General features: G+C 35.5%; 13 protein-coding genes across 35 annotated transcripts; 4 read left to right on the top strand and 9 right to left on the bottom strand.

Annotated features, from left to right (window-relative positions):
• The first annotated feature begins 5221 nt into the window (after positions 1-5221).
• On the top strand, positions 5222-7619 carry LOC108197198 (U-box domain-containing protein 16). The gene has a single exon (XM_017364745.2). The coding sequence runs from the start codon at positions 5413-5415 to the stop codon at positions 7468-7470; it is 2058 nt and encodes a 685-aa protein (XP_017220234.1). The 5' UTR covers positions 5222-5412; the 3' UTR covers positions 7471-7619.
• An 823-nt stretch (positions 7620-8442) lies between these two features.
• Positions 8443-15853, bottom strand: LOC108200022 (uncharacterized). The gene is made up of 10 exons (XM_017368078.2): positions 15384-15853; positions 14275-14460; positions 12996-13088; positions 11589-11771; positions 11399-11501; positions 11122-11307; positions 10562-10773; positions 9655-10482; positions 8923-9284; positions 8443-8815 (listed from the first exon to the last, which is right to left on the bottom strand). The coding sequence occupies exons 1-10, from the start codon at positions 15594-15596 to the stop codon at positions 8749-8751; spliced, it is 2433 nt and encodes an 810-aa protein (XP_017223567.1). The 5' UTR covers positions 15597-15853; the 3' UTR covers positions 8443-8748.
• A 5756-nt stretch (positions 15854-21609) lies between these two features.
• On the bottom strand, positions 21610-33740 carry LOC108200005 (probable serine/threonine-protein kinase PBL8). 5 transcript variants are annotated; one of them, XM_017368055.2, is made up of 8 exons: positions 32966-33740; positions 32700-32864; positions 31301-31474; positions 30340-30475; positions 23295-24012; positions 22776-23033; positions 22543-22662; positions 21610-22370 (listed from the first exon to the last, which is right to left on the bottom strand). In XM_017368055.2, exons 4-8 carry the CDS (start codon positions 30381-30383, stop codon positions 21750-21752), a joined length of 1761 nt encoding a protein of 586 aa, XP_017223544.1. In that variant the 5' UTR covers positions 30384-30475; positions 31301-31474; positions 32700-32864; positions 32966-33740; the 3' UTR covers positions 21610-21749. The 5 variants fall into 5 exon arrangements, with proteins under 5 accessions (XP_017223544.1, XP_063939357.1, XP_063939358.1 ...); XM_064083287.1 differs by having other exon boundaries at positions 31301-32864; XM_064083288.1 differs by having other exon boundaries at positions 31307-32864.
• Positions 33741-34301, bottom strand: LOC108200006 (RING-H2 finger protein ATL74). Its single transcript, XM_017368059.2, has one exon. The coding sequence runs from the start codon at positions 34299-34301 to the stop codon at positions 33741-33743; it is 561 nt and encodes a 186-aa protein (XP_017223548.1).
• Positions 34302-35674: 1373 nt separating this feature from the next.
• LOC108197712 (expansin-A8) lies at positions 35675-36989 on the top strand. The gene is made up of 3 exons (XM_017365403.2): positions 35675-35874; positions 36128-36440; positions 36515-36989. Exons 1-3 carry the CDS (start codon positions 35706-35708, stop codon positions 36816-36818), a joined length of 786 nt encoding a protein of 261 aa, XP_017220892.1. The 5' UTR covers positions 35675-35705; the 3' UTR covers positions 36819-36989.
• Positions 36990-37226: 237 nt separating this feature from the next.
• On the bottom strand, positions 37227-42897 carry LOC108200125 (MACPF domain-containing protein CAD1). Of its 2 annotated transcripts, XM_064083056.1 has the most exons (8): positions 42684-42825; positions 42178-42542; positions 39860-40098; positions 39548-39747; positions 39330-39409; positions 38923-39106; positions 38630-38793; positions 37227-37913 (listed from the first exon to the last, which is right to left on the bottom strand). In XM_064083056.1, the coding sequence occupies exons 2-8, from the start codon at positions 42442-42444 to the stop codon at positions 37284-37286; spliced, it is 1764 nt and encodes a 587-aa protein (XP_063939126.1). In that variant the 5' UTR covers positions 42445-42542; positions 42684-42825; the 3' UTR covers positions 37227-37283. The 2 variants fall into 2 exon arrangements, with proteins under 2 accessions (XP_063939126.1, XP_063939127.1); XM_064083057.1 differs by having other exon boundaries at positions 42178-42897.
• Positions 42898-43631: 734 nt separating this feature from the next.
• LOC108199970 (B3 domain-containing protein Os07g0679700) lies at positions 43632-78735 on the bottom strand. 5 transcript variants are annotated; one of them, XM_064082825.1, is made up of 15 exons: positions 78554-78735; positions 78199-78343; positions 78024-78105; positions 77854-77955; positions 77499-77738; positions 77256-77416; positions 76883-76979; positions 76633-76807; positions 75795-75871; positions 75258-75680; positions 73738-73787; positions 73529-73642; positions 73371-73438; positions 72450-72491; positions 44652-44792 (listed from the first exon to the last, which is right to left on the bottom strand). In XM_064082825.1, exons 2-14 carry the CDS (start codon positions 78315-78317, stop codon positions 72481-72483), a joined length of 1719 nt encoding a protein of 572 aa, XP_063938895.1. In that variant the 5' UTR covers positions 78318-78343; positions 78554-78735; the 3' UTR covers positions 44652-44792; positions 72450-72480. The 5 variants fall into 5 exon arrangements, with proteins under 5 accessions (XP_017223491.1, XP_017223492.1, XP_017223493.1 ...); XM_017368002.2 differs by lacking the exon at positions 72450-72491 and having other exon boundaries at positions 43632-44792; XM_017368003.2 differs by lacking the exon at positions 72450-72491 and having other exon boundaries at positions 43632-44792; positions 77256-77407.
• Positions 78736-87913: 9178 nt separating this feature from the next.
• On the top strand, positions 87914-91603 carry LOC108198955 (V-type proton ATPase subunit E2). The gene is made up of 6 exons (XM_017366728.2): positions 87914-88201; positions 88294-88394; positions 88481-88637; positions 89788-89984; positions 90377-90476; positions 91270-91603. The coding sequence occupies exons 1-6, from the start codon at positions 88100-88102 to the stop codon at positions 91291-91293; spliced, it is 681 nt and encodes a 226-aa protein (XP_017222217.1). The 5' UTR covers positions 87914-88099; the 3' UTR covers positions 91294-91603.
• A 78-nt stretch (positions 91604-91681) lies between these two features.
• LOC108197481 (pentatricopeptide repeat-containing protein At5g41170, mitochondrial-like) lies at positions 91682-94214 on the bottom strand. Of its 2 annotated transcripts, XM_064083452.1 has the most exons (2): positions 92970-93108; positions 91682-92788 (listed from the first exon to the last, which is right to left on the bottom strand). In XM_064083452.1, the coding sequence occupies exon 2, from the start codon at positions 92782-92784 to the stop codon at positions 91708-91710; it is 1077 nt and encodes a 358-aa protein (XP_063939522.1). In that variant the 5' UTR covers positions 92785-92788; positions 92970-93108; the 3' UTR covers positions 91682-91707. The 2 variants fall into 2 exon arrangements, with proteins under 2 accessions (XP_063939522.1, XP_017220604.1); XM_017365115.2 differs by having other exon boundaries at positions 91682-94214.
• A 3799-nt stretch (positions 94215-98013) lies between these two features.
• LOC108197021 (uncharacterized protein At4g17910) lies at positions 98014-111638 on the bottom strand. Of its 13 annotated transcripts, XM_064083280.1 has the most exons (20): positions 111500-111609; positions 108718-108900; positions 108341-108425; positions 107737-107787; positions 107515-107645; positions 107355-107418; positions 107205-107250; positions 106651-106784; positions 106318-106391; positions 106152-106224; positions 105947-106036; positions 105478-105551; positions 104999-105086; positions 104759-104885; positions 104562-104666; positions 103406-103532; positions 103173-103224; positions 103019-103063; positions 98352-98450; positions 98014-98257 (listed from the first exon to the last, which is right to left on the bottom strand). In XM_064083280.1, exons 4-20 carry the CDS (start codon positions 107764-107766, stop codon positions 98105-98107), a joined length of 1512 nt encoding a protein of 503 aa, XP_063939350.1. In that variant the 5' UTR covers positions 107767-107787; positions 108341-108425; positions 108718-108900; positions 111500-111609; the 3' UTR covers positions 98014-98104. The 13 variants fall into 13 exon arrangements, 12 of the variants coding, with proteins under 12 accessions (XP_063939350.1, XP_063939354.1, XP_063939351.1 ...); XM_064083284.1 differs by lacking the exon at positions 107737-107787 and having other exon boundaries at positions 107499-107645; XM_064083281.1 differs by lacking the exon at positions 107737-107787.
• A 1884-nt stretch (positions 111639-113522) lies between these two features.
• Positions 113523-118767, top strand: LOC108200129 (uncharacterized). The gene is made up of 4 exons (XM_017368208.2): positions 113523-113927; positions 114056-114497; positions 117620-117732; positions 118132-118767. Exons 1-4 carry the CDS (start codon positions 113790-113792, stop codon positions 118576-118578), a joined length of 1140 nt encoding a protein of 379 aa, XP_017223697.1. The 5' UTR covers positions 113523-113789; the 3' UTR covers positions 118579-118767.
• A 1774-nt stretch (positions 118768-120541) lies between these two features.
• Positions 120542-124139, bottom strand: LOC108197357 (probable LRR receptor-like serine/threonine-protein kinase IRK). The gene is made up of 2 exons (XM_017364945.2): positions 122542-124139; positions 120542-122198 (listed from the first exon to the last, which is right to left on the bottom strand). Exons 1-2 carry the CDS (start codon positions 123999-124001, stop codon positions 120746-120748), a joined length of 2913 nt encoding a protein of 970 aa, XP_017220434.1. The 5' UTR covers positions 124002-124139; the 3' UTR covers positions 120542-120745.
• Positions 124140-125096: 957 nt separating this feature from the next.
• On the bottom strand, positions 125097-136836 carry LOC108199553 (vacuolar-sorting receptor 1). The gene is made up of 12 exons (XM_017367419.2): positions 136157-136836; positions 135054-135746; positions 133828-133916; positions 133657-133726; positions 133503-133586; positions 128521-128597; positions 128368-128449; positions 128176-128258; positions 127331-127397; positions 126558-126686; positions 125881-125987; positions 125097-125400 (listed from the first exon to the last, which is right to left on the bottom strand). Exons 1-12 carry the CDS (start codon positions 136449-136451, stop codon positions 125302-125304), a joined length of 1875 nt encoding a protein of 624 aa, XP_017222908.2. The 5' UTR covers positions 136452-136836; the 3' UTR covers positions 125097-125301.
• Between the last annotated feature and the right edge of the window lie 5305 nt (positions 136837-142141).

The raw sequence follows: 142141 nt of genomic DNA, 5'->3' as shown, positions 1-142141 counted from the left end.
ATAAGGAAGCAATCACCTCACCTGATGGACCTATGTGGAAAGAGGCCATCAAAAGCGAAATTGATTCTATATTACAGAATCACACTTGGGAATTAGTGGACCTGCCACCTGGTTGTAAGGCACTAGGCAGCAAATGGGTTTTCAAAAAGAAATTGAAACCTGACGGAACCATTGATAAGTATAAGGCCAGACTTGTAATCAAAGGATACAAGCAACAGAAAGGCCTTGATTATTTTGATACGTATTATCCTGTGACGAGAATCACGTCTATAAGGATGATGTTTGCAATCGCTGCGATGCGAAACTTAACAGTGCATCAGATGGATGTGAAAACAGCTTTTCTAAATGGGGATATAGATGAGGAAATCTATATGGAACAACCTGAAGGGTTCGCTGTCCCTGGGCAAGAAAGGAAAGTCTGTAAATTAGTAAAATCACTATATGGCTTGAAGCAAGCGCCTATGAAATGGCATGAGAAATTTGATGAAGTCATGTTAGCACACAACTTCAAGATCAACGAATGTGATAGCTGTGCCTATTACAAGGATGACGAAAGCGGTTATGTCATGATGACATTGTATGTGGATGATCTACTTATTGCCGGAAGCAATGGAAAAGTGATCAAATCCACAAAGGACATGTTAAAATCAAGATTTGACATGAAAGACATGGGACTCGCAAATGTAATTCTAGGAATCCAAATTTCTAGAACATCAGAGGGTCTCGCACTAAGTCAACCTCATTACGTTGACAAGATCCTTGAGAGGTTTCTTAAGGATGATACTGAGAAAGCTAGGACACCTGTGGATATGACTTTACATCTATCCAAGAATAAAGGTGAGGGGGTCTCTCAGTTGGAGTACTCTAGGATAATTGGAAGTCTGATGTACTTAATGAGTTGTACAAGACCAGACATTGCGTACTCAATTAGCAAGTTGAGTAGGTTCACGAGTAATCCTGGAGATGATCACTGGAAAGCGATCATAAGGGTACTAAGGTACCTAAGGGGAACTCGAGACTATGGATTGCACTATGGCAGATACCCAGCAGTATTAGAAGGATATACTGACGCAAACTGGATATCTAGCAAGAAGGCACTAAAGTCTACGAGTGGCTACGTGTTTACACTAGCTGGAGCAGCAGTATCATGGAAATCCTCCAAGCAAACGGTTATAACTCACTCCACAATGGAAGCTGAGTTTGTGGCTTTAGATAAATGCGCTGAAGAGGCTGAATATCTACGCCAATTTCTGGAGGATATTCCAAGATGGCCGAGGCCTGTGACTGCAATAGGGATACACTGTGATAGTCAATCCGCTATTGGCAGAGCACAGAGCACAATGTATAATGGAAAGTCCCGTCATATACGACGACGACATAGTTCCATTAGACAATTAATCTCAACCGGAATTATCACTATTGACTATATACCGTCAAAGGATAATATTGCGGATCCGCTAACCAAAGGGTTACCAAAAGAAGTGGTTGAGAAATCATCGAGAGGAATGGGTCTTAAGCCTATAGCTTAACGGCATCATGGTGGACACCCAACCATTGCTGACTGGAGATCCCAAGAACTTGGTTCAATGGGACAACTAAATCATGATGACCTAATCACTGTGGGGGTAACCCCTGGCCTGTTCCTATGATGAAGAAACAGTGAGACCCGTAAGGTACGAGGTTAAGCCTTGAGCTTTTAATGATCTTTGGTGAATACATGGAGTGGTACACGCATGGAATTCAGTTGAGTAAACGCGGGTTACTCTATAAGATAAAGATCACCTATGTAGGAGAGAAGTGGGGCCGCTTCAAAGGAGAATTGCAAGGCACAATTCTTTAGAAACTCCCGCAGAACCAGGACGATGTTCCATGGCCAAAAATGGACATACTCATGAGAACTGAACAAGTCAGAAAGGATATAGTGATAAGTATATCATCGTTTACACAAACGGTCGAACAGTTCAAGGACAAGCACGCCCACTGTCTACCAGTAAAGTCGATGTGCTTAATCGAGCGAAGGTTCAAGGAGCATTCTCTACCTATCGTATGCTATATCTGATCGCAGAAACTATCACCAAAAGTCAAACCCCGTGTCTGTCTGTCTGGTGTGTGCTACTGAAAATCATCAATCTCACCCATGTGGGGGATTGTTGGAAGTTTGTCATTTTGAGCACCAATTTGAGTGAGGCTCGGCTACGTGCTCGTGGCGGGTTATGCTTGGATTATGTTCTCCTCCGAGAGAGCTTTCCAATGCATGTTTATTCACTCAAAACGACTAAGGAATGGCTGAGTTGTGATGATCCAAAGTTGTTTCCTTGGTAGTGGAAAATTAGAAAAGAGAGCAAGTATCCCACATAGAGAAGAATATGGGCCTTTAATGGGTTTATATAGTAGAACACTCTTGTAGTGTTTAACTTGTGTTAGTATGTTATGCTCCACCACCTACGTGCGCGCAGGGGGGGTGCAAATTGTGGGATTTCGAGGGGAGTTTCGTGGCTTCGCAAGCCTCGGGCTTTTCCGCGTGTGCGACCTGCGGACACGAATGCAGCAAAATCTGGGCCCGAAGAATTACGGACTAGTTTTGCTGAATTTAATTTTCCACTGGGCTTGGGCTCAATTAAATTGACAGAAATTAATTCCGATTTGATTTCGGATTAATTGTTTGGTTTTAAATTAATTCGATTTGATTTCGGATTTAATTTATAACCGCGTAAATTAATTAAACGCGTTTTAATTAATTGAGAAGCGTAGCGCACAAGCCTTGCATCGCCTATATATATTCATTATAGCTTAGGGTTTTAGATATACGAAAACACAGCCTCTCGCATCCCAAAACCCTAGCCGCGTCGGTGATAGTTCTCAGTCTTGTTCTTGTTCGTCGAAGGTGCTTGTTGCATCGTTCAATCCGTTTTATCCTAGGAGGCGATCGTTCATCACACACGGTGAGGGCGAAATACGCTTTAAGAAGACAGTTACGCACTGGACTCGGATTTCCGTTCATATATCCTTCGTTCTGTTTTGTCTCCTTACACCTACTGTTTTGTCACACACACACAAACGCACGTACTGTTTTGTTGGTTTTTTGCACAGATTGTATAACAATTTCAAACCGTCAAAACGTGAATATCAACAGAGTTCAATCACGTGGAAATACTCTACTTGTTATATTGCTGAAATTTAATAGTATAACTGTATAAGCTATCATGACATACGCATTGATCATGATATATGCATGTTGTAATTGTAAGTTTAGTTGCTCCTGTTCAAATCACTGCACGGTGACTTGTGCGCCAACTGAAATTTCAAAACGAGTCGGTCACCTCAAATGTCAACGAAATAGCTATTGCATTATACGAAAGGAAACTAGAAACAAAGAAAAAAAGTCATTTAAAAGCAGACCAAAATAAAAATGATTACGAATATGTGAAGAGCCGCTGAATTGCTTGTGCGTTTCTATCATCTACACATGAATGACGTCCGGCCACAACAAACCTTATCATAATACCACATCCTACTCAATACTAGGCGTTGTAAATCTTATCCCCACCCCGGTACACAGCTTTAAACACCCATGCTATCTCAGGTTATCACCATCACCCCGCGGCTTCGCCCCTCCATCCCAAATTAGATGAATTCTTTGATTTCGGGTACACAATTTAAGATCCATTGATCGCATATCTACATGATTTATTTTTAAAATTTTATTTTTGCAAATAAAAATTAAAATAAAATAAATTTTGAAACTAGACTGCCAATGCACATTAAGTTACGTGTCCAAAATCAACTAAATCATCTAATTTGAGATGGAGTAATTTATTTTCATTTTAATTGGAAATTTGAGTACTGTGAATGAAAATCATGAAAATCATTCGATAATGTGGATTTAGTTAGGCACCTTGAACAATATGACAATTGGCATAGAGAGGTGTTCAACTCAAGTCCTCGAGGGGTCTACATCTCCTCCAAGTTACATTACAATTTCGTCACATTACAGCTGGGTTGCTTACAAGCCTGATGAAAAGAGAACTACAACGACAATACACATATAGCAATAGGTTACATTATTACAAGATTTCTTGCTTAATAATGAATGTATAAGGTTGTATGAGACGACAGCCAACAAAGTAAAACAAAACCAAACCAAACCAAGAATAATATAAAACTAAGGAAAGGGTTAGTCCAAAAAGAGGCAAACTAATAAATAAATAAACAAATAGGTTAAGATCAGAAAGCCACACCAACAAGATATAGGGGCCGTTTGGCCAAGCTTAAAAAAAGTGATTTCATGCTTAAAGTAAAGAAGTGGAGTAGAAGTGAGAAGTAAATAAGTTAATAAAGTGTTTGGAAAAGAAGCAGAAGCTGTGAGAGAGAAGCTAGCATTCTCAGCTTCTTAAAAGTGCTTCTACTTCTTTACACAAACGGGTCAAGAAAAATAGAAGCCAGAAGCAGAAGCAACTTCTTGTTCCCAAACAGCCCCATAAAGGAAAGCCAAGTTGTGCCAGATACATTTTATATTTAATATTAATATTTATATGAATGATTGAACTTATCATCATCATCGTTGTTGTTTTTAATATAGTAACGGATAATATTAGTTAAATAGGCATGAACAAGTCCACCAATAAACTTATTCACTCCTGCCCATCACCATATTTTTTTATTTGATGCGTATTGCCAACTCAATTATTTTCGTCTAATTAATTAACACATACGCTACATTACACAATTTGGTTTAGTTAATTTACTTACAATTTCATCCCCGTGATAAATATTTAATTAGCGCAACTAATCATTTCGGAAATAATGGCTTACATATAAAACAAGTACTTACCCATGAGTGTAATTAAAAAAATTAATCCACCGGCACACCATCTGTCAAAAGCACGCTTATAATGTGTTTGGCATACCCACCATGCAACCCCACCCACTCCTCTCATTTCCCCGTATCGATTTTGTCAATGTAAATATCGGTGATTATACTAAAAATTATTTTGATCATTATTAAAAAATCGATTAAATTAATTTAATAGATGTTGTTACATAGAGGTTAACCATAACGATAAACATGTGTGCAGAACCGGCCGCTGCAATACTAATTCTACTTTGAGGTCTTAAAGTGCATCGCCCACACGGCAGCCGGTAGTTTTTATTTTAATATGATTATATATCTCGTCAATTTCAACATCGTGCTTAACCTGATTAAATATATATACGATAAGTTGTATTTTTACTAGCAAAATTTTTAGAACATTGAATATTTGTTGTCAAAGCTAACAACTCAACTTAAACCTACCTTCCTACATTTCCAAGCCTTCAATCCCAAGATTAAGTCACCTAGCTCTCTTTATTTTGCTGCTACCACAACTATAATTCTTGATCATACCGGAACAGCTTTTAAGCTAGAGTTTCACAATGATGCCGGTATCACCTGATGCTTTTCCATCAAGGAAGCGGCGGCCCTCCGCCGCGGCTTTCGTGTCGCCGAATTTGTCGGGACGGAGGCTACTGCAATCCCTGTTGCTTCTTTCGCAAGAAACTTCCGCTCTCCGGCCTCTCAAGACCATCCTCAACCGGAACTCTTCTTCTATTCTCCGTAAAATCAAGCTTATTTATGTACTGCTTGACGAACTTCTCCGCGAATATTCGGATTCCTCGTTTCCAGCTTCGGCTGACTTGTGCTTGGAAGAATTGTACATAGTTTTGCACAGGATTAAAACTCTATTAGAAGATTGTCACAGCGGAAGCACGTTGTGGCTTCTTATGCATCATGATTCGGTTTCTCATACGTTTCACCAGCTCACCAATGAGTTGTCAACGCTCCTCGACATTTTTCCGGTTCATGATTTGAATGTGAGCCAAGACGTGGACGAACTGGTCGGTCTGATTAGGAAACAGTGTAATTCCGCGGAACAACAGGCTTTTGTGGAACCGCGAGATCAGGATTTGAAACGGCAAGTGCTGGGATTACTAAACAGGATTAAGAGAGAAATTGTTCCGGACCATTCCAAGCTCGCGGAGATTTTTAATAAATTGGAATTGTGTGATTCCGCGAGTTTTAATCAGGAAATTCAGAGTTTGGAAGATGAGGTCCAGAACCAGGGGGATGAGAATTCCAAGGCGGATGTGATTGCTTTGATCGGACTGGCGAGGTATGCGAAATGTGTGCTGCACGGAGCGTCAACGCCTAGAAGCAGTAGCAGCAGACGGAGGCGATCCATGGGGGAATTGACTTTTCCAGCTGACTTTCGGTGTCCTATTTCTCTGGACTTGATTAGAGACCCAGTGGTGGTATCCACGGGTCAAACATATGATCGGAATTCGATTAATCAGTGGCTGGAATCAGGCCACAACACGTGTCCGAAAACAGGTCAGACTCTGTCTCACACGGATTTAATACCTAACAATGCTTTGAAGAGCTTGATTGCTATGTGGTGCCTCCAGCAGAGGATTCCGTTTGAAGCGACGGAGGTTAATGACAAATCCAAGGGTGTCAAAATTCCCAATAAGGCGGCGTTGGAGGCCACCAGGATGACGGTGTCGTTTTTGATGAACAAATTGACGGTTTCTCAGTCAGCTGAAATGATCAATAGGATGGTTCATGAGCTTCGTGCATTGGCGAAAACAGATTCAGATAACCGGGCATGCATTGCGGAAGCCGGTGGCTTGCCTTTGCTTGTGAAATTCTTAGGGTCGGATCATCCAAATCTACAGGTCAATGCGGTGACCACCATACTCAACCTGTCTATACTGGAAGCGAATAAGGTGCTGATAATGGAGACGGACGGAGTCCTGAACGGTGTTATTGAGGTGTTGAGGTCGGGTGCAACGTGGGAGGCAAAGGGGAATGCGGCCGCTACAATATTTAGCTTGACAGGTGTACATGCTTATCGGAGAAAGCTAGGGAGGAAGACACGTGTGGTGAAGGGACTGATCGATCTAGCCAAAGCAGGTCCAACAAGTTCAAAAAAGGACGCGTTGGTGGCCATTTTGAATTTGGCGGGAGACAGGGAGGTGGTTGGGAAGTTAGTTGAGGAAGGTGTGGTGGAAATGGTTGGTGAAATCATCGACGGCCTTCCTGAAGAGGTGGCCGCCATTCTGGAGCTGGTGGTGAAGAAGGGTGGACTGGCCGCCGTGGTCGCAGCCTATCGTGTTATCGGGAAATTGGGTAAAATATTGAGGGAAGGCTCAGATATGGCTCAGGAGAGTGCTGCAGCAACGCTTGTGAATATTTGTCGGAAAGGAGGATCCGACGTGGTGGCAGAGCTAGCGGGGATCACAGGCATTGAGAGGATTGTATGGGAGTTGATGGGAATGGGGACGGGAAGATGCAGACGTAAGGCGGCGACATTGCTGAGGATATTGAGGAGATGGGCAGCTGGGGTGGATCATAACGGAATTGCAACAGCTGCATATTCATCTTCAAGGAGCACGAATATTGCGAATTCGACAACAATTATGTTGCCTTCCTGAGACGAATCAGACTCTCCTCGTCTACAATTCTTTCCTTTTTTTTCTTTATTGTTGTTCGTAAATCTTAACACAGATCTAAGATGTAGGTTTTGATACTGTAAAGTACACTTTCTAAATTTTCAATACAAAACTATAATTTCCCAGGTGGATATTCTATATTGTAAGGTTCTCAAGTTTCATGAAAACCTGTAGGTTCTCACTATCACCAAGTCTGCTAACAATTGTCAAACCATACATGGCAGTCCTCCCATCCTTTTTCTAAGACAACGCTCAACATCTTGTAAATTATCTGTTGTAAACCCGGACCTAAAATCATAGCAATAGCTAGAAACAAAGAAAAGGAATCATGCTGTACTCTCTCTGTCCCTCTCATTTGTTTACATTTACTATTTTGGGATATCCCTCTCATTTCTTTACGTTACTATAAATAGTAAATTTTTCTCATCATTACACCCTCTATCTTCCCCTACTATCTCATATTTAACAATAAAAACTACTATTACACCCATTACTTTCCTCCACTATCTCAAAACTATTATTAAATATTGATAGATCTCACCACTTTACCCACTTTTCATCTAACTTTACTCATTTATTATACATTGTCTTGGTCTCCGTGTCCCGTGTCCCCCTCCAATGTAAACAATTGAGGGGGTCGGAGACGGAGGGAGTATATTTTTAAGGCTAAGAAAAACAGACATTCTCTGACGTGAGATCTTGATACTCTTTGGAAATATATTCTACCCCTAGTCGCTTCGACTTTTTTTCACGTATTTTTAAAAGTTTCGACCGTACATTTATAAATACTATTTTTAAAATTTTCTTTTTGTGAAAAAAAATATTAGTGTCATATTTTAATTCACAAAAAAAATATTAAAAAAACAATATTTATAAATATGAGGTGAAAGCTCTTTAAAATACCTGAAAAAAAGTCAATAGACTATAATATATCCCAACAGAGGGAGTATGATATTATCACTTGAAGGCTGAATATCATTCTAAGAAATCACGATTGACAAAAAAGGAGGCAGAGTTAGCTTTACACCTATAAACTACCTATATAATGGATATCAATGTGAACAATGAAAAGGGTCAGACCATACTTCAACATCCTATAACTCCCAAAACCTGCTGCAGAGAAGAATATTTTTCATCTAAACAACAAACTGGAAGACCATGTACAAAGTAACATAACTCTCTGCACTGACCCCCAAAGAGTAGCACGTCTCAGATCCACTTATTAGCTAGCAATCACCACTAAACCTCTTCCCTCCACAATCAACTGGACAAAGGTGGGAAGTCATCTTCATCTTTCAAATAGTAAGATGATGGCCGCCGCGTGGACCTGCATGCCTCAACAGAAAAGAGGTTAGTTAAACAGTATCAAACAGTGTACAAACCAAAGTGCTCCGAGCAATGCAAGCTTTCTTTTACGGGTAAGTAATATCATACCTAACATCACCAAGACCAACATCAGCTCCAGGATTCCGAATGCCTCGAGTAGGAAGTACAGGGTTGACACTTTCCAGTAATAAATCAGGTCTCGGCTGCCTAATGCTCTCCTGAAAGTGTGCTCCAGGTAGTGCATGAAAAAAGGGAGGATAGTCAATAACTCCATTGGGTTGCACGATAGGACCATTTACATTTCTCCATTGATCAGAGTGCTGTCCATCTAGATACCCGAGCAACCCAACATTCTGTTCGACAGGAAATTCAATAAATCTCGATCCCTGGCCATTGCTTCTGGGGGACCTTGCTGGTGCCTTAATCCTTCCTTTAAATGTTGATGGCCTATAACCACGTGGGGAGCGATTCTACATAATGTACACGACATTCAAAGCAGATATGAAGGCATACCAGAAGGACAGTATAGCAGAACTACCAATGTAGAGTTACGAAGTGCAATTTGTGCCCACATAAAAAGTATTTTTCGTGGTATTAACAGAATATATTACTCCCACCGTCCTACCCATTCTGGCCACATTTCCATTTTTATGTCCCAAAAATTATGGTAGATTAAGCTTCAAACATACTCAGAATTGAAAATATAGTATTACTTGATTGAAGATACAAAAAATTAAAATATTTTTTGGTAAATTGGTAAAATAGTGCTTTTTGATTGATGGATAGAATGAATGGCATATAGGGAGTATACAATTATCTCAAGGCAAAAAAGGTGCGCACCAGATTAGGAAAGTATGTTCCAGTTCCACGTGGCTTTGACATTTCTTCAAAGCCATAAGACGAATGAGGCATAATCATTGGGTTCATAGGAGGATAGAACCCTGGACCATGGACTAAGCCATTGACATTTCCATTTGGAAACCCATTTTGTAATGATGGATGTTGCATAGCCTCCCAGGGATTCATGCTATATAAATGAAGTGGTGATGGCGGAGGCGGCGGCAGTGGTGGTAAAGGTACTGGCCAGGAATGCATATTCGACCTAACATCCAGGAACCACTGGCCATATCGCAAAAAATGGAAGTGAGAGTCAAAGTCCCCAAGAAGATCTAACGATGAGTCTAATAGTTCAAGACTTGCTGTATGTGAATCTGCGGAGGGAACATCCACTGATATAACATGTCCCTGGACCTCACTACCCAGGTCATGACCTTTATCAGTGCCCTTCCGTTCTTCGGATTCTTGTAGAACCGCATAAGAAGCTATATTATCATGGTCTTTTGACTGGGTTTTCAACTCCCCACAACCTAAAGAGGGTTTACCAAAATAAAGATGGGGTGCATAGGGGGGTTTTCCTTCTTGAAGATCAGTTTTTTCCATACATGTACTTGAGTTATTTTGTGATTCATTCTGAATTTGAAGACCTTGTACTCCGGAAATTGCATCATCTTCAGCATCCCCAGATAAGTGGTACTTTGGGTTGAGCATATTGCACTCTATCGCAGAACCATCAACATCTGTTGACCAATGCGTAGAGCCTGTCTGCTTTTCATTTAAAGTTCTGAAATTCATTCCAGCATCTAATGCTGTAAAGATACGGACTCCATCCTGAAGCAAACCACGACGAAAATGTTTATACTTTATGTCTACACAAATATAAAAGGAGGATTTCAAAATACAAATTTACCTGGTCCGAAGTTGCAGGATGAGTTAGACTGGGAGCTGATGTATGAGTTGCCTCGTCTTGAACATCAGGCCTTTGTCTACTTCCATGCCTATCTAATGTATTAGATAAAAACATACAAATTTCGGCAGCTATACTGTCTTCGGACTGCAGAAGTATGTGTCCAAGTTTCCGAGCCCCGAATTTGAAAGCACTCTTTATTCGATAAAAATTTCCTGAAAAGTGATAAGAACTTTTGCATATGACTGAAAGATTGGAGAAATGCAGGAGTTCTGTAAAAGCGTATGCATAAGTTCATAGCATCATAGCAAGTTTTACGCCTTAAAATATAATTATAACAACATAATTGTCCTAGGGAAAAAAGTATAAAAAATTAAAGTTTACACATGGAAGACACTATAATGCATTAAGAATATATAAATATTTAAACAGCTTCTATTATATGTTCATTGATTACCTATGGACTATGATACGGTGGTAATAATCATATCGGAGTAGCAGTCAATTAAATACCACATATGCATCAACAAGAATTGGGTTTAGTGACAAAGAGTGGGTTCTACCTTCACTAACACTGCGACCCAAGTTGTTAAAATCATTAAGTGGATCAATTATGTTCAGATGCTTTTTATGAAAGGTTCCAGTCTGCATTCCAACATTCTTTAAGGGGACTGAAAATGCATCCACACAATGCCTATAGAAATTCTCAGTCAACAATAGCCCACCCACAAGATTTTCAGGTAATACAGCTGAAAAAAGATCATAAGATGCATCAAATTTACAAGTGAAAATGTATATAGTGTTTGAATCAGTAGTTCCAGTATCAGGAATATGTCTCACTCTCAAATTTTGGCAACGATGAAAGACGAACTGGACCACGTAAAGTAATGCAGTAGGTTTTCCAATCAAATTTACTATAGTAGTCCAAAAATTTATATAGAACCTGAAATATTTGATAGCAGCAATAAAGTTAATTTAATGCAAAATATATATGTAATAGAACTTCAACAACCATTCCAGGAGCACTTACAGCTAATGGACCATCTAGTGTTGAGTGGAAGAGTTGAAAGACGTACAGAACTAACGTCTCCAATGCATATGTCGATATTAAGCCGTGATGCGCCCCAAGAATACGACTTTCATAATAACACCATGCTTTAATCAGTAGAATGCTACGCTTAAAAAGATGATCTTTTCCAATGACACGATCAACCTGCACATTAACAAGATTAGCATTGACATTCAAAAGGAAAAAAAAAGATAACAATATAAAAGAGCTCAAGCATAGCATATACCAATTACTTCTCCAACTTACTAAAAGAGCTCAGGCATCATAAATTATGCAAGGTTCAACATATCCATCTTACTTGCAATCAACAAACCGTAGCAGAAAATAAATATATTGATTTCTTTCACCGGTGACTGCATCTATACAGAGACAGGCTAAGACCCTAAATCCGCAACAGAATATAAACAAACACACAAGGAGTAGCAGATTCATCAAAGTTTGAATAAACAAAGGAATAAATAAATCTAGGCCCAAAACCTACCTAAACAACCATAAAATCCTGAACCCCCCCCCCCCCCCCCCAAATAAAATAATAATAATAATAATAAATAAAAAAATTTTAAACCTCCAAAAGTAAATGAAGAGAAAGTAATAATAATAGAAGGTCCTAACAATGATAAAAGGACAGCTTGAAAATCCTTTTATGGTGCTTATTCTATAACAACCTTAATTGCCTAGTAAGTCATATTCAACTGGTATCCAACTATCTGAAGAGATCCACCCCCCCTCCCCCTCCCCCCACCTTTACGACATCACCTAATTTTTGCCTTAAAGTTTGAAGCAGTTATGATTAATAAAATAAAATGGGGAAGGAACACTAACACACTTATGCACAACTTAAAAATTAACAAAAGACTTCCAGAAACAAAATTTATAATCCCCAAATATCTTCCGTAAAAGCATTTTATGCTGATAATATACTTTTAGAATTTTCTAACTTTATACAGCTTGAAGTAATATAACTTCCTCATCAGTACATGCAATTACCTAATTAATACAGAGACGTGGCATTGTCGATTTTCGAATTTTTTGCTCGCAAATATCTAATAACATACTGTTAGCCTTCCTTATCTTCAATCTTCTTGATGAATCATGAGTTGACACTAGACACTCCGGTGACACATAAAACCCAGTCTGCCTCACCCTACAGGTCCACACCCTAAATTTCTCAGGTCACAAAAATCTAAGTGTTCTGTATGGGATAATCTAAGTGTTCTGTACGGGGTTCCTTATAAATACAGATTAAAAGGACTCTCAGACAAAGGGTTAACACCTAGTGGCTCCCACGTAAAATGTATTCAGCAGAACTTTGAAATAATGATTTACCTAAAGATGTTTATTAAATTAACTATAAACATAGTAACTTACTTGCTCAAGAAAGCAAAGAGTACATAGTCCTCCTATCTGATTAAAAGATATATCCACAACAATATTTTCCACAAGGCACTTCACTAGCTTGACCTGAAATTAAAGAAGTCAACATGCATAAACAAGGATAAGATAAATTATACATAGGTTATAATCTCTGACAAGGCAACAACACAACCAAGCAATTTCAGTCACAACATCAGAAATTAAAAAAAAGGCTGAAAGGCCATAACTATTAGTGAACTTAGTTGCAACAATAAGAAGCTAAAGTATGGAAGACATGAGAAGTGATACTCCAAGCTTAATGTACTAAGTGAAGACCTGTAAAAAATTAATAAAATGCTATATATTATTGGACCCCTGTCCGCATAAGATGTATGATTTCTTGTGTCCCGCATTTAAAATCTAAGGATGGTTGTATATATATTGCCTGCAATCACTTTAAAGTTGAATATTACCACAATTTATAAACAAGGAAAATATGAAGAAAAACAAACAGACTAATTAGTTCAAATAGAAACCTTCAAGTTAACTTCATAGTGGGAACACGTTGATAATATAGTCAACAAATCATAACTTGAAAAAAATGCTAAATAAGGAACTAGTAAGATGCAATCAAATGAAACAATTGCACGTTTATATAGTTCACTGGTCGAGCTGAGGGAAGACGAACATGGCGGCTAGTACGGCTAGTTGCTGGTCAAAAATAAATACAATAAAAAGAAGAATGTACAAACATGCAATGACAAAAACTATACATGTCATAAAACACACATAACTAACTAAGAGATAACATGCTAAATTTCACATGTATAGATTACACATTTTGATGTGTGACATTCTTTTTTTCAACCAGTCCAAACCTTCAGCCAGATGCTCCTCACCAATGGGCTGCCTACTAGTCCACAAGTGTGAAATAGAATTCAATAGAGCTTCCATATATATGGTGCATCATGTCAAGATATTTTCTGGAAAGATATATGTCTAAAAAAAGATGATATGACAATAAAGGTTTCCACAACTTAAAATATCAAGTTTATATACATGTCTACATGTAATTGACCAAACAACGTGATTAAATGCGGGAATCTTCTACAAATAAGATCTCATGTTTCTCTAATACTATGGCATTATGTGGTATATCAGTATATGCATATACAATCAAACAAAACAATTACAACCTAAAATAAATAACAAGGAAGCAAAGATGAAGTACACAAAATATATGTTCTCATAAGGAAAAACAATATAGAACACCTCTGCCAGTAAATATAATTACCTCTGCATTTATTAATCGAATCTCCTTGACAACGAACTCGGCCTTGCTATCCTTTTCTTGTCTCTGTAGTTCTGAAACTATTTCACTGGCTACTGCCTCCTCAACATTCGCACCAGAAAATGCAGTCATATCAATGTCCCCATCAGGAAGGTACGTTTTCAAGGGAACTGATCCGTAAGGAAGGACCTGGAAAACAGCGGAATCGGAAATTTAGAACACTATAGCTAAATAACAAGGCTCACATCTAGGTAAACTTTGTAGGTCATAAGTTTCCACTTTGATATGCACTTCTAGAGTTCATCCGAGAAACATAATGTATTAAGACACAAAAAAAATGGTAAACTGCTACATGGCAGGCAACTGCTGGTAATGAACCACTGTTGTCTTATTTACACAAATCAACAAGGCAGATAAGTCCCTTATTAATCACCCATTAATGACGCAGGTGTATTCTCACTAAATGGCAATTACAACTATATAAATCATGTTCATAAACAGTGAAATAAAATGTTTAGAAACCAGTGCTCCTAGGCTTATTAAAGATAAAAGATAGCATACAAAGTGCAACTTGACAGTACATATACCAAACCGCAATTAAAGCAGTCTCTATAGTAAACAAATTAAAACTAAACAGAATATCCTAATGAATTACTCCTACAAAAGGTATCTAAAGTATTTATAAAGGCGAGTGTGTAGCTTCATAATTACCACTCCACGATACAGAGATATTCTTATAGATAGCACATTAAGGCTAAAGAAAGCATTCAATAATTGTGTGGAAAGTTGAAAAACTAACCAACTCTAAAGAGTCTCAAATCCCATGGACACCAAATGTAAATTATATAATCAGTTGCCTCTTACAGTCAAGATTGAAAATAAATAAAATAATTGCATCCAACAAGTTTTCGAGAAAAGCAAACAAACACTAGCAAAACATAAAAATCACATATTTGGATAAGAAGAAACAAAATTAACTGATACCAAACCAGATTAAAGTGGTACATATAAACCAATCAGAAATGATAACAAGAAAACTACACAATTAAATAAATATAGAAACACACATATTTAATTACACATGCAATCAAAAAAAGGGATAAAATTTAGACCTCCACATGACAAATTCTTTTGACGAGGCTATGAATAAATTTGATGACTTCATTCCTCTTTCTATCAGCAAGGACTGTAGGCCTCAAGCTGAAAATGATGCTGCTGGTGATTGTATCTGCTACACCCCAGCTTTTGTCACTTATATCAGAGATTGACGGATTTGACGCTTCTTGTTCTGCAAAGAACACACTCACTTCTTGAAGATCCCCCATCAATCTAACTCAGAAGCATTCAATTCTTTCTGGGTTCTTTTAGATGAATAAGATTTTATCAGATTTTCTGGGTTTGCAAGATTGAAAAGGGGACTTATTTCTGATTTTTTTTTTCTTGTTTTTTTTTTGGGTGTGTTATTAAGGTTTAGGGGAACAGGAGAGTGAGAGGAGGGGTTTGGTAACAAGAGAGTGATGAGAGAGACAAGGAGGAAGAGGCGATACAAACAACGTTTGTTAATGTTTTTTGAGATTGACCCTTTTAGGCGTAGGGATTGTCAATTTTTTTATATACTTCCAACAACTAATAATGTTTCTTAGGTTTCTTTTGGTATATTTACGCTATAATGTTTATAACGTATGTATATCTTAGAATACTGCACCGTATCCAGAAGACAATCTTTCACTGGATTTTATTGTTTTTATTTTCTCATTTGGAGTTTTGTCATATGAAATTTTAGAATATTTGGTCAAAATATTTGACTAAAATAATATAATATAAAATAAGATGATTGATAAATAAGCTCTAAAATTTGTTATTTAAACTCCAGTTTCATATTTTTTTTCAATTAAAATTACACTATATGTAGAAGATACGAATGAATATGATTAAAAAAATGTAGTTATAGTCTAAATAGTTAAATGTGGAGGCTATTCATCAAAGTTCCTAAAACAACGATATACTTCTAAGAATATATCAAATATACTACTTTTTGAATTTTATTTGCAAATATACTACCTTCTCTATAATCTTTCAAAAATACTATCTTTTCAATCTTATTTACAATTATACTACCTTCTCTGCTTTATCTTTTCATTTTTTTTTATTACTCATCTCTTCTCCTCTCATATCACACTCTCTCACTCTTTTCACTTCCTTCTTCCAAAGCACAATCACCGTAACCCCCTCTTATAACACTGGTAGTTTGAATAAATAGGAAGACAAAGAGGGAATTGTTGAGAAAGAAAGTGAATCGTTGGTAGTCAACAGAAGCCGGTCTCAGGCGACTACTCGACGCGTGATACCCACTAGAGCTGAGTCATCGTCGGAGAAGCAGATGGCCAACGGATATCTGTACATCAGAAAATTCCTGGGAAACGTGCTTCATGGATTGGGGAAGTACTTGTGGAGCGACTGATGTGTGTAGCAAGGCGAGTGGAGAAAATGAAAGGCGAGCGGAAGATGGACCTTCTCGTGGCCTTCCGGCACGACTTTCGAAGGGGAATTCAAGTCGGGTCGGATGGACATGTTCGGTACTTTTATTGGATCCGACGGTGATAGTTAGGGTTAGTTGTTTTATAAAGAATGGTGATTATGATGGTTACTTTTGAGTTGATTTCTAATTTGTTGTTTTAGTTGTTTTTTAGGATGTAATGTTAATATTAGAATTGGACTCGCAGGGATGTTTTTCTGCCTTTGCAACCAGTTACAACTTATTATGCAAATAAATATAATTTTCATTTTTTTTCTAAAGTTGCATTTCCGTCTGCATAAGGTTGCTAGTAGTTGCAGATATGGTTGCATATGCAACCACCGTATTTTTGAAAATATTTTTCAGGAATATAGTATTCTTGTAATTTGTTTTAAAAAGTGACAGTATTTTTGCAAAAATCTTTTTAAACTTGGTTATGTATAAAAAAAGCCCATTATTATTTCTTTCTTCTTGAATTAATTGATGCTGAAAATAGCCTTGTAATGCTTGTTACTCTCATGTACTCTTAAAACAAAACGCTTAGTGTTATTGATATGATTTGTAGATATGTCTCGACATTATAAGTATTATAATATAGCTATTTTTAATATCGGTCGTGGAAGTTGGTTTTATACGAGTCTATTACAAGTTAGATGCCAAATATGCCTTTAATTTGGTTATGAAGTATATGGCACTCAATTACATGTTACCAAGAAAAATTCACTAGGTAAAGGTTTTACGTTCTCTTTTAGACTTGATACCAAGTATATGCTGATAAAGAAACTTCTAAAGAGGCATGGGAAGCAATCAAGACGATGTGCATGGGTGTAAAACGAGTAAAAGAAGCAGAAGTGCAGACGTTGAAGGGTGAGTTCGAGTCCTTAATCATGAAAGAAACAGATAAAATCAAAGATTTTTGTATGAAGTTGAGCGGAATTCTGACTAATATCCGGGTCCTTGGGGAAACAATGGAAGAATCGAGCGTTGTGAGGAAAATTCCACCTGCGGTTCCAGATAAGTTTCTTCAAATAGCTTCAAACATAGGCAATTTGGAGACATTAAGGTGATGACAGTTGAAGAGTTAGTAAGTCGTGTCAAAACTCAAAAGAAAAGGATGAAGGAAAGTTCCAGAGCTCATGTGGACAACTTCTCTTGGCAATTGGCATATCAGAATCAAAGAACTAGAAGTGGTTCTTTTCGCGACAAGAGTAGGATAAAGTGTTACAATTGTATCATCTTGGATCACTATGCATGCTTCAGAATGTAGTAAACCAGGACGGGAACGAGAGAAGAAACAAGAAGTGAACCTTGCACTGATCAAGGATGATGAGTCAGCTCTGTTATAAACAAAAGTATGTTTCCAGACGGGCAAATAAAAGGTGTCAAACGGGTAATAAGTATAATGCCAGACGGGCAATGAAGTGATTTGTCAGACGGGCAAAACAAAAGCCATACGCGCTTCGCTGATAGTCATACAGGCTTAGTTTAAAAGCCATATGGGCTGGAAGGATTTAATGATAATTTTAAAATTAAGAGGGTGATTGTTGCAATTTAATCTTAAACTTATTATATAAATATTTGTTCATTTATTTGGTGTTGAATAAAATAGTTGTAGTGTTTTATTTGTTATATAACTTGGTGGTATGCACCAACATGTTTTTAGGTAGTGTACGTTGGTAGTATAGAGGAAGTGGAGAAATTTCAAATAGTAGAGTGAGTTATCGAGTTTGAAGTTATTTAGGATTAGAGTTAGTGGTTCTTATTTTGTTGGCACCGCGTATGGCGGATATCTCATTTTTTACGCATGTAATCGTTGTTTTTAAGTAAATGAGAAGAACCCAGCTTTCTCTTCCAGTCTGATAAACACAGCTTTAATACAGTACATCTATTTATTTAGTCTGTTCTCCATCTTATACAAATAATTCAACTATGTTTACATTGTTGGCATTCAAATGTATCAGCCTTAATATAACATGTGTAGTGTGGGCATTATATTCAAGTGACTTTTTACGAATGTTGATCAGATTTGTCATGCAATTTTGCCAAGAAGTGCTAGATGCTCTTAGCTCCAGGATTTAATCTATGGGAGGTTTGACAATTCTACTTGATGAAACAAGGTTGTATTTCAGCTGTGGTTGGAGAATCTGGAAGGAGAGGAACAGTGTTGTCTAGAGCCAGAATAGAATAATTCTCTTGTGGAGATGATTGTTATATCAATGAAACTCCTCCTTAATCATTGGTTAGCTGCTCAATATACAATACAATTACCATCTCATTCCTGTATGTAATTGTAGAAATGGATTATCAAGAGGGGTGAGCAAGAATTCTCCAAACCGACCTAAACCGGCCGATCCAAACCGTCCAAACCGATTTTTACGGTTTATTAACGGTTTGGTTTGGTTACGGTTTGAAATTTAAAAAACCGAATTTTTTCGGCTTGGTTTCGGTTTTTACTTCCAAACCGACCGATATAACCAAACCGAACCGAATATATATATTGAAATAATAATATACATGTGTGAATAATAAATTGATAATAAAATTATATTCTACAAAATATGTGAAAAATAAAACATATAAAACCATTATCAATTTTTTTTTAAGAATATTGATATACTAATTTGTATGTATTATCTTTTTGCTTTTTTTAAATAAAGGTATAAGAATTACATTTTTATCATCTTTCTCCCTCTCCTTATATTTTACAAGCTCTTATAATTTAATATCTTTTTTAAAATATAATTAAAATCTAATATACAAATTCATAATATATTTCAAACTTTCAATTCTTATTTTGCAATTTCAAGTTTAATTTTGTTGTTGAATTTGTTATATTGATAAAAAAATGGTTTTAACCGAAACCAATCCGAACCAAACCGTTTTAAACGGGTCGGTTTGGTTCGGGTTTTTCACTTAACGGTTTGATTTCGGATTGAAGTTTTGGAAAACCGATAATTATGGTTTGGTTCGGTTTGGACCCTCAAAACCGTCCAAACCGACCGATGCTCACCTCTAAGATTTTGTTCAGGCAATGAGGAGTTCTTGCTCTAGTGGTGTTTTCCTTTGGTTTAGTTATCAATAATTGCAAGAACATGTTACATAGACCAGATCAAATGATATTAAGATCATTTCCGTAAATCATCCGCCAACAAAGTGACACATGACCTTGCTCTAGAAGATTTGGCTCTTGCTGAGAGGGATTATTCCCCATAGTTGCTATACTTTTTACCAGCAGATATAGAACTTGTTTGGCGGAACTTAGGCCTTAAGTCATTTTTTACATTAAGCTAAATAATGTTTTTTTTGTTTAGTAAGTACTTAAAATTGTAACTAACGGGGGTGTATTCGATTGAGATTTTAATGGATTGTTTTTAGTCTATAGATTTTAATGGATTGTGTGTGATTTTAATTTTGTGCGGATTTTTGATAAAATGTCGCAGAGTTTATAGGATTTAAGTACAATGCTTCAAAATCTCATTGATTTTGGTGGAATTTCAAAAAACTTAAAATACACTGAAAAATGTCACAAAATCCATCATTTTATGAAATGCAAAAAAATCCATCAACATTTGAATACCATCAGATTTTAATGGATTTTAAAGAATCCCAATTGAATACCATCGGATTTTAAAGCATAATTTGAAATCTCAATTGAATACCACCGGATTTTTTAGCATAATTTAAAATTCCAATTGAATACCTCAAGATTTTAATGGATTTCAAACAATTCTAATCGAATACCCTCGGATTTCATTTCATGAATGCAAAAAAAAAAATGCTTTAAAATCCCAATCTAATACATCTCTCTAAGTCAGCAAACTACTTTATACAGTCAGAAGTTGGTAGGTTATAAATCATTATTTTAAACTCGCCTAAACTGACTCATAAGTCATAACCCCTTTTTTCAAAAGTACAATTTTTTATTCAAAAAAGTTGTTCGGCACTGTTGCCATAATTCGTTTGTTGTTGGTTGAATGTCTGAAAGTCCATTGTGTGAGGCTAACAAAAAACGCCTCCAAAACTACTGATTTGCTTACATTCTTGTGCATGGCCTTCTGTACTCTACTAACAAAGACAACAAAATCCGGAGTCAAAAGCCCGAATGTATAAGAAATAAATGGCATAAAATAATGTTAAAACCCGAACGTATAAATGTCATTAAACAACGTTGATTATCTTTACGCACCTTCTGTCTGCCTAAAAATACCCTATTACCAAAAAAGCTCATTGTTATTTTTTCCAATATAATTTTGGGTAAAACCAGCGATGCAGTACAAATATGACAATCTCAATCTGAAAATAATGTGCACCAAGAGTTGAAAGATTTAGGCCTAAGAAAATCATTATATCCTCAAATGCGTCTGAGTTGTAGCTCTAAGCTGCCATACTCAAGTTCTAAGCCAGAAGTCTAGAAGTGAACTATACAATGCCCGAATTGGGAAGAAAAAAGATCTCCATATTCTCCGATTTGCTTCGGGTAAATGATATGCATACATTCTTTCCTCATCATAATAATCCGCAAGAGGACTTCTATTTCCATGTATTGATTTATTTCCTCCTGTTCGACGAGTAATATATGAAACTATGGTATGAACAACAGGAAATTAATCCCCCTTGTTATCTTTGATTATCATAGTTCAGATTATCATTTATTATTTCCTTTCATAAAGGAATTCTGGTAACATAATAATTATTCTAGCGCATGGAGGATGACCCCATAATGTATAATACCTAGAGAACTACATGGCAGTCACAGAGAGGGGTTCTAATATAAGGATATATACTCCTAGCAGAGAGCAATCTTACCAACAACTCAGGGAGGGTGAATCCAACAAGAAACAATATACATATTTAAACCCAGATCTTAAGAGTTAACATAAACATACCACACATAATTTCTATATCTATATTTCATGTAAAATGACTAGCAAAAAAGGGAAAATTTAAACTTTGTATTTAATAATCAAAAACCTTCAACGCCAGATTTTTGATTGCTGGAAGATGACAACTTTCGCCCCTTTCTATTAAATTCTTCGGAAGAGAGAGTGGAGGAACAGCTTTGGGGAGGAAGAGTAAGCGGCAGGCCCAATGGTCGAGTTGGAGAAACACGTAATCTGGCTTTTTGTGATGAAGACAGAGTTAATTGGGGTCCTGGTGTAATGATCCCATTCAGGCTTGGTGATCTAGACATGCTTTTGCCACGGATTGATCCTGGATTTTGCAGTGGAAACCGGGATGTATATTTAATTTGTTCTATTGCAGTGAGATGCTCGGTAATGAGCCTCATGGTTGGCCTTTCTGATGGATCCGTCTGAAGACATCTCTGAACGATATCAGCTACCAAGTGTGCTGCCTTGGCTGGGAACCGCCCTTGCAGATGAGGGTCCATGATCAATGACAATCTACCCTCATCTGATAAATAAGGGCGACTCCACTTCACCAAGTTCCTCTCTTCCTTTGGATGATAGTCATGGTTTCTCCTACCCGTGAGCAATTCAAGAAGCACAATACCAAAACTCCAGACGTTGCTCTTAGGTGTGAGCAGTCCTTTATTTTGAACCTCCACCAGAAGACTTGTCGGTGCCTGAACATATGCATAAAATGGAAATTAAAATAACCATTAATAAACGGAGATGTCAGATTCTGCTAAATCAAGCCAGCCGATACAATTGAGCTATATCAGCAAACTCTTTACAATTTAGTAGTTCCAGTAACCTCATTGAGATGCAATGACTTGGGGACTGAAATGTACTTACAACTGAGTTGCTGAATAGGTCTATTTCAGAAATGTGGCTTACGCAACCATATCCAGATAGCTTTGCACTATAATCTTTGTCAATCTGTATATTCTCAGTCGAAAAGTCATGGAACATTGCCTGTAGAGGAAAAGGTCATTGTGCAAAATGAAGTTCCATCCATGAAGCTCTTCGCCTAACTTCAATTTTTTTTTTTTGACAAATTTCAAGGTAAAGATAGAAGTTCATGTTACCTGGAAAGGTCCCTCTTCATGCAAAAAGGTCAAACCTTTCGCAGCACATGTAGCAATTTTCATTCTGGCAGGCCAATCTAGTTGAGGACCATCCAATCTTCCATATAAAATCCTGTCTAAACTTCCATGATATAATCTCTCATACACTAGCATCCTCCCTTCCGATCCCTCACGTGCATGAAAGCCAAGTAATTGACATAGATAAGGGCTTTGCAAACAGCCAAGTGTATTCACCTCCTTTAAAAATTCTTTCAAGCCCTGCAATCACACATAGATAGAGAGACAACATCAATTCCATAATAATTCAACTCTCAGAACCTATAAGAAACTTAATTAAAAAACTCAGACCATATATCTGGCAGATAAGAACATACAATAACTAAGTTCTGTCTAAAATTAATAGTTTGCTGCAAAGACTACTTATTTATTATTTCACAAAAAGAAGGAGGAATTATTTCTAATGAACTAAAGGTATATATTTACAAACATCAACTGTAATAAATGAAAGTTTCATATTGCCTGGTTTGATGGATTAAGGCGAGTAACAGTGGCTTCAAATCTCCTGGTGCCAGAACTGTCATCTCCTCCAAAGGATGCTCTATATATCATGGAAGATGAATCCCCTGACACAAATCGCTCTGGACTGAAATTATTGCAGGCAGCCGCGAGTTCTTCAAACGAGAAGTTTCTTATGACTCCGATAGATGGCAGGGATTGAGGCGATTTGGAAGGCAGTGTAAGAGGTAATGCTGGAGGCAGTGGCAGTGGACAAGCTGTATTAGGAGGGCCACTAGAGTTCAATACTTTTAAATTCCGCACATTCTTCAGAACTGCAGCATTTGGAGGTAAGGGGAGCGGAAGGGGTTGTGGATGTAGGTTCTGACGTTCTTTCATTGATCCAAATCGACTCTTCATGACTTTCTGTTTCTCATAGTCAGTTGAGAGAGTATCATGTTTTGCTGCATTTAGGCTTGAAGGTGCGGACAAAGCTCGTGCTATTGTTCTGGTTATGTTGTTATTTGGCTGAACATGTTTCACCCGGTTTATGAAACTTGGTGGGGCAGATTGCAAAGTTCGCGTTTGGGCTGGTGGTTCTGGCACTGCTGTGGGTGGATGGTCCTGAAGGTTCACACTTGCAAAGCTATTTGGCTCTGACCTCTTCTTCTTGTCCTTTGAAACACTAAAACATCCCATCTTAAGCTCAGGACTCCCAAACAGTAGACCTGCATAAATTTTCCTGTAAAATAAATGTTCCAGTAAGATCACATATATATTTCCCTAAATCAAAATTATTAGTTGAAGTATTAAACATATTTACAGTAACTCTTATCACCATATCACTAAAGAATGTAATAATACAACAAAGTCCAACCGACGAAATTTGTGTCTAGAAAGTTTATAATTACCAAAGCATTAATTCTATGCCATATGGAAAAAAATACATCAGACAGCTAAAGAAACATAAAAAGGACACAAAAAAACCCGCTCATAGAATAACACGCGTTATTCAATAAGCAAAAAGCGATATGAATCAGTTAACGACAAAGTTACGTACCCATAGCATAGCTTCAGAGACATATAAAAGACACTAATATCCCAGTCATTAAAACGACAAAACATGTGAATCAATAACCATATAAGCATTCTAAACAAGTAATTGTTATGTTCCGTACAGTCCGTAAACATTCCAATTTAACAAAAAACTGCAATTGGTGACACTCTCGGATATTTTACAAAGACAGTGCACAATCTTCAACAATATGACGCAACTTCAAATTCCCTGTTCCAGAAAAAAGGGCCTGGTTTCCCGAATTTTATGTAATGGTTATATCAAGGATGAGTTGTTTAATTATTATTTTAGTGGAAACAACTGAATTTCTATAATAAAATTGTTATATCAAGTTTCATGAGATTTTGTCATGATGCAATACCATGATCAATAAATGGTGGATTCTTAGTATTAGATATCATGCATAAACAGGCAAGCACATTCATACACATTAATGACATAAACAATGAAGAGAAATCATATAACATTGTAATCATCCAAATCCAATCTAGAAGATAACCAACTTGCAATTCAATTGATCATATCATTAACATATGATCACATTTTAATCTTTCTAAATTATTTTTTCTCCACAGCATTTTCATCTAAGATAAAGATTTGATCAAACAGAATGTTTTTAAGCAATCACAATCACAATCACTAGAAAGCTGTAACAGATCAAGATAAATTATAGAGATAGTTCTTTAAGGAGAGAGAGAGAGAGATAAGAATGAACCTGGAAGGGAGTTAGTGAAAATGCTGGCAGCAATGCTGTAAAGATTGGCTCTTTGTATAGAAACTGATAGAGAGAATGAATGAATAAATCAAAAACCAAAAAAGTAAATTTAAGAAGTAGAAATAAGTTGGGGCGGAATTAGACATGACGAAAGAAAGAGTTGAAACAAGTCAAAAGTATACTACTACATTACTCTTGCTGATGGATGGGGGAGACTGAATGAGAGAGATTTTGCTAAATGAGAGAGAGAGAGAGATTTTGAGAGGGAAAAGTTGCTAGAAAGATGTAAGAGAGAGAAGGTTGTAGTCAAAGCAAAAAAAAAAGATAAGAACTACTCTTTGAGATATCTCCAACTCATTCACAAAATCACACCCTCGTCCAGGTCCATTCTAAAATACTACTAAATAAATGAATTTATAGAAATGTATTAATGGGTTTTATTATTTCGGATCAAATGTTTGGAATCTACTATATTTTTCCTTATAGATTATGACAGTCAAAGAGGAATATTAGATTTGGGTACGGCCAGATATTAATATTTTCGTAGTGTTCAGTTTTTTTGGATTTTGTACCAGAAAAATGACCACCTTCGCCAGAGAAGGAAAAAATGGTTACGTTCATTCCCCTGCGCTGCTTATGCTCTCTCAACCATTGTTCAAATAATATACGATGTTGATGTTGGACATTTATATTTTAAAATTATTAAGTGAGGGGATTCTTGTGCTGCAACTGTAATGTGTTGTTTATAGGAAACAGATTCCCGTGTGGTCAAAGTGTTCCCCCACTACGTGGCAGTTTTTAGGAGTAGTAGCTTGGACCCACTCCTCTGTCTCGTCACCATGCCTCCATTCTTTAAATTAGTAAATAAATTTCAATTTTATTATACAAGTCGGAGTACAGCCTCTAGTTTATGGATAATAATATAGTGTAAATGATAAAGTATACTTTTATATATATATATTACGTGATTTTATTTTCATATTTAATTATATTTTACACTAATTTGAATCTTTAGTTAATATATTTTCATGTTTTGTTAGAGGGAATAAAGAATTTTAAGTCGAGAAGAAAGAGAAAAAGAGCTATTTTGAAACTAAATTCTATGGAAGATTGGATTTATTAGGGTTTATCCGATTTCTGCATTGTTCCGGTCATATTTTGAATTTTGGATGTCAAATTTGGACGATCTTTCTACGCCGCGAAACTCTGAGAATTCACCTTAATTCAGATATGGTCCAAAAGCAAAATCCAACTAAAAAGCCCGTAAACAAAGGGGCAAATTTAGCTACAAATTTTGACACAGATTCATACTTAGATTTTAAAGTTCATACAAATTTAGAGATTGGTTTTAAAACATTGAAACTTTTGACACCATTTTGGAGGTTCTGTAGTCTCATATTGCAGCCAAGAAGTTAATTCTCAGAGTGGAAGGTTGTGGTGCTCTGGGCACTAGCTGCTTTTGAGCGATGGTTATGGCAATGCTCTGTTTCTCATTTGCCGAAAGGTATTAATCTTCTCAGTGAGTCCATATTTGTTAAAATATAAGCTTAAGAGGATTTCATCAAATGTTGTTTTTATATTAGGGAGGGCTAGTTAAAGCGATTAGCAGTATATAGGCAAATGGAGAGGCTACATTGTCGAGTTTGATCTCAGAGGCCACTCTTCAGGGTAAAATAGCCTAATTTATGCATTGTGAATTAGAATCTGATCAGAATTTCTACTGATGCAAATGAATACTACCAAAACAAAAGGTGGGATTTTGAAATTAAGGAGCATGCAGTTTGTTGACTCCAAAGGCAATGTAATAGGAGAGGTAAAAGATATTCTCGCTAAAAATTCTTTCTGTGATGAGGAAATGTTATTTAAATAAACTGATTTTATCATCGTAGATGCTGAACAAGCACTTAAAACTGCTCTGGATATAACATTTCCCTTATTCTATCATGTTATTGGAATCGTTGCCATTCTGAATTACATATAAGATGGATCAACCAGATTTTTGAAACGGATTAGTTACTCCCCGTGTGTAGATGACACAAACCTGTGCTTTCAATCCTGCAAACTAAGCATGATTTCCTAGTCTTTTTTTTTTTTTTTGGGTAAGATTTCCTAGTCTTTTGACTAACAAAAAAAATGTTGATCAAGACAAACAAAATTCTAGAATGTATATGAAGTCTTAATATTTACTCTTGACAGATACTGAAACTTAAATACTACTGAAGCATTAGTTTCTTATACTAACCAGTTCACATGTCATGCACAACTAGTTGAACTTTGAGCTAATATGAAAGTTAATCCAAAACAGTTTAATTTAAAATATATTTAATCACAATGAACAGAAACACGCACAATGAGTGCTATATTTAATCAGTGTAGGAAGACGAAATCTCGAATTCCCTTCATGTCAATTGAACTCAGTCCTTCCACAATCTCTGCAGTGCTTTCTATACAGAATCCTGAGGATTTTTAATTCTATATTCAGCGTTCCAAATACTAGGAGATCCTACTACAACAAGACAAACAGTCCTACAGAATTGATTTGGTGTCTTTCAACTATATTTTTCTGTTTGATCGGTTCTTTTTTATTCCCAAGGAAGCACATATCTTACCTGGATCTTCTTTCATAATTAAAAAAAAATAAATTCTTCTTCCAAGAGGAAACTTCTTATACTGTTGAATAAATATAAAGAACTGCTCTTAGTCTACCCGCTGACATCTTCACCAACATCATCTCGACTCTTTCTGAACTTCTTTACAAAGAAAACTAGATGTTATACACATGAAAAATCACAAAATTATCAATTAATATAGCCCATAGATTATACAAAAATCGGGAGAAATACTGATCCTCAGAAAAGGATAGCATTGATTGGTGGAACTTGTGAGGATTACAAATCAGATGACTATGGACAATTGTCGAGATGAATGAAATCGGCTTGCATAATTTGAATAATGATATGGAGACTTAAATGCCATTCCTAGTCATCACACGATAACTGTTAGCAGATCAATAATCACCACACTGACACAAAACTCATGTCCTTAACCAATAATGCCAGAATCAATTCCATATAATGTTCTTAAAAACAGACCAATATATTGCTGCCCACCAAGTCCTCTGTCAACCCCCCACACTACGTTGTGAATAAAGTCTACATCCATGTTTCACAATGAAATAACGCAAGCAACTTGAAGGAAACAATAATAATCATTAGTTACCTGCATCTGTGATGTTGGTGAAAATTTACAATTTTTTAGATAATATTATTTAGGTTATATACAAAATTTACATAGGTATATAACATAACTATACTTCACAATATATTATATCACACTTTTAGGGCAAAATAACTTGATTTATACTTTACAATATTAAATCAACTTCTAGTGGGAAAAAATTACCCTTAAATTAAACGTTAGAATTCAAAATTTAAGTTTTATAGGCTGAATTCCAATGTTTCAGCTTCCAGCTCTCACCTTGTTGTAAGTTGTTGGTTTCTTTCCTGACCTATATTTTCCGATAGCCTCTATTGCCAGCGTCATACACCCATCTCGCAAAAGATGTACAAGCCATGACCCTATCTTCTTTCCAAACAGCTTCGTTTTCATCCAACCTTGTCTGTCCACCAAGCTTTTGCATCAATTTTTGAGGACGAGGCCTCAACAATAAATAAAGTGGCCCCTTCATTTGCTGTTTTAAAGTTGAGGTACCAGATATCTTTTTGACGCTCTTTTGCAGAATTATAATCTTCTCTAAATCTTCTGAATCTGATCCCAGATTATCAAATGGAATTTTCTGATCCTCTTTAGCCCGCTTCGTGCCAGCCATGTACTCTTCAATAACTTTTTCGTCTCCAATGAAACTTTCGGACAGCCCTTTGCATCTCTTCGACCTCCAGTTAAATGTTCTTTTACTCTGTAAACTCCTGCTATTTCTTTCCCTTTTTGACTTGGTCGGAAGTTAAAATAGTCTTTTTATTTGTCTTATAAATCTTATATCTGTTTTTATTTTGTATTTTTGGGCCTTAAAATTGACCCAATAACATTAATTATATCATTATGCGCTTAGGTTCAATAAAGCACTTTTCTATCGCTTCTCGCTTAGGCGCGCTATGTGCTTCAAGGCCACAAGCTTGTGCCTGACTCAAGTTGCTTCACTTCGGCATAAGTGAGGCGCTAAGGGTGAGCTTTATTACATTTTGAGCACAGGCGCACTTTTCACAGCACTGAATACAACCATGAATGGGCTGCCTACTAGTCAACGAGCGTAATATATTATTTAACGGACTTACACAGAGGCGGATCCATGGGGGTCTATGACCCCCCTGATATCGGAACAAATATTATATAGTACTCATTTAGTTATTAATGTTTATGCAGCATAGTTGGTATGAAGTTTGTTGACTTTGACTCCTCTCCAACTTAATTTTCTTTTCTGAACTAGAACATGGTGTCAACTCCTTACAGGTATGTACATTAAAAGATTATGCGCATGTATCTGCTTCCTCCGTGATTATTACAACTAGAATGATTAGTTTCATGCTTTGTGAAACCTATAATGGTTTGAGTTTGATTTCGGAATCAAAGGCTGAGATCTCGGTGCTGTCACCACGCGTTGAATTCCTAGACCATCAACGGCTGGTTTGAATGTGGATAACAGACTAACAGTGTTATGAGACAAAGAACTGCAGCTCTCTCCTAAGACAACATTTCAAAGATAACAATAATATAACTCTCATACAACAATACTCACATTCGGGATTATTTGCCTGAAAATTCATATAGTGTGCAGAAATATGTCTCAAAATATAATACGTCTTTAAGAATTTAGAGAGATATATCAGTAAATGGTCTTGAATTCACGTTTGCAGGTCTTCAAGAATCATTGAAAAGGAAAATAGAGAGTCTGAGACGAGCAAATAACATTAACTCCACACCCCCCCCACCCCCACCCCCCCACCCCCCGGATTATGTTTCTGCGTCTGCCACTGGACTTGCATACGTATGTTGCATCATGCTAGTATTAAATGTCAAGTTGAATACATGTCTGCTTGTAATCGATCAAATTACTGTGATTAATTGCAGGAATCTTCCACAAATAAGATCTCTTGTTTTTCTAATACTATAATGGTAGTTATATTTTATATGCAAATAAAATCGAGCAATACCATTACAATCTAAAAAAAAAAAGTAACAAGGAAGCAAGGATGACATAAACAAAACATATGTTCTCATAAAGAAAAACAGCTTAGCACACCTCCGCCAGTAAATACAATTACCTCTGCATGAATTGCACGAATCTCCTTGACCAGGAACTCGGCATACTGCATCCTCAACAGTTGCACCAGCAAAAGCAGTCGAATTGTCACCATCAGGAAGATACGTTTTTAAAGGGACTGATCTGTAAGGAAGGACCTGGCAAACAGCAGAATCGGAAAATTTAGAACAGTACAGCTAACAAGGCTGAAGTCTAGGCACATTTCGTATGTTGTCAGTAGCCAATTTGATATGCATTTTTAGAGTTCATTTGAGAAACATAATGTATCAAGAAACAAAAAAATTGGTAAACTGATACATGACAAGCAACCGCAGGTAATGGAACTATACAATATTCATATACTGTTATCTTATTTACAGAAATCAACAAGGCAGATCCGTTGCCTTAATATTCACCCATTAATGACGCAGATGTATTTTCACTTAGCACATTATCATATAAAAACTGCAATAAAATGTTAATAAAACAGTGCACCTAAGAAAATCCTACTGAACTACCAATGTATCTAAAGAAATCAAAAAGGCAAATGTGGAGCTCCAGAATTACCCCCTTCATGATACAGAGATATTCTTATAGATAGCACATTAAGGCTAAAGACAGCATTCAAAAAGTGTGTGGAACGTCGAAAAAACTCAACCGACTCTAAAAGAGTCTCAAATCCCCTGGACACCAAATATAATAATCTGTTAAAGGAAAGATTTTGCTAATAAGTGATGATCGGGAACCAAAATGAAAAAACATTAATTGCATTGAACACGTATTTGAGAAAAGCAGACATACGCTATCAAAACATAGAAGGCACATCTTTGAATAGGAAACAAATGAGCAACATTAGCCCAGCTTTAAAGGTGCATATAACTACACAATCAGCTACAATAACAAGAAAACTACACAATTAACCTCGGAAAACATATATATAACTACACATGCAATCAAAAATATAAAAGGGATAAACTTTAGACCTCTACATGACAAAATCTTTTGATGAGGTTGTGAATAAGATTGATGACTTGATTCCCTTTTCAATCTGCAAGGACTGTAGGCCTCAGGTGAGAATGATGTTCCTAATGGTTGTATCTGCTACACCCCAGCTTCAAACACTTATATCAGATATTGATGGGTTGGTTCTTCTACTTCTGTTAAGCGCACATTCGGTTCTTGAGGATCCCCCATCAATCATTGATATTGCTAAAAGTTATGAACAGAGAGATATGTGCTACTGACAAGATACTTCTACTGCTTGATGCAATAAATTAAAATAATGTGAAGTCTTCTCCTAATTAATTAAGCTGATCCCTCGTCTCTGGAATCTTGTAAGGGGATTGAAAATAGACTCTACGAACCAGCCTTTCTATTCCTCACTTGAGCTAAACTTTTGAGTAGATAAACCGAGCTATCGGCTACACTAATGTTTGTTTAGACAATGTAACGAGTAAAATTACTTGAAACTACTAGAGATAAGAAGAAAATTTTGAAAAATAATTAAGTGATTGTAAAATTGTTATTTTAGATTTGAGAAGAAATCGGGATAGGAGAGAATGAATCATTCCATCTCAAATTAAATATGTGATCTCTAGCATATAATGTAAGGAATGGAATGGAGGAATAAATGAAATTTCTTAACAACTGCCCATAGCACAGTTCATTTTTCATTCCATTCCTTGTTCACTTAGATGTAATGGAATGAAAAATTATAAAGAATATTTATGGAGAAAGAAGAAAGATTAAGACAACTGTGACTAAATATGAAAGGGTCTAAATATTTATGATGAAGATTGCTGGGAGACATGATGAAGAAGTGGAAAGAGCATTCCTTCCAAAAAGATGTAGGTTAGATTTTTAGTTCAAATACTTAAAATGAAATGAATGAAGGAATGAAAAATATAGCCATTTTCTCCAATTAACCCCAATTTATAGTACGAGTTTTATTCCATTCTCTTTTCATTACACTACATCCAATTGAAAGCAGCCTAAGTATTACAATGCTAACATAGTAACATATTATGAAGTCAAGTTGCTATATATGTTTTGAATTTCGCAACAAGAAAAAAAAGAGAAGAAAAATATGATTATAATGATCAATTCCATAGGTTCATAACTAGCATCAACTCGTAAGACCACAAGAGACAATTTATACAATTTAATCTTAACCTCCATAAAAGTTCAATTGATTTTATTTATAATAATATTCTCCAGTTATTCAAAGAAGAGACATATAACTACAGCAAGCTCATTATTCCTGTTGAAACAAAACTAATTCAACCATTGTCTCTAAATTAGCTCTGCTAACATCTTGTAAAAATAACGTACAACGCTAGTCATAAAATTGTTGTATTTAACTGCGAGGGCCCAGTAACTCACCACTGCAGTCCCCAAAAATAACAAGAACAGATAAATTACATTCATTCCCATAAACATTTTGAGGTTGTTGAATATATTCAATCTTTGTATGGATGTCCCTATATTATCCTTCTCCGCAGTTATCCAGTTATAAAACATACCAAGTTTTCCATCATTCCTTCGCCCCTGCAATGATAATAGTTAATAGAATCATACTAATACCTTGTAATAGAATTCTTAGCATCAAGGTAAGATTGATAAATGGTAAATAAATGAGACAACTATACCTCACAGCTTATGCATCGAGATCTGGAGTTGGTCCTAGAAGCCATGCCTGTGTTTTTGATTCGTTTGAAGCTGCATTTCTGGAGGAGCTTGATAAACTTTGATTTCAGGGATTTTGATTTTCTGAGCAATGAGACAGGGGGACGTGTTTTGAGGTTGAATGAGAGTTGGTAGAGATTGGGGAAGAAGAATCTTTTGGCTTTGAATTGGAAGCTGAATTTGTTGGTCCTGGCATCAACGTGCAGCTTCCATGACTCTGCCTCCCTCATCTCATTTGTGTATAATTTCTTCTTTGGAATGAAAAACATCACATCTCAATATATTGTGTCAGATCTAGCCGTTACACAAAGGTTGACCTACTCCGGGGCCTGACCCAAAGTTTTTAAACTCCAATATTTGACCCTGGTCTTTATTTGACTTATTTTGTTAAATATTAAAAAGAGTAAAATATATAAAAAAAAGAGTAAAATATATTATTTATGTATTTGAAGATTAAATATCTTAGACAGAGGGACAATCATAAATACACATTATACTATCTTACTGTATTTGGTTTAACCATCACAAACTCTAGATTAAACTATCATAAGCTTAGAGCATCTCCGAGCACCAAAACACTAAAATGATGTCATTTTTGATGTAAAAGTTGCTCCAATGATCTTAAAAGCTAGACACGGGCTCTGAGCCTCTTACAACGGCTAAACAAGACTTTTCTTCAATCAGCTGCAGTACATCCCCTGATCTGTTTTTAAAGTAAAAATTTACCAGTGTACTACATTAACATGATACGCCAACTGCAACACTGATTCGGTGGCCGGAGTTGTTGTCGGAAAATGATCTATTTTGATCAGCGACACCTGAATTTGGAATATCGATCAACAAGTTTCGACAATTTGGGCAGGAGGAGTGTGACACCAGCCATTTGTCTATGCACTTGACATGGAAGTTATGTAAACAATCAGGAAGTACGCGTACTTTTTCACCATCCAAGAACTCTCCCAGACATATCGGACATTCACTGGCCTCAAAATTCACTCCTGTTGATGATCCGTAAACGGTGACCGGAATTTTCCTCACAGTGCGCTTTTTCAATCCGCTGCTAGCTACCCGGGCTCCTGCTGCTTGCCCCTGCCCGTACCTACGACTACAACGTAATGCACAACTTACCATGGAGTTGAGCCCAAGTGCACAAATCAGTGCGCATAATAAGGCTGCCAGTATGATTACCATGTTGGTGTCGAAATCCGTCTCGTTGATGTCAGCATGGCTCGCTCGCCTGCCTCTACCCGTAGGCGCCATACTTGGCGGAGAATCAAGAAACCGCCGTAGATTAACCATTTTCGATCACACAAATTTAATCTTGGAGGCTTGGCCTAATTGTATACAGGATATTTTTCCAGGAAAAAGATGTAGACAAAAAGTTTTGGTTTTTATTTTCCTTTGTTTCTGACCTTAAACTAGTTTTTGTTTTGTCAGGATTCTGGTTGGCTAGAAAATGACATGGAAGGAGCAGAAATGCACAATATATCTGGGCTTTAGATAAGGAGGTTAATTTTTAAGTTGTAAAACTTGACTACAGTACTAAAGTATCACTGATTTTTTTAAAACAACTCAGAAATAATCGAAAGAGGACGATAAAAATTTATGTAACTGAAGGCTATGCTTAAATTCTTTGATACAGGTTTGATCAGAGTACTGGCTAGGTGAACAAGTATCAGCTCCTCTTTTATCTTGCAAGATTGGTGTATTTGTTTACCTGTACAAAGGTGAAGAGAATAATAATGCGACAACTCCACTTAGCTACCTGATCATGATTAAGGGGTTGATTAATTAAGGAGTTGTGATTTCCAAATACCCGTTGCACCAAATACAACGCTGCTTGTAAGTGCTGGGCCTTAGCTTAAAAGAAGCAAAAGGCCCCATCTCATGTCCAACACTTACAAGTAGCGTTTGTATTCAATATTTGACGCTTTTCTTTTCAATCTACTGCTTCAATCACAAGATGGTCAGAAAAAAACTTTTGACAAAAAATATAGTTAAAGAAAAATGGACACTCAATTGGTCATCCTCTTAACAAAAAATATAGTCACTCATTTGATTTATATTCAATCATTTGATATTGACTAGTATATTTTACCGATCGCGAAATATATATAACAATATTTCACATCATTTATTATAATATTAAAATAATATTTTATTCAATAATAATTAAAGATATAATAATCAATCTCATTAAAAACATATTTTATGCAATGTGTTAATTACGGTGCTCCCATATGCTCTTGTACCTAAACTATAGTATGAGTGAGCGTAGCATTGATGAAAGCTTGAGAGGACAGGTCATCTATGTAGATGACACGTCAACAAAGGCAGGCCAGCCCACATATGATAGTCATAATTCGGTTGGCTAACGCTCTGCTGACCAATCAATCTTTACTTGATCAACCTGTGAGTTTACCAAATTCTAGACCTCCAACCCAACCCACCATAAAGATAAAGGGTTCCCCATTCACCCCTGTGTATTGCCATGTCAGCCCGAGGATCATGGTTGAAATACTTAAATAAAATACTTAAAGATCGAGCAATACAGAGATGGTAGGTTAAGTTTAGAGCTGCTAAAACGTGATATCCTTTCACCACTACTTTTGACGACTCTACTCTCACTCAGGCACACGTGTACATGGACTCGTGCACTATATATAGCTCAGCATTTCCAGCGATACACATTATAAAGAAGCTATGGCATCAGGTATGAAGCAAGTGATGACATCTCTATATATTTGCTTAGCTCTTGTATATTTCCTTCAAACTTTAAGTAATAGTCCTGCTCATGCACACGGAGGAGCCTCCGCATGGTATTCCGGTCATGCCACATTCTATGGTGGCAGCGATGCTTCCGGCACCATGGGTACGTATGTAGTAGTATGTTGATATCAATGTTGATACACAAATCACACTATTTTCTCAGGTTGTTTACGTAGGTATTTTGAGACTCGTATAAAGTATAGTTTTATAATGTTTTTTATCTTTTGAATAAAAATTTAAACGTCAAACTTTTATTCAGGAAAAAAAACTATACTTTACAAGAGTCTCGTGCCAAAAGCTAACATAAATAATCTGCTTACCACGTTTACTTGAAATATATTTGGATTTGGTTGCAGGAGGAGCATGTGGGTACGGGAATTTGTACAGCCAGGGCTACGGTACAAACACGGCGGCTCTCAGCACAGCTCTCTTCAACCACGGAGAGAGGTGCGGAGCTTGTTATGAGTTGAAGTGCAATGACGACCCCAAATGGTGCCTGCATAACACCATCACCGTCACGGCAACCAACTTTTGTCCACCCAACAACGCCCTCTCCAATGACAATGGCGGATGGTGCAATCCTCCCCTCCGTCATTTCGATCTCGCACAGCCTGCTTTCCTTCGTATTGCACAATATCGCGCTGGAATTGTACCGTTACTCTACAGAAGGTACCTACCTGCTAATCACTCTGTAAATTACCTCCAATCCTCTGTATAGATTAATTAATCATCTTTAACTGCAGGGTGCCTTGTGTAAAGAAAGGGGGCATAAGGTTTACTATAAATGGCCATTCCTACTTCAATCTGGTGTTGATAACAAACGTTGGGGGTGCAGGAGATGTCCACGCCGTATCCATAAAAGGTTCCAAGACAGGGTGGGAAGCCATGTCCAGAAACTGGGGGCAGAACTGGCAGAGCAATGCCTATCTCAACGGCCAAAGCCTCTCCTTCCGGGTCACGTCGGGCGATGGCAAGACCATTGCAGCCAACAATGTGGTTCCGCCTGGCTGGCAGTTCGGACAAACTTTTGAAGGAACTCAGTTTTAGCCATGATCCCATGTTGGTGTGAAGCTGTATACAAACCAGTTTATGATTCTATGTAGTAGTAATAAAAAAAAGGAGCTGGCCTGGATACTTATTATTTTGTCTCAAATGTATACGTGCCTTGGTATATTTTGTATCAACGTTATGGAATAAGTAATATATTGATTATAGTTATGTCATATGTGTTGGCAGTGATTTAAGCCTTGATCAAACAGACTAGTTGAAATGAAGTTTTGTGAAATTGGAGCATTAGGCTATTAACATTCTATTATGATTTCCACAGGGATCAACTTCCCAAATGGAAAGGGCTTCATACAACTTATCTCAGCATTACTACATTATATTATCATATTCTACTCAATTCAGTCAATCACATATGCCTACTACAATACAAGCATGACAAGGGCAGAATGCAAATAATTAAGAAGCATCTATTATCAATGCATCCACAAAATATACTACCCAGCTTCAATAGTTGAGTAAAGAGTATTTTAGTCTCAAAACAATCTTCCCTTTCTCTATTCCCAACTTGCCTCCTGTCACTAACCAGTGTCCTGGAGGATCTTGCGCACCCTTACTCATGGTTGACGTATCAACGATTTTTGCCAACTTGTTACCTAATACGGTTTCTCCTGAATCCGAGCATGAGTCATCGCTGTTAAATCCAGTCGCAACTTGTTTTTTTGATTTTTCATTTGGTTTGTTGTCCCATAGTGACCTTCGTATGGTACATCCAGGCAACCTTGAAAATAGAAGCTTCATAAACAAGACATTTCTCGAACCAAAATCCCAAACCCCAAGCTGAGCCCCGGTAACTACGTATACTCCAGATGGATCGCCTATAAAGGTTTCAGAGCATTCAATTGGTGCCGTGCTCACATGTGAAAAGTTCTTCCACTTCACTGGCTCAAACCATCGGCTATCTTGCTCCTCAGGACCCTGCCATTTAGGGGCACCTATTGCTACATGACTATCCCAGTATGGCTTGAGGATCTTAGGCAGGTAGGCCAACTGTTGCAGAAATATACTAAGACGATTCTGCTTTGTTCCTTCAAGACATAAACGCATGCCTGTCACCGGTTTTCGCCCGACTGATATCTGCAGGAAGAGTGAACTACTTACTGTCACAAAATCGAAAAGATGGATAGCATTAACAAAACTAATATCATCACAATATTTACGACGAATTACCCTGCTCCCCTCAAATTGAGAAGTGAACATAATAAATTTATATGGAGTTTAACATGGTCTGTTTCTTGAGCATTAATCAATTGAATGTATAAGAGGGATTTAAACAATATTTCCTTCAGGTATTAATTCTAAATGCAAGCATGTTTCAGCTCACCGAATGAAAAATTTTATATTTATCAATTGTGTTTGTATGGAGATAATTAGTGTCTTATTCTCAGAAATGACAAGAAATTGGACTAAAATATATAGTTGGATAAACAAAACAAATATAGAATCCTATATAGTATATATATATATAAATTTAAGGCACGACATATTTGGGTTAAAGAGAGCTGGGGTGTTAAAAATTAAACCGTTTATAGAAAATAATGTACTTGACAGTTGCTAGAAATCACTAGTTCTCAAATATAACAAAGTGTTTATATTTACTAACATAGAGGCCTGCAACACTTGTATATGATCATGCACTGTTTGGTAAATTCAATTTACAAAACAAGGGCAAATGCTTAGCACTAATTGCTTTTAGTTTTATATATTAGTCAAGTCAAAATTTTAATATCCCTGAACTCCACTTTTCAACAGAATATAATACATCATTAATCAGTCACAGACATAGAACGTACTTGCTCTTGGCTAATGTAAAGTTTTTGCCCCATGATGCTGAACTGCAAAGATGGGCAAACAGGTTCCTTTCTTAGAGAGCCAAAAAGTTTGTCCTGTACAGGAGCCCATATTCTTGGGATTTGAAACTCTAAGAAATAACGTAGCTCCTCCATCTGAGGTTTGTCTGCACATTTAAACAAAAATGATTTTCATGTAAGCCAGTCAGAGAAATCTTTAAAATTATTTAATAGCTTTATTCACATTGACATTGAATAGGTATGGAAAGATCACAGAACATGAAGCTATTGCTTACATTCAAGATATAGATCTATAGCACGAGTCAAATGCTCCTTTCCAGTCATCCCTTCAAGTAGAGGAGTGATAGGAAAAAATGACATGTCGATGACATCAGGCGAGGACCTGATAGTTCTAGCCCATTGGGTATGACTTTGTTCCAAATCATCTCCTCCCCTTCGTCGGAATATGACTGTAACATCCTGGATAAATATTAAATTATGGGTTATGTAATTAATCACTGAAATGGTCCAGCTATTCTGGCTGCATTTATTACAAGTATTAAGATAGACTAAATAGGTAGCACATCAAGTGGGACCAGGAAAATTAGGATACCAACTGAAGCTTTTACATATTCAGAGGGGGCACAACAAGCGCATAACATTAAAGGAAAGTTTTGTAAGAAACAACAGGAAGTAGCCATACTTCTTTTCCGTTCCCAATATGAGAAGGAGTTGTACTGGGCTGAGGATGTACGCCTTGACTACTGTAGAAAGAAGGGTCAACTACCTGCACAGTATGGAAATGAACCCAATTTGGGGGGGAGGGATTCGGTCAAGCTCACAATAACAACCTTGATGCAGCTGCAGAAAATTTTGAAAGACAAACTAATATAATAAGGAATGTTTAAGGAAATAAAGGACTAGCCTTGTCCTTGTACTTCAAAAGTCCTGAGCTTGTATGTGTCTCTGTTGGGGAGAACCTCTGACTTCCAATATCCTGAACATAATTTTTCATCTCCATTTTTGATAAAGGTGAGGACTGGTGTTGTTTGACATAAATCACATCTTTACCCCCAATAGTAACTGCTGTTATTATATGTGTCCCAAAGTTCTCGATGAAGCTATTTATGAAAAGGAAAAAAGAATACCAATTATTACGAATGTAGAGCTCCAGAAGAACATAAAACTCTGGTAGCTGACCTTCCATATATAGTATAGTTGTGAGATTCTTACCTTGCCAAGGCAGGTGGGTCCCAGGATGTTGGAACTGCGCGTCTGACAGTTTCCTGCAACACTAACTGGGACTTTACAAGTTGAAACTTGGCAACTGGGATGAAAAAACCATCCATACATAGTGTCTTTGTTGCAGCAGAATCAATACTCTTGGAGCCAGTCAAGCTGAATGCAGCATTAAAGCAACCCATGGGCACATTCTCTGACAGATTAGCCTTTTTATTGATATACTCCATCATCTGCAGGCCAGAGAAAGTTCAGTACAAGTATATTAAGGAAGTCGTGAATTTGCAATGAAATAGCTGGCATTAGCTATAAGGCATGATACAATCGTAAATCCACCAAATTACTATATGCTAGATTGATAACATTCTTTTTTCAAATAATACATAGGCACACCCAAGACTCAGAAAGATAGCAAGTGTCTCAAATATACAATTACTGGTAAAATAGTTTCGACAAATCTTCTAGCTAGCTGCTTCCTTCTCTCTAACCATATTTCTATTTCAGTTGACAAAGTTTCAATTTTTAAATCAGCATCATTTGTCTTTTATCTTCAATATTTGCTGCTCCAGCATGTCAAATATATCTGAAAGTTGATTGGAAAAATCCCTTTCTTCTATGTAGTCAGTTACTTGTTTAAATTATAAAAAATTATCAACGCCTTCAACTGGTATACTGTAAATCTATAGATAGAAGCATTGTTGTCACGGTGCTCGACTAGTTGAGGAAAGTAGTTTGACTTGCTGATTGTCGACTAGTCGCGTCGACTTATAGACTAGTCGGCCTGATTAATGAAAAACCCAATCAAAAACCAGCCGAAATTGAATAAGACGAATAAAAGAGCTTATCTTTTAAAACCCCGAACAACTTGAAATTGATATATATATTTATATATGTGTTTGCGAGTAGGTTTGATCAAAATTGATAATTATGCATATATGTATGTATAGAGAGTCTATAATGCATATATTTACTATAAATTTCTATATATACATATAACATAGAAAAATAGACGTTTTATTAAATATATCTATTTGTAAATAATATTTAAGGGTATGTCGAACTTTTGTTGTGAAAAACCATATAAATGAAATATAATATACGGACTAGTCAACGACAGGTCCACGACTCGATCAGCTGGAGTTCAGTCGACTTGACTCGACTTATGGATGTGACAACCGTGGATAGATGATTCTTTTCAATGTTATGAGCAGATTATAAGAGAAATAGAGTAACACCGACTCAAGCAAGTTTCAAAATCTTAAAACGCACAAAGATTCTAACATTACATCTTTATGAAACAAGTTTAAAAGACTCTAATGTGTGTGTTTTGTGATGTTCTAAACTGTGCCAAAATATACCACAAACACAATCATTTAAACTAGGATAGAAGCAGTAAAATAGCAAAACCATAAAAATTGCAGTAAAAATAGGACCTTCGTTGAACATAGCATTATAAAAGGAACTTCATATTGTAACTATAGCTGTTAGTTTTGTACTTGCATACCGTTATACCAATACCCTAAAAACACTCAGGTGTACAAAAAAGATCTTTATTCTTCTGCAACATATATTGGATCCTAGGTGTATGATGCAAATGCCTAACTTCCAAAATATTTGCTATCTATCTATATTGACAAAACTATTGTCGATCCTCAGAACAATCATAGGCATGTAGAAAAACTTCAAACATGCTCAGATATACAATAAATAGAGTTTCTTATTCTGTATTATTTTAATTTGCATAATCACGTTTGATCAAGGAAACATATTCTGGCTGTGCCAATGAAGTAGAGCATAAAGCTGCCTTCCCAAAACAAGGAATAAGCCAACCGTAACTCACAATAGGTAGGTAATATTAATCCCTACCATAAATGCTTGGGAGCGATCAGAATTAATAAGCAGAAAGGATTGCCTTGTGGTTATGAGGGGGGCATGCTTGCTGACGTATGCTTCCTGACTAATGTCCGATCTTGCACATCAACTTGACGTGAAGCTCAAATTAGTATTAAAAAAGTCTGGATTATTTGGCAACTCGAAACCTTTATTTGTCTTAGCTGTCTCGACATAACAGTGAATGACCTCAAGATATTCAACACCAGAAACAAACAAACTTTACCACTGATTTACTAAGCTAGTTACAACAATCATCTGTTGTTTCTTCCTGTCGCAGGCATTATTCTTCTATAAACATGCATTCGACAGTAAATAAACAGTTGCTTTGAAACAAACTACCCTGTAAACAGAATACATAAAAATCAAGTTGCATAAACTAAACAAGAAATAATATTTAAGAGGAACTAAGATTGTAGTACCTCAGCATAAGTGCAAACACCAGAAGCATGACGGCCCGCAGTCTCCTGGGAGATTTGAACATCTCTTGAAACATTTGGAACAACAATATGATCGTCCAAGTAGAGATCCCTCTTATGCTCATCATCAATTTCAATAACTCTGGACCCGGCAATTCCTTTACAATATAACAACCTAGTATCGAAATTAACATCAAACCCCTTGCCTAAAGCCTGAACAGAATTGATGGCCGTATGCAAAGCTGCTGCTGCTGCATTATTTTCCTCCATTTCATCACCAACCTCGAATCAGACAATTATTTATTTCTAAAGTAAACCCAAGAGATTAAAAACCTAATATCCACTGTGCAATCCAAAAACCCAATTGTCTGCTAACAAATTTGGAAGCATATATAAGAAAAAATCATTTCTTTATCTGGTAAGCAAGAATGAGAATCTGAAGATAGATATGAAAAGTAAATAGAGGGATGATATGTAGTCTCTAGTATGTCTTGTTTCAGTGAATATACCATTTATCACGGGGATCTCAATGAATCTTGTTGAAAAATCATCATCCACATGACCTTCTGACCTCTTTGTACTTGAATTCTTCTTACCAATTAAAAAAATAAATATCTCAGTTGTGTAGTAGCAGTAATTGATAGAGTAATTTACAACAAAAAAGTCTAAACTTGACGAATGGTGGGTCTTCGGGTATGTCCAGAACAAAAGCTTTTGACTCTTCAGTCTTCATTTACTAGTAATTTACTTGTAATAACTGCTGCTACTTTATTTTATTTTCCAATGTGTTTATGTGCTTTAACAGGAAGTGTTCAGATGACTTGCGGTTGCGGGCTGTTGATTTTATTACTATGGAGCAGCCACCTACTTGACGCGTGTATGTCTAATGTATTCATTTCATTGCTGGTCCCACCTACTCGTCACAATTCCTACCTAATGATCACTATTTCCCGCAAATATAACGGAAAGATAATAACAATAAATTTATATTTTTCATGTTTTTTTATATATAACGAATCGTATCAAAATAAATAGTTGGTTGCGTTCTCTTGTTCAACCAGATTTACCAACTAACCACCGAATATGCATTAATATTAGTGTTTTTTTTTTTTTTTGCCACACATTAATATTAGTTTTAGTTACTTCATATTATCACTTTAAGAGTAATATCATAAATCTATACTATCTATTTATACTATACTATATAATTATTATTACTTTATTAAAATCGTCAAGCGTTTTGCTGAGATCAAAACACCAAAACACTACACCATATAACGTTTTCTTCCCAATCAAATTGGAAACGCCAGATTATAAGACATTACTTCCAAAATTTGTGAAATCTAAGACCGTTTTCTGTTATAATTGGTCATGCACTTCTTTTCACACTAATTCGGAAAATAAATTAATAAGCCAGGAATGCCCGGCTTCTCTCACATAGTGTTATTAACAACAGATCAAAGCCAAGATGTATCATGTATTGTTTTCGTTAAATTCAAAGTTTAACAATTATCTATTTACACTACAAACAAACTGTCTATATTTAACATGCACTATTCAACTGCTCCCGACTCCCATGTGTATCACAACTCGCCCAGTGTTTTCTTAGAAAAAGAAAAAATATAATATATTCCGACTAACATGAGAAAAAATATATCTATTGCATCAACTGAATAAGGTCTTCGTGTGAGATGTCCTACTAAAGCATTATATGGTTCCACCCCATCCTCCACTCCTTCCAGGCAACTCTCCTCAAAACTATGCCAATTCAATCCCAAGATGACCAAAGAATTCAGCCAATCAAATGCCGCACATAGTAAAATAAAAAACATAATTACACCTTTATGATTGGTCGGTGCCATTTTGATACGGTTCGGAAAGATGGTCATCACTTTCTGGTTCCTTCCCCTGAATCTCCAGTTCAATAGATTGGTCCTGATGAGGCTGTCTATCACTCTCAGTAGCGGCTTGTGGCAGGGCAGGTGATCCTGAACTTGTATGATGCTCGGATATTAAGCTAGTAAGACCAGTCTGCTTCAGATACGTCTCTAAAGGCCGGGTAGCCACTTGGAGAAGTCTCATCATGCTTACACGGGTCGACTTGGTTGGGAAGTCCTCCCCAGGGTCGCAATTCAAGTCTAATTCATCTGTGTCAGTATCAATAACCTTTCCTGGTCGATCGTTTCTTTGATCCATAGCCTGCGGCTCACTATCTGATCTACTCTTATCATCTAAGAGATTAATTAGAGACCGACCTTGCCTAGAAGTGCTGTCTACTTCCACTTCTTCCTTGGGAGCAGATATAAAATGATTCCTCTGAGCGATTTCTGCCTCCAAGTCTGATTGACGCTTCTTTTTACGCAACATTAGGGTCTTAAAACGGCGTTTAACTGTCATGCATACGTTGCATGTGCATGTCGGATTGTGTTTTCCTTTGCCACTAGGAGGCTGGATGCATACAATGCAAGAGCAACCAGGGCGATGTCTAGGATGTCTTGTCGTGGTAGCAACTGGACCACTCACATCATCTTGACCAGAGCTACCAGCCAGTATACCAGGGGTGTCATGCTCCTGTGTTGGCATCTGGTTAGAAACTGCATTTCTCCTTCTCTTGAAATCTATTTATCAGCAGAACACTGAAGTGAGAATTCCAAAATTTGTAAATAAAGTGATATACATCATTAACACTATATTTCAGCAAGGAAAATAAAGATGTTCAAGGACTTCATTCTGAACAGTTTTAAATGGCTTGTATATAATGGACAACTCAGACAATTTTATAAAGTATATTTGGCTTCCATTTTTAACATATATATAAATATATAGTTTTATATATATTTGGCATCTCACAACGAAAGTTAAACACTCGCACATATATCATTTACAAAACAGATAAATTAAGAGTGAATTGCTTTTGCATCCCTTAACTATGGCCAAAAATCAATTCTGTATACTCCCTCCGTCCCACCATGTTCTTTACATGGGGAGACGAGGACTAGCACATAGTTTTAAGACTCTGATTAAGTATAATTCTATAAATTATTGTAAATTCCTTTTCTTTTGAATAAATATATAATGTTTAAATTTTTATTCATAAAAGGAAAATTTCAAAAATAAGTTATGGAACTATACTTATTCGGAGCCTTAAAATGCGTGTCGAGCACTGAAAGAAACATGTGAAGAAATGAGTGGGACGGAGAGAGTATCTATTTTAGGAAATTGCACTTTGCATCCCTTTAGTATCGAACCGACACAAATAGCACCTTTTTTATGCTTGTCCGTCAAATTGGACCATTAAAGCTAGTCGATAATTACATATAGCTATTTTCTTATTTATTTATCAATTTTCTTGAGTTTAATTGATTAAATCAACTACCAAGCCCCATCAATTTCATTGTAAAATCCTTGTCTTTTATTCCCTTTTTCATCGAATATACTAAATCTAGGAGGCAAATTTCATACGAGATGAGAGGTTGATTACGAGAGACTAAATTACAAGAAGTTCCAATTATAATATATCATGCCTAGAGATTATTTACATGAAAAAGAAAGTGAGTTTTAAGTTAAATCTTATTATTTTTGTATCACAATGATTATTATACTAATAATATCCTTGCAAAAAATAACTTGAACGTCTCAATTGGATGAAAAGATGTACAAGGGTACAATATATATCGGATTTAAAACTAATGAGATGCAAAGTGCAATTTTCTAAAATAGGTATACAGAATTGATTTTTAGTTATAGCTAAAGGGTGCGAAATGCAATTCTCGTAAATTAATTACAAACATCTATATTTCTTCCTTTCCATATTCATTATACATAAAGGTCATTGCTTCATAAACACCCAAGAACAAAAAACACTATGGAATCTAACCTAAAATTTCAATTAGATTCTGGTTTTAAATTAGTTAGGCTTTCATTCAAATATATATATTTATTTTCCACTTTCCATCCCATCCCTTCCATGACCTTTCTTCTCACCCTTTTCCTCTCCCTCTCCTTCTAGTTTTAAATTAGTTAGGCTTTCATTCAAATATATATAAATTAGTAACTAAAATTATTCAAATATATATTAATTTTACTAATCAAATCTCAAATCATATCACAAGATGCTGACGGTTTGCGTGCTTTTATGATCAATCCTCCTGATATATCTGAAGTCGTAAAAACATTTTTTTTTATATAAGTAGTCTTCTGGCAACAGTTGACTAAGGCCCTGTTCGGCGCATTTTTTTTTAAAATATAATTTAAAGGTTTATTGTTTTAAGAAAATATATTTGTTTATAAATGTTTTAGAATTAAATATTAAAGAAATGTTTTATATTCGTTATTTAGGAAAAAATAAGAACTAATTTCAGGAAAAAGCATAATTATATATATTTTAGAAACAATCTCTTATTTCTGAAAAACAAATTTAGCTAGATACTAAAATAGAAAATCACATTTATATTCATTTCTCCAAAAGACGCAGAGAAGAAAGGTCATGGAAGGGATGGGATGGAAACAGGGAGGAGCAGAAGAAAGGTCATGGAAGGGATGGGATGGAAACAGGGAGGAGCAGGGATGAAGCTAGGTCAGAGTCGGGCAGTAGTAACAGCGGCAAATCAGAGGCGGACTTACATTAAGGAGAACAGGGGCATGGCCCCCAGTTAAATCTGGCCAATAGTATTATAGTTTAAAAAAATATATATAGGTACCCCATTAAACAAACAAATGTGTCCCAATAATCCACAGATTTAGAAGCCTAGTTAGTGAAATGTTTTAAATAATACCCAGCAAGCCCATTTCATAAATGATTAAAAATAATAAGCAAGTCCAATATTTAAAATAATATTCAACCAGAGACGAGATTAAAACTCAAAAGGGATGTATAAAAAAAAACTGGATTGTGCCCCCACTAAACTTTAATCCTAGGTCCACAATTGCGGCAAATAGGTAGGGGTGGTGGTGGGAGTGGAGCTGGGTAGTGATAATGTGGCGCGGAGAAGAAAAGCGGTGAAAGGTAAGGTGGGGTGGGGGCTGGTGTATGAGTGGTGATGGTGGTATGGGCAGTGGGTTGGGGTGTGGATGCTCATGGTAGCGGGGTTGGGTAAGATGATCACTAAATAAAATTATGCTAAATGATGATTATTCTAGTTGTTATTCCAATATTTGTTTTTATTTGATCATTTGCATACACACCAGGCTAGTGATCAAATACAAACCAATTCTTGAATACAAACCAAAAACCAGTTTACAACTACAGGAATCACTAGTTTATACTGCATTAATCATTGTTTTATACAATAAAATCAGCAATTTTAATTTTCCATAATTAAGATAATCTACTTAAATATTGGTGGTCGATTACTGACGATCAATTGTAGTTGTAGAAAGTCCATGATCGTAGTAAGTGGTGAGAGGAGGTGTGTTGATGGTAAGTAGTCGCTAGTTTCAGTAAGTTATTGTGGAAATCGGGGTGGCTATTAGTGATGATAGGCGATAGGGGCAAGTCATAAAAAATGCTGATAATGATGGCAGGAGGTCCATTATTGCAGTATGGGTGAAGATGGTGATCATTTACGTTGTGTGTGAGTGTGTGTGTGTATAGAGTCTTGTTCTACTACAAGCTACAAACCCAGCTAGAATATCACCAACTTATTAAAGCAAGTACCACTAACTTCTCACCAACCCCATCTTCGTCTCTGCCTCCACCTCCTCCAGTTCCGCCTCCACCTCCGCCATTGCACCCCCACCGCCTCCATGCCCACCGCCCTCTGTATGTCCACCACTTCCGCTATCTCTACCACCACCAAATCCACCCCCACCTCCACCACTTCTTCCCTCATTTCCCTTGCACTACTCTCTTTCCCTCTCTTTCCTTCTCCGCTATTGTCCACCATTGTTGTAAATCTCCCACTATCTCCCCCTCCATCAATTAACCATCTACAACCCCCGCGGCCACCAACACATCACCACTACCTCAACTGCTACCCGTCAACGCCACATCCACTCCGCTTTGGTGACTGCACTGCTACTGCACCTATACGCCTTCATACTCTCACTCGACGAATTTGTGATCGCCAATAGAACCCCTTCCCAGTCGACGCCACCAAGCCACCATCCCCCTTACATAATATCTGTTCATAATACCGCGCTATCCCCAACCCCTCTCTCGCACAACCTCACTCACCACAACCATCTCACCCCCTACTACTCCGTTTCCATCCCGATCCCTATTTTTTAAAAAATCAATAATTTTTGCAACACAAAATCACTATTTTCTGAAGTATATATCACTTAATTGTATTGGTTTTTAGATTGTATTTAAGGGTTGGTTTGTAATTGATCACTAGCCTATGTGTGTGTGTGTACACACACACACATATATCATTTATTTATGTTTGAGAGATATGTTATATGTAGGACTGGCAAAATATTTGATTGGTTTGGTTTTGGACCCAATAATATGGAGGGATAAATATCAAATAGGTGACTCGTTTCGTCCAAATATATCAATTGAGTTACTGCTTTCTAAATTGACTCAAATTAGACACTCATTAGAAAAATTTGTATCAAAAATATCACTCTATCGTTAGTCGAAATTTTGAAAGTATTATATATTGAGTTTCGCACATTTCTTATGAATGGTATTACATCCAAATGAAAGATTCCGAGTCCTACTATTTTCGCTAATATTTTTAGATTTTTAAAATTTTATCAACTATTTATTTTTAATTTTTTGATTGTTTTATTTGATTTAAATAAAAATAAATAGAAGATAAAATTTTAAAAATCTAAAAATATTATCTAAAATACTAGAACTCAGAATCTTTCATTTAGATGTAATATCATTCATAAAAAATGTGCGAAACTTAATATATAATACTTTTAAAATTTCAACTAACGATAGAGTGATAATTTTGATACAAATATTTCTAATGAGTGTCTAATTTGAGTCAATTTAGAAATCAGTAACTCAATTGATACATTTGGACGAAATGAGTCACTTATTTGATATTTATCCCATAATATGGATTTGGTTTTGTTTAGGAACCAAAACCATTTAAAATCCATATCACATTAAATATGGTTATGGTTTTGGATTGGTTGTATGGTTTTGGTTAAAAATATGGATAAATCATATTTATTCATTGTCATTTAAACATAATTTGAAAAATTAAATTCCATTTAAATTGTATTTAAATATTATGAAATATGATTAAACTAGCTATTATAACTTGATTAATTGATTAAAACAATAAAAATCATGCATGAATGTTGCATAAAACTTCTAACTGGGCCGATTTATAATGAGTGTTCTACTACTGTCTAATAATTAATGGGCTACATTCTTGAAATGCCCAAAGTGATGACTCCGTCTTTCTCTCTCCCACTTTTGTACAGAGGTGAATGATCCTGCTCTTTAAAAGGGAGAAGCAACACTGGAACAGCTATCATATTCTTTTTTGAACTTCCTCTTAATCTAAGAAACTTTGACATCAGTGAAAATGAAACACTAGAACAACTACCATACTCGAGCTTCAATCAGTTGAAGGTATTTGAAATATGGAGATGCACCAACCTTCGATCACTTCCACCACTTCAATCTCTCTCTCTCTCTCGTAGATATTTGATATTAATACATATAATTTTTTAAAAGAGAGACACAAATGTAGTTAGATCCACATTCTGTGAGAAATGTGAGATTAAAAACCAAACCAAATCCATTTTCCTAAATGTGATTTCATATTGATCCAAATTCACAATTTCGGTTTGGTTTGGTTTGGATTGGTTTCATGGTTTTGCCACCATATTGCCACCTCTAGTTGTATATAAGAGAGTGATTTGTGATGTACAAACTGGTGATTTCTGTAATTAAAAATAGTGATTAAAAATTAGTCGGGGACTGGTTTTTAGTTTGTGGACTAATTTGATTTGTATTCGAGTAAGACTCTATGTATAAATCTGACACACATAATCCCACATAATTCCCTACGTTCCTAATTGATTTTTCCAGTCAATCGGTGAGCTTTTTGAAATCTGACTTCATTGTATTTTTCATCTCCGAAAGATCAATTAGCATACCATATATGCTATATTTTGATGTGACTTAGAATTTTTTTTATTTTAGTTTCTAGTTTCTATTTTAAGGAGGTTTGTATTAAAGTAGAACCATAAATAAATATATATATATATACACATACATACATACATACATACATACATACATACATACATACATACATACATAGAACCTTATGAAGATATACAAGAAGAATATATCTCGGAAGAAGAATTAGACCCCGGACCAGAAAATTCTGAGAGTGATAAATCCATTACCTCAGAATAAGACTGAAAAAGAAGAATTGGTAATGCCCAACATCACCAATCCAATTTCTATTTATATTTCAGGAAAATTAAAATTTGCGGGATATAGAAAAATATACGCTGCTATGTAGATACAGGTGCAAGCCTATGCGTAGCAAGTAAATATGTTATCCCAGAAGAACATTGGGTTAACATGGAAAGGGCTATACAGGTAAAAATAGCAGATGGAAATACCATTTCTCTTAACAAGGTATGTAAAAATATTGATATTCAAATTGCAGGAGAAATATTTCATATTCCTACAATATACCAGCAAGAATCAAGTATTGATTTTATATTTGGCAATAATTTCCTCCAACTATATGGACCTTATACTCAGTTCACAAAAAAGATTATACTAACCTTGTCAAGCGAAGAAGTATACATCAAAAAGGTAACAACAGCTAGAATGGTTGGAGTTACAGGATTTCTTGAATCTATGAAAAAGAATTCTAAGAAACCCAAAACTGATACTATTAATATCAGCCCTAATAAAATTCAGCTTTTAAAAAAGGGAAAGATAGCATAAAAAACCTTAAAGAATTGAATTTTATTTGTTATAATTTAGTTCTTGACATTGATAAAAAATCTATTATTGAGAAATTATTTCTGTTTGCTCAGAAAATCCCTGAGATCCTACAAAGACCAAGCATTGGATGAAGGCAAATATCAAGCTCAAAGATCCAAAGATGGTAATAAAGGTAAAGCCGATGAATTACAATCCTCAGGATCGAGAAGAATTGGGTAAACAAATTCAAGAATTACTAGAGATGAAAATTATCATTCCTAGTAAATCACCTCATATGTCTCCAGCATTTTTAGTTGAAAATGAAGCTGAAAGGAGAAGAGGTAAGAAAAGAATAGTAGTCAACTACAAGGCAATCAATGAAGCCACAATAGGAGACAGTCATAATCTACCAAATAAGGATGAATTGCTCACTCTTATTAGAGGTAAGAAAATGTTTAGTTCATTAGACTGTAAATCTGGATTTTAGCAGGTTTTGTTAGATGAACAATCACAGCTATTGACAGCATTTACATGTCCCCAAGGACATTATCAATGGATAGTTGTACCGTTTGGACTCAAACAGGCACCATCCATATTTCAAAGACAAATGCAAAATGCATTCATATCTTTTGAAAAATTTTGTTGTGTTTATGTTGATCATATTCTTATCTTCAGTGATAATGAACTAGATCATCTCAGGCATTTAGCAGTAGTATCGAAGAAATGCCAATTACTTGGTATTATTCAGTCCAAAAATAAGGCCCAAATCTTCAAGACAAATATTAATTTCTTAGGATTAGAAAATGATCAAGGAACGCATTGTCCTCAAACACACATCCTTGAACATATTCATAAGTTCCTGGATAAAATTGAAGACAAAAAGCAATTACAGAGGTTTTTAGGTATATTAACCTATGCTTCTGATTATATTCCAAACTTGCTTCTATTCGTGCTCCTCTGCAGACAAAACTCAGGAAAGACGTAGCATGGGAGTGGAAAGATTCAGACACTAGCTACATCAGCAAGGTGAAAAAGAATCTAAAGATTTTTCCAAAACTCTATCATCAAGAACCAGATGATAAGCTTATCATTGATACAGACGCCTCGGAAGAATACTGGGGAGGAGTACTCAAAGCTATTAATTCTGAGAAAGAATTAATATGTAGATATGCTTCAGGATGCTTTAAAGATGCCGAAAAGAACTATCATTCAAATGAAAAAGAATATCTGACAGTATTAGGGTAATTAATAAATTTTCTATTTATCAAACACCAGTTAGACTCTTGGTTTGAACAGATAATAAGAATTTTACTCTTACTTTCTTCGTATAAAGTTACAGGGAGATAATAAGGAAGGTTAGTAAGATTGCAGCAATGGATATCTCGCTATAGCTTTGATGTACAGCACATTGAAGGAGATAAAAACTGCTTAGCAGATTTTTTAACAAGAAAATTCCAGAAAGATCAGGTAAACACAATTTAATGACGATGTGATGTTCTACACTGTATATTACACTGTTTCTCAGGAATCCAAAGCCACTTTTTAGACTATAAATACAGAGGAATTCAGGAGATTGAATGCACCAACAAATCTCTATTCAAATCCTTGAACACATATAATGCTTCTTTGCCTAAATACATCTCTTTCTTTGAGATTACCATATGCTAGTAGCTATGGACAAACTAGCAATGCAAGAAGCTATTGCTATGAAAAAAATTCAGCTTTGACAAGATGAACTTCATATCATTCGTTCCGAAATGGAATTTGTAAGAAGATTTCAATCTTCTGAACAACAAAAGGTTATATCAGAATCTTCTTCAGTAATGCACAAATCTAAAACTAGCCCGGAGCAAACGGCTACTGGTAAAGGCTCGACAAATCCGTTGGCACATGTGGATTTGGTAAAAATCCGAACTGAGGTTTATACCTCACAACAAATGGTTAATTCATCACCATCTTCAGAAATGAACAAAGATGAGTCTATTCACGAGCAAACGGCTCCATGTAAAGAAATAACAAATCCGTTAAAGGTTGTGGCTTTGCCAAAAAGCAAGACTGAGGTCCAAACCTCCATAACGTTAGTAAAACCCTTTGATTTAAATTTGAGGCCTAACAGGGGAACTCAAATCCCTAAAGAGACTGAAGGTCAAATTTCAGCTGTCCCAACAGGATATAAAGGCCCTAAGCCTATTATGTGGTGTTTAATGGCTCAAATGCAGGTATTTACACTACATGGGAGATAGCTGAGAAGGCTGTAAAAGGATTCTCAGGCATCAAACACAAAAAGTACAAGTAATTTGCTGAAGCAAAAGTTGCAGCAAATATTTATACGACGCAAGAATTTAAGCCACCTCTTCAGTTGATTAGTTCTGTGGAAGCATTAGACCCAACTTATGCAGGGGCTATAACCCACGAAATGGAAAGTGCTAGCATAACTGTTTTGGGACACATCCCGAAATCTCAGCAGCTGTTAATACAAACTGATGAAGAAATACAAACAGATGAAGATACCATTGAAACTTATTATTCAGGTTTTAATTATCTTTATCAATATGGAAGAATAGCCACTGAAAAAGAGTTCGTTAGCGAACATTTTTTCACCACAGACAAAAAGAATGTCAGCTACTTCAACTTCTATCCAAATACTGATCCAGACATGGTCTATGAAGCATACCAGTATGGTCTATTAACGCAAGTCTATCCTGCTAATAACCTCTTGGAAATTTCTAAGTTCCACAAGGAATTGAGAAAGGCAGTCAAGACATTTAAAAATAATTGTTTTAAAGGAAAAGAGATCGACCTCATCATCAAAACTACCACTACCATTATATACTGGGAAAATGAAAAAAAATACGGTTGTCCACCTAATCAACCTTTTCATTATATTCAGGTTGGTTCTGCCAAGGAAAAGATCTATTCGCCAAGCCAAGCAATGCAGCCTACCCTGGAGAAGATGATCTAAGAGACATTGCTGAGAATAAGTTATTGATTTTAATCAATAAAATATTTAGCATTTCAAAAGAAGATAAGCTAAAAGTCAATTTAGCTACAACAAATGCCTTAATGACCTCTTATTCCTGTAAAGGATTAAGCGAAGAAAACTACAACAAAGTTGTGGCTTTCAGAAGGCAATTATTGCATAAAGATGCTGTTAGAGCGCATAAAGAAATCTTTTGCAGGAAAAAGCAAAAGGAGATGCACAAATTTGGCATCCAGCTCGAATGTCAAATATGCGGTATCATTATTCCAGACAAAGAATTAGGAAAAAGAATAGTAGAAGACCCGTCTACTTCAGCAGAAGCCAAAGGATCTCTGCCTAAAACAGGAGTACTGCTAAAAAAAACCGGGAAACCGATTTTAGGGAGCAACCACTTTTGGAAAAGAAAGTGGAGGATCTACTTTCGGAAAAGAAAGTGGAGCATCTACTTTTGGAAAAGAAAGTGGAGCATATTCTTTTGAAAAAGTAAGTGCAGCATCTTTCTTTTTAAAAGAAAGGAGCATATTCTTTTGGAATAGAATCTGCTTTAAGAATGTATAGATTCTCGACCTTAGTCTATAAAAAGGCCGAGTTAAGTGTTTAGTAGATCATCGAATTTTGAGGCAACAATCTCTGTATCAAAAATATTAGGCAAGTGTTCAACAATAATGTGTGAGTAAACCCATTTAGGGTTCTAGGGATGTAATAGTGTGACTATGAGGATGATGCGGATGAACACAATGCATAATAAACACACAATGCATGATAAACACATGTTTATTCATTTTGAAGATGCTCAACTTTCTTTTCCAAAAGTAGATGCTCCATTTTCTTTTCCAAAAGTAAATGCTCCACTTTCTTTTCCAAAAGTAGATGCTCCCTAAAATCGGTTTCCCGGTTTTGCTTTGAGCAGTACTCCTGTTTTAGAAAGAGAACCTTTGTCTTCTGCTGAAGTAGAGGGGTCTTCAACTTTTCTTTTTCCAGATTCTTTGTCTGGAGTAATGATACCGCAGCTTGGACATTCGAGCTGGATGCCAAATTTGTTCATTTCCTTTTGCTTTTTCCTGCAAAAGATTTCTTTATGCGCTCCAACAGCATCTTTATGCAATAATTGCCATCTGAAAGCCACAACTTTGTTGTAGTTTTCTTCACTTAATCCTCTATGGGAATAAGAGGTCATTAAGGCATTTGTTGTAGCTAAATTGACTTTTAGCTTATCTTCTTTTGAAATGCTAAATATTTTATTGATTAAAATCAATAACTTATTCTCAGCAAGTTCTCTTTGATCATCCTTCTCCAGGGTAGGCTCTATTGCTTGGCTTGGAGAATAGATCTTTTCCTTGGCAGATCCAACCTGAATATAATGAAAAGGTTGATCAGGTGGAGAATCGTATTCTTCACCATTTTCTCAGCATATAGCGGTACTGGTAGTTTTGATGATGAGGTCGATCTCTTTTCCTTTGAGACAATTATTTTTAAATTTCTTGACTATCTTTCTAAATTCCTTGGGGAACTTAGAAATTTCCAAGAGGTTATTAGCAGGATAGACTTGCGTTGATAGACCATACTAGTATGCTTCATAGACCATGTCTGGATCAGTATTTGGATAGAAGTTGAAGTAGTTGACATTCTTCTTGTCTGTGTAAAGAAATGTTCGCTAACGAACTTCTTTTCAGTGGCTATTCTTCCATATTGATAAAAATAATTAAAACCTGAATAATAAGTTTCAATGGTATCTTCATCTGTTTGTATTAACAGTTGCTGAGATTTCGGGATGTGTCCCAAAACAGTTATGCTAGAAATTTCCATTTGGTGGGTTATAGCCCCTGCATAAGTTGGGTCTAATGCTTCCACAGAACTAATCAACTGAAGAGGTGCCTTAAATTCTTGCGTCGTATAAATATTTGCTGCAACTTTTGCTTCAGCAAATGACTTGTCCTTTTTGTGCTTGATGCCTGAGAATCCTTTTACAACCTTCTCAGCTATCTCCCATGTAGTGTATATACCTGCATTTGAGCCATTAAACATCACATAATAAGCTTAGGGCCTTTATATCCTGTTGGGACAGCTGAAATTTGACCTTCAGACTTTTTAGGGATTTAAATTCCACCGGTAGGCCTCAAATTTAAATCACAGGGTTTTACTAACTTTATGGAGGTCTGGACCTCAGTATTGCTTTCTGGCAAAGCAACAACCTTTAACGGATTTGTTTTTTCTTTACCTGGAGCCGTTTGCTCAGGAATAGACTCAGCTTTGTTCATTTCTGAAGATGGTGACCTCAGTTTGGATTTTTACCATATCCACATGTGCCAACATATTTGTCGAGCCTTTACCAGTAGCCGTTTGCTCCGGGCTGGTTCAGATTTGTTCATTACTGAATAGGGCTGTAATTCGAGCTGAGCCGGGCGAGTTTCGAGCCGAGCTTAATTCGAGCCAAGTTTATTCGAGTCGAGCCGAGCCGGCTCGGTTAACTAATCGAGCCTAAATTTTTGTCCGAACTCGAGTCGGTTAATTTCACGAGCCGAGCCGAGCTGGCTCGTTTAGCTAAACGAGCCGGTTTTAACGAGTCGAGCGAGCGAGCCAGCTCGTATAATTTTACACTTAATCGAGCCCAAACCTCTACCCGAACTCGGGTCGTTTAATTTCACGAGTCGAGTCGAGCCGACTCGTTTAACGAGTCGAGTAGAGCCGAGCCCACTTAAACGAGTTCGAGCCGGGCGAGCTCGCGAGCCGCCCGACTCGAATTACACCTCTATTACTGAATAAGGTTCTGAAATAACCATTTGTTGTTCAGAAGATTGAAATCTTCTTACAAATTATATTTCGGAACGAATGATATGAAGTTCATCTTGTAAAAGCTGAATTTTCTTCATAACAATAGCTTCTTGCATTGCTAGTTTGTCCATAGCTACTAGCATACGGTAATATCGAAGAAAAAGATGTATTTAGGTTGAGAAGCATTATATGTATTCAAGGATTTTAATAGAGATTTGTTGGTGCATTCAATCTTCTGAATTCTTCTGTATTTATAGCTCAAAAAGTGACTTTGGATTCCTGTAAAACAGTGTAATATACATTGTTGAACATTACATCGTCATTAAATTGTGTTTACTTGATCTTTCTAGAATTCTCTTGTTAAAAAATCTGCTAAGCAGTTTTTAACTCCTTCAATGTGCAGTACATCAAAGCTGTAGCGAGATAGTCATTGCTGCAATCTTACTAACCTTCCTTACTTATTATCTCCTTGTAACTTTATACGAAGAAAATAAGAGTAAAATTCTTATTATTTGTTTAACCAAGAATCTAACTGGTGTTAGATAAATTGAAAATTTATTAATTACTCTACTGCCTGATATTCTTTTTCATTTGAATGATAATTCTTTCTGGCGTCTTTAAAGCATTCTGAAGCATATCTACATATTAATTCTTTATCAAAATTAATAGCTTTGAGTACTCCTCCCCAGTATCCTCCCGAGGCATCTGTCTCAATGATAAGCTTATCATCTCTGGATGATAGAGTTTTGGAAAAATCTTTAGATTCTTTTTCACCTTGTTGATGTAGCTAGTGTCTGAATCTTTCCACTCCCATGCCTTTTGGGCAGAATTTTGTTTTTTCGTTAGAAGATTTATTGTTATTAAATTTCTTCTTAACGTATTTACCTGGTTTGAAAGTCTTTTTTTTCCTGACAAACCTGTATTTTTTCATATATCTTTTATACGAAATTTTCTTAGATAACCTTCTAGTCTTCCTGCAACCGTATTCAGATGGTTGTTCTATAATCTTTTCGCAACATCTTTTGCTAAGAGTTTTAAGTTGCTTTTGCTTTCTAGTCAAATCACGGATCTTGCTGAATACGGTTTTTAGCAAAGATGGTTTTTAGCAAGCAAGTCTTATGTTCCATCAATAAAAAAATTGTTTGTTGATCGTCATAAGCTTCACTATTAGTCTGAATTATCAAACTTATCTCTTGAGCCCATTTATATATGAGTTCTTTTCTATTGGTTTTACCATCAATATTAAAAATAGTACTACCATAAATATTGTTTGTATTTTTTGAATTTGTAGTAGAAAAAAAAATTACCTTTTCTTTTCTTTCTACCTAAATCTTCAAGATTGCGTTCGGAAGTGTTAGGAATCAATAATTTTTGATGATAACATAAACATTTTGTAACATGTCTTACTTAGAATCTTTATCAAATTTCAGTTGTAATTGTTACATTTCTTGTCTTTGGGAATTATCAACGGATGGGTAGAATAGGATGGCTAATTGTAAATATCCAATGCCATGTAATTTTATCTAAGTGAAGGATATTCAACTGATGAGATGTAACTGTTCAACTGATGAAGACTGGATGATGTTTCAACTGATGAAAATCAAGCATTCAACTGAAGACAAAGTGTTCAACTGATAATGCTGAGGAATTCAACTGATGAGACTGGAACAGCATTCAACGGATGGAGTTTGTAATTCATTCAACTGATGAGCCAGGCATTCAACTGATAAAGTCAAGCAAACAGAACCTTCAACTGATGAAGCAAAGAGCAGTTGAAAGTGACTAGAGCTTAAGTCTGACAAATCACATGGATCGAATTACACTAAAATAGACATGGAAGCCTAATTAGGAAAATAAAGAAGAAGCAGAAACATACTTATCTCATGCAGTGCAATCTGGATCAAATCAAGATGATGGTCAAAGATGAAGACATCTCAGAAAGCATGCATAAGACAAAGTTGTGCAGCATTGTTTTTAGATTAGAGTGCATTTTGTAATCTAGCTAAAAGCTTTGTAAAACTTGGGGTATATAACCAAGTTAGTAGCATCAGTTGAACTTGTTCAAATTACTTGAGAGAAAAATCTGAGAGTTAGAACTTGTTGAGTGATGAACCAGCAGCTGTGCGAATTGTAAACAATCCACAGATTCTTCTATATAAAATCTCACGGGTGGATCATTCAATCCACCCGTATTTTTAATACTTGGTGTTTTTCTGTTTACTGTGTTTTTTTAGTGTATCATTCTTGAATCTTTTAAATTTGTAAAAGATTGTATTCAACCCCCCCTTCTACAATCTTTCTCATAGTTGGTGTGAAATAACAATTGGTATCAGAGCCAGGTTCCCAACAAACAGGGAAAAAGATCAACACTGCTAGAGAAAGATGGGAAAGAAGGATGCTGGAGTGAAGATTCCTGTTCTTGACAAAGACAACTATTTTCACTGGAAAGTGAGAATGCATCTGCATCTGTTGTCCATTGATGAAAGCTATGTGAACTGCATTGAAAAAGGACCTCATGTCCCCATGAAGGTCTGCACAAGCATGGGAGCTGATGGTGAAGACATGGTAGGTAAGATGATTCCAAAACCTGTCCATGAATATTCTCAAGAAGATACTGAGGAGGTGCACAAGGACAAGAAAACCATGAACCTTCTGTTCAATGGTTTGGATCAAGAAATGATTGATAGTGTTATTAGCTGCACAAGTGCCAAAGAAGTTTGGGACACCATCAGGACTATCTGTGAAGGGAATGAGCAAGTGAGAGAAAACAAGATGCAGCTTCTGATTCAACAATATGAGTCATTCCATTTCAAGGCTGGTGAAAGTTTGAGTGATACATTTAACAGATTTCAAAAACTGTTAAATGGTCTAAAGCTCTTTGGAAGAGTATATCAAGTTAAGGATTCAAACCTGAAATTCTTAAGAGCTCTTCCTAAAGATTGGAAACCCATGACAGTCTCTCTCAGAAATACACAAGAATTTAAAGACTATACTCTAGAGAGACTGTATGGAACCTTAAAGACTTATGAGCTTGAAATGGAACAAGATGAAGAGATTGAGAAAAGCCAAAAGAAAGGGCATTCATCTGTGGCTCTAGTTGCATCTCTGGAGGACACTGTCAAGGACAAGGGAAAGTCTCAAGTTGAAGAAACTGAGAAGTTGGTCAAAGAGGAGAGCTCAGAGTCAAGCAAAGGAAGAAGAAAGGAGAAAGAAGTAGCTGATTCTGGTGAAGAAAGTGATGGGATTGATGAGCATCTAGCCTTCCTGTCAAGAAGATTCTCCAAACTGAAATTCAAAAAGAATTTTAATTCTGCAAAATCTTTTAAAGGCAATCCCAAGTCTGATAGAAGCATGGTAGACAGATCAAAATTCAAGTGCTTCAACTGTGGGAATGCAGGTCACTTTGCAAATGAGTGCAGAAAGCCTAAAGTTGAGAAGAAGTCAAGTGAAAACATTGACTACAAAAAGAAATATTATGAACTTCTCAAACAAAAGGAAAGAGCATTCATCACAAAGGATGATTGGGCAGCTGGAGATGATTCTGATGAAGAGGAGGAGTTTGTCAATCTAGCTCTAATGGCCAACTCCACAGATCAAGAAGAAAACACTGGAAGCAGTAGTCAGGTATTCACTACAAACTTAGTTGAGTTAACTAAAGATGAATGCAATGCTACTATTAATGAAATGTCTACAGAATTGTATCATTTGCATGTTTCTCTAAAATCTCTCACTAAGGAAAATAGTAGGATTAAGGAAGCTAACACCTTTCTTAGTGATAGAAACAGTGTCTTAGAAGCTCAATTTATTGAGTTTGAGAAGCTGAAAATTGAGTGTCAGACAGCCAAGGATGATCTCTTGGTTGTTCTGAAAAGAGAAGAGATCATAAGAAAGCAGCTTGATAAGGAACAAGAGATTATTGCCAAATGGAAATCTGGTAGGGATGTTTCCACCAATATCATCAACATGCAAGGTAGAGAGACCTTTGTAGAGAATGAGTGGAAGAGGAATAAGAAAGTGCTTGAGATATCTGAGAACAGTTCAAATGATGAGAATACTGATGATGATCATCAGTTGAAGAGCAAAGTCTCAACTGATGAGAGTCATCAGTTGAACAAAAGCTTATCAGTTGACAAGAGTGTTCTCAAGAAGCTTAACAAGAAATATGGTCCTGTTAAAAAGAATTTTGTTAAAGGTGAGAATAGTTCTTCTGAGACCAGTAATAGTGTTAATAACACTCTTCATTCCAGTAACAAGAACAAGAAGAAGTTGGATACTAGTGAGCATAAATCTGAGGAGACTAAAAAGAAGAAAGGAAATAGAAATGGCAAAATAGGAGTTAACAAGCACACCAATTACACTCCCAATGCTAGTGCTCTTAGGAAAACTTGCAGTAAGTGTGGTAGTGTAAATCATTTATCTGCTAATTGTAAAACTGTGGTTGCTCCTAATTTATCCTTGCCTATTCCTATGACATCTGTTCCTCACATGAATTTATCTGCTATGAATATGATGCCTGGTTTATTGCCTCACAATCCTTATTCTCAGCCTAACATGCCATATATGTTCAATCCTTATTTCAATGCCTTTAACATGCCTCAATTTCATTCAAACTTGCATGGAATGAACAATTTATGCATGTCTCAAAGACCTGTGTTTGAAAACAGAGTTGATGTTCCAATTTCTCAACCAAAACCAAAGATTGAACCAATTCAATCCAAGGAAAAGGTTGAGAAAGTGGAAAAGGCTGCTAAGACTAACAAATCTGGACCCAAAGCAATTTGGGTACCAAAATCAACTTGATCTGTTTGTAAAATGTGTGCAGGGAAACCACAAGAAGAATTTGTGGTACTTGGATAGTGGATGCTCCAGGCACATGACTGGTGATTCCTCCCTGCTCACAAAGTTTGTGGAGAAAGCTGGCCCTAGCATTACCTTTGGAGATGACAGCAAAGGATATACTATGGGATATGGCTTGATTGCAAAAGAGAATGTCATCATTGATGAAGTTGCATTGGTGTCTGGTCTTAAGCACAACTTGCTTAGCATCAGTCAGCTCTGTGACAAAGGCTACAAAGTTAATTTCACTTCTGCAGCCTGTGTTGTCACCAAAGGAGATGACAACAATGTGGTTCTGATTGGACAAAGAAAAGGAAATGTGTATGTAGCTGACTTCAATTCTGTCAAGTCTGAATCTATCACTTGCCTTCTCAGCAAAGCAAGCTCAGATGACAGTTGGCTATGGCATAAGAGATTATCTCATCTAAATTTCAAAACCTTGAATGAGTTAGTAAAGAAGGACTTGGTAAGAGGTCTACCAAAGCTAGAATTCTCAAAAGATGGACTTTGTGGAGCCTGTCAGCTAGGAAAGCAAAAGAGAAGCTCTTTCAAAAGCAAAACTCTTTCATCAATTGTGAAGCCCCTTCAGCTCTTGCATATGGATTTGTTTGGACCAGTTAACATCATGTCTATTTCAAAGAAGAAATATTGCTTAGTGATTGTTGATGATTTTTCTAAATTCACTTGGACTTTCTTCCTGCATTCTAAGGATGAAGCTGGGAAAATCATCATCAATCATATCAAAGCATTAAACAACAATCCAGATGTCAAAGTTGGAAGGATAAGAAGTGACAATGGAACAGAATTCAAGAACTCTGTGATGAAAGAATTTTGTGAAGAAGAGGGAATTACTCATGAGTTCTCTGCACCAAGAACTCCACAACAAAATGGTGTTGTTGAAAGGAAGAATAGAACTCTTATTGAGGCTGCAAGAACCATGATTAATGAAGCTCAACTTCCAACCTATTTTTGGGCTGAAGCTGTGAACACTGCTTGCTTCACTCAAAACATTTCACTAATTACCAAACCTCATAATCTAACTCCCTTTCAACTCTTCAAAGGAAAGAAGCCAACAATTAGCTTTCTTCATGTATTTGGATGCAAGTGTTATGTTCTAAGAAATCAAGGTGAAAATCTTGGAAAATTTGAGGCCAAGGCAGATGAAGCTATTTTTGTTGGATACTCTGATGGAAAATCATTTAGAGTATATAATCTGAGAACCAACATTGTTATGGAATCAATCCATGTGGTTTTTGATGATAAAAAGATTCAAGGATTCTCAGATGAAGGATTTCATGATAATCTCAGATTTGAGAATGAAGGTGAAGGTGATCTGTATGACAGTGATGATGATGATGACATTATTCAAAATGTTGGAATTAATCCTGGAATTAATATTCCAACTGATGACTCTTTGGTGCAAGAAACAACTACAATTGGAAATTCAACTGAAGCATCAGTTGAAACTACATTGGAGGGATCAGTTGAAACACCTCAAGGATCATCAGTTGAAAGAATGTCTCAAAGTTTCAATCAGTCTAGAAATAATGAGATGTCAAATTTAGGGGGAGCTTTCCAACATGGAAACCTGAACTTCAACAATGAAGCCACATCATCAAGACAATCACTTCCCCCACAAAGAAAGTGGACAAGGGATCATCCTTTTGAGCTAATTATTGGAGATGCAAATGCATCTGTACAAACAAGAAGAGCAACTCAAGATGAGTGTTTGTACAGTGCATTCCTTTCACAGGATGAACCTAAAGTCATAGAAGATGCTCTCAAAGATGCTGATTGGGTTCTTGCTATGCAAGAAGAATTAAATCAATTTGAGAGAAACAATGTATGGAAGCTGGTACCCAAGCCTAAAAATAGAACAATTGTAGGAGTAAGGTGGGTATTCAGAAACAAGGTGGATGAGAATGGAGTTGTCACCAGAAACAAGGCAAGGCTTGTTGCTAAAGGATACTCTCAATCTGAAGGAATTGATTTTGATGAGACCTTTGCACCAGTTGCAAGACTGGAAGCAATAAGGATGTTCCTGGCTTATGCTGCTCATGCAAATTTTAAAGTTTATCAAATGGATGTCAAGAGTGCTTTTCTAAATGGTGAACTGGAAGAGGAGGTATATGTCAGTCAGCCTCCTGGTTTTGAGGATCCAGAATTTCCAGAGTATGTTTACTTTTTATTAAAAGCACTCTATGGACTAAAGCAAGCTCCAAGGGCATGGTATGACACTCTGTCTCAATTCTTGTTAGATAATCATTTTTCCAGAGGAACTGTGGATAAAACACTATTTTACAGAAATGTAAATGGTGCCTTTATTCTGGTTCAAATTTATGTAGATGATATAATTTTTGGTTCTACAGATGACAAACTTTGCAAGAAGTTTGCTAATCTAATGAAAAGTCAGTATGAAATGAGCATGATGGGAGAGCTCACCTACTTTCTTGGTTTACAAGTTAAACAAGTAAAGGAAGGTATATTCATAAATCAAACTAAGTACATCTATGATCTACTTAAAAAGTTTGATTTATTGGATTGCAAAGAAGCTAAGACTCCCATGCCAACAGCCACCAAATTAGAGTTAAGTCCTAATGAGAAATCTGTGGACATCTCTAATTATAGAGGCATGGTTGGTTCTCTTCTATATTTGACAGCTAGTAGACCAGATATTATGTTTTCTACATGTCTCTGTGCTAGATTTCAATCTAATCCTAAAGAATCACATCTTATTGCTATAAAAAGAATATTCAGATATCTTAAGGGAACACCAAATCTTGGTATTTGGTACCCTAAAGACTCTGGATTTGATCTAATTGGATATTCAGATGCTGATTTTGCAGGATGCAAAATTGATAGAAAAAGTACAACTGGCACTTGTCAATTTCTTGGTGACAGATTGATTTCTTGGTTTAGCAAAAAGCAAAACTCTGTATCAACCTCTACAGCTGAGGCTGAGTACATTGCAGCTGGAAGCTGTTGTGCACAATTATTGTGGATGAGAAATCAATTACTTGATTATGGATTAAATCTCTCAAAAATCCCAATATTTTGTGACAACACCAGTGCCATTGCTATAACTGAAAATCCAGTACAACACTCAAGAACCAAGCACATTGACATCAAATATCACTTCATAAGAGAACATGTGATGGCTGGTACTGTTGAAATGCATTTTGTTCCAAGTGAAGAACAGATTGCAGATATTTTCACAAAGCCTCTTGATGAATCCACATTCACAAGGTTGGTAAGTAAATTAGGTATGTTAAATTTCTCCTAATTTAGAGTGAATTTTTCTGTAATTTGGCAGCCAGAATTTGATTAATTTTGATTTATCAAAATTGAATTAATTATAATTCTGGATAAAGTCTATAATATTTCAACTGATGAACTAGTGAAATTGTTTCAACTGATGATTGAAACAATATCCTCTTGCGTTGTTTTTCATTCAACTGATGACACCAGTTGAAGACGCCTTCAACTGATCTTCATCAGTTGACTAGGAAGTTTAAAGAGGCGCTTATTTCATCCGTTGAAAGTATTATCAGATCTGAGCCGTTGAAATTTCTTTTGTCTCTCTCTTACTTTATATACACGATCGTGTGTGTAATTTTTGTAGAGATAAATAAGAGTAATTTCTTCTCAACGGTAATTTCTCAGCCAATCACAGCAATTTTCTGAGAAAGTATTTAAGTGTTTTAATCTATTTTCATTTCTTTTCATCTTACTCTTTCGAATTCTCAAAGCTCTCTTCTCTCTCTGTGCAAAACCAAGTTCTAATTTCTCTTCAAGCTTTCTCTGTAACTGCAATGGCACCAATGAAGAAGTACACTGCACCAAGTGGGTTTATCTATGAGAAGAACAACTTTGCGTCATTTGTGGATACTAAAGCTGTGGAGGAAAAGGAGTATCACAGGATGATGGAGTTCATCAAGTCAAGCCAGCTCTCTTATGCTATGACTGAAGCTCCCATCATCTACCATGAAATAGTTGAGGAAATGTGGACCTCTGCAGAGTTTAATAGTGAGCATGAAACTCTAACTTTCTCTGTCAATAATAAAACTTACTCTGTCAATGCTGATGTTATGAAAGCATGCTTTAAGATTCCTGAAAATACTGTTTTATCTTTGCCTAGTGATAATCAGTTGGTTAATTTACTTTATGCCATGAATTATGTTTTGCCAACTGATGCCTTAGGTAAAATAGAAAGAAGGGGTCTTAGGAGAGAATGGAGTTACTTATGTGATGCATTTATTAAAGCATTTTCTGGTAAAATTAGTAATTTTAATGCCCTTACTTCCCAGATCTTACAAATGCTTTACATGTACCTGACTAATGAATATTTCAACTTTGGTGGTTTGATGATCCAAGAAATTGGGGAGAAACTAGGTGATAAAACTGATAGACCTAGGAATATATATTATGTCAGATTTCTTATGATGCTAGCTAATCATCTCAATGATAAGCTAGTTATTACTAACAAGGAAGCCAAGCTTCCCAGTTTTGTGCAGGAAAAGAGAGTCTTTAAAGACCTCTTTAGGATGAATTTATACCCCTCCTTGGAGGTGGTGTACCTGCCAACAATGGAGGCTGGAAAGCACAAAGAGGTACATGGCTTTCCTACTACTCTCTCTCAACCCTCAACTTCTTTGCTTTCTGCTATCAGGGCTGTTGAAGAGGCCCATCAACAGCCTACACAAGTAGCAAAACCCTCTAAAACCAAGTCTTCTAAACCAACCTCAGATGCCTCCCAAAAGGCATCTGTTGTAAAAACTAAGAAACACAAGCCTGAGGGGAGTGTGATTGGAGGAAGTGAGGGGGAGGGAAAGGGTGATCATCAAAGAAACCCTAAGGATAAGGATGGAGAGGTGAGTGCTAACCAGCCTAGCCACTCTGCAGTCTCCCAAAAGACTGTAGATGTTAATATGGATTTAAGCACATCCCTAGCAGCATCCTCCCAAAAGGATGTTGTTATTGAAAACAGTCCTCAGCCAAGGACACAGTCAAAAAGGGGGAGGGACACCACTTCTTCACCAATAAAAGCCTATGGGAGAAAGAAGCTAAGAAGTGACAAACTGAAGCACTCTGCACACACACAGGCATCCATTCTGGATTTTATGCCTTTAACTTCTCAAAGTCAGATTGATGTGACTCCAATAAATGTGGAGTCACAGCCCCCTTCTTCATCTCAACCAATCACCCATATTTATGATCTTACCATTTCTACTACTCAAACACAATCCCCAACCTCTTCTGTGGATGTGGAATTAATTCACACCACACTTGTAAATTCTCCATCTTTGGATTTCATGGAGAAGCCCCCTTCTGAGATTGATCATCATCATTTTGATGATTTGTTGGATCTTTCTCTTCCATTTCCTTCTTCTGTGACAGTGTGTTCTGTGGATTTTCCTTTAAAATCAATCACCACAGACTCAACTATTACAGCCTCTAAACCTATTTCTTCATTTTCTTCAACTGATCTCCCTCATCAGTTGACAAGTGTTTGTCCTTCAACTGATCTGCTTAACAGCTCTCATCAGTTGAATGCCTCATCTACTAATGTCTCAACTGATGTCTCTCATCAGTTGACAGCTGCTGCTACTTCAATTACTTTACCTCTTTCTACAGCAGTTGATCACATGGTAGCACAAACACTTCTAGGATTGAGTGGAGTGAGCTATGGAGTGGAGAGGCAGCCTAGTGAGCTGGCAAAAGGAGAGAGTGTGGAGAGTCTGGCATTTTCTTCTAGCCAGGAAAAAGGAGAGGATATGAGTGACCCTTTAGTAAGGGTAAGTGAGGGAGAGGTGAGTTGTGTGGTGAGCCAAGGGGAGCCCTTGATGCAAGAAAAGAGAGATATTGAGAGAAATGCAGGTGTCAGTGAAGGGTTTAGTGAACAAGAGTTTCAAGCTGAATACAGATCCATATTGGATGGTGTTTCACTAGACCCTGAGACTTTTACTCATGGAATGTCTTCCATTCAAGATTTTGCCAGATTGGACAATCAAGCAGCTGAGAGGCACCTTAATCTAATTCACACTACATCTTCTATGCTTAGAGCAAAGGAGGCATTTACAGCTCTGCCTGCCAATGCTGGAGATGATTTTCAATATGATGATAGTGATGAAGACCTCAATGATGCTCTTGAGGAATCCCTTGGTGAACAACCTACCACTTCTCTACCTTCATGGCTCTCCATGCAGTCTGCAAATGCAATGGTTGTTAGCATGGAGCTGGAAAGGCAAGCCTCCACTCTTCTTCAATCACAACCTGGAAGCTCATCCTCCTCTCAAGCCATCTCTGCCACCATTGCCAGTCAAGCTCTGGAAAACCTCAAGCTTCACAAATATCAATCTCTCCACTTTCAGAAAGAGATAGAGCATCTCAATTCTCTCATTGCCTCTGTTAAGACTGATCTGACCAAACAAATTGATGAAAAGCTTCCAGCTCAGGTCAAATCAGCTCTTTCTGGTTCTGAGCAAAAACAACTGCAATTGGAAAAGCAAGTAGAAGTTCTGGAAGGCAATGTCTATATCTTAAACTCTAGAATGGATGAGATGTTGCAGCATCAAAGAATTCAGACTGGACTCCTTCAACATCTTCTTCTTGCCTCTGGTGCTTCTCTTCCCAGTCCATCCCTTACACTTGCTGCTAACAAAAAGGGGGAGAAAGAATTACCAACTCCTGCAGAATTAATCAGTCAAATTCCTCCTCCTTTCCACACTGAAAGGGAAAAGCAAAAGATTGAAAGGATGAAAGAATTGGACTCCATTGCAAAGAGAGTGGCTCAACTGGGCAAGAAATCATCTACATCTTCTACAGCCACTACAGCTCAAATCTCTTTTCCAACCACAACCACAATTCTCAGGGTGATTACACCTGAGATTGTTATTCCCTCCAAGACAGAGAAGGGTGAGCCATCATTTCTGAATGAGTTCAAGCCAACTCTGTTTCCAAACAATTGTGGTTACTCCAGGCCTGGAAAAGACTCAAGCTCAATCTACTTTCCATTAGCCAGGCCTGACAAAAATGAATACAAGCTTTTGGGCCAAGAAATCAAAAGTTATAAAGATTGTGCAGATGTGGCCTTAAAGACTCATTTTGCCATCATCTACAGAGAAGGCCAAAAGCTGTTTATTGGAACTGGCCATCCTCATTACTCATATGCAAAAGCTGAAGAGGTGGCCAGAGAATGTGAAAAAGAGGAGTTTGAATCCCAACTCTCTTTAAATCAAATAGAGGTGGATGAGAGGTTTGCTATTGAGCTGGAAGAAGAGTTGGCAGCTGAGCTTTTAAATGAGAAAGGATTGCCTCTTGAATCTTCTCCAAAGAAAAAGAGAGTCAAATCTAAAACTAAGATGCCTGAGGCAGCCAAGAGAAGAGAAGAAGTGCCAGAAAAGCCTATCTCAAAGCCTTCTTCTCCAATCAAGGATACCACAGTAGTACATCCAGATGTCAACTTCCATGATGAGCCAATAATGCCAAAGGAGGAGCCAATTGACTTGGAAGATATTCCAATTCCAGCTTTTCTTGTCCAAGAATCTTCCAAGCCAAAGAAGAAAGTCAAGTCTGTGGCTAAAAGGATGGCTAACCCTCCCAAACCTCCAAAAGAACCTGAGAACCCTGATGACTATCTGATCATTGCTAACATTGAAGAAATTTCTGAGTTGGAGCTGGAGCTGGATGATCTTCAAGAAGTAAGAGGAATAGAAGCAACTTCAAAGTTACCTGAAAGATTGGTATTCTCTTACAAAAACAAGGGTGATGTCATCTGGCCTCTTCACAGAGTTCTGAATTCTGAGGGATTCAGTTCTCTAACAAAAATATATGGATCTATGAAGAGGACTGGAGGATTTACACCACCTGCAAAGCAAATGGTACTAAAGAGAATCCTTGAGATCAGGAAGGAATGGAACTCTGATGCTAGTCTACAAAGAAGGCTGAAAATTCCCTACACTGGAAAGAAAATTCATCATGAACCTACTCCAGTCATGGAATTTAGGGACAATCAAGGTGTTAGGAGATTTTTCAGACCTAAAGATCAACTCAAGGTTGCTAGCTTAAATACTCTGAAGACTCTCCAATCCAAACTCAACAGACAAGATAGTGATGAAGAATGGTTCTACAGGATCTTTCAGAAGCAAATCAATATTCTTGAAGAAAAACTTAAGTCCAGAAGAAGAAGATCTTCTAGGAACAAGTAACTGCTCAGTCTAGAGGAGCATAATCATCTGTAATCTTTTCTAACTCTTGTATTTAAATTCTGCATTTTATTTTATTAATGTTTTTGTTATCATCAAGTGTAGAATTTATGTCTGCATCTTCTCCAGTCATAAATTGGGGGAGATTGTTAGGAATCAATAATTTTTGATGATAACATAAACATTTTGTAACATGTCTTACTTAGAATCTTTATCAAATTTCAGTTGTAATTGTTACATTTCTTGTCTTTGGGAATTATCAACGGATGGGTAGAATAGGATGGCTAATTGTAAATATCCAATGCCATGTAATTTTATCTAAGTGAAGGATATTCAACTGATGAGATGTAACTGTTCAACTGATGAAGACTGGATGATGTTTCAACTGATGAAAATCAAGCATTCAACTGAAGACAAAGTGTTCAACTGATAATGCTGAGGAATTCAACTGATGAGACTGGAACAGCATTCAACGGATGGAGTTTGTAATTCATTCAACTGATGAGCCAGGCATTCAACTGATAAAGTCAAGCAAACAGAACCTTCAACTGATGAAGCAAAGAGCAGTTGAAAGTGACTAGAGCTTAAGTCTGACAAATCACATGGATCGAATTACACTAAAATAGACATGGAAGCCTAATTAGGAAAATAAAGAAGAAGCAGAAACATACTTATCTCATGCAGTGCAATCTGGATCAAATCAAGATGATGGTCAAAGATGAAGACATCTCAGAAAGCATGCATAAGACAAAGTTGTGCAGCATTGTTTTTAGATTAGAGTGCATTTTGTAATCTAGCTAAAAGCTTTGTAAAACTTGGGGTATATAACCAAGTTAGTAGCATCAGTTGAACTTGTTCAAATTACTTGAGAGAAAAATCTGAGAGTTAGAACTTGTTGAGTGATGAACCAGCAGCTGTGCGAATTGTAAACAATCCACAGATTCTTCTATATAAAATCTCACGGGTGGATCATTCAATCCACCCGTATTTTTAATACTTGGTGTTTTTCTGTTTACTGTGTTTTTTTAGTGTATCATTCTTGAATCTTTTAAATTTGTAAAAGATTGTATTCAACCCCCCCTTCTACAATCTTTCTCATAGTTGGTGTGAAATAACAGGAAGATTCTCCTTCTTCATTTTTGAAGGGATTTTAGTGGTTCATTCTGAAATATTCTGGTAAAATTTCATCTTCTGAACTTTCACCTTCGGAATCCTGAGGTGATCTTTCATGATCTGATTGTTCTTCAGAGCTGAAATTCTCAATGACATTTAGAGTTTCATAATTAGTAAAACCAAATAAAGATCTTAACTTATTATTTGTCTCTATTTCCTTGTTGGCTATAGATTCATCATCTATTTCCATTGGTCTAATTGCTTGTTCTAGAATGTCAACGTTGTCATCTGAAATCTGCAATTCCTTATCTTCTAGATTTTTCCAGAAGAATTCTTCCACTGTTTTCATGTAGTTCATGTTGATTTCTCAAATGGCCATGATAAACTTCCTGAATTTTTTCCAATACCCATTTCTTTGTTTCCTACGCTAAAATTAGGATAACTATATTTCAAGGGTTTCCTGAATTTTTCATCTGGTATGATGATTTCTTTACTTGATGTACCTGTCTGAAGAGCATCAAGAATTTCTTTATTGCATGGACAATCTTGGATAATAATTTTTATTTCCTTAACAATCTTTGTTGCTGCAGCTTCAATGTTATCATTATACTGCTGGTTTTTAAGCAACTTATTGAAATCTTCTTGTAATTCCCTAAGGCTCATCCTAAGATATTCTTCGATTTCTCCCAATTTAGAGGTTAAGTCTAGAACTTCTTTTCTAGATATAGGTATGTTGTCCTTGTTATTGCAAAGTCATTCTACCTCTTCTGCTAATCTTTTGATCTCTTCATTATTCTTAACTGAAAGATTCATAATTTTAGCATTTTGCTCTGTTAAAAGATTTTTCATGTCTTTTAACTTATTTCTGCTACTACTACTACTTTCACTTCTGTAAAAGTAAGTGGCACAATATTTTCCAAAGACACTGGAGCCTTTTGAAAATTTATCACGGGGTCTTTACTGAGCCCAAAATAGGATAGTAACTTATAGACTCCAAGGTGTATTCTTCCTCTAATCTGGTTAAGATTATTAGATGCAATTATAGTGGTAATTCGTGCACTACCTGGAAGGCTGCTGCTGAAGATGAAATTCTTCGGCTCTTTTCCTAATCCTTCATTTAAACGTTTGAGGTTTAGGATCTTTCCTTTTTTATAAATGTGAGGGTTTGTGGCTAAAGAACTAGACAATTAGCTGAGACGGTCAAGCTTTTGGCTTAAATTGTCTATTTGTGTCGAGACATTCCTTAAAAGGTTGTCTGTATTTGAGGATTCCCTAATCATAAGATTTTTCCCTCTAAAACTCATTCTAGGTTTTTCTCCTAAATGAGGTTTTTTCTAGCGATGTCTATTGCCCAAGAAATCTCTAAAGGACTGATTTCTGAGAATTGCTTCTCTTCTCTATTGAGAAAAACCTAATAACAAATCATTTTAAAAGTGTGTATCCCATCCTGTTTAATAAATTGTCACCAAAGATTTTCTGATTAATGAATTGCATTCTTTTACTAACATACCAGTATTATCCAAGGATGCATCCTGCTTTCCCTAACGTCCTCCTGCCTAAGTGGTGATAACATACATATATATAGTGATCAAATATAAACCAAATTAAAATTAAAACTAGAAACGATCACTAATTACTTGAATGCCATATTTCTACTCTACCTCTTAGGCGAGCTCATCACTCTTCTTCCTCTCGATCTATACAATTTTTGAACAAATCTATGCAAGTCTTATTATAATATAAAATATAAATCAATTAATGCCCCCTGGTTGCAGCAAGCCGACGAAGTTTGGTGATGGCTGAAATCAATGATGGTTGGTGATTGGAATTTCATATATTTGTATTTCTTTAATTAGAAAAGTTGAATAATCACTAAATGTACCTGTTATAATCACCGGTTCAACAAGGTGTGTGCTATTGTTGTAGTGATTAGGGGTTTAGAAAATAAGCTCTTTTCTTTGTTTTATTTAATTTGTGCTGGATTTTCACTGAGAATTGCACTGGTTGACAAGTCGACTGACTTCCTAACAACCATCTGTCGAACTTCTTTCCTCGACAAGTCGTGCCTAGTCGCCGACTTGACTAATCGAGCCTCGTGACAACAACGCTAGCTGGCAACTATTAGGAAAAAAAGATTGTTGGGACACAGCATATATACTATAGCAAGCTACAGACATATTAAGCTGGACCCTTTTGCCCTGTTTTTTAGCCTACTTACTAATCCTGCCAGAGAAGCTTATTTCAGCTACATAACTTGTCATTTTTGGAAAAGCTAATCAGGTAGATGTCGAGTTAACTAAAAACTAATACTAATGGCAGACTAAACCTAATCACCAAATTATCACTATATAAAAGTACAAGGTTGAACTGGTATTTTACATTTGTACAAATCATTGTATGATGCATGGATAGATATAAACTGATACCATACCATTGTTCATTTTGAGAAGTTGATCAAGTTCCGAAGGGCTCAATTCATCTGGTGCAGAACATGAACACCTGAAGACGTAATATAAATTAGCATGTAATAAAATCTACTTATTGTGTGGATTCACATTACATTCGCAATCCTCATACAACACTACTTGCCTGCTGTGATCCCACACATTGTCCTGACATCTCCATAAGGGAGGGAGAAGGAAATCAGATGGCAACCTTCGCCACTTAAAGCAGCAATCGCATGTCGTCCATTGCTCTTGCTCCCTGTATCAACAAGTCAGCAATTCACTATTATCTTAACCAATCCATGAATTCTGTGATACTAAAGTTTCTGAAATTAAGAAAAATAGAAGTGTTACCCAGATGACCGGGAAGTAAAAATGCTCCTCTTTCCCAAAACAGGTGGCGCCTACATTGTAAAAGACTGAAGCATTAGTCAAGGTATCATCTTAAGTGCAAAGTAGGTATCTTTATCAGAAAAAGTTGCCTTTGGGAATTCGCAATGAATGCTTATGACCCATAAACTTTCAAAGGCGGCCTTGGACCTACTTTATGAGACCATAAGACATTATCTATCAGACTTCCTTCGCCCAACTTGAATTAACCGAACATTAAGTGGTCAAAACTAAAGTAATGAAAACATCCCGCAATTCCATGACAAGATTCTATTAATTTTTTCCTAGTATCAACTAAAACATTTTGTTATTCCAATCTTCAAGATATTTCATAAATTTAAAAATGATTGGTCACGGGGCCAAAACACGAGTCCTAGTCTCCAACTCTTGTTTCCATTCAATCTTGCATTGCTAAAGTCTTCTATTTAGGACATGAAATTCAGTGAAACACAAGGCAAGGGAGTTTATACCAAGACATTTTCTAAATTAGTAGTGCTGTAAAATGAGGAACAAATTATTTTCACATATCAGATTTGTCTTTACCTAATTCCTTGGTCTATATATGGTTTTTAGTTTTAAATGTCTTTTTTTAAATACAGCAAAAACTAAGGAATTCTAGTTGTGAAAGATAAATATTAGTGGAAGGAGTAGAAGAATATGGCGAATAGTTATTTGCGAAGCTAGAAGAGAGTGAAGTAGTTGGAGCCAACTTGGAGGTGGTGACAAGGACACTCCACCAAAACTTGGTATATAGCAGCTGATTCGAGAATGAATTTCCGGATATCTTAAAAACATTAAAGATAATATAAGGAGATCAGCACTACCGAAGATTGAACTAGTGAAGACCATAATTATATTTTAGAGGAAGAACAGTCGGTTGGAGAAGTTAACTATGATTCGAGAAAGAAGCAGTAGAGGTCCCAACCCAGGTTCTAATATAGACCTTACTTCCTTTTTACAGACGAGAATAGAGAAAAACAAGTTCAGAGATGAGATAGAAAGAATTAGGATTTATTTATCTTTGAAGATATAAAGGTAGAAATCGAGTTTGGATGGAGAGGAAATTGGAAAAACACATTTGACACAGTAACACAGTTTCTAAATTAATTACATTTACTATCCAATTGTAACTCGAAGCAATATCAGTGTAGTATCACATTACTTCTGAGTTCTGAGAGTAGAAATAGATCCTAATGATGACTTAAACTGATCTAATATAATTATTAATGAACATATCTCACAAAAATTTATCAGCATCACCATGGAAGTTATTTACTACCTTGTATCTAAGCTTACACTAAGCAATACTTCAGAAATCAAAAATACATACTAACACTTTGCTTTCGACAACTTGTGTTTCCAGTCCACTTCATTTCTCTTTAGTACTCATTTATAGATAACTGTCATCTGTTTTCACTCTGGTTTTGAATATTGAATTTTACCTATATACCAGGCATGAAAATAATTTTTCAGTGCTGACTTACTTCATACTCTTCAAATTCGTGGTCTTCAATTGTAACAGTGGTTGGCTGCATACTGGCAGGAGGGTGTAGCATTTCCTGTATTTCGTCCCAAGTGAGTTTCAGCTCTAGGGCATCTTGGTTATCAATGAGCAACCTCTTACTCGTTGACCCAATTTTTTTACTTCTCTTCCTCTCAGGAGCCAGCAATGTCGGTGCCAAGGAACCAATCATCCCCCGGCCTCCATGCTTATCAGTGAAGTGCCAAGCATCTTCACTAGATGGGCTGAAATGTTTTGAAAATGCCTTTAGATGAGAATCTGTGCTTCCATTCATTGATTGGAGAAGACCAGAGTAACCATTCCTAAGTGGTAGATTATCAACATCGCTCGATGAGAAAGGCTCGCTTGCAAAAGACCCGTTATGTTTGCCAGTGGAATGGGAATCCTATCAGCAAGTAAATTACTAAGTTAGGTTTTTAGTAAGTATTAGTCTGATTGTATGCAGTGATGAATAGAGACTCCTAAGCAGTTAAAAGGAAACTTCCTATAAAGATGCTACCTGCATTATAATATTATTCGAGGCTTTGCGAAATCCCATAAGAAGTTTTCCTTCTGGATCCATGCGACTAAATGTTACTGAAAAGTAATATATTGAACTCAGCAAGACGAATGAATAAAGGAAGCTCTACAGTTGAATATATGATAATGATAAAGATAAATTTTCACTTAAGAGATGATACTGGATATCAAGAAAGAGATGATTAGGCCAATATTAGAGAGGTAGGCTCTTAGCTGAAATAACTGTTGCTGATAATTTCATTAAATATGTCATGAAATTTATTGATGAAAATATTAGATGTCTGATACTCTGCAACATGCAGCTGTATTATAGAATATCTAACTGAAGGGAGTATTCTGGATTAGAATAAACCTTTCTTGTTGACTATTCTCTATATAAATGAATATATGGTATAAAAAATGTACAAGATTCCAAAGTCCTTTCTACAGTCAAAATTAATAGCTTTACTATGCTTCTTGCATATTTTAGATCTCTTGTTCCTTTCCAAGTCCTATTTCAATCTCAGAGATTATTATTGCAGATAGCAACTACAAATACATAAATTAGGTCTTCTGATTGTCAATAAACAAGCTTTAATATTTATATTTTTTTTTTCTCAAAGAGCTTTAATCTTTAAGAACACTCAGAGAAGGAGAAAGGAGATCGGAAGTCTTTACAGGGTTTCTTAATCCTCGCTACAAAATTACTTTCAACACTCAGCCAGCATGGATGCATATACACCAAGAGAAGTGTAAAACAACATTAGAATATATGAAAAATCATACATACTGCTAACGGTTTACTATATGGTCAAATAAATTACGCCTTAAAAGGATACCAGTATCTCCAGCTTGTAATTTCATGGACTGTATGCAAGGAGTCACACCCTCCAAAACATACATTCTGCTGTTATTATTCGGCCAAAATCTGAACTGGAAAACCCATTCTTTTCCCTTTACATCTTGAATTCTCACGGGAATGCCTTCAGGTTGAGAGATTGGTGGAAAATATGCCTGAACATAAATTCTAGTTGTAAGAGAGTTTAAAACCATCCAAACAAAAGAGTCAGTATATGTTAAGAGACATACTTCTGCGCATGCTTTCGGGAGTACCAAACGACCGATACGACCAGCATCACTAGCACTCAGAATTTTTTCAAATAATGGGACAATGGTGGAATTTGAGCTAGAAACATTTAAGTCAAGGAACCATAGTACTAACAATTGTATCTATATATACCAATATATAATCGAAGAGTTAATATCTTCCATACAATAATATATTTCATTCGGTCCCAGTTAAAAAAAAATGTATAATTGAACTCCATACATAAATTAGCCTCGAATAACTGATGATTTTCCTTGGTAGCAAAGACGATTTCTTAATACGGTGTTCTAGGGTGCATATATAAAATGCAGATCTATTTGACGATAAGGAAAGAAAAGGAAAGTTTGTGGATACTCTCCAGATATTTGCTGCAACTCTTGCTCAGTTATTCTGGGCCAATAACGAGGAAGCAACTGACTTTTAATTCGTCCCTCAACAGGCAGCCTTGCTACACGCATTTGTGACATAGTCCTAGCATTTGGGTCCAGTCCTGCAGTAAGAACAGGCTTTGATGCCTTAGGCAAAAGACAGTGAGCAGATCCATGTTGAAAGGAACAAATAGTTATTAGTTATGTTTGATGTCATCAATTTGCTTACCGTAATTGGTAATGAATGTGTGGTTATAGATTCAGTAGCCAAGGAAATAGTCAAGTCTGTCTGCACAGGTGATCCATAAACATCTTCAACCTCTGGAGTCTTTTTATCTGTTTTTGTTTTGACATCAAGGGGTGATCCACATCCAGCAGATAATTGGGTGTACTTTGATAAACATTTATTCCTAGTATCTCCTGATGGGGGCATGGATCTGGATGTATTATGATTCTGAGGTGGAAGGAACTGCTTCAGGCCATTATCATCAGAAATGAATTGTGGCTGTGTGTGCAGGTGTAAGTGAGGTGTGTGTATATAAGTGTATTTAGGAAGATAGAGGATGTAGGTAAAATAATCTTACAGGTTGAATTGGCGAAGTTTTGGCACACCTAATACAAATGACACCGCTGGTGTCAAGTATCTCAAGCAAAGAGGTCGACGCAATGCATCCACAATGTAGACGCTGTGACGAGACGACAAATGTGTTACATAAAGGAAATGATATCCGGTAAAAATGGTGAACACTAGTACCTTGCCACAGGAAATGCAGTCTCTCCAGCCAGTGTGATCTGAATGAAAAACGTCACAGAAGGCCAGCTGGTCATACAAAGTCCTGAATATGGGGAAAAAGAAGGTGTTGATCATAAGTAAAGTGTGATTACAACTATTGAGTTTCACAAGGAGAAAAGGTAGCAGCAGCAGCTACCCGCAGTTGTGACAAAGAATGGCAAAGGCAGCACCGGATCGCAGAGGCCAGCCTAGTCTGGAACTGGAATTGAGGATAGGAGCGCCGCACAACGAGTTCATGCATATTTGAGAAGCCATCAGCTATGTATATATCTATCTATTTGCTGATTCATTCCACACAAACAAGAGAATTACAAAGTCAACCGAGTGAACTCATAAACAAGGTGATTATTTATTACTAGTAGTAGCTGCTAAATCAATTAATTAACTCTAGCACTTGTAATTCTAATCATCATCAGAAGAAGAACAAGAACAAGAAGGTGTAGTAGCAGTAAAAGAATTCAACTAGTAATTGAACTAGTTCTCCTCCGTACCTTAAACATCAGTCAAGCAGCAGCAGCAGGAACCAGGAGGAGGAGGAGGTAATTTAATTGAAGCTGTGGTAGTATTAGTATTATTAATAATTAAATAATGTTGGAATTAGTAGAGCAGAGTTTAGATGGGGGATTGAGGAGGTAGGTAGGGGAAGCTGTCTCGAGATGCATATGCGTGGGATCATTATATTATATACTTATATATAATAAGCGTAAGGGAGATAATTTGGTCGCATGGTCCTCTGGTCCAAAAGCTTATCATCCGTTGGATCTTATATTGAATAAATAAGCACCGTTAGATTGGAACAAAATTAAATTTTGTTCTAGAACAACTGATATCTACTTGCATGTTTATAATTCCTTTTCAGAATCCAAAACAAATTTTGTCTTTCATTTTTTTTAATCCTAAATAAATATTTCCTACCAGTTTTGTTCGTAGAGTCATATAAATCACACCGTCACAATTTTTTTATAATATATTTTAAAATTAATAAGCCGGATTTATGTGAGGAACAAATACAAAAATTTTTTCTTAATCCAAAATAGATTTTACCTTCTTATTGCATATTTATGATTCCTTTTCTTAATTCGAAACAAATTATGTTTATCAATTTTAATTTAGAACCATATAAATTTTTTGAAAAATATTTAAATCACATTATAATAATTTTAATATAAAATACATTTATTAATATAATCTAATAGGAGTTGGCATAACGTATTCCACTCAAAATATATTAAAATTTAATAGATAAAATTTAATACTTTGGCATGATACATACGAGAAAAGGAATTGCTTGATTGAAATAATTTATTTGAAACCATTAATGGCTGTGATGATGTATTTACCAAAGTTCTAACTTACAAACAAATCATAATTTCGAATTTTATTTTATTGAAAATTTTAATTTATTATTTATAAATTAATTTTTTTCACACCATTTAAAATATATTTAAAAAGTTTATAAATAATTAAAAAGCTCCCGTGCCTTGCACGGGCTATAAGCTAGTAATGAGGAACAAGACGAACTACTAAAACCAGACTATTATTTCATTTATAGATATTATTATATAATAATAATAATTATACATTACTATTACTTTATTATTTTTTTTTTTTTTGAATAAAAAGACGACTTTCAATAACTAGGAAAATCATACAAGAGGGCCTCCAACAAAACCAATGGAGGAGACGTGAAAACGTTTGGGCAATTAAGCGAACAAGGTAATTTAGCTACTTCATGAGCCACTTTGTTTGCTTGCCTTTTAACAAAAGAGATAGAGAGGCCTATACTAGAATTTAACATTAAGCGACAGCTCTCCAATATATGACCCACTTCAAACAGGTTATCATCAGAGCGGTGGATTGATCGAATGCAAAGAAGAGAATCAGACTCGATGGATACACGATGGTATGACAAAGTGGTGAGCCAACTCAGGCCTTCGAGGATGGCAGTTGCTTCAGCCTCCAGGGGACTAGATGCCCCTTCACAACAAACCGCCTTTCCCATAATGAAAGTGCCTTCATGATCTCGCAACACCAGGCCAACCGAGAATGTGCTTGCACCTGCATGAAAAGCTGCATCCACATTTAGCTTTAAACAATTCTCATCTGGAGGTTTCCAAACCGGAGGAGCATGGGAGATTGAAGTCACAGTAGAAGAAACCATGGTCGCTCTACGCTGCTTGGCACTCTCCCAGTCTGATAGCATCTTAGAACTCCAATCCATAGCCACAACATGAGATACAGTTTTACTCTCCCGGACCTTCTTGTTACGGAAGAACCAGATTCCCCACAAAACCTTCGCAATTCTGATAATCTCACTAGCACTAGCCGTATTAAGTTGACAGAGCAACCAGTCAGGAGCAAATTCTACATCATGCATATCAAAGGATCCTCCTGAGTATTGCCAACAAAGCTGAGCAAATGGACAATCAAAAAATACGTGGAGAAGATGTTCCACATCAGCATTACACATAGGACATGTAATAGGTAGAGAAACACCCTTTGAGCTTAATCTCCTACGAACTGGTACAGTGTTTCTGCAAAAGCGCCATAAAAACGTCTTCATTTTGTTTGGAATTGCAAGCTTCCAGATTTTGCACCACCCCCTAGACTGGGTAACATTCAGACTTTCCACATTGTTGTTGTGCCAGGTGTGGTACCCAGATTTTACAGTATAATGCCCATTCGACGTTCCTGTCCAAACCAGCCTGTCCTTTACTGCAATCTGAGGAATTTTCATTGATAAAATCAGATTAGCATCGTCCTCACCAAAACAATCCCGAACTTTCTGAGCATTCCAGCTTTTCGAATTGTCTGAGAAAAAACTGGACACAGTTGCATTCTCCTCCACGTAATAGTGGTTTTGATCAGCCAGGTGACCCTCCTTCCTATTCAGCCATGGATCTCTAGCAGCATTTATATCAGTACCGTCTCCTAAGACCCATCGGAAACCTTTTGAAATCATATCTTTAGCCGTGACAATACCCCTCCATATATAACTAGAGCCTGCTTTCACATCTGCTTTCAAGAGGTTGGTTGTGGGGAAATAGCGAGCTTTGTACACTCGAGCAACAAGAGACTGAGGGTTCCTTAGAAAATTCCAGCAAAGTTTCCCGATAAGAGCAATGTTAAAACCATAGAGATCCCTAAAGCCTAGACCACCCTTTGTTTTCGACATGCTCATACCAGCCCAAGATAACCAGTTCACCCCTTTCTTATCGTCAGAATTAGTACTCCACCAGAATTTATTTAACATCCGTTCTAATTCCTGACACAGAGATTTTGGCAGCAGAAAACAAGACATGCAGTAAGAGGGAATAGACTGGGCTACGTTTTTAATTAATACCAGCTTACCAGCTCGAGAGATTAGCTTTGGCTTCCAACCTTGGATCCTCTTCCAGACTTTATCTTTCACAAAACTGAACACTCGCTTTTTCGATCTACCAATCAATGAAGGGAGACCCAGATACTTTCCTGTGCCAACATCATTACTAACTCCCAAGGCTGTAGAGAGCTCATTGCGGATCCTCAGACTAACATTTTTACTGAAAAAAACTCCCGATTTTTGGAAGTTTACCGACTGACCTGAAACCCTCTCATACTCAAGTAACACGGCTTTGATAGCAGTTACTTCCTCATTATTTGCACGGAAGAAGAGAAAGCTGTCGTCGGCAAACAATAAATGTGTGATGGTAGGGGCATTGGCGCTGATCTGAGAACCAGTTATACTACCTTCATTTGCAGCTTTATAAAGAGAGTCAGACAAGCCTTCAACGCATAGCAGAAAAAGATAAGGGGATAAGGGGTCCCCTTGTCGTAACCCTCTTGATGGTATAACAGGACCAATTGAGGAGCCATTAAAGCAAAAGTCGTACGATACTGTTGTTACACACATCATGATCCAATTTATCCATTTGCGACAAAAACCCATGCATTGCAACCTTGCTTTAAGAAAAGACCAGTCGACTCTGTCATAGGCCTTGCTGATGTCTAGTTTTAAAGCTACCTCACCATAACTACCAGAATGTTTCGTGTTCATGTGATGTATGACCTCAAAAGCAACTAACACGTTATCTGTAATGTTTCTTCCCGGGACAAAAGCTGATTGATTCTCCGAGATCAAGCCGGGAAGAATGAGTTTAAGTCTATTGGCTAATACTTTCGCAAGGATCTTGTATAAGACATTACAAAGGGCAATAGGCCTAAGGTCTTTCATAGAGCAAGCATTCTCCTTCTTTGGGATGAGGACCACATTAGTATCATTCAGATTTGCAGGGAAAGAACCGGATTGTAGCCACTCTTTGCAACAGTTGAAAACCTCCATCCCCACTATCGACCAGAACTGTTGAAAAAAGGCCGGGTTAAGACCGTCAGGCCCTGAAGCTTTATCAGGGTGCATTTGCTTAATGGCTGCTGTAAATTCTGCAAAAGATACCTCGGCAACTAGTTTCTGGTTTTGCTCCTCTGTCACAAAATTACCCATGTTATTTTGTTGCACCTCTTCCTCTCTTTGAGTACCAGTGAAAATATTGAGAAAATAGTCCCGAACAATGCCACACATATCTTCGTGTTTGTCAACTCGAATACCCTCATCCGATTCCAAGTACGGAATATGGTTCGTTTTCCTTCGACTAGAAGCATTGGCATGGAAAAACCTTGTATTATCGTCACCCTCTGCAAGCCAAAAAGTCTTAGCCCTTTGTTTCCAGTAAACCTCTTCATGAAAGAGAAGGTCATCAAGAGCCGCCTTTTCTCTAAAATATTGCTGCACACTAGCTTCATCTGTTCGGTCAACCAGGCTCGCAAGAACCTCCTTCTGCTTCTTAATTTTCTCCCGAAATTTATGAAAAAAATTTCGACCCCATTTCGCCATAAAAGAGGACACAGAGATGAGCTTAGGAAGGATATGCACCGGGGGAAGCTCTAGCCAGAAATCAGAGACTTCTTTACGAAAAGTTGGCTCCTCAAGCCACGTATTCTCAAACTTGAAACGAAACTTATGCTTCGAGAAACCCACACTAACCAGTTCAAGATGGATTGGGTCATGATCAGACCTTGTGACATGATGAACTGATAGCTTGCAGAGAGGGTGCTTGATTAACCACGAACGTGTCGCAAACGCCCTATCCAGCTTCTCCTTCACCCATTCATCAGTACCTCTACCTCTTTCCCAGGTAAACTTGCCTCCACACAGGTCAATTTCAGAGAGCATACAGTCATCTATAGCTTTCCGAAAGCCTTCCATTAGACTTGGAGGGTGTGGAACCTTACCATATTTATCCGAGTCATAGAGCAGGTCATTAAAATCTCCAAAAATACACCAGGGGAGCTGCGAGACATTAGCGAGTAAACGAATAAGATCCCATGACATTCTACTTTTCGATCGTTCAGGGAATCCATAGAAACATGTTAGTCTCCAAGCAGCAACATTATTATCTTTAAACACAACATCAATATGGTTCCGGGAATAACCAATTATCTCACAGTTAACATGATACTTCCAAAAAACTGCCAAGCCTCCACTGTGGCCTACGCAGTCAACAGAAAAACACTGAGCAAATCTAAACTTAATACGGAGGGACTCTATTTTATTAGCATTAGAAAAAGTTTCAGACAAAAACAAGAAATCGGGTTTGCGAGTCTTTAGAAGATCGCCAAGAACACGAACTGCACAAGAGTTCCCCAACCCTCGGCAGTTCCAGCTTAAGAGATTCATTGGGATTGGCTAGCTTGCCTAGCAAGCTTAGCCAAAAAATCAGGAGAGGACTCTGCACAATCCATATTAGAAAGAGCAGCTTCCGAAAGTACGACTCTGGACTCAGATACAGTGTCCATGCTTTGCAGCTCAACAGGCCCACTTCTTCTACGCTTTCTTTCTTCAATATTAAGCCCAGCTAATTCCTCATCTGTAGGCCCAATAGGAAAGCTGTTGTTTGATGTTGCCGCCACAGAGTTTGAATTTACAATCTTATTAACTGCTCCCGGGATAATAGCTGAATCAGAGATAACAACTCCGGAATTTCGCCCCTGACTACCCTCTCCTACCTTTCCTCCCGTATGCAATCCCGAAAATTGTTGGTAGTAGTTATCCCTTACTAGATTTTCGCCCCAATCCACGTCACGCTCATCTCGGAGCCACTTGCTCCGCTCTTGCCCCGCCCCCCTACGCGGTGGAGCTCTCAGCCATCCTCCCCACTCCTTCAGTCCATCTTGCATGTTCATATCCACTTTTCTCCTGCAGAACCTCTCCGTGTGAGTCAGCATCCCACACGTGAAGCAGAAGTCCCCAAGACGTTCATACTTGCACTGGACAACACACTCAGTACCGTCCTTTTTACAGATCTTTTTCTTCCTCTTCAGAGGCTTACGCACATCAAGTTTGATCCTCAACCGCATACTTTCCCGCCATATAGAGGTATTGTTCTGTGGATCATACTCCATGAATGAACCAAAGAAGTTTCCTAGCTGCTTACCGACACTCTCAGACATAAAGCCAGAGGGTAAGCCATGTATCTGAATCCAGAACTTTAACTCAAACAATGGCACCTTCAGTGGATCTCCTCCCTTCGGAATAGTATCCACAACAAGCATGGCTCCATCAAACGACCACGGACCTCCATTTTGAACCCACGTCATATCCTCGGCATGATAGAACTGAAACAAGAATACATCAGGTTTAATATCCTTGATATTGATGCCACGCGAAGGTCTCCACACATCTGCTAGCTTCGATTTCATAGCTCGCGAATTTATGTTCCTCTCTGTTAAAAACCTACCCACCAGACACAGATCAAACTTATCTGAATTTTCATCCACTCCATCTGCAATGATTAGCTCTGCATTCTCTTCATCCTCGACGTTCATCACTGCAAACTGATTATTGATGTCCTCCAGACTAGCCATGAATGATAGAACGCTCTCACACCTCAAGGAAATAGAGGGGAGAGAAAAACAAGACTCTCACAATGATGGAGAGAAAAAATCTAGAAAATTCGTAATTTATTAGGTAGTATTAAACAATATTACTATTACTTTATTAGTTACTCGCCTCCCAAATCAATAGTTATTTGACTTATTATCCGTAATTTCAGAGGTAAAACTGTCGTATTTTTTATATATTATTACTTTCTAAAAATGTAAGATTTCTATTTTTATTTAAAATAAATTTTTTGAAGAATAACATATATAAAAAATTTATTTGTACAACTCAAATTATATTGAAAAATAAGATATTTTTATTTTTATTTTTGAGAAGAAAACAAATCCATTAATATTGAGTATCAAGAATACAATGTTTGTCAAAAGAGAGTTTTTTTATTATAAATATATATTATCTAATTGAAAATTGAACAAGTATTCCAAATATTTAGACGATTTCATCTTTAAAATCAGAAAAGATAAATCACCAAAAAGCGTCTAATTAAAATCTCACAAAGATAAAATTAATGGTGAATAAATTTGAGGGAAAAGAATGCTTACAAAATTGAATTACATCGTTTTGAAAGAAACTACATATAAAAATTACCCTGCTGCACCAACAAATGTAATTTAATTGGTTTTTACACTAGAGTTCTACTATCCCCTATCTTCTGCCTCAAGACATCCAAAATTTTATAAAAAGATTTTATAAATATTTAACTGTAAATAACAAAAAATAACTAGAAAGAAAAAAACAAATCAATTTGTATAAATCATCATTAAAAGTGCATATATACATATTAACCATAATGAATAAAATAAATAATACGAAATTTAAGTACGAAGAATTTCGGTTGGATAGTAATATCCAACACATTTGTTACGGTAATACTACTAATCACCGTATTTTTTAAATTTGTTACGGATCATAAACACATTCATACAAATTTGCGGATATTATAGAATCAAGATCAAGTTAGTTTCATGATAATTTTAAGATATGGTTATAAATCTAAAGTGCATTAACTCTATATCCAAGATATCAAGTTTATTAGGTTACATAGATTATTGTCATTATTGCTTAAATACAATATATCTCATATAAAAGTTATGTAGTTTATTATTGAGAATTAGTAAATTATGTTATCTATTTAGATATGATATTGGTGTAATTTTTACATATATATGATTTACAATATTCTAATTTCTTACTAGAAGATTATGTATGATTGAAGATCGAAAAAGTGTAGAATTGTTTTGATAGAATGGTATATGATATATGATGGAACTTTCATTAAAATAGGGTGATGAGCACAATTTTTTTCAGGATAAAAATTTGTATAAGAAAAAGATGAAACATATGAATCATGTAAAAAATAATATGAAAGTAATTTTATTATAAGAATGTTAATTAAAATGCCAATTTTATAATTATAGCTAAAAATTTGGCACCGTAGTATGGTTGTCTTTTTAATTTGCAAACCAACTATATAGTAATCTAATATCTTAAATTTTTAATTGTTATATTCAAAATAGTAGAAGATCAATGTATCTAATACGGCATATGATAATGTTGAGGTTAATTGACTTAAAAGTAATCGAACTAAGATCGAACTTACAAGTAGGTTATTGAACTAAAAAAACTTTTTATTAACCAAGAAAAATAAGTTAAAGTTATATTCGATTGACAATACTAAATTTAACTTGCACGTCTGTTAAATATAGTTGGCTTTAAATAGAGTCCGTTGGTTTTTAACACCTCAGTTATCACATTGGTAATAATGAAAAAAATAAATAAAATATATTAATTATGCATCCCAACAAATTTGTCGAAAGCGTCACCACCACCACAGCCTCTCCCTCGCAATCTCTCATTTTCTCTCTCACTCACTCGGAAGTCTGACCATCTTTGTCACTTTGCTGTCACTTCTCTCTCATATCCGAGAAAACACTACTACTGGCGCCGACAATACCCCAGACACGGTGTTGCCTCCCTCCGGCCTCCAACATCATTCTCCTTTTCATCTCTCTTTTAGTCTTTTTCTCCATCTCCATCTCTCTGTCTCTCGCTCTCATTTCACAACCACTCTCTCGATGCAGCTTGCCACTGACGCCGACACGACTATTGGAGAGATAATGTCTCCACATTCCACACTTCTTTCGATATTCTTTCCGTCTCTTTATCTCCATCTCTCTTGTCTCTCCTTCTCATCTCACTATCTCCCTCGTTCCACACAGTTGCCGCCATCGACCGAAGATGATCAGATGCCTCCCCTCCCACGATCATCTCCAAACATAATATACATACATACAATTCAATATCAGCCATCAATTTCTTATTTATATTCTATTTTGAGAACCTATTTCAGCGTCGGGATCTTAATCAACGCGTCATATCTTTTTTAAGTCATGTTTTATCATAACATTTAATGGTAATTTCAATTGCAATTTTAAATTACTTCTAACTCCAATTTTTTTTTCAATAATCCACTTGAAAGTTTGACCTAAGTTCAATTACATTTAAGTTATTAACCCATAGTATTTTCTGACATAAAAAAATATTATTGCAGAATCTTCTTTTTGATATCATCTATTAGGGATGCAAAGATTTTAAAATAAGTGATAAGTACAATCATATCAATTTTTTGACCAAACACATTGGTTAAATACATTATGAAAAATTGGTAGAAGATGATAATATTTAAAAATAAATATCTCTTAAAAGTTTAATTTTTTAAAATAAATTTTTCGTGAAAATAAGGAAATAATAATTTGAGAGATCCATATAAAATAAAATCTTGAAAATGAGTAATTTGATAGATAAATCTAAAAATGATATTTTTGATTTTCTGACAAATTTTTTTCTCCCATCTAACAGGAGAATTCGCTTTGTTCAGGGGGGAAAGAAAAAAGAAAAAAGAAAATCGTTGGGGGAAAAGGCCCTGGCAAAAACGGTTAGCGGGGAGCGCGGTAAAGAATTGGAGTTGGCGATACAATAGTGATCTCAAGGAACATGTCAAATAGGGCCATGCATCTTTAACCTTGTTCATCTGCCTCCTGGAAACAAAGAGAGAAACAAAAGAATAGAGAAATTTACATATATCTTGTAGATAACGATCAGGATGAACGATGCAGATGTATCGAAACAGATACAGCAGATGGTGAGATTCATTCGGCAGGAAGCCGAAGAGAAGGCCAATGAGATCTCCGTTTCTGCTGAGGAGGTTTAATTATATTATTGCTCAGACCATCCTTCTTATTTTCATTTCTTATTATTATTATTATTATTATAACATAATATTCATGCCATCCTTAGGAATTTAACATTGAGAAACTACAACTCTTTGAAGCTGAAAAGAAAAAGATCAAACAAGATTACGAGCGGAAGCTGAAGCAGGTCGATATTCGTAAGAAAATGTCTGTCTCAATGTCCTCCTTCTTTTCATTATTAAAATACTCTTCTTCCATACATGTCACTGATTAAATTAATACCTTTTGTGCAGTGACTACTCCACGCAGCTTAATGCTTCCCGTATCAAGGTTTTACAAGCTCAAGATGATATTGTCACTGCATTGAAAGACGCTACAACCAAGGAGCTTTTACGTGTTTCCCAGGATAACAATCTATATAAGAAGCTTCTTAAAGGCTTAATTCTACAGGTTTATGGTTTCAAACTTCGTCATTTCTTTTTTTGTATATATAAGCTGGGACATCATAATTAGTTCATGAGTCTGCTTTTCTGTCCTGTTCTCTGCTTTTTTACTTGCCTTTGCAAATTGCTATATGGATATTCTTAATCATGTCATTGTAGTTTTGTTCATGTCATATTTTCAATAGCATTCCAGCATCTCCTGTAGGGGTTGCCAAGAGTTTGTCAACCTATTGGAGCTTTATGACTAAATACTACTACTACTACTACTGTATGAGATACTACTGCATGCTTCATCTGTAGCTTTCATTTATGTCCCACCTTGAGCAATGAGATCATATTATGTACTACTCTGCTTAACATATGATTCTTGTATAATATAGTGGAGATGAGACATAAAATAATATTGCATTATTTTCTAAAAGTCCCAGCTCACACCAAATAAACTTATTAGCAGAATGGGAGTGACAGAGATCTTAGTAAAGTTAGGTATTTTCTGTTTACTAGCATGGGCCTAGGCAGAAAAATAGCATCAAGTGAGGGTCCGTGTTTTAAGAAATTCAGGAACATAAAATTGGGAATGGATTAGTTTAAGTAATGCATTGCTTATCTTGAGTCAATACTTTCTGGTTACTAGTACTTGTTAAGAGAAAAACAAGTCCATAAACATATCCAGAACTGCTTTTGTTAATACAAAGTGATTGTTCAAATATTGGCAACCAAGATTAAAACAATAACAATCAATGAGGTCTTATAAATGAAATATACAGACAACCATGGATGGCCAGAACTAAACGGGGTAATCCAAGAAAACAGTCACTGGCTATATCAAAGAATAAATCACTGACTAAAAAATTAAGAAATCAATCAAATAGTTAAGCAAGTCTAAAGAAAAACAAGTGGATGACTAATTTATCTCAACTGATCTGCACAATGTGACCCTTGAGCTTGAGGAGGAGGTTTGTCTCTTCTTGCTTTGCTTTGCCACAAGCTACAGATGAAACATGAGATCACAAACTAGAGTTTCTCACTTAGTTAAACAAATACAGTTACTCAAAAGTATATGCAGCTGCACGTATAGATTCTTGTTTGTATATTTTACTGCTTCCTGTAGTTCAATTTCTATGCACACTCCGCTAAAGTTTTTCTTTTACTTTTAGAGTTTTCTGAGGCTGAAAGAGCCAGCTGTGTTGCTTCGGTGTAGAGAGGTAGATCTTTCACTCGTTGAATCTGTTTTGGAGGAAGCAAAACGAGAGTATGCAGACAAAGCTAAACTAAAAGCCCCTGCAGTAACGCTTGACAAGCGGGTTTATCTCCCTCCGCCTCCCACTAGCGCAGGCAGCCTTGGTCTTTCCTGGTGATCATCTCACTCTCTATCTCTCTCCAACCATGCTGTACTGGATACTTACATTTATCTTCACCGTGTAAAGCATATCAATGAGCATGGTAGTTACATTACCTACTAAAAACTGTCTGCTGTATACGTCAGATCTCATGTAATAGCTTTGCGGCACCAAGTTCTTGACAAATACAAACGACGACCAAATAATTGGAGAGGTTTACAAACAATAACTACTAGTTTATCATTTAGAAACTGAAGTTGAAACATTTTGTTGCTACATATAGTTTATCATTTAAAAACTGAAGTTGAAACATAGATTTCTATTTTGTTGCTACATTTGGCTTCGCTACCTTTCTTCATTGCTGGTGTCCGGATTAAATTCTATTCTCTTCTTAATGATTCAAAAGCTCTGGTGGAGTGGTTGTGGCTTCACTGGATGGAAAGATTGTTTGTGAGAATACTTTGGACGCTCGTTTGGACATTGTATTCAAGCAGAAATTACCACAGGTATGTAGGCTTGCATCTATACTTGCAGGAAGTTCGCAGTTTAACTATAATTAGTGGGTATTTTTACATTGTAATATTACTTTCTGCTAATTCTTTCTGTGGCTAATAGCAATACAGTCAGCTACTCTTTCATATCCCACTTTTAAATGCTATTGCACATATGGTTTATGTGGAACAATAATTATCCGTAAAGCTTAGGGAAGTTCGTCAAAGTAACATTGAGGTTTTTTACTGTCTTTGTTATTCACTGTGTTAAACAAATCGTTTTTTATAATTGTCAAGAAAACTAATTCATAGGAAGACGTAAAGAGTAAAAGTTCAGAGTGTGAAGTTACACATTTATGCACTTTGTATACCTCTGTTTTCGAATCTAGCAGATTGCACGCTGTAGTTCACAGATTATAGCAAAGTGTGTACTTCCGTTAGAATCGTACTAATATAAAGTTACTACGATTCTTATGGAAGTTCACATTTTGCTAGAATCTGTGAAATGTAGCATGCAATCTGCTAGACTCGAAAACAGAGGTACACAAAGTGCATAAGTGTGCACCCTGCTGCAAATAGTTGGTTGATATAAAAACTGCACTCCTTAGGTTATATTTAATGTAGAAGAGTTGTCGTAATTGTTATCTTCAATTCCGTTTTCCTGCAGAAAATAGCATTGAAATAGCCTACAAAAGTCAGAGAAGCATATCAATTTTATTTGGCTGAATTAAATCTTCTTCTTTTCTTTTTTTTTTTGTGTAATGCTCTATACTTCTGTCAAATAGTCACTTTTTGCACATCTCTGTAGATCCGAAGGGGCCTTTTCGGTTAAGTTACTGCATAATCAAGGTGGATGCTCCCAGTTTTTGGTGTACATCCCATGGATGAGTGGATCTTAGGAAGTGATGTGCTGTATTGTTGCTTTTCATAACAAACAAATGATTGGTACCTTGATGTAGTTATCAAATTGAGCTAATTTGATCTTCAGAATAAGTTTCTGCTGTGGCATATACATTGATCATTGTTTTGGTAACTGCCTTGATTGAAATTTTATACTAGTGTAGGTGTCGAAACAAAATAGACTATGATGCAATTGCTTTGCATGCCAGAAATTAATTTCTTCAGGTGGTTAATGAGGATCTAACTTTATATAGTGTATAGTAACTATCTGAATCATATTTTGCTTGCACGCTGAATTGCAAATATATAAATTTTAAAGCTAGAAGGAAATCTGAATGTTGTAGTTTTATCTTAATTCAGCAGAACAATCTCCAGGCTTCCCATGTGGAACAACACCTCTTTTGAGTGCTGCACCATATAAAGTACAAGAAGACATAAAGAAGCCCTTTCGATTGCATTCATCAATCAATATGTCAAATGGAAACTCAAATGCCATTCTACTCTTTTCATGCATCAAGAATAAAATCCTGAAGGACTCTACGAGATTATTCTGAACTCGAATGACATTGTTGACTGTGATCGACCTTGGAGAATGTCCACACTCGATCATCTCATGCAGAGTCGCAAGAGCTTTGTCCATCTGTTTCCCCATGCAGAAGGCTTCAATGGCTAGCTCATACGCGCAAGAATAAATAACATAACCTCTGCTCTTCATTCTGTCAAACACCTCATGTGCACTGCTTAATAAATCTCTGTCCGTCCTCGATCTCCTGCACAAGCCTCTTAGCAGTGTGTTCATCATCCTCTCCTCCACTTGCAAATCAACACTCACCATTTCCTTGTAAATGCTGAATGCTGAATAAATCTCACCCCACTTGAGCAAGCCATGTAAAAGTGTGCTATAACTAATGTGATCAGGCTTGCAATTTGTCATCTTCATTTTGTTCAACAAACCAATACCCTCTAGCGGCCTGCCCTCCTTAAAATACCCATTAAACAGAGTGTTGTAAGTGACCACATTCGGAATTAATCCCATCTCCACGGCTTCATCAAGCAATTCCAGAGCCTCATCCGACCGACCCACTTTACAAAATCCATTCATCACTGCTGTATAAGTATAAATATCTGGTTTGCTACAAGATTTCTTCTTCATGTTGATGAGCATCTTATAAGCTTCTTCTATCCTTCCCACATAACACAACCCCTTCAAGAGACAATTATATGTATGAGTTGTGGGTTCACATTTATAACTCCTCATGACTTGTACAACCTCAAAGGCCTTTTGCATTCTCCCCCTTTTGCTAAAAGAATTAATCAGGTCAGTGAAAATAGCAACATTGGGTTGAAACCCTTTCTCGATCATCTCATTTAAAACTCTGTGAGCTTCAAAGGGATCATCTTTCTTGCAATAACACCTAATCATTAAACTAAAAGTCCCGCAATTAGGGTCTACAGATGAATTAGAGAAGAGTTTTAAAGCAAAGTCCACCTCATCTGACATGTATAACTCCATAAGCAGATTGTTAAAAGTGGCTATGCTTTCAAATCGAATTTCACTTATGGGTAAAGCTTTAATCTTAAGAAAAAGAGGCAATTCACAAATCTTACCATCAAGATTGAATTTTTGATATTCCTGTGAGTTTTCCTCTACCAATCCAAGAGGAGTGGTCTTTGATGATGTGGATTTAGAGAAATCTTGCAGGGTTGCTAATTTACTGTTTAAGGGTGTTTTGTGATTTTTGGTGCTCATGAAAAAAGGGCCATTAGCTAAAGAATGTGTGATAGAGGACTGATGAAGGTAGGGGTTTATTGGACAGAGAGATTGCAATGAACAAGAATGCATTCTGTGTAGTTCTTTCTTTGTGCGTTAAAGATGAAAAATCAGAGGGAGGCTATCCAACTGGTTTCTGCTTGGCCACATTATAATAGGAAACAAAAGAAATGCTTCTGCTGCATTTTCTCTAATTACAATATTATCCTCAGCCATTTTCTTCTACTAACAAAATACAAATATCTCCTTGGCAGTATACAAGACAAAACCAGATAAATAAGTAGTGTGGATTTATTAAAATATATAGCAAGTAAATTGTAAATGCAACAGGAAAAGTAAAGTGTAAGTTTATAGGTGTACAGATCGACTAAATCTCTTCCAAGAACTGAGGTCCTTTGGTTGTGCAGCTTCAGATAATTTCTTATTTGATCTCATAATCTTGAGGGGTTTCAGTAGTTTCTTGACAACTTTCTTGAGACAGAGGAGGCTTTGATTAAGCTCCTTGGCAGGGCTGGTGGCTCTGCTGGTTGTGCTCCTTTGCAGCGGACCTCGGCTTACGACATTGACTGACTCCAGCGGTGGATTATTGAAAAGCCGTGGCTGTACTGAAAGGCTGCGGCCAAAGTAAATGGCTTTGTTGAGCTCCATCTCGAAAGACATTCTTTCGTACCTGTCCATCAGTCTGCTCTCCTCTGTATCCTCTCCGAACCTTTGTAACATACTAGAATGTGATTCACTCATGTTCAGAGTTTTGGCCATGCCTCGGAGGAAAAGGAGGATGAGATGTTTGGTGGTGCTAGTTATTATTGTGAGATGCAAGGCCTGTTGATATACTAGAAGAAACCAAGCGTTGGCTGTAGTACTATGATTAACAGTAAATGATCATTAGATGCGGTGGTGTGTTCAGGAAGTCTTCAAGGAGAGTACTATGACTATGAATCACTTATATTCCTTGGGAAACAGCATATCTTGATTTCCAAGCTTTCCCGAAACATTGCACACCGCTGCAGGTGTTTACATTAATGCACAAATTAAAACCAAGGCAGAGTCAAGAAGAAGAAAGGAGAACTTTATTCTTTCTTGCAAGAATGAAACTGGTATCGTTTTATTCATCAATATAGCACTAAGTACACTCCCTCCGTCCTCCCACCAGGTAGTTTAGGTTGTTTGAACGCATTTTGAGACTCTTATAAAAGATAGTTCAATAATATTTTTTAGATTTATCTTTTTCTGAATAAAAGTTTAGACATCAAACTTTTATTCAGGAATTTTTTTATAAAAAAATTATAAATCTATAGTTTATAAAAACCTTAAAATGTGTGCCAAAAAATAACGTAAAGAACCTGATGGGACGGAGAGAGTAATAATCAAGTGCGGAGCCAGGATTTTGACTTCACATGGGCTAACAAATTTTCACTCACAAGATAGTATTATTTTTATTCTTAGAAAATTTTATATATAAACACACATATATATATATATATATAATATATATATATGCAATTGTTCAAATACAAACCATTAAGATAAAAATTAAAATAAGAATAAGGAGAAACTATACTTAAATGACATCATCCAACCCCTATATGTCATCACCCACCTAAGGGCTAAGACCTAACCTTGTCCCCACTCAATCCACACCGGGCCCACTAGGGCCTCGTCAAGGCTCCGCACAGGCCCTGGACAGGCGCCAGACAACCTTAAGAGCCAAAACTTGACTCCACCATAATCCCACTAAGCCCCGTCATTACCCTACTAGGCATTACCTAGACCCTGTCCAGGTCCATCTCGGGGTCCATCTCCGGTCTCAAATCCCACCATTCTACTTAATCGCATTGGTTTGTATATTGTTTGTATTTTAGTAGTTTGTATTGGAGTGGAAACTTTATAGATATATGGGTGTGTGTGTGTGAATAGAGATAGGGAGAGAGGGGGGTTTTACTAGTGAGAACCCCTAAAATGAGATTAAAATGAGAACTTTGTCGATCGTTAGGAGATGTGCGTGTTTATATATATATATATATATATAGGGTAGCACTCCATAGCATACCCTCTTATATGGAGTTACGTAGCACACCATTATAAATATATATATAATATATATTTTATTATATTTTTTATGAAATATAATTGCAAATTTTGATTATTAAACCGAAAACGAAGTTATATAATTTTTTTATTCCAAAGATCATCTAAAATTATGCAATATCTCAACATGATTCTATAACAGAATAATAATCATCCAGAATTATTCTGTTGTAGAATCAATTTCGAAAATATACTCTTTTTAATCAAATTTTAAGTGTTAAATTACTTAAAATAGATTTATTTTATAGTATTTTATATTAGAATCACATTTTATATGTATTCTATAACGAAATTCATAATAAATGGCGCACTATGTAACTCCATATAAGGAGTCCCTCTTTTGAATGTTGGCATATATATATATATATATATATATATATATATATATATATATATATATATTTCTAGTATCATATATGTACTAACATTTAATAAATAATTATTAATATAAAACAAGATTTTATTCCAGTTTTTAAATTATTAATAATATTAAGAAAGAGATGTTAGCATTCTAAATTTCTTAAAAATACTTCCACTTATTTACACAAACGGATAAAAAAAACGGAAGCTAAAAGCCACTTCTGCCCAAACAGAATGTAAATCTTAATGCACGAAATATTTATAGTTCAGATATCATCAGAAACCATGAATATGTAAATGTGGTATTTTATTACATATGAAACAAATTAGCAAAAAGCACCGGCTTGAGAACGAGCCATTTGACTTAATTCTAAAAAAATGCTTATTATTTATAAATGAGAACTTATTTATAAATTAAAAATAACTTTTAATTTATGTGTCTGAATAATTTATCTGATATTTACAATTTATCGAATATAAATTTTTTTTGATAGATGAGTTAATTCAATAATAAAAAGGCATACGACATCTACATAAACAGTCGCGTCGAACAAACAAAATACAGAAACAATCACTGATTAATCCATTCTTCTTGGAGATAAAATCACGTGATTTGTTGAAGATGATATATACACATACTTCGCCACTTTCACTTCCGCCACAAACAATTTGAGCTATCGACTGAGAATACAATCCCTTAGACAATTTATATTACTAAATCAAGCACCATACTCACACAACAATAAAAAATAACAAAACTCACATAAATGGTGAGACAACAAAAAGACCAAAACCAGTGACAACCTAACAATCAAATGTGTAAATGAAAAATTAGCTAAACCAAGGCGATTCTTAGATCTGGGAAACAAACCCACAAATAGGGGTGTGCATGGTGCGGTTTGGTGTGGTTCCGAACATTAACCGTAACCAAACCGTTAAATGCGGTTCGGTTCGGTTAATTATCATTAACCGTAACCACACCAATTAAAATGGTTTTTCGGTTGCGGTTAACCATTAGTCGTTTGCGGGTTTTTTCAGTTTTTCTACTTTTGTCCATAATAATTTTTTTAAAAAAAAAATATAAAATTTTCATGTACAGTATGTTCGGTTACTCATGTTTCCATATATGAGGATATAGGAAACATTACATACTTTCATCTAAAAAAACTTCATACACAATAAAAACTAAAAAATACATATTTCAACAAGAAATTAGATGATGTCAAGTCAATATAATTATCCAAAATTAACTAATCATAAAATTCAAATAAAAAATCTTCAAAAAGTACATAAATAAAAAAAGTAGAATAGGTTTCATAATAAAATTTGATTTGCAGATTAACAACATAAATATTTATGCTCTGTGGCAAACTACAGTAGTCCTAGTCTTCGAGTAAGCGCTCCTCCAAATATTTGGGTCCCCTTCAGTTATTTAAGTGACTCAACAAGTGAGTGTCTCTGGACAGGAAGCCTCGATATAAAATAAGATGTGAAGTGTAAAAATAATTGAGGTGCTTTATTACTATTATTAATATATATTTCGGTTCGGTTAATTTCAGTGCGGTTTTAGCATAAAACCGAAAATAAAACCGCACCATTAATTTCGGTTTTTATTTCGGTTATTTTCAGTTTTATTTTCGGTTTGGTTTTTCTCGATGTGTTTTTTCGGTTTTTTCAGGTTTTTTTTGCGGTTTCGGTTTTTTCTGCTCACCCCTACCCACATAGATAACTCCAACCACTTTAGAGGATAAAAACATCGGGAAGAACGAGAAATCCATAGCTCCGGGGACTTGAGATCTAAGAAAAAAAAGGCTAAATCTGAAAAGGCTTTGAATCCTTAGATCCGGAAAAATAAACTAATGTTTAAATAGTTTTATTGAAAGAAGGAAGAAAACACAAAAGAAAAAAAAAATAAAAGGTTTTGGGGCTTTCCACCGGCAGATATCCGATGGAAGCCCTTACGGCTGCGGCACAAAGAAAAAGACAGAGGAGAGAACTAGGGTTTGCGGTACGTGAACATATGCTCAACGTTTGATAATATTTTTTATAAGCCAATTAAATGAATATAAAAAATTATTAATATGATAATAAAATATTATAAATTATTTCTTCAAGTGGTCATACATTTTTGTAAAATCGAATTTCAAAAATAAGAAGATTTCCAACTTCTCATCTTCTGGCTCGTAAATCCGACTTCCAAGTCGGAAGTTAACTGGGTATCCAAATGTATGTACAATTGGTATGTGAACATGTGGGAAACTGAATATCCACATAGAACCAAACATATGCATGTGCAAATGCTTGTGGCTATTGACATAGTGAACCATAACTAGAAAACTGGATTCTTTCTGTAAGGCAACTGAGAGTTGCCTTCAATCAGTACGCATAAGGATCTACGCCTATTCCATCTATATTATCAGACTTGGTACCAACTAATGCTGTAAGGCAACCGACTATATTGATAATATTTTTGGTCATAAAAAATATCTTGCTCAATAGTTAAGTACATTGTGTATAACATGGTTTACCAAAATTTTAGCTTCAGTCCATAAAAATCTGCGATTACAACGGCAACAGATAAAATCAATGAATAGATACTTAAGATGATTAGCGCATGCAAGGGAGATAAGTATATGGTATCTACGGACAAATTCACCAACCCTGTCATCAAATTTGCCTGCATGAGTTAAGTGTGCAAACATTATTAGTAACTTTTGAAAAGGGAAGAAACACATCTCCCTGTTAGCCATTTAAGAGGCTATATCTCTCACCAAAAGGAATGTCCCCAATAAGTTTTTGCTAAATGCTTCTTCAAGTATGGAAATTTTGGGTCCAGGAATATAATCAGCCAGCATTGCCATAGCCAGAAACTGCAAAACGGTATAATGCTTCTTACTTCATAGGATATAAAAAATTAAAGTACTTCAAAACATGAAAAATCTATTGTGATATAAAATAAATAAAGTGAGACAAGAAAAATTATAAAATAGCTCAATTCATCATCACAATAACAATCTTCAGTTTAACCAAAAACAAAATTATGAAGATTAGCATCTGAAGAGTACACGACACACCTCAAAATATGAGGAATCGACAGATAATTATGGGATGATTTACAACTAAAACATAAAAAATGCTATTGAAGCACTCTGAATGTTTTGATAAAAAATCAATACTATCAACCATTTCCCACCACCACTGATATATTGAGGCTTTTAAGTCTTATTACTTAACCAAATGCTTCCTTATTTACCAAAAGTTTCTGAAATACTTCTTCTGTTTGTCCTTATATTATTCTTTAATTTCTTTAAACAAGACCTCCAGAATTTTTTCTTCTAGTATCATCTCTACTACAATCTCAAGACACAAAACAACATTACTTGAGCATTCTTGAAGGGGCAACCACACTTCAGCCTAACCAATTATAGCTGCCTTCCAGCTTTCAGTCAAAACATTTTTTTTTTAAATAATGCCATCTTGTCACTATAATAAAGGATTAACAAACAGAACTTTGTTTCTTCACATAATAAGTACATTGGGGGTTGTTTGATAACACTTAATAACCTCTTAGTAATCATTTAACTTATTCGGGCAGAGGTTTGCTTTTTTTAATTCATTATCAAAAACTCTTAATGAAACCAAAACACACTTATTGGATAAGCGTGTGGACTCTCACTTATTCGGTAAGTGGGACTCTGAATAGGGTTTTTAAATATATATCCTCAAACCCATTACCCTTTATCTTTATTCTCCCCATTCTTTGTGCGGCTGCTGCACTGCTCTGTTCAGGTACACACCACTTTTCTTGAAAACAATGAATTGATTAATCTTAATATATGGGCTGTGTGTACAGGGTTCTTACGTCTTGTGTAATATTACTTTCTGTATATGCTCCTCCTCGTGTGCCTATTTGTTGTTAGTGTGAATAGCCATGCATGCATATATAACAACTATACTGCTTAAAGTTTTGCCAGATCACGAGCCTTCTTTTATTTCAATCTCATGGTATATTCAAATTAATAATATGACACTACTACTTGGCTTGACTTCGTATGTATTATATGTCTTGATAATATGTATGTTCATTATATAAAATGCTATCAAGGAGTATAGCTCTAGTTTTGTGATTAAATATTAATATATAAATCAACTCTCTCCAACAACTAGTACGTGCTTTGAATAAGAATTGATTAAATGGGTCTCAGGATACCACTTGAATTATAGAGTGTGTTTAGACTCCTCGATAAAACAATTAATTAGAATTTATGTAGCTTTAATAATATATAGTGCATTAGGTATGGAGACTCCAGCTAAGACTCAAAAGAAGCCTAGAGTGGTCTGGAAAAATGAAAATGTTCTGAAAACATTCCTAGAAGCTTGTATTCGTGAAGCAGCTGAATCAGGAAGACAGGGCAGTAGTCTTAGGCCACAGTCATGGAAAAGGTGATTAAAACATTAAAAGAAACTCATAATTTTGTTGTTGACCAGAGACAAGCAAAAAATCGTTATGATTATACTAAATACAAGTATCAAGCTTGGTGCAGACTCAAAAATAAGACATGAAATCTTTATGACGCATCAACTAACATGTTCAACCTATCTGAAGAAGAATGGAAACAAGAAATACATGTTTTTTTATCTTTCTTATATCAAAGAAATTACTCTTAACTATATCATATTAATTCTAACACAATTCATTTTATCATTTTTAATGATGGTTTTACTGCTACCGGCATCAATAGTTGGGGGCCTACAGCTAAAAATAATAGGATTAACCCGAGCCAAGATTCTGAGATTCACGAAGTGGTCGACAGTCCTATTAATGTGGAAGGTCAATCATCTTATGAACCTACAGATATTAATCCTAATCTTGAAGATGAAACTCCACAGTCCACCCGTGTCGGAAAATAAAAATTCTCGCAAAGAAGATAGTCAGAGGCCTAAAAAGAAATCCAAGCAACCGGAAAAAAAAATCCATTAACAACGAGTTTGAAGAAAAAATGTCTAAGGCATTAGATGTCATAGTGCAAAAAAGCAACGGGCCAACAAATAAAGAATGCAAGGAAAAGCTAAAAGGTCTGGAATGGTCAGCTGATAATCCATTATACCAACTGGCACTTGGAATATTTTGTGAGAGTGAAAGTCATAGAGAAGCATGGATGAATCTCGATGATGATGAGGCCAAAACTTGGGTCAGAATGATTTGGCGAAAGTTAGGCTTATCTGTTTAGATTCTATTAAATTTATTCAAGAATTTTTATAGGCTACTCAATCTAATTTTGTTTAGACCTTTATGTTTCGGTTTTTCCGTTAGATTTATTTTAAGATCTTTGTATGAATTTAAATTTTGCATTGATATTATGTGATTTATAATTAATGTATTGCTTTCATTTTTGTTTTCTATGCTAGGTTAAATATGGATATTAGTGATATATTGATGTGCATGATGATATATTATTATTTGACTCTACATAAAAAACAAAGAAGACCAAGGAAAAGAGATCTCACTTCGGCTTTTACGGGACATGCTTATACATTTGAGTTGTTGACGGGTCCCGGCACACAATGTCATGATTTAATGCGCTTATCTCGAACTGCATATGTGCGATTATGTGATCATTTTAGACAAAAGAATTGGTTACAAGATAGTCGATATATCACGGTCGAAGAAAAAATGGCGATATTTCTTGATAGTCATTGGACATAATGAACGCTTCCGGGTGCTCAAACATGATTTTCAGCACTCTTCTCAAACTATTCATAGCTGTTTCATGAGATACTAAATGGAATGATGGAATTTGCAAAAGAAATTATAGTGCCGACCTCATTTGATCCAAACCCAGATATTCCAGGCAACCACAAGGCATTAAGAAGAATTTTTTCGGTAAATCAATGTTCTTTATACAACTTCATTGATATATTATATTTATATATTTATATATCACTATTTTTTGTTAATCTAGGGAGCGGTTGGTGCACTGGATGGTACACTTATACATGCAATTATTCCTAATGATCAACAAACATGCTATAGAGGAAGCGGAAGGGGTAAATGCTATCAAAATGTTCTAGGAATATGTGATTTTAATATGATTTTCACCTTTGTTTGGGCTGGTTGGGAAGGAGTTGCACATGATTCAAGAATTCTAACAGAAGTTGCATTTGATCCGGACGCTGGCTTTCCCTTTCCTCCACCAAGTACGTAATATTGTATGTATTCATTTCAAATTTCTAAGTTTCATTATGTGATATTTAAGTAGTACTTGTTTATAAATACAGATAAATATTATCTATGTGATGCTGCATATACAAACACAAGAGGATTTTTGGCGCCATTTCGCAATACAAGATATTGGGCAGCAGATTTTAACGGTCGTCGTGCTTCGACAAGGCAAGAAAAGTTCAACCATGCACATGCACGACTGAGAAATGTTATTGAAAGGGCATATGGAGTGTTAAAATCAAGATTTCCGATCCTGAAACTAATGGCTCCGTATCCTTTTTCCGTACAAAGAGATATAGTCATAGCTTGCTTTGCGATACACAATTTTATTAAAATTGAGAAAATTTGATGATACTTTGTTTGCTGAATATGACAATGCTTCAAGTTCAGATGAGGAAGAAGGAAATGATCAACATGAAAATCAGTTGAATCGAGAACAACACTATAGACAACAATGGGGTACTCAAGGAGTGCAGTATATGAATAATCTACATGATCAAATCGCAAATCAATTAGACTGGATTTCATTTTCAGTATTGTTATTCTAAAACTTTGTGTCACGTTGTAATCAATTCATTTTGGATGATTTATGATGTATTTTCAAATTATAGTTTTCAAATTGATGATTTAGAATTAATAGTTTCCTTACGTCAAATGTTAATCATGTTAATCACCGTTGAGAAAACCAGTTTAAGGATAAAATAGTAAATATATTGTCATTCAGATATTTTAACATGATTGTTATCAAACAGCAATTTTCTTTCTGTAAATTTTTCATTCAGTGTATTCAGCAAATTTAATGACTCAGCATTTTTTATTCAGATTTATCAAAAAACCCCTTGCACAGCTAAATAGTAATTAAACTATTTCTTTGACTATGATTCAGCATTCAGTATATCTCAGTAAAAAAATATTAGTAACCCACTCGCACACAACTGCAATTGACAAAATTCAGAGCTCCTTCATTTCGAAACTAGGTCCTAGGTCATAGATCCAATCGTTGAGAGCCGCATGAGCAAAAAAATACAAACAACTGGATGCAAACGCAACAATCCTCAATCAAGACCCGAAGATAGTTCAAGTAAGATCAACATGTGATAACTACGTATGGAGTCAACAGAAGTCACAACTAGTAGACTAGGTCACAACGCACCCTAACAATAAGAACCCACATATATACAAAAGACAGATACGAGATAGAGAAAAGAGCAGAACCTGTAGGTTCGCTGCCAGTACATAGGTCACATATGCCAAGTTGCACTGCCAAAGAATTTTATTAAAAATTTATACCAACAAATATATTTTCACATTTTCAGATGTCACTAAATGGGACCATTTATAAAAGAAACCACATAGCAAAACAATGTACCATTCTGCGAGAGGCCTTTTCAACATACTGGTTGAGGAATAATGTTAAAAGCCTGCCGAGTCAAGAAGAATAAATAAATTGCACTTCAATATTGTAACCAAAAAATAATTGAAATCCTTGAAGATAAAGTATACCAGAAGTCCAGAACAGTATAGCAAGAAAAATAGAGGAGTTGAAATTTGATTTTGTAAATATAAAAAGATAGTACATAAATCTTTAGATAAAATTTATACCAGAACAGAATTGCAAGAATCCAAACTCTGATTCTAGACCAATTATTTGTGATTGTTGCAGAAAAATGATTTCCGAAAAAAATAAAGTTGCCCAACTGGACACCAACAAGATACAAGCCCCAGTATCCTGAGAAAAAAGAAGAAGAAAGAAGTCAACATTCTGGCATCAGTGTATCAACCAGCACCAACTGGGAATTGCTTTGGACAAATGCAGATGGACCTAATCGGCTGCAGAACTGAATACTTACCCATCAATAGAATTATACCTATTAGTTTCTATTTTAATACTGACAGGGAAATTCTGTTCTTCCAAGAGAAATGGCAAAGAAATTTTCCAACCTGGAATTTAAATTATATAAAACTCTGAGTGGCCTATAATTAGAATTTGACACAGGAATAGGTGAAAGACTGAAAGGCATTTTTAGCATGCAACTAGAAATACACTTCCAAAACATTACACAAAATAGAGCATTATACCACCATGGCAACCAGTACTACAAAAACAGAGCATCAGTATAGGCCTCATTTACTATCAAACAAAGAAGCAAAGTCTTTCTTTAAAACATCCACGTGCTAACCAGAAATTCCACTGTAGGTACTAAAAACATGCTATATGTCCACGTGCTAACCAGAAATTCCACTGTAGTTACAGCATATTTATCTCTAAAGATTAAAATTTTAACTGCTCTTTATTTTTTCCTAAATAATTTTCAGCCTTTCGAAACCAAATAATCACGTTTACGGATCATCAACATCATGATATCCCTAGCTTATGAAAATAAATGGCATAAAAAATATAAATTGTTTTACAAAGTTTGATATGCAGTCAAACATAAAAATACATATTCCACAAAAAGTTATTCTAATCTACAGATTTGGTTCACCAGCCAAAAAATTCATTCATAAAAATTAGAAACTATATATCATCGCAATAACCTTGTGACACGTATATCATGACCTATCAATTTTAAGTCCATAACCCATTCAAAAAATTTGCTCATACAAATTTATGGAAGGAAAAAACAAAAGGAAGTCATAATGCTTGTCTAGTTATGATATGATCTAAAATTTCTTAATGTAATGAATGCCAACGGATGTAGACGCTAGATGGGTACACAGTTTGTCAACTGATTATATGAAAAGAGAGGCTTCTCACCAAATATACTATAGATTCCTTCCTTATTTTGGCTAATGATGTCTGATCCCCTTTCTTCAGAAAGCAAATACAAATTTAAGCCACGCACCAAGAAAACTTGATAACCTAAATCAAAGAAGAAAATGCATATCTCAGAGTTATCAGTTGGATATTGTTCTGTATAATATATTCATACCAATTTAGCAGAGCAAGGGTACCTATTAGTATTGATGAACCTACAATTCCACAATAATTTGGGGGAATGTTTACTACTGATGTTAGTATAGATACAGCAGCAAGTGTGAAGAAAAAGTTCCAATGCACTCCATATTCTCCCACGTGAACCTATAAAAAAAGTGACCGACATTCTGTAAAAAAAGGTGTACTGAAAAAACATTGTAAAAGTATCCAATCTCCATAAACATTGATAAACCCTAATTACTCTAATATTTATATACTTGATAGTCAACTCCTGAAGTGAAAGCAATGCGAGCAAACCCTAAGAAAAGAAGTGGACTAGCTGACTGCAGTGCATTTCTCAAACTCCTGAGATGGACAAAAAAGCAATTGCTAAGTTTGATGTAAATGAACAGATAATTAGAGTGTAGATGCAACTACAACTGTCAAGTATATGTCAAGGCTAATGAACATGCTATAAAATTGATAATGATTATAATATTAAATGGTAGTGTATCTACGAACTTGAAATGAAAGTACAAAAGCATGTACCAAAACAAATTTATATAAAAGACAAGAAGAATAAGTATATATATCGCAACGATTTACAGTCATACATATCATGTTCAATTAACACTGCATAATTATGTGGCATGTCAAACGGAAAGAACTTTTGATCCCTGAGGGATGGTTTTCAATTGCATATAAAGTAATAAATATATACAAACATTAGAAGATTACAAATGATAAGAATACTAACGTTTTCATGTTGCCTCGAGCCTGTCGTGACACCAGCGAATTCGCCAAAACATATGCACCTACCCCAAGGTCCATCTAATGTATTAAAATTTCCGGACAAGCAATTAGTTGTTTGACAAGTTTGTGACACAGGAAGCTCAAAATCATAAAGCAATCATCTATTGGTAAAGCCAACCTTGTCAATTAGTATTTCTCATTGTATAGGACCTCTCTGTAAGACAAATGAATTACAATGGATATCTCATTGTATCCAAACTCACTGATGCTAGCTTGTAGAAATATATTATATTCTCATAATAGACATATGATGACAATCAGAAAAGGTAAAAAACCAATCTAAACTGAAAACACATATGTATGACAATCAGAAAAGGTAAAAAACCAATCTTAACATTTCATGTATGTTCTTGGTTCTTAAATTTTCAAATTTAAGTACTAGGATATTAATTGACAAACCGAATAAATCTTACCACACTAGTGCCGTAAGTCTCAGTTTTAGCATATCGCCGAGGAAATATATTGAAGTCAACAGCCAAAATACAGAAGCATGTAACAAGCATCTGCAGCATTTAACCAAAACTACATATTTAAAAAAAAACAAAAATACTAATACATAGTTATTTGTGAACTGTTTAAGAAGAAAAAAGGCATAAAATAACAAGGGCGATAGCATACCATTGTAACCCTGTATGAGGAAATATATGTCCTAACAGGCTGAACCCCTTCCAGGGAAACAGAAGAAACACATCTGCATAATGATGCAGAAAGGTGAATTTGCAAGAAATGTTAACAAAAGAAGAAAGAGAAGAAACAAATAGTTAAATATGCATTTGTGCTTTACCTCCTATATGTAAAACATAAAAGTAGCACTGTCAACGATAAGATAGCATTTATGTAAGTCCAATCTGCCAGGACCTGTAATTTAGTATTTGATTTCATCATATGTTTCCGTGTGTATATATTAATCAAGTAATAGCACACCAATATCTTAATCAGAAAAATAATCTAAATGCCAAACTACATTTTTCTACTCTGTGATCAAATCCTGACTGCAGAGCATGACAGATCTAGAGGCCATGCACATTTGATAATACCCTGAACTTTGAACACCACTAAATAAAAATTTTAAGACCCACCACACACTACAAGTTTCATGAGAACTAATGGCACTTACAGTTGGAAATATAATAAGGGGAATGACAACGAATATAAAATCAACTGCAGTTGTCACCATGTACGCACTCCACTTCTTTGTCTCAACAATTGCATCATCATTTTTCTTGAGTGAGGCATCCGTGTCACCATGATCTACGGAAAGAGATCATCATGTCCAAACAAGATAATTAACGATATTCATTGGCCATAAAAGTAATGTATAAATGCCACAACAATGTCACGAACAGTACTTCAAAGAAGAGCAAACCAGAGTATGACTTACAAATTTAACCATTCATGTGAATATTAATTATTTCACTAAAATGCCACAATTCTCACCAGTGTTTATTTTACTTCATTGTATACCAAGAAAAAATTGCACATGCTTAGATAACTACAAACCCAAATGCACATCTAATTTGTCATTCATATAATTATATGCTTTATAGAATTGATTAATCTCGTATAGTCATTCAGTATTCGAACATCAGACCTACTAACTTAAAATAATATAAAGCAAAGAAAGCGGGCAAGGGCAACCGAATGCTGTGTAATCCAGTAAAAGTATCGTACTAGTTGTTCCATGGAAACCAATGCAGCGACGTATGAGTATTGCAACCTAATCGGGACAAGTTAATCATAGATAAATCAACTATTCATAAGAGGAAACAATTTAAGATTAACTAAACAGTGATATGAACGAAGTGAAATTACATATCGTACCGAAAGCATGGACGTTAATACGAAGATTTCAAACATTGAGCATCCATTTAAGTTGCTAACAAACCTGCAAACAACGTTATGTAAGTAGCAAAATTAAGGCAAGTAATAAGAAAAAACACTTGTTTATAAATGTTTAATAGGTACATGGGAGAGAGAGAACTGTTCTTTCAAAAGCTTGTTTGGATTGAGAGATGACGATGACGCCGACTTTTTTACAGGATTCTCCATCAATTCAGATGCAAGGATTATTAGAACAAACAGTGTGCTGAGATGCCGAGTAATTGTGTGCAACTGATTATCCCAATTCAAGTATATAAACACCAACATGAGTATCAGTATATTTCTAATAGTGTCACAACTGAATATCAATAAGTGAAAATACCGTGAATCTCCACGAACAAGAGAAACACATGAAATGATGCAAATACAAAACCTGAAAAGACGTATGCAGCTACTTATCAAGTAATCAACAAAAAATCTTATCGGAGATATCTAAACCTGATTAACCAATTACTTGAAAATTTATACCTAAACCAGATATGATAATCAACGGAGCTGCAGAACACTATATTTCCGCAGTTGAAAGATATATAACACAATAACAGGGCACGACAAAGCACAAATACAGATATATAAGTAATTGGGGCATTTAAAAACCTTCAAAATCACAAGAGGAAAGTAGCGTGTATGTATATGTGTATACACAACAACAACAGCCAACGACAAAATATATATACGGTTTGTCTAGTGTGTGCCCATGGGCACATGTTAAGCGCAGAAATTTTTGCATTTAGATCATTTTGATTGGTGTGGTTGGTGTATTTGCAGGGGGGTCCACCATTATTAAGAAGTAGGAGCCAATCAAAATGATCTAAAACACAAAATTTCCGCGCTTAGCATGTGCCCATGGGCACACCATAGAAAAACCGATATATATAATAATTAAATTAAACAAAATTCATAGGAGGGGGGGGGGGGATGATTACCTTGAGGATTAAAATAAGAGGCGGATTGGATCTATTGACGATGATAGGAATAGGAGGAGCCTTTGCTCCTGATTTGTCTGCTCGTCTGTCTGTGATGATGTATTAAAAGATTAAAAACCAAAATATTGACCAAAATATAACCAATTGCCAATAGGACAAAGTAAACCATGGTAAACGTTTACCAACAAAGAATTCTAAAAAGTCTCGAAATCATTCTAGAATAAATAGAAGAAACGGGAAACTTGCTTTTTAAATATAAGAGAATGATAGGAAAAATTGCTCTTTAAATCTTAGAAACAGATAGAAATACTTGCAGTATATGTATAAGAAGCGAATAAAAATACTTGTTGTTAAGTACAAGAGAAAGATAGAACTACTTGCCTTAACTCCTGCTTCTAACTCCGATTTCTAATAATACTAACTACTGAATTGTTCCCTTCGGCTTAATTTCTGACAAAACTTAATAGACAGCTTCACTTTATTGGTTTGTTCCAGCCTCGCTCCACGATACTATTCAGCTACGTCTGAATGTCTGCTATATGCACATCTCAGTCTCCACTCTGTATGGCAGTAAGACAATACTTCAATCGTCGAATCAAACGAAACTAGTTACTTCTAAATACTATTAGAATCGGCAACTAACTACCCTTTGCATATCCATATATGGTAAATAGAAATATATAAAGATATCCACATAATAATATACACACTGGATCAGTCAGACAAATAACCACATAATCAAGAAACAATTGATACATATTCCATCCAACTATAATATAATGCTATTAACTATCCAATATCTATTTATAGACAGAATACACTTAATTTCTAAAGATAAATTCGGTAGTATCTCCTCTGTTTATTAGACTATCCACCTGTTTGAAACTAATACCAACAACCAACTAATCAACTTTATACAACTATCTCCACGTGTCAGGTAAAGACTCATGAAACCATCGATTTTTGAACATGAAATCAAGTTAATGCAAATAACAAGCCATTACCATAAGAATCCATTTAACCATTCCAAATCACCTCACAACCAATATCCACGTATTTCAATTTTAACAATTATTGAAAACTAATTCTAGATGCAAGCCCCTAAAACAGTGCACATAATAAAATTATAATGTCACAATCCTATATCATTTACTGACAATAAATACAATTATTCCAATCAGATCTTTGCGGAGTAACTCTCCGTATATAACATATATTCTATACCATTTTAATCAAATAATAAACTTGCAATATAAATAATCTTTCACCAACACATATAAATATTTCCCGATTATCAAAGAATTCAAGTAAATAAGTAAACTAGCACAATTCTTAGTTTTATGCCCACTACATTAGCATAATATTCAACTCATATTTAACTATTTAAGCATAACAATTCAATTCTACATGCTACCATCAAATAATAATAGGCAAAGCATTTTAACTATTTAAGATATCATTTATTTATATTATTAATATTATTATTTACTATTATTACTACCGGTAAAAGTAATAATAATAATACTAAAGAATAATACTAATATATATCAATATTTGATATCATAAAATTACCAAGTAATCACAATGTCACACATTAGCATCAATTATAATACTATATATTATTGTCAATCTCCTCTATTATTCACCATACCAAACCACACCTTTCACTCCCATTCCCTATACTATAGCTTTCCCGCAGCACAACCCTCGGTTGTCCTTCACCCGAGCTATTGCCATAGTCCGGTAGACTACCTACAGCCCCTCGTATTTCAATCCCAAACACTCTATCTGTCCAACCCTTCTTCTATCAGTGCCTATAACACCAGCCCCGTACTCCATGGCCAACAACCCAGACCCTCACTCCATCCTATATACCGACAGCCTTGCATCGACATCGCCGAAACACTGCTAAATTAGAATTCCAGGCCATTCCTCTCATCCTCACAAACGCACGCAATAGCTATACACACACCACCACCTGCTAGTACAGACATCAGGTTAGAGGTGGCAAAATGTGGTTTTGCTTTGGTTTTGGTTCTAATGAAATGGATTTAGTTTGGATAAGTGAACCAAAACTATTTTCAAACCATATTTCAATAAATATGGTTATGGTTTTAGTTTGAATTATGGATAAACTAGTTTAAGTTTAAGGAAAAAGCCAGCAGCTCTGTCAACAAACAAAATTCAAAAACGAAAGAAACACAAAATCGACCAAGGGGAACTGCTACACAGTTATGGATGAACAGTAGATTGTTGGTTCTAATAGATTGGGACGAGGAGAGTGGGCCCCACAGATTGAAGAATGAGAAATAAAACAACCGCCTCCGCTAAAGCACAGTGCGTGTCTGCACAGTGTGTGTATTGATATTCTACAAAATCTCTCTCGTTATTATTTCCTACACCAAATATAAAGCAGCCCCATCATTATAGAATTCGCAATTTGTGTTTTTCTTATAAAACTGCCGTTACTTTGATGGATATTAATAACGTACTAACGTAGGCTCCTTCATTTCCCCAAGAAATGTGGTTAGACCCATATTTTGTGAGAAATATGAGATTAGAAACCAAACCAAATCCATTTTTTTAAATGTGATTTTATATTGATCCAAATCCACATTTTTGGTTTGGTTTGGATTGGTTTAATGGTTTTGCAACCATATTGCCACCTCTAGGTACACACCCACAAATATATTAAATCAATAGCCTTGTTTTGTGGCACTCTCTCACGGCCATGTTAACTCATCACACTCAAGCTCTCTGCTTGCACACAACCACACACAGCAGTACACACACTGCTGCTACACACACTCACACACTGTTCTCTATTTACACACGCACCGATTAAATACACACAAAAGCTGTTAATACACACCCACAGCCCCTGTAACCAACTGTACTCAACTCCACAACCCCACGCAAACCTCTGCCTATGCTCACACACACACAACATCACTCAATCTCCCTCGCTTCCTCTCGCAACCACCTTCAACACCGCTATAATCCTCTGCCTCCACCACCCTTTTACCACCTCTGTTTCTCTCCCCGCAGCCCCCCAATCACAGGCAAGCAAGTATAGATATATGTATACACACAGATATGCGATCGCACACGACGAGGATATATGCAAGAATAAGCTAAAAGAAATCGGCAATTGATTACCTCTGTGGTTTGCTCAACTCGCCGACTGAAATCAACCTCGAACCCCCGACTGTGCTGCCCGCTTGTTGCAGAAACGAAAGGAAATAAAAAATTCTATTTATATTTTTAAAACTTGTAGTCTCAAATTTGAAAAAAAAAAAATTGCTACTTTAATTATTTTATTAAATTTAGGAACTCTAAAACATTTTCGAAATCCTCTGATTTTAAAAATAATTACTGAAATTTTCGAAATATATAAAAATTCAAAATACAGAGAATGTGCAAAAATCATAATTTTAGACACCCTCTGATTTTTCAAATAATTACTGAAATTTTGATTAAATAAAAATATTCAACATTATGAAAGTAATTATTTTTAATTTTAATTATTAAATATTGTTATCTACAATATTTAATTATTTTAATTAAATATTTGTAGTCATCCAGCAAGTTAAATATTATGTCTTAAACCGCAGAACATATTAAACATATGTTGAACATAGTGTCCTACAATTTATGAAAGTAAGAGTAAAGTGTATTTTGTGTACCTGCACTTTAAGCGAGACACCACTTGCGATATTGTATTTCTAAAAGCATCACATGTAATATCACAGTTCATAACTCGTTACAGTTTATGCAATCTCGTTTATAATTCTTAACGTCGTAACAGACAAAAGGGTATTTTGTGTAATTTCTCCTCTATAACGGCTCTTTTATGCTTCTTTTTTGCTATTTAATAAAGCTGCAACCCTCCCAACCCAAATCATTCTACAGCCTCACGCATCCTTAAATTTCCAATAGTTCTCTCATATGCTACTTGGATAATTAAAGTTGCGTGAGGCTGTAAAATGATTAAGGAGGGTTGTAGCTCCGTTAAATAGCCAAAAGAAGCGTAAAAGAGCTGTATGGAGGTGAAATGACACGAATATCCCTTTGGCTGTTAGAATTATAGACGAGATTGCATAAACTGTATCGGGGTATGAAATATGTGATATTGCATGTGATGGTTTTTGAAAAGCAGTATTACAAGTGGTGTCTCGCTTAAAGTGCAGGTACACATAATGCAATTTATTCTGAAAGTAATTGTTATGCATATTTACTTGAACATAATCTCTAGTTTGTCAGATATTTAAAAATATTATAGAATAAAAAAAATTAAATTTAAAACACTAAATCATATTTTATCCAATTTGAAGAATGAGGACTCCAAGACTTTACTGAGATGAGGACTCCAAATAATCTTACTCTCTAATTTTATTATAAATAAGTATTAATTTAATTAATACTTAGAATGTTACATAAAAGTAGAGAAATATTATAGACAATTGCTTGCTAGTATAATTTCAATTAAAACTTATATCATTACATATATTATAATTATAATATGTTTTTAAAAAACTATTGATTTTCAGAATTATCACGAAAATTCACGTTTCCCGCTCAAGACGGGGATCAAGAAGAAAACAAATTCTTGTTCGAAAATCAGGATGAACTCAAAAATTAGGTTGAAATTTGAGAATCAGGGATAAGAATAGCATTTTTCGAATTTAAAATAACGCGATGTTATCTTTAATTTCAAATCTGGTTAACACTTGTTAAAATAAAATTACAACTTCAACCACCCACCATCCTGACTTCTAACCTTATAAAATAGGATAAAGTTTCATTTTGCAACCAAAACAAAACTTAAAAAAACATTTTGAACTCAAAAAACCATTTTAAGTACTTAAAAAGAATAGAATAAAGAATAATTCATAATAAAATAGTGTGTTATATTCGAAAGTGTCTATGATTTTAAAAAATATAATAATTATTTTATCCGAAACGCAACACGATATGGTGATTTTAATAGACATAATCTAAAATTATCTTTTAAAATGATAATTAAAATCATTTTTATAAAATAAATCAATTAATGTTGGGTAGTTATTTATTATTTATTAAAAAATGTGGGAGAAACTTTTTTTTTTTTAGATAATATATTTTTTTGTTTTTGTTTTTGAGTAGAGATACATATAAATAAGTTTCGTTCACATCTCCCCTTGCTGGCCAGATTCAGATTTGTGTTTCTGTTGTATATCTAATGTATGTATAGGTATAGTGTGAGCAAGATTAAACATTTTTCAACTAGAAGAATCAGGATTTCTTCATTTGGATTTTCTGGGCTACCCTTTTTTTCTTTCTGTTGCTGCGTATTTCCTAAGCAAAATTTAATTTTGATGTGATCATAATCTGCTTTGGAGATGATATATAACACTTTTGGTGTTTAAACTTTGACTTGATCATCTTATTGTTTCTTGGAGGTTGTGTTATGGCTAGATATGGATTGATTATGTTAGCCCTTACATTTGTTGTTATTGATTCTTTAGCCGGTGCTTCAGTTGTGTTAAATTTTCGCAAAGCAATTTCGGAGAGCAACAACTCATCTTCTGCTGCTAATATAACCCAGGTATAGTGTTTCACTTCAAAAGTACTACCTTTGCCTATATTCATATTAATTTTGATCTTATGCTATATATAAATTCTAGTACGTTCCGCTCAATATATTGTGGTTGTGGGTATTTTTTTGGGTACTAGAATTCTCCAATCCCAATACCTGTTCCGGGTGGGAAGGACTCGAATACTACTACAGCCAAACACGAAAAAGACAAGGACTCTAATTCTACTTCAGTCCCAAATGAAAAAGAGAAGGACTTAAATTCTACTGCCGTCAAACAAGAAAAAGACAATGACTTGAATTCTGCTGCAGCTAAACATGAAAAAGACAAGGACTCAAACTCTACTGCCACCATAGATGAAAAAAAGAAGCCTACTGATACGAAGGTTACAAAAAATAACACTAGCATTAGTAAATCGGTGCCAGATAACAAACAAACAAATACAGGGCAGCATGGGGGGCAAGAAAAAGGAGGTAGCAGTGTTGACTCCCAACTGGGCTCTGACGCAAGCTGTGCGGGATCAACTACAAGTTGCAATATTCTGAACACTATGGTTGCGTGCATTTTGCCCTTAGATCCAGGTAATTTGTTACGCTCGTTTTCTATAATTGTTGTCTGGTTTAATATAAGCTTGTTGAATATGCCATCTGTTATCTTGATCTTCAGTTACAAGCTTGATACCGTTTACAGGATTAATATTCTAAATGGCCTAGATTGACTACCATGAGTTAAGAACAACAGAATTCATTCTGGCCTTACCAACAAGTTAAGGTGATATTGTGTTGGTAATATCCCCTGATATGTGCATTGTAATAAATAATAATTAGAATGAGATTTAGACAACCAAAACACATAAATGAACTACTGCTATTTATTATATATCTTAGAATAAAAAACTTAAGCTTCATATTTTGCGGAGGAAATTACTCTTAGCTATGTAAACCGGTTTGACGTACGAGTATCCGACATAGGTTTGGATCATACCCCAGGATTCATAGTTTTTCTTAAATATGGATCCTCTCCATACATGATGTTTCCCTCCTATTGTCTTTATAAGGTTTCTATCTCATCTTATGTTGTATCAAGGCCCTCGTAACAATGTAACACTAATTTATTGATACTGGGTTTGATGGAAATGGGGTGTTTAAAACTCTTGATTGGCCTCCACGGACGTAGACATGGTAAAGCCTTCTTAGCGTCAATTGTTGTTGAGGGGAATTTGGTGACAACAAATGTTAGAGTTACTGTTGAATTATATAGCTAAAGATGTATAAATATCGTTGTTTATTAGAGTTCTGAGATGGTCATATGCGACTATCTCCCAAATTGTATACTTCCTCAAGGCCTAAGTAACTTATATCGATCAAATTGATGATTTTATTTTATGATTGCATTTACGCCTTCAAAGAATTTAGGGATACATTTTGTCATTTCAATAAATTTAGAAGCGATTTGTTTCATGTAAAGATATCAATACATCCCTGACAAAAAAAAGATACCGATACTTCCGATGCAGTTATGTATGCCAAAATTATAGCATATCTGGAAAGGATAACATAGAAACAAGTTATATATGTATCTTACTCTCTATAAACAATTTGTGTAGAGGTCTTATAATTTGTTATGAACTAGATTGATAGAAGGTAAAGTGTCCAGTTTCACCACAAATCCCGTACCTGCACGACACACCCACTTGAGTCTGAACACATGTATAAGGACATTTAGGTAGTCGGGGATTTTAATTTTCAAAGGAGAGTGAACATTGGTGAAGTCAGAGACTGATTTAAGAGGTAGGATAGTCAGCAAGGTGCGAATTGGCATTTTGGTTACAAACATACTTCCACAAAGTGTTATGTTAAGAAATGACGATGTTGGAAAGGATCTTAGAGAAATTATGCTCTTGAGATGAGAATGTGTTTGTTATCCTTGATTTTTTCTTGAGTTTGAAAACAATTTATTATTCAGTAACATGATATACTTTCTTTCTATGGTTGTCTGTAAGCTAGGGGTGATGACATGTGGTTACATCTTTACAAAATAAAGATGGTCTAGGATGGGTATAGCTCACCGCTGTTGGTACATCCATGTGCGCTTATAATATAGAAATCTTCGTGTTATAGGAATCTCAGGCTGGTAAGTTGTATGTAATTTGAACATAATTTGTCGATTCTATGAATTTGTGGCAAAGTTGGTTTTCTGGTGCCCCTGAGGATTATGCTTTTGGAGGGACTTGGGAGCTGCAGAATTATGGCAAAATTTGGCCTTTACAATATATATTTTTTCTTTTTATGATTTAGAATCATTTAAATGTTTTAAATTGCCGTCTGTTTTTTATGTCCGCTGCTGTTTATAGGAGAGTAGAAGTTTTCTTGAAATGTGATCTGCTCTGCACAATTGCAGTGCTTTCATCGGGAAACTGATGTTGGTGAAAGTGTGAGTAGTAGTTCGTCCAAAAAGTAGTAATATAGGACCATGCAAATTTCTGTCCCTAGCACACAGTTCCTGAGTGTTTTGAAGGTGCTTTAGTTCTGTTGATTTTGTGATGAATGATGTACGTCATTTCCCCATTTGTGTTTGGATATTTACTAAGGAGGAATGTCTTCAAAAGGAATAATATTTTGCTCACAAGCATATGATATAATTTAAAATCTAAAATTTTGTACATATAATATGAGTTAGTTTGTGTCTTGGAGCAAGTAATCGCGCTTCGTGTGGAGCTTTTTTTTTTTTTTTTGTGTGCGTTATACAACACTGACATCAACACAGAATATGATTTATTAATCATATAGTTGTTAAAGTGTGTTAAAAGATTTAGCAAAAAATGAAGTGTGTTAAAAGAAGTAAAGGTTCAATTTTGGTAACTACACAAATTTGACTAACAATAATATATAAGTTTATAAATATCTTAATTAAATACTCCCTCCGTTTCAAATTACATGTCCACTTTTAAAAAATCACATAGTTTAAGAAAAATGGATTTTGAAAAAAAAGAGATGTAATAAGTCATTAATTGAACCTAATATGTGGTATATGGTTTATCTTGGAAATATAAATTTGAAATATGTGGAGGAGAGTTGATTTTGGAAATATAAATTTGCATTGAAAGTTGAAGTGGACAAATATTTTGAAACAAAATTTTCTTCCTAAAGTGGACATGTATTTTGAAACAGAGGGAGTATATTTTAACACAACTACATATATTTTACTATATAAAAAAATATGCATAAAATTAGAAAAAATAGCATGCATTGCACAATTTATATGCTTGTCTAGAAAAACAAAGAATATATGATGTAAACATACAAAGTTCCCGTGCCGACACTTAAATCCATGCAAACCTACTGCCCGTCTAGGCCTGTAATTCATGTGAAGTGGACTCTAAATTTCAAACTTGTAGATGTAAATGAGTTGAGCTCAAATTTTAATATTTCACTTAATCATTTATAACTCTACTCGATGAAAGGATAACTTGAGCTGGTTTGACTCACTTTTAAGTATTAGAGCTTGAGCTCCTTCCGCTCAGCTCAAGTCATTAAGAAAAAGTTCTTATATGATTTTTAGAAACAGCTCAAACTTGGTTTAGTTATTGCCCTGTCAGTAACGTAGACGGATATCTGAACTTAAGATGTCCCAAAGAGTTGTATTAGACCTTAAACTTTTCTGAACACTTTTCTAGTTCTCTTAACCTGGATTTCTTTGGCAGGGTCGAAGCAGATAAGCATCCTTGTCCAAAGTCTATTAGAGAGGACACTGAAAGTATATTTTGCAGGCAGTGCTTTGAGTCCATTTGAGATACCCTCACACCGAACTAAGAAGGTATATTTGGTTCCTGCTATCATCTTCTGTTCTCTATAATACAGTCAATTAGTATGGCACAAACAAGAGTTAGCTTTACTTTTAAGGTATAAATGAAGCTAGTTATTTGAGAATGAGGATCTGTTATTCTTTTACCCTACTTAAGTTATATAGATGCTGATCTCTACATCAAACTTCATTTTGAGTTTAACGATTAAAAGTCCCATAAAGCATTACCAACTAGTAACAGATGTATTTGATCATAATTGGGAATTTGGGGGCATATTGGTGGTTAAGCTTAGACAGCAACTTGGTTTATTTTTTTGTCAAAATACATTTTTTTTTTCTATTTGTGGAGATTGTCTAATTATAGATATTCATGTATATTTGCCTTTTCTTGTTTCTGTTACTGGATTATAGATGAATATCTCACTGGCCGAGGTCAAAGCCAACACAATAGTGTTACATGCTGAAAACGGAGAATGCACTATACACATGGCTCCTCCTTCAGGGAAAAACTATTTCAAGGAGCTCTCCTTTTATTCCAAGCAAGTGACCCCAATCTATGGTGCATACTTCTCATTTTTAGTGGTGCTAGTTTGTGGTGGGATATGGGCTTGCTGCAAGTTAAAGAAAAGGAGAGGACAAGGAGGTGTTCCGTATCAGGAGCTTGAAATGGGCTTACCAGAATCAGCTCCTGTGAGTGTGAACTCAACAGAAGGTTGGGATCAGGGCTGGGATAGTGACTGGGACGATGATAAGGCGGCGATGTCACCTGGGGGAAACCATGTTGGAAGCATTTCAGCCAATGGCCTTACTTCCAGGTCTGCTAAGAAAGATGGATGGGAAGTTGACTGGGAAGATTAGATGTAATATACATTAGATGTTGGTTTCTTTCCTTTTTTTGGGGTGGGGGTGGGTTTACTATTTTTTATACGTAGTGAGAGATACAAATAGGATACTAGTAAAATTTGTTGTAAAATCCCTGAAAAGTACAATCAATATTTGTTATGTTTTGGCTATTGTTGTAATATACATTAGATGTTGGTTTCATTCCTTCCTTTTTCCGGGTTGGGGTCGGTTAACTTTTATTTATATGTGGTGAGAGATAAAAATAGGATAACAGTAAAATTTGTTGTAAAATCCCTGGAAGGTGCAGTCAATATTTGTTATGTTTTGGCAAGTAATCCTTTACATGTAAGCTATGAAGCATTTGAATAGTCTGGTATTATTAATGTTGTGGTACTTTCCAATCCATGGTTGACCTTCAATTCCTCGCCGGTCCAGTGGTTAAAACGTTAAATCGATGGACCATAAAACTTGGTATATAATTGAATTAAACTTTGTTTGAAAACTCACGCGCACCGTGTACCCGTAAATAATTCCTAGTCTTGTTGCAGTCTTCTGGCTACTGAATAACTGTCCAGCTAGTTCAACTTCATTTCTAAATTCTAATGCCAATTAGGCCTTGACATATGTAAACCTCTTTGCACTCGTGGTTCCAAATTTTAATTACTTGACATCTTGAAAACAAGTCATTCACTCGATCAATGCTGGCCTCGCTTTTCCACTTATAATTTGAGAAACTGATTAGACCGCCCTGGTCACTGAAGCTCTCTCTCTGCATTCGCGTGTTCTTTTCTCATCAAACTTGTGCTCACACATGCGACCTAGTACATGGTTTATTAACTTCCGGAAGATAGAATATTATATATATTCAAATCGAGTCTTTGATAACAAAAAGTAGTTACCCCCTCAGCCACCAGAGCAGGAGTAAAAAAGTAGAACATACTAAAAGAGAAATGCACAAATCTATCCCATTTTCACTTTAAGTGACAGCATGATTAGAATTTAGTAAATTTATGCAAGGACGTGAATAAAAGCTCCATTCTGTTTTGTCCCCACAGTTAAATTATAAGTGGTTTGATGATGTTGTGGTGTGAATCATCATCATCCTGCCCTTCCTTTGCCAAAGCAAAAACTATATACCACAAGATAAAAAGTGCAATTTCCCTCTTCCACCTCTCCTATCCTTATTGGTTCAACCCTCATCTTTTCCATGTTTATTTACATAAAAAGAATAAATCATGCATGTTTCAAATTTGGCCTTCTTTTTATCTTGCTTCTCTCATGTGCTATAGTTATGAAATACTATGATGATAAAACTACTTTTGTTAAGGATGTTATTTTGGCACTGGAGACTGAGCTGCATGATAGCAATTAGCATTGAGGAAGGGTAGCCAGCCAGCTTCCAACTCCCATGTGGAGAAGAGCCTTTTTGTTCATGTCAAATTGCATTCATGATAACCATTTCTTAAGCTGTAGTCATTGATTCACCCTTCACATCTAAGCATTGATTATTGTACCAACTCCAATGTGACGACTACTTTGACTCTGATTGTCTGTTAAGGTGTACAACACTCCTCTTAATTACTTGCACTACAACAATGTAAAGGTCTTCTTATGGGGTCTGGTCCCGGTCCCTAGCACACGTATGTCACAGACCTCTTAACCGGCCTACAATTTTTTGACCGTTCTACAAGACTGTTAAAATGCGCTGGACGTATTAAAATTTTGTTATAATCTTGACTGCGGGATATTCATCCAATTATGCATCTTTTTACAACCCAGTCTTCCTTGCTTGTTTTGCAGTCTGGGTTGTTGCATTTACCAATTCCCGGCAGAAAGGAGTTACAGATTCAAATTCTTGTTGATTCTTTAAAGGCAGACAACATAAACTGTGCCTTGTATGACAATGTCCTCACACTACACAGATCAATGCGCTAATCGTGCATGACACGCAAAACAGCGGCGCGGTGTGGGTGCATAATACAGGAAAATGTAAGACAACATTTAATAAATAGTGACTATAAACCTCAGCAAGTATCTGAGAATGATGAGACAGAAATACATGAAGCCAAAGGCTGAAAATATATAACTTCCAAATCTGTTTTTGGAGATAAACAACAACTAAACTGGATTCTTGTTCAAAACTCGTATCCCTTATACTCTCTGACTCTCTATATTATCAAACTCATTCCGTTTCCCCCTGGCTTTCTGAAGGACATCGGATCAAGTCTAAAATTCTGATAACCTCTTCCATATCTGGACGATTTGAGGGAACTTGAGATGCACATATTAGCCCAAGCTTGATCACAGGAATTGCCTCCTCCACTGGGAAGTTGCCCATAAGCTTTCTGTCCACACAATCCTCTGATCTCCCCTCATCCAATGCTTCCCTCACCATATCACATAGCACCACCACATCATCTTCCATATATTCCACTGGTCTATTCCCCGTGACTACCTCAAGAATCAAAATTCCAAACCCGTAAATATCACACTTTTCTGTTATCTTTACCGTTTGACATGCAAACTCAGGAGCCATGTACCCGAGTGCACTCTGAATCTTGCTGCTTAAGTTATAACGATCCAACAATGGTAACAGACTAGCCAGCCCAAAGTCTCCCACTTTAGCTTCAAAACAACTATCTATTAATATGTTACTAGGTTTTAAATTATAGTGAATTACATTCGAGCGATGCAGATGCTCCAGACCTTTAGCTGTCCCGTGAATTATATTAAATCTCTGCTTCCAGGATAGGCAATTTTCAGACTGTCCGCCATGAAGATGCGTGTACAAGCTTCCATTGCAGACATACTCGTTGATGAGCAGCTGTAAAGATTGAGTCCAGTAATACCCTTCGAGGGCTACAAGATTCTGGTGCCTTATCTTTCCAAGCTTCTTGACCTCCCTCTCAAAATCATCTTGGGATTTCATTAGACCAGAAGCATTTAACTTTTTGATGGCAACTGAGCGTCCATCTCGAAGAGCTGTTTCATAGACAATGCCGAAGCCACCATGCCCAATTTCACAATCTTTGTTGAGCAGTCCATGAGCCCCATCGACGAATTCAGAATCACCAGCAAACATAACAAGCTTTCCGTAGTTGGACTCACTTGTATGGGCAGGGCTAAATTCATCCCCGCCATATGAATTAAGGGATGTGTTAGCACCTGGCATGGCAGAACGAGCATGCAGATTTAAGATAGCAACTGTTAGAACTCCAAGAGCTATCAAGATGGCTGCACCAATAGCAACAAGAGCAGAGATACTGAGTACGATTTTTTTATGGTGGAAACTAGGCGAGAGAGAACCATGATTGGAGGAGCCAGAAGATGAATCTGGATTGAGGACAATAGGTTTTGGATGGGTGGCATTGCATGAATTATTCATAACATAGCCGCATAGGCTTGGGTTACCAGCTAATGAAGAAAGAGGTATGGTGTCAAAGAAGCCACCAACAGGCAATTCACCTTGTAGGTTATTGTGGGAAATGTTAAAAATATGGAGGTAAGAAAGGTTCTTCAGCTCTTTGGGTAAGCTTCCAGACAACTGGTTAAAGGAAAAATCTACAGTCTGGAGTTCAGTGAGATTCGCGATTACCACTGGTACGGGCCCTGTAAGATTGTTCTGAGAAAGGATTCTGTGCAGGACAAAAATTCATACAAACAGAAGTTATCAGCAATGTGGTGCTAGGAGATGTTTGCAAATATAAAATTAATGAAAAAAGGACACATGCGTGTAGTAAATTAGTAGAACTGTATCCAATTTAAGGTTAACAAGACAATGAGGATTATGAAAGCTCTAGTGCAATAACTATCTAGTATTACAAGAAGGTTAAGAAGATAATGAAGATTATAAAAGCTCTAGTGCGATGCCTATTTAGTATTACAAGAAAAACAGGTATATATGTTGAAGTTTATAGTACCCAATCTATGTAACACAAAACATGGATTAGTATAAAGCATAAGTGGTTGGAAACTCACAAAGTGGTGAGAGATGAGCAATTTCCAATCTCAAGTGGGATCTCCCCAGTCAAAAAGTTATTCTCCAGCCACAGTTCCAGTAATGCTGCTGCACCGCCAATGCCAGAGGGAATGCTTCCATTAAGCCAATTATGACTCAGATCAAGAACGCGTGCCGCTTTTAATTCACCAAAAGTTCCAGGGATGGTACCAAACAAAAAGTTCCTGGACATATTCAAGAACTGTAATCTACTTAAGTTTCCAACACCAGATGGAATTTCACCAAATAATGCATTAGAAGACAAATCTATGACCTGAATACTTTGATAGGAAGCTGACATTAACATACTTAAAGGATATTCAACACTTCCATTTAACCTGTTCCCCGAAAGAGAAATAGTCTCCAATCCTAACTCAAAAATCCATGGAGGAAGATTACCGGCCAACAAATTCCAGCTAACATCCACAGTTTTAAGTGATATACAATTTTTCAGCGACTCAGGTAAGCTTCCAGTGAATTGATTTCTAGACAAATTCAGTTGTTTCAAGAATTGAAGCTCTCCTATTGAGTATGCAAGTTGACCATAAAAACTATTAACAGACAAATCCAAGGTCTCGAGGCTTCTCATATTAGATATCCAATCGGGGAATTCACCAGAGAGTGAATTTCCTCCTAAATAAAGAGAATTGCACAAACTAAGTTTCTGCATCGACCAAGGAAGTTCCCCAGACAAATGATTGTTACTAAAATCTAGTGATTTCAACAATAAGCATCCTCCAATGTCGTCGGGTAGTTGTCCAATGAAGTTGTTCTTCCTCAAGCTCAGAGCTCTCAAGTCATACAGACTTTGGATTCCTCGAGGTATCACGCCTTCCAACAAATTATCAGAAAGATCAAGCGAACGGAGAGCATTAAGAGACCAAATCCCAGAAGGCAACTGGCCTGAAAGGCGATTAGATGAGAAGTTAACCCCCTTGAGTGTTGAACATGAAGAGAAAGTATCAGGGATTGGACCAGTGAGATGATTGTTGGCAAGTGCAATAACACGCAATGATCTGCATTGCACAAAGAGCTGCTGAGGGATGAAACCAGAGAAGGCGTTGTGACTGAGATCAATCACCTGCAAGTTATCAAACTGGGAGAGAATAGGTGTGATGGGGCCAGTAAAGTTGTTATTGGAGAGGGATAATTTGTGGAGAAACTCTAGTCCAAGGAGGCCTCTACCGATGTGACCGGAGAGTGAGAGGTTATCAAGGTGAAGCTCCGTGACCCTGTTGGTGTAGGGATGGCATTTGATGCCGAACCAATTGCAGGGGGAAGCATCATCTTCATTCCAAGAAGTGAGCTTGGAGAGAGGGTCACTGAGGTCCGCTTTGAACACGATTAGACCAAGAAGATCATCACTAAAAGCGGCAGAGGAGGAAACAGAGTGAACATGCAGGGGAATAAGAAACACAACAAGAACAAGAGATAACAGCATTCTTACTTAGAAATATCAAATGTTTTTTCTCACGAAAGTGGTGGCGGAATGAGATAGGGAATGTAAAAACATAAATATCTATGTCTAGTGCTAGAAAGAAATGATGATTTCTGTGGTGGTGAATGGTGATGATGATTACAAATGAAATGTTTGTTGGTTTAGCAGAAACCAGAGTAAATGGGTTGTAGGCAAAAGTAACAAGTAGATGGTGAGTTTTGCAGGGGAATACAAGAGATGAAAATGATATCAAGAAGAGGAAGAAAAGGAGTAGTAGTAATTAATACTCCACCATCACCACATTTAAAATAAAGGAGGATGTCAGGTATTTATTACTAGGATTATTAAAAAGAGTACAGGTTTGTGGGGGAGAGCATTGAGGAGTAGAAGAAGGAGCATCAGAAGCACAAGAAGCTTTTATTATATTGTTTCACTCCACATTCCCCCAAGAGAACAAGAGAGAGAGTGAAAGAAACAAAAACAAAACCAAAAGGAAAATGGGGGGAATAACACAAGAGTGTTTTGTAACTAATGATACAAAATGATGAAGAAAGATGTGTAAAGTGTTGGATTGCAATGAGGGAAAATAAAGAGAGACAGGGCAGGCTGTCTCAGTACCCCTTTTTATCTACGAGTAATTGTTTTTACTATCTCTCCTTCAGTAGATTTGTTGTTCTATCTACTCATCTCCTCTCTCTCCTTTTTCCCACTTTTTCTCAGCAGCTGTAATAAAACTTTGAATAATCTCCTTGTAGATGTACTTGCACAGAGGAAGCGTAACAACGACATATCAGGGAGACAAGGACTAGAATATATTAATGAAGGTTGACAAAATGATACTAATGTATTCTTCCCTAAGATTTCAGTAACAGACAAAAAGCCAAGTTAAGATTTGTGAGTCATCTGGAGATGAGAAATTAAGTGACCTTTGACTTGCACCAAATATATTGCATCATATTAGCCATTAAGTGTTCAATCTAGAGACTCTAGCAGTCTCTGCCTCGCTTCCTTGCCGAAGAGAAGGTGTAGTGTGATAGCGCAAGCACAATCATTTATCCAAAATTATGAGAGCATCAACGCCAAAAAGAAATTCCAGTCTGCAGTAAACAAGTTGTAATAATGTACATAAATACAAGTCATACAAGGATTTTTGTAAACATCAAAACCAAGTCATTTAGGTGATCCAGTGTCAGGTACAGGAGCTACTACACCATGATAAACAAATACAAAGGCAGACTGCAATAGGAGTCTAGGATAATCTAATACTAACGACCAAGTTCGTTCCTCACAAAATGTTCCACACTTAAACGTTCCCATGTGAATGATGAACAGGATCTTCTGGCTGGTTATCCAAGGGCATATACTGTGCCATAATTGCCCGAATCTCCGAGTCCATATATCTCTGCACATTCCACAGGATATCAAAGGTAAGTGACTATATTACAAATATGTTTTCCCAAATGCAAACTGTAATGCTTATGATATGTACAGTGATGCATGTAATATGCAACTATATAGACTAGGTACAAGGATTTGGCAACAGTGATTCTTATGATATGTGAGCTGCAAATATGTAGGGACGTTGCTACAAAAATTTGGCATTTCACGGGAGATGTTCTATGAGGGGAAATACTTTTGCTTTCCAATTCTACCTTTAGCACTACAATTAGCATTCCCTAGTAAAATTACAGTAACTAAATAAATCCCGCATGAACGAACACTGAAACATAAAATACCACTGTTATTGCACAATGTTTTGCATTAAACACACAAAACATGGGTGGGGGATTATTTCTCTAATTCTGACACGAACCCCCGAATTCCATATATAAGCTGATATAGATGGAACACTAAAGTAGCAGTAAAAATATTCAGGACTGACCCGAATTCTGTACTTGTAAACTGCATATCCTCCAACTCCAGCCGCAGCCAAACCAAGAATGATCACCCAAACAAAGCCCCAGCTGACCTCAGCACTAACATCCTTACCTGAAAAGGCCAATCAATAATATTAGAAGTAGCAGATAATAATGTGAATTCTTCGCAACTTAAATATCAATATCTATGATAATGAGTTTTATAGCTCCAACCACTGTAAAGTGTAATCTATACCAAACAACTCTGGTCAATAACTCGATGCTTTTAGCTGCAAATTCAATGGAAGCTTTTACATTTCTTTAGTTTCTTTATTCTTTTCTTTCTTATACGTAATTGATGAAAGCATAACTGTCAAAACTCCATCCTTAGACTATTAGAGAAATATGGCAGTCCATGCATAAGTTCTTACCTTGCGCTTGTAACGACTCAGTTAAAGCAAAGGAGACTACTCGTTAAGTTACTAACACTCCTAAAACCCTTAGGTGTTAGGAGAAGGGCGCAATTACAGAATAACACTACTGCATATAAAACGCTTGAGTTCAAGTCATCAAAGAATTTATAAAAGAGAATAAATAAACCAGGCAGGCACGATTGCATAAATTTCGTCCAGCAAACAGATTAATAGATCAAATGCTGATAGTTTAGTTTAACTAGAATCACATATTAAAGTTCAATACTCACTTATACAGGTATCATGTTCACGCATGTACAGTAAATTTCCACTGCAGCTGCAGTCATAACTACCCCAGGTATTCTTGCATTTGCATTCCGGGCATTGACATGCTGTTTTTGCTTTGCATTCATCAATATCTGGCATAAATCAGATATATGAGAAGAATCAGATTTCCAAGACTTCAACATTTAAATTGATCCATTACAGGTTCTTAAAAATTAGGTCAGATAAGGAAACCTTACAACAGATGCACACAAAACTTCAAAAATGTACTTTCATGGTATATATATACATCATACAGATTATAGAGTATGATGTACAAATGTAAAAACTAGAGAAACTTAGAATTAAGTCAAAAAAACATATACTTAAATATCTATACCAAGTTTGCAAATATGCTTATACTTCATATCAAGGTTATCCAGAGGAACTCGTACATTGCCTACATACTACAGGCAGTTGACATACAGTTTAAATGGATTCATAAAAAACAATTTGTCAGCAGACAATCTTACACTAGTGTTAGTAGTTTGCATGAAACAGACTCCCAAGATCCATACCACAGGCTCACAGAGTTGATTTAGGTTAAAGATGCAAACAATTTAGTAGAAATGTTTAAACTATCTGCTGTATGCTTACACAACTATCTGGGGATACTCTTAAAATCTTAATAGGAATCAAATTTTAAAAGCAATTTAAGAATATGGTCAATAGATATTAACTAATGAACGGAGATAATTGCCTAAGACTCAACATTAACAACAAAAGAACCATAATGCACCTTCACAATTATTAACTCCATCACCCTTGAACCCTGGTGGACACTTGCAACCTTTGGTATGGTCGTCCTGAAAAAGCATATAATATATCTGATTGAAGAGAAAAAGAAAAACCACGATATATTGAATATCTTTTGTAGAATACAAAACTATGGACAGTAATAAATAAATTAGTATTGACTGTCATCATTATGACAGCACTACAAGGCAGGGCTAATTATATTTGAGATGAAACTTGTAACTTTCACAAAAACGATCCTGTCGTTTAAGGCAAGGCCTGACAATCTAACATGCAGGGCATAACTGTGTGAAGCCACATTAGAGACTTTATAAATAAAGCTGAAGTGTTACATTTCTCGATTGTAGTTCACTTTTCTGAAGTTTTCCAATATGACAGGGTCACTTAATCTATGTCCAATTATCCACCTTCTTAAGTAGTTGAGTGTGTCCCACATCTCTTGTTTAACTCTTTCGCTTTGTCTCATACCTTTGTATTTTAACGTCTTCTCTTCTTACCCTTTTTCTTCTCTATTTTGTTATAATACTTCTACTCTTTATATTTCTTCCAAGTTCTACCCACTCCCACCTTTTTCATCACTTTTTTCCTGTACATACTGCCAATTGATATTTAAACAGCTCATGGCTCTAAGTATGATATCATAATATTGGATGCTTTGCACTTATGCATTTAATCTTCCCTATGAGATTGTGCTTAAGGTCCATAACCCTTGCAACCAAGTGGTACAAATAATTTACCTAATTGTCATCATACCCAAAAAATGACATAAATAAATTAAATGGGATATGCATCAGCTGTGACAAGTGAGAAGTCATAAAAACCACTCACAATGCAAGCAGAATAAGTCCTGCCATTCTGGGTTTTCCTCCAACAACCTCCATTGTTAATCTCACAGCGTAAAGATCCAGAAGCTGTCAAAATTAAGGGTAAATATGAGGTGCAGAGTTCAAAGGCCTGCCAAGCATCACATTTTTTACAAAAGAGTATCACTGCAGATTTTTTTTATTAATCAATTCTGACCTTCACAGTGAGTATAACCATCACCAGAAAACTTTACTCCCTGCACGATTGGGCATTGACATACCCGTCCACGAAATGTATCCTGCAGCAAGATCATATGTAAATTATAAAAGATAAAACTTTTCAAAGATATACAGAAGAAATCTCAATCACCTTGCATGCTGTAATATTAGCCGCTTTATCCTGCCAGCATCCACCATTGTTTTCTAGACACTCGTTTGTTTCTATTTCTGAAAGGAGTACACATCAGAAAACAGACAAGCAGGACAGATCAACATAAAATGGCTGCTTAATGAAAGTACAGTTCAACTCCAAACACAGAACATATACAGTAGACCTGAACCGGCTGGCTACTAGGGTCATTCCTTGAAGACAAGAGAAGAAAACAATATAAAAGTTCATCTAATGAACCATATCTTATTTCTTTACATATTTGACCTTCAAAACTCTATTTTCACAATATCTTCATATACTGTGCAGCTCGTAGTTATATGTTGCAGTTACAACACCTAAAGCAGTGATATCTCTATGCATGCAGTCACTACTTAAGAAGATACACTGGAATCCAGTAAACAGTTAGCTTACCAAAATCAAATTAGATAGAAACTCCAGGTAACTTATCACACCTAAACAAGAGCTCAGGGGTATCAATGCCTAAGACTAAAGAAACCATATGATGACCAAACAAGCAAATCCAATAACAGATATACAGCTATACTGACCAACAATCAATTATGAAACATATTAGAATCAAAGGAGAGATTACTGGTAAAGGTGTTTATCCTTTTCAACAGGCTTACGGGTTTGGATGTTCAATTCCCCTTGCTCTATAATAAATACTCTATGTAACTATGAAAGAAAAAAAACTAACTTGTCAAAATAAAGGACGCAAGACATATTATGGTTGGCAATATTACTAATTAACTAGTTTATAACCAGTTCGATGCACATATAGCCTATAAAATTATTAATAATTATTTGAATTTTTTACAGATACCTTTTAAACCAAAAATATACACGTGCTAAATATCTTTTTCGAATGAACGCACAATATTTTATAATAAGTAATTCAATATTTGATTGTTATAGTATTAGGTTTCTTAATATTCATTTGAACATATGTATCATTAACCATATACAATTTTGCCAATACGTGAAATATATATGGCCCTGTTTGGGAATTAGCGGTAAGTGGTTAGCAGATTGAATTTGATGTTTTGACTAGCTGATTGAAGTAGATGTTTTGAATAGCTGATTGAATTAGCAGTTTCTCGTAAAACTATTTGGTGAATAGCTGATTGATTAGCTTTTTCTGAAACAAACGAAAACCTCTAATCCAAAAAACTCCTCAAAGTAGCTTTTTCAAAAATAGCTTTTTGGATCCAAACTTCTATTTCAATCCGCTAACTACCAAACACTAATATTAGGGGATTCTAGTGGTCAAACCTTTAAAATACCTCAAACCTCTAATTTTGCTCAAAATCTCTAACTTCCAAACAAGGCCCTATATATTTATGTAGTAGATATTTTCCTAATAGGAATGAATAGGAATTAAGTTTTATTTAGTCGGTAAACATTGAATTTTAGACTTCTTTTATTATGTTAAAAACAAAAATAAAATAAACATATTCTATAATTGTAGGTGATTGCCAAGTATTGAATATTAGATTGCTTTTCCTGATTAATTTTATCATATTATATTTTTTATTTAAATCAAAATCAGAACAAATATCAAGTGTTTATTATTATTATTATTATTATTATTATTATTATTATTATTATTATTATTATTATTATTATTATTATTATTAATAGTCCCTCTAATTAGCTAATTTTACTTTCACTAGGGCTGTCAATTTTAGGTTACAGGTTGAGTTCGTGTCGGTCGTATCTTAAATATTAGAAAAGAGGGTCGACCCCAACCTGACTTGATAATTAAACGAGTTGAAAAATGTTTGTGTGAGTGTATGTATATACAGATTTATCGTGTCTTTGTATACCGACACAAATTCATTGGTGTAGGCTCTTGAACATACATCATTTATTTATCGCTGTGTAGACATTTGAGCATATATGGTTTGTTTATCTCTGTAGAGATTGTACAAAGTGTATTTCGAGAGCTGATTCTTGTTTTTTTCTAACTAACCTGACCCGATAAGCCGTATATCCAGTGAGGGATATACCTTATTTTGATCCCTACATAACTTTAAGAGTTGGGTGGCATATTTAATCGCATAATTAATATTCTTGAAATGATATAATTAATTTTCTTTATATTAACAAGTATCCCCAGAGAACTCAAATTAGCCAAATTCTTATTGTGATCTCCCTCACCCTCACCCTCACCCTCACGATCTTAATAGAGCCCTTGTCTTCATCGTCGTCGTTATACATTCTCTCCAATTTATAACATTTGTTGTACGGTGCCAATTCTGACGCCAACGACGATTTGGAGTGTCGGAAGATGACGGTCGTCATGGCATCATTGTCATTGATCTCTCGGGCTCTCTCTTGGTATCTTTAGATATATGAGCATCACTACATTATTTCTTATTCTTAGTATTTTTTTGTATCTCATCAAAATATGAATATACATATATATATATATATATATATATATATATATATATATTTATATTGCATAACCCCTGTATTCACTTATAAACTCTATAGTCTGATTGTACTTGTTTATCTTTGTAGTATCATTTTCCACATTTATGTCATTGCGTATTAACTGTATGTATGCATTGTTTTGGTTATTCTTGGAAATGTGTCGATTATGCATATTATCGAACAACTTGTGTGCTTCTGATGCTTTGTTATTGATAATGAAGGTCGTTACGTCTGATTTATGATATACATGTTTTGCCGAACATATGTTGTGCATATTAGAGATCTTTTGTTATACTTCGATGTCTAGTTCCATGTTTCGTTTCTAGGCATTAGGGTGTTGTTTATTACAAGATAGGTGATAATGGTCTGCAACGGGGGTTCAGCGGTGGTATACGGTGGTGATGTTATTTAAATTTAGCCATAATTTACGTTTCAATTTTGTAAAATCAAATGCGTCATGCAATATATCCTCAAATAGTGATTGACTCATTAAATTTTAATAATTTAAAATTTAAAATTATCTCCTCTTAGTAATTGTCATATTATATATAATGCTTGACTGTTAATTGTAGCCTTGATTAATGGCTATTTTTTGTACCATTTATGAGTGGCCATAATCGATGGCGTATATTTTTAACTTGTTAGAGGCAATTAAATACAACTATGTTGGCTTGTTTATGTTTTATGGTAGTCCCTCTATATATTATTTTATTTTAGTGTCTAACCAAAGATCTTCCTTCAATTGGACTTCATTTTATTTATTTTTCTTTTTATGAAATACACACACACACGTGTATTATTAAATACACATCTTTTATTATTTTTATAATATATATAATTTTTATATATTCTCATATTCTCCTTGTTTCGCGTGTTATTATTTTCAGGTGACTTGTACGAGATTTTATGGATTTGCTTCAAGTAAGATTGAATCTTCTATTCAGATAGTAAAGTTCTATTGTCGGAACATCTTGCATGTTTTCAGTTAGATGATAAGCTTTATTTAATGAAAAGTATTTTCATCTGAAGTTGTATTCTTATTCTTGTACGAGAAAGTATTCTTGTACGAGAAAGTACACCCTTGCAAAAAAAAATCATTTATAGTATGTAACATGAAGCATAAAATATCATTGTGAAATATGTTGTTCATATAACAAAATAAAAACACTCTATACAAAATATAAATAATTGAAAAAATAGGTTAAATAATTATATTATTAATGATAAAATCAATCATTATATAAGCATATTATACATGTTATTAAATATTGATAAATATAGTGATTAAAGGGATTAAAGGGATTTTCCAGGTCATTTTCGGGTTATACAAGCTAAGCTGTAACCTGACTTTTTTTTTGCAGGGTTATCGACATTCATACCCTTTTCGGCCCGACCCATCGAAAGCAACCCTAACCCTTAAAAATCATGTCGGCTTTGCGTTTTGTGTCTAGTTTTGACAGCTTTAACTTGAAAAGTTGATTATATTCTGGTGTGGCTCGCAACTTTCTGTTTTCACTATAATTACGAGAAGTAGTCTATCAGCTTGATACACATTGTTACACATATACCAAAAGTACGTCTTGTATATGCATAAGCATTAAAGGAATCATTCTGTATTTATAATTTTGATTCTTGTATTTTTGTAACATAGAACTAGGAACCAAAAACAACATTCTAAACTAGGAAGCCTTGGTATGGGTGCAGGGTGTACAAGAATAAGTAAATTCGGCAAATTTCATAAAATATGAGGATTCGGGTACAACGCTCAGGGTACAAACATAATATATTGCCCTAAATTCTGGGGATCTGCAGCGTGTCGCACCCCGTACGCCATTTAATTGTATAATTCGAAAGCAAAAATAAAATTTCAAATACAATATATGAGGGAAATGGTGTATTTAAATCTGATTTCTAAGTTTTTGAAACTAAGAGGAAATGTTCACAATCAAATGCGACATACATTAAATGACTTCAAAAAAAGTTAAAATACCAATACATAATTAATAAGGGCTATAGGTCAAATCAATTATACAAATATGGAAACTGTCAATATTCTAAGAAAACCTAAAAGGGACATTCAGCCATTTAACTTGGGTGGAGGGAGTTTTATACTGTTAAGTTTCTTTTTAATTAATTAGAATCCTGTATTTCTGATTGTGTTTAATAAAATCATTTTATTTGATAGGAATTCTAATTGGAATATATATCAAAATTTTTTTTATTACTAAGACTTTTAATTAGAATAGATGTTGACCAAATTTTAGATAAGATCCGTATTATGCTTATATATATAACATATAATTTTTACAGTTGTTTGTAAATTGGTAATATCAGTTAAACAGGAGTGCCTATGATTTCAGTAAAGACGGCTTCTGATCTGACCAGCAAAAAATACTGAGGAGACATGATAAATTTAAGTATTTAACAGAGTTCCAAAATGTGTGTGGGTGTGCGGGCACACACTGGTGTGTGTACACTGTATACCAAAAATAAAGTTTAATAGTCAAAATTTTAGAGGTCACCTTCACTTAAACAAACATCTGGTTCTGTGGTCTCCTCGAAACCTGAACATATGGCTTTGAGGACGGCTCCTTTATCCAGCTTACCTGTAACAATAGACGATTAGTTTCACAAACATTATTTTTTACAGAAAGATGTACACTTCAACTCAAATACCTCTATACTGCCTGTTGTTTATCACCAGAGTTGGCAGAATTGTCACATCGCCACGAGAGCCTTTGCCAATCTAAAATCAGAATTGCATAATACTGTTAATATTGCTGATGACTTTTATGAAAAACTATTGTGTGAGGGATTGAATAATATATTCTTTAAAAAAAAAAAAACCTGTGCTTCTTGTTCCGTCTTCAGAATAGTGTTGTCTACGTCTGCAGTAGGATCTCCTATACATTTGTCTATCTGCTTCAGATCCACACCTACATATTTCTAAATGGATTAATTATTATTGTCAACAGTCTCGTTATCCAGATACTAAACGTAACTTTGTATAAATCAAGAGCACTATGTGAAATTGCAGAGCTACCTACCTAAATTAAAGGATATAAATAAGTAAATAAACCAACAAAAACATGTTAAGTTTCAGCACAAATTTTTGTGAAATGATCTACAATTTTTTTTTAGCTTGAAACTCTAAAAAGTTTCTTACCTACAGGTATCAGTTTCATTGTTTAGTTGTTCATACTTATATTTCTATTAGAAGGGGGGAGAAATCAGGTTACAAAATAAACATGTCTCGTCCGGTCCACTAAATCCACGCCGAAAAGGAAAGGTTCTTTCTGTGAAATAAATTAAAGCCAAGATCAAATTTAAATGCATATATAGATTAACCCTTCACATAAAGGGAATGTGATTATTAATGGAGAGCATGGTACTGCATATGATGTATATGAATCCCATCTCCTGAAAATATACATACAGCCATATAAGTATGTATCAGCCCTGCAATCACAACTATCACCACACCTTTCATCAATTCCGGCTATATTCTCCTCCGGCGACCTCATCCTCCTGTCTCCTTTTTACACCCTCTTTGCATCTATACATACACATATGTATATATCACACCCTCACAAAATCCAAGTTACCAGGACTCTGGTACGGCTGTCCGCCACGGGTGCAGATCCAAGTGTCGGATCTTTGGGTTTTTAAAAAGTAGGATTCTTGGATGCAATTCCGAAATCGGACACAGGTGCTGGGAGTCAACATGTAAGCTTGACATAAGGGAAAATTTATATGTTCTTAATCTATTTTCCATCTTAAAAAGTATGTATGACTAGTGCCTTCTACCAATTAAGCTTATACACGTGATTATATATGTCATATCTGTGTCATAAAATCAAAGGATAACATAGAAAAAGTCAAAAATGGACCTTGCTCTTTATGAACAAAATGATATAAAGGCCACATCCATGTCATGTCTGGTCGACACGGGTATAAAGTCATATATGGACCTTGCTCTTTATAAACAAGTTGTTATATAAAGCGTTTCGACCAACCAAATACCACAGATATAGAAACAAGAGTAAATATTATTAGATAAATCAGGAACTAACCAAGGGATTGAATAACTTGATCTGCACATTCTTTTGTGTACTTTTTGTCTTTCATTGGGCAGCGGATAGCAAAGTCTGTCACATAGTCCCACCAAAGCCATGGTTTCCCGCTTTCATTTGCCACTTTATAAAGACATGCCTGGCGTAAATTTTGAACAACCACATCCTTGCCATCATAACCTTTATTGAAGTCCTGGTCTGGATCTGGCGCACAGTACCTCCCATGATTGATGCACTGAGACTTGCACTGTTTGCTCAATGTAAAAGCCTCTGGGCAATACCAAGTGATGTAGTGTGGCGTGAACTGGGTGTATCCTTTCCGTTCAAGTATCTGAGCCACTCCCTTGAAGCTCTTCACAAAGTCTATCTGGCTTTCACACTTAGGGCCACACTCATCATTGCTATTCGTCCAGAACTCATATTCGACACGTTCGTCAGGATGCGGCAAAGCTTCCCTCCAATCAAGATTTATGTTAACCATGTCGCCATTGGATAGAGCTTTCTTGATGCTATCCCCTAAAGATTTGCTAATTAATGCTGACGGAACAGTGATGTTCTGCAGATAATCTGCACGTGCATCTTCTTCCTCAGGGGTATCCATGGTGATTAAAGGCTCAACCCTGTCATCTGCAACAAGAATAGCTGCTGCTCCAGCATTCTGTGCATTCCAGGCCTTGAGTGTGAAGTAACAATCTGCAATTTTGTAATTATGAGTTGATAATAAGACACTTATCCTATAACTTAAAGTTTAACATCAGATCAAACCAATGATGCAAATTACGTACTGCCAGCTGTATAAGATGAGGAAATGAAGGAAAAAAATTCGAGAAGGGGGGGCAATTCATACGCAAGATATACTAAAGTAAAGAACAACATAAAACAAAAAACTTGATTAATGAACAAAAAATAAGGTGATCAAATATTTTCCCAAACAAGAAGAAATGAAAAGAATTTTATTTAAGACATCGAATAAATGAAGTTGAGGGCTTCATAAGTTGCTGGTAACTGAGAAAAAAGAAGTAAAAAACAAGAGAACGTAATTAGTATCAATGGCAAATTGTATTAGTAAGAATTAAGCAAACTAAAAGTGAATAAGTAGTTACCCCCTCGATCGGCAAGGAGAAAGATGGGCAGACTACCGGGTTTGGATTTGAAAGAGGCATCATCATCAAAGGTCTTACAAGCCTTCTGATTGGATTTAGGGTAGATAACAGCACCAACAAGTGTACCACCATACTGAGGAATACCAAAATTACCAATTGCACATTCATATGTATCTTTCAACTTGTCTGGTGAAGTCACTTTTAAGCTGTTTTTCTCCACAACAAATCTACCCATACAACAATCTAACCATACCATCATCAAATTTACTAGTAAAAATCCTAACTTTATCTTCATCTTGGACCGATTATGTGTAAACCTTACTTATTAGGTAGTTTGAGAATATATAACAAGATCACCCCAGTTTACAACTGACCCAGATCATAAGTTTTGATTACTTATAACCCCAGAAGGATAAAAGATCAAATTTTTAGGCAAGGGATTTTTCTTATAGGTGGTGGTGTTGACGATGATAACTAAGAGCACAAAGTCACCGAGAAGAAGCAGAGGAAGAAAACAAAAAGGTTCAGGAGTCTTTCACAGCTTAAGGTAAAGAAAAAACACTTGAAGGGCCTGTTTGGGAAGATGAAATAAAGTTGAAAGATAGTACTATGATTATTACTATCTCAATTTCAAGTGTAACTCGGAAGTTTTTTTTTTTTTTTGAGAAAAAGTGCAACTCGGAAGTTATTTGTGTTCTTTTCTTTTTACTTTACTCGTTTGGTTGAAGTTATGCGAGGCACGAGTTTTGTTCTAGGCTCAAATTTAGAATGAGTTAGTTATAAATATTAATTAAATTTGATTAAATTAAATTTTTATAAAATTAAGTCGAATCTATCACATATTTTATTTTGATTGTAACGATTATATTAATTTGATTATATTGATTGATTATGTTTTAAATATAATATATTAATATTATTTGAAATTATAAATAAAATATATTATTTTTATATGATTATAGTTGACGTGACATTAGTGGCTCGTATCGTTATATATGGCCGTATAAAATTAGCTAAACTTATAGATAAAAGAAAAGTATAATTATAATCATCTAAGATTGGTTAAATTTATAGATAAGAGAATAGTATAATTGAATTAAGAGCCAGTTGCATTTTGGTGGCCAAACTTGCCACTGTTTTAAAAAAAAGTGGCTACATTTCCTGTTTTACGTATCGGTGGCTATTCTTTCATTTTAAATGGCATTTTAGTGGCTCCCGTTAAAACAGCTAACGGACTTAACATGTTTGACGGAATAGTTACTTTTTTAACTAATTAACTTTACTATTAAATTATTCTCTACCTTTATATCATTAAATAGGTTATAAAGTTGTAATATTAAATTCAAATTAACCCAGACTAACTTAGACTATAAATAATTTACAAGCTCTAAAATTTTCAAATGCTTAAATTTATATAACCTTAAATGAAACATTAAATAAGATAATTTACAAAACATTAAATAATATAATTCACGGAATCACATCATCAGTGCAACTTTCAAAATTACTACAATCCAAATTTTGTACCAACAACACAATAAACAGAGCACCCATAGGACTTACATATGTTAATAATAGAAATATAGTCACGTTAAACCCAACTACAAAAGATAGTTCACATGAACTCAAGTATTTTTGTTTTTTTGTGTTGCTCTCAAAGATTTCACTCTCTCAAGCTTCTTTCTGGTAGTCACTTTGTGGCCCCTGTGTAAGAAGTATCTAGGCTCTGGATTCAAGGAGTTGGAATTTTGATTTGCTGCTTTTCACAATAACGTTCTTAGTCCCATGCCTTTGAAATCCATTTTCATGCCAGCTAACATCACTTTCATCTCCATTTTCTTCACTTGTGTCTTTTACTGCCTCTTCATTCGGATTTTCTTCTCCAACATCTTTTGCACTGATACTTGATTGAATGGGCAATCCCTCAACATTCAGTGGCCTGCAAACTGTCACGTACACCTCCATAATACCAAGTTTTCGATCAAGTACCTCAGTCATTTTCATCACATCCACATCATGTAGTAAATCAGTTATGTCTTCAAGTATAGATGTCGTCGGTGTTTTATAACAAAAACTCACATGACCTCCTTTAAATTCACAGCATTCTGTACAGAAACCCTACATTACAAAGCGAGGGAAATAAGAATGGTGTCTGCATTTAGTATGAATATAATGTAAATGGAAAAATACCTATACTACCCTCAAAAATATTTGCTTATAACAAAATGGTATGTACTGCCGTTAAAAACCCGTTAGCTATTTTAACGTCTGCCACTGAAATGTTGTTTAAAGTAAAAGAATAGCCACCGATACGTAAAACTGGAAATGTGGTCACCTTTTTGTAAACCGGCGGTAAGTTTGGCCACCGAAATGCAACCGACTCTTGAATTAATTAGATAATCTATATCTTTATTAATGATATATTAGCTCATTTTTAGTTAAAAGTTTTTTATAATTTGACTTGCTTTATTTATATACACAAGTGGATTGTAAATTAACAAAAATAATAGTAAATTAGGAATGAATGAGTTATATGGAAAATAAAATTACATATATCATATTTTTAATTTTGTTATTGTAGTTTAATTATTAATTTTAGAAGATACAAATTGAAACAATACAATACCTTTTGTAATTTGAGAATTTAAATTTATCTCAAAATCTGAATAGCAATATGTATCATGCTTGTAAAATTATATGAATTATGAAAAGTGAAACTAATAACTATATCTTTAGTAATTTAGGGTACATTGGAATATATTTACTGTGTACAAAGAAGATAGATATTTTAAGAAATATCTCCAATCTTCTAATTTTTTGTTATAAAAACAGTTATTATAAAATTTAAAAATATTTAAAAAGATCATTTTAACCGTAAATTTCAATTTTTCTAAAATTTAATAACTGTATATCGTTGATTATATTTGTCATAACTTTAAAGACATACGGGACATTTTCATACCAATTATTATCATAATCAAATAATGTATATTATTATTTATAACAAACTGAGATAATAATATATTATTTTTAAATTTATTCAATTATATATATATATATATATATATTATTTTAAAAATATAATTAAAAATTATAACCAATATTATTAGACCAGCACTCCTCACGAGTTCGGTATATAATCAATATTTTAAATTTTCTCCATCCCAACATAGATAAACTCGTTGATTCTAAACACACGGTTTAAGATATATGTACTATACAATCACATAATTTTCTAAAAAATTCTTGTATATAAAAGATTTCGAATACAAAATTTAATTTATAAAAAAAATTAGAAAAATAAATTATAAAAACAAACGACGATATACTTCAAAGTCCAAAATCGCTTAATTAGGAGGGAATTATTTTATCCAAAAGTTCTAGATAACACAATCGAAGTCACAAAGATGGTACGCAAGGGTTGATTCAACTGGTTAAAGAGGGGACTTGTATTCTCTTGGTTATAGGTTCGACTCTCGAAGGGAGAAGAATTTGTGATTATGCTTCTTGGGCCAGAGACTGCCACTTAAGTGCGGTATACCTTGGATTTACTCGGTGGGTTATTTTTCTATGTTTGTGCGAATTTTGAGGCGGTTAAATTATAGTTTCATAAGAAAAATATAATTTTTCTGAACAAAAATTTAAATATTAATTTTTTATTAAAAAAATTTTTTTAAAAAAATATTATGAAATTTTACTTCATGAAAACTGCGCAAAAAATAACATAAATAACGCGCGATAACAGCTAATGTCATTGAGGATCGCTTATACTCCCTCCGTCCCTTTGATATGTATACGTTTGGATTGGACACGAAGACTAGGAAAAATGTATAAAGTAATATAAAGTAAGAGAAAAGAGAAAGAAAAGTGAGTAATGGGACCCATCAATATATAATTGTTAAATTTGTAAAAGTGGATGAAAGTAGTAGGTGGTTGGGATTTTTATAATATAAAAGGTTAACACTTTGGGAAGGTTTTGAAATGTATAGAATTAAGTGGGACATTCAAAAAAAAAAAGTGTATAAAAATTAGAGGGATGGAGGGAGTATATCATAGACCTGCATGTACTTGATAGTTACATTATTTTGTCCATGTATTTGCATCTTCACGGAGTAAAGGGTTTTTTTATTTGAAAAAGCATCATGTCCTTAGTTTAAAGTTAAGTATTTATTTTCAATGAATATAGCATTCTTTGTACTTTTTTCATTATAAAACAAAGAGTTATTTTGTAAATTAAATTATTTAAATTTGTTTGTTGACTGTAATTATGTTGGTGGAATAATCATTGTATTACGAAAATCCTAATCACCATGAAAATATTTTTCATAATTATACAATAACAATATTTATTTTATAGAAAAATTACATGATAATAATCAAATTTTGATAGTTAGGTATTTGGTACTGAAGTTCTTCCACTAAAGATAAATTTCACATATTAATAAAAAATTTATATTTGGATAATATCGATTTGACTATTAATATCAATATAAACTTTTATTTATTTAAATTCTGAAACATAATAATAATAATACAGAGTACATATGTTATTAGCAGCTTTTCAATTTTCTTATTGTTTCTGTTTGTTGTTCTTTTGGTTTCGGTGTATGGACAATTGAGAAATTGGTTTTTTCATATATTGTACAACAGATTTACATACTTATTTCTTAGGTATAAAAAAATCGGGTTAAATATCAAGTAGGTGACTCATTACAGCCCGATGACTCAAGTTGGTCACTGGTTGAAAAAGTGACTCATTGTGATCACTCACTTATTTAAAACGCACACTCCGTCAAAGTCAATTATAAAATCAGTCAAAGTTAACGTAAAACGTTATAATCCCCGTTAGTGGGTGACGTGTTAGCCTACTCGGCTCCATTTGGCGCTGACTGGATTTCAAAAAAATAAAAAAGGGAAAAGAAGAAAAGCAACGTTTTAAAACCTAAACCCAGTGTATACACACATATTCAGCAACGAAGAGGCGGGAAGGGAAGTGAAGAAGACGAACCCTAATCGCAGCGACGAACATTTTCCGATCGATTGAAGGTCTTCCTGGCAAGAACGTGGACGCCCTATAAGCTACTATCATCTGTAAGTCATCTTTGTGTGTATACGCAAGTAGTTACCATTAGGGTTTTGTAGTCATGCACAATGGGTTGATCATTTTTGTGTATTTTGTCATTTATGTGTTGTCTCTATATCATTTGTATGTGTAATTGTTATCTTTTGTATATAGGATATGGATTCTAGGGTTTTAATCCATCTGCATCATCACGGGGACTTTACCTCTGAAACTTTTAAAGGGAATGCTAATTATGTTGGGGGGAAAGTAGATATTATGGAAAATGTAGACACAAAGAAGCTTACGATGCTAACCATCCAAAGCTATTCGATGAAATACAAATATAGCAGGACAGATTTCGTTTATTTTCAAACTGATGGGCATAGCTTTAGGAGGGGCATTAGACTAGTGTATGATGATGATTCCCTTAGTAACATGATTGAGGTGTCTTTGCCTTATAAAAGAATCAATTTGTTTGTGGATCATAAAAAGAGGTTTGCTCATTCCACTGACCCTCCCAAGAGTGTGACTTTTGTTGATAAATTGAAGATGAGTGTTGGTGTTGAGGGGACAGAGAAAGATGTGTGTAGTGAGCTGCATTACATACATTCATACAAACTACATTTCATTGATAGCAAATTGTAGCTACATTCACTTTTGCAAACCAATCAACAACATAGCCATTAAAAGTCCTATCACAGTCCAGTATGTCCAACCATACTTAGCATTTGTTGCCTTAAGAGCTTTGGCCTTCTTCTTCTTTGCTGCAAGCCTACCTTCAAGCATGGACACCTTTTCTTCAAGTAAAGAAATTTTCTCTTCCAGAAAAATCCTTCTGTTGTTCAGTTGGGTTACAACATCACCTTGCCTTCCTTCAGTCTCAGCATCGAACCATTCAAAGTAATCACATCTACTATCCTATA

The sequence above is a fragment of the Daucus carota genome, chromosome 8, assembly GCF_001625215.2.
Source record: "Daucus carota subsp. sativus chromosome 8, DH1 v3.0, whole genome shotgun sequence".
Taxonomy (NCBI): Eukaryota; Viridiplantae; Streptophyta; class Magnoliopsida; order Apiales; family Apiaceae; genus Daucus; species Daucus carota.
The sequence above is the reverse complement of the archived record's forward strand: the minus strand, read 5'-3'. Positions and strand labels throughout refer to the sequence as shown.

Bases quoted from the DNA above. Each gene is read 5' to 3' on its own strand.
- LOC108198955 (XM_017366728.2), top strand. From the start codon at position 88,100: ATGAACGATGCAGATGTATCGAAACAGATACAGCAGATGGTGAGATTC. The intron at 88,395-88,480 runs GTCTGTCTCAAT...CCTTTTGTGCAG, and splicing joins GTCGATATTCGTAAGAAAAT to TGACTACTCCACGCAGCTTA. The intron at 90,477-91,269 runs GTATGTAGGCTT...ACATCTCTGTAG, and splicing joins TCAAGCAGAAATTACCACAG to ATCCGAAGGGGCCTTTTCGG.
- LOC108199970 (XM_017368002.2), bottom strand. From the start codon at position 78,317: ATGGCTTCTCAAATATGCATGAACTCGTTGTGCGGCGCTCCTATCCTC. The intron at 77,417-77,498 runs GTAAGCAAATTG...CTTTTGCCTAAG, and splicing joins CACATTCATTACCAATTACG to GCATCAAAGCCTGTTCTTAC. The intron at 76,808-76,882 runs GTATGTCTCTTA...ATTTATGTTCAG, and splicing joins TCCCGAAAGCATGCGCAGAA to GCATATTTTCCACCAATCTC.
- LOC108200005 (XM_064083287.1), bottom strand. From the start codon at position 30,383: ATGCCGAGTTCCTGGTCAAGGAGATTCGTGCAATTCATGCAGAG. The intron at 24,013-30,339 runs GTAATTGTATTT...TTTATTTTACAG, and splicing joins TTCGTGCAATTCATGCAGAG to GAAAATTTATGCAGGTCTAC. The intron at 22,663-22,775 runs GTAACATGAACT...TTTCCTCTACAG, and splicing joins ATGAAGAGGGACCTTTCCAG to GCAATGTTCCATGACTTTTC.
- LOC108200125 (XM_064083057.1), bottom strand. From the start codon at position 42,444: ATGGAGGAAAATAATGCAGCAGCAGCAGCTTTGCATACGGCCATCAAT. The intron at 40,099-42,177 runs GTACTACAATCT...TCTGGCCTGCAG, and splicing joins GTGTTTGCACTTATGCTGAG to ATGATGGAGTATATCAATAA. The intron at 38,794-38,922 runs GTAAGCAATAGC...TTAAATGTGCAG, and splicing joins TATAGATCTATATCTTGAAT to ACAAACCTCAGATGGAGGAG.
- LOC108197198 (XM_017364745.2), top strand. From the start codon at position 5,413: ATGATGCCGGTATCACCTGATGCTTTTCCATCAAGGAAGCGGCGGCCC.
- LOC108200129 (XM_017368208.2), top strand. From the start codon at position 113,790: ATGGCTAGATATGGATTGATTATGTTAGCCCTTACATTTGTTGTTATT. The intron at 114,498-117,619 runs GTAATTTGTTAC...TTTCTTTGGCAG, and splicing joins CATTTTGCCCTTAGATCCAG to GGTCGAAGCAGATAAGCATC. The intron at 117,733-118,131 runs GTATATTTGGTT...ACTGGATTATAG, and splicing joins CCTCACACCGAACTAAGAAG to ATGAATATCTCACTGGCCGA.
- LOC108197712 (XM_017365403.2), top strand. From the start codon at position 35,706: ATGGCATCAGGTATGAAGCAAGTGATGACATCTCTATATATTTGCTTA. The intron at 35,875-36,127 runs GTACGTATGTAG...ATTTGGTTGCAG, and splicing joins CGATGCTTCCGGCACCATGG to GAGGAGCATGTGGGTACGGG. The intron at 36,441-36,514 runs GTACCTACCTGC...CTTTAACTGCAG, and splicing joins GTACCGTTACTCTACAGAAG to GGTGCCTTGTGTAAAGAAAG.
- LOC108197481 (XM_017365115.2), bottom strand. From the start codon at position 93,204: ATGCATTCTTGTTCATTGCAATCTCTCTGTCCAATAAACCCCTACCTT.
- LOC108197021 (XM_017364490.2), bottom strand. From the start codon at position 107,681: ATGTTGGTGTTTATATACTTGAATTGGGATAATCAGTTGCACACAATT. The intron at 107,419-107,514 runs GTTCTCTCTCTC...CGTTGTTTGCAG, and splicing joins AACAAGCTTTTGAAAGAACA to GTTTGTTAGCAACTTAAATG. The intron at 104,886-104,998 runs GTATATAAATAT...CTTTTTTTATAG, and splicing joins CTTCAGGAGTTGACTATCAA to GTTCACGTGGGAGAATATGG.
- LOC108197357 (XM_017364945.2), bottom strand. From the start codon at position 124,001: ATGCTGTTATCTCTTGTTCTTGTTGTGTTTCTTATTCCCCTGCATGTT. The intron at 122,199-122,541 runs GTGAGTTTCCAA...TGTCCTGCACAG, and splicing joins TGCTCATCTCTCACCACTTT to AATCCTTTCTCAGAACAATC.
- LOC108199553 (XM_017367419.2), bottom strand. From the start codon at position 136,451: ATGAAGATAAAGTTAGGATTTTTACTAGTAAATTTGATGATGGTATGG. The intron at 133,587-133,656 runs GTATTTGAGTTG...CTATTGTTACAG, and splicing joins AAACAACAGGCAGTATAGAG to GTAAGCTGGATAAAGGAGCC. The intron at 128,259-128,367 runs GTCAGAATTGAT...TAATTTTGACAG, and splicing joins TGGTTATACTCACTGTGAAG to CTTCTGGATCTTTACGCTGT.
- LOC108200006 (XM_017368059.2), bottom strand. From the start codon at position 34,301: ATGGTTAATCTACGGCGGTTTCTTGATTCTCCGCCAAGTATGGCGCCT.
- LOC108200022 (XM_017368078.2), bottom strand. From the start codon at position 15,596: ATGGGGGATCTTCAAGAAGTGAGTGTGTTCTTTGCAGAACAAGAAGCG. The intron at 11,308-11,398 runs GTGAGACATATT...ATCTTTTTTCAG, and splicing joins ATCGTTGCCAAAATTTGAGA to CTGTATTACCTGAAAATCTT. The intron at 10,483-10,561 runs GTAAATTTGTAT...GGTTTGCTTCAG, and splicing joins ATCCTGCAACTTCGGACCAG to GATGGAGTCCGTATCTTTAC.